At 51.8% G+C, this 141,796-nt stretch overlaps 2 protein-coding genes across 8 annotated transcripts in view; one reads left to right on the forward strand and one right to left on the reverse strand.

The window, feature by feature from the left end:
• The first annotated feature begins 9,991 nt into the window (after positions 1-9,991).
• VSTM4 (V-set and transmembrane domain containing 4) lies at positions 9,992-115,297 on the forward strand. 7 transcript variants are annotated; one of them, XM_080640101.1, is made up of 9 exons: positions 10,006-10,108; positions 17,961-18,365; positions 37,501-37,566; positions 45,200-45,307; positions 60,490-60,523; positions 84,516-84,622; positions 85,910-85,971; positions 110,019-110,167; positions 115,016-115,297. In XM_080640101.1, exons 1-8 carry the CDS (start codon positions 10,054-10,056, stop codon positions 110,142-110,144), a joined length of 963 nt encoding a protein of 320 aa, XP_080496227.1. In that variant the 5' UTR covers positions 10,006-10,053; the 3' UTR covers positions 110,145-110,167; positions 115,016-115,297. The 7 variants fall into 7 exon arrangements, with proteins under 7 accessions (XP_080496231.1, XP_080496226.1, XP_080496228.1 ...); XM_080640103.1 differs by lacking the exon at positions 115,016-115,297 and adding an exon at positions 16,985-17,086 and having other exon boundaries at positions 17,961-18,164; positions 110,019-111,431; XM_080640099.1 differs by lacking the exon at positions 115,016-115,297 and adding an exon at positions 16,985-17,086 and having other exon boundaries at positions 10,015-10,108; positions 110,019-111,433.
• A 19,112-nt stretch (positions 115,298-134,409) lies between these two features.
• Positions 134,410-141,796, reverse strand: part of WDFY4 (WDFY family member 4) — a gene marked incomplete at its 5' end in the record, with an annotated part of 233,604 nt that continues 226,217 nt past the window's right edge. Inside the window, 4 exons of the mRNA XM_080688457.1 lie at positions 134,410-134,850; positions 135,389-135,500; positions 137,672-137,756; positions 139,806-139,988. Of these exons, the coding sequence (XP_080544583.1) occupies positions 134,784-134,850; positions 135,389-135,500; positions 137,672-137,756; positions 139,806-139,988 (447 nt within the window). The 3' untranslated portion in view covers positions 134,410-134,783. The remainder of the gene's footprint in view (positions 134,851-135,388; positions 135,501-137,671; positions 137,757-139,805; positions 139,989-141,796) is intronic.

Genomic DNA, 141,796 nt, shown 5'->3' on the forward strand with positions numbered 1-141,796 from the left:
TGGGGGAGACCAGGCTGGCAGAGAAGAGCAGTAGGGGGAGACCAGGCTTGCAGGGGAGGGCAGTTGGGGGGGACCAGGCCTGCAAGGGAGGGCAGTTGGGGGCAATCAAGCCTGCAAGGAAGGGCAATTAGGGGTGACCAGGCCTGCAGGGAGGGCAGTTAGGGGTGACCAGGCCAGCAGGGGAGGGCAGTTAGGGGCAATCGGGCTGGCAGGGGAGCAGTTAGGCATTGATCAGGCTGGCAGGGGAGTGGTTAGGGGGTGATCAGGCTGGCAGGCAGAAGTGGTTAGGGGCTATCAGGCAGGCAGGCAGGCGAGTGGTTGGGAGCCAGCAGTCCTGGATTGTGAGAGGGATATCCCAGATTGGAGAGGGTGCAGGATGGGCTGAGGGACATACCTCCTCCCCCGTGCACGAATTTTGTGCACCGGTCCTCTAGTGTTGAATACTAGGTGAGGTAAGATTGTTTATTTGTCTTGTTCCTGATCTTGAGGAAATTGCTTTTAGTTTTTCCTCACTGAGTATGATGTTAGTCATGGGTTGTCATGTATGGTTTTTATTATGTTGAGTTATGTATCCTCTATCCTCACTGTGCTGGGAGTTTCTATCATAAATGGATACTGGATGTTGTCAAATGCTTTTTCTGCATCTGTCAATCTGATCATATGATTTTTATTCATTTTGTTTATAATGTATCACATTAATTGATTGGCTTCCCAGGAATAAATCCCACTTGATTGTGGTTATGATCTTTTGCATGTATTACTGAATTTGGTTTGCTAATATTTTGTTGAGGACTTTTGCATCAATTACTTTATAAAATAAGCATGGAAGGCTCCCCTCCTCTTGAGATTTTTGAAATAGTTTGAGAAGGATAGGTGTTCATTTTTCTTGTAATGTTTGGTAAAATTCACCTGTAATGCCTTCTTCTGGTACAGGACTTTTATTTGTTGGGAATTTTTTTGATAACTGAATAGATTTCATTGGTTGTCATTGATCTATTCAAATTTTCTGTTTATCTTGATTCAATCTTGGGAGAGTGTATGTTTCTAGGAATTTATCAATTTCTACCAGGTTGTTCAATTTTTTGGCATATAGTTGTTCATAATATTTTCTTATTATTTTTTGTGTTTCTGTGATGTCAGTTGTTACTTCCCCTCTTTTATTTCTGATTTTATTTATTTGGGTCCTTTTTATTTCTTGATGAATCCGGTTAAAGGTCTATGAATCTTATTTATTTATTTTAAATCAGCTTTTGGTTTCATTGAACTTTATATTGTTTTTTATATGCTATTTCATTTATTTCCACTCTGATCTTTATTTCTTTCTTTCTACTCACTTTGGACTTTGTTGTTCTCTTTTTAGTTCCTGCAGGTGTGAGGTAAGATTGTTTATTGGAGATTTTTGTTTGCTTGTTCCTTGAGGTAGGCCTGTATTGCCATAAAGTTCCCTCTTAGGACTGCTTTTACTGTGTCCATACATTTTGGGTTGCTGTTTTTTTAAATTTTTATTTGTCTCAAGATATCTTTTTATTTACTCCTTCCTCTCATTATTAACCCATTTATTGTTTAGTAACATTAAAAGATATAGGGTAGCCCTGGCTGGTTTGGCTTAATGGATAGAGCATCAGCCAGTGGACTGAGAGGCTCCGGGTTTGTTTCTGATCAAGGGCACATACCTAAGTTGCAGGCTCCATCCCTGGCCTGGCCCTGGTCAGGGTGCATGTGGGAGGCAGCCGATCAATGTGTCTCTCTCACATCTATGTTTCTCTCTCTCTGTGCCTCCTCCTTCCTTCCACTCTCTCTAAAAAATCAATGGAACAGTATCCTCATATGAGGTTTAACAAGAAAAAAAAGCTCAAAAAGACAAACAAATAAAAAGACATAGGGTAGCTGAATAGATAAAAGACATAGGGTAGCCTCTATGTGTTTTTGTTGAGTCCTAGTTTCATATCATTGTGGTTGGAGAAGATGCTTGATATTATTTCAATTTTTAAAAATTTATTGAGATTTGTTTTGTGGCCTAGCAAGTGGCCTGTCCTAGAGAATGTTTTGTGTACACTTGTAAAGAATGTATATTCTGCTGTTTTGGCGTGAAATGCTTTAAAAATATCAATTAAATCCATCTGGTCTAATGTGTCATTTAAGGCCACCATTTTTTTTATTGATTTTTTTTGTCAGAAGATCTATCCATTGATATCAATGAGGTGTTAGAGTCTATGACTGTATTACTATCAATCTTTCCCTGTGTATCCCTCAAGATTTGCTTTATCTATTTAGGTGCTCCTATGTTGGGTGCATAAATGTTCATGAAGATTATATTTTCTCATTGAATCAATCCCATTGTCATTATGTAATGTCCTTCTTGGACTCTTATTATAATCTTTGTATTTTTAAATATGTTTTTATTGATTTCAGAGAGGAAGGGAGAGGGAGAGAGAGAGAGAGAGAGAGAGAGAGAGAGAGAGAGAGAGAGAGAGAACATCAATGATAAGAGAGAGAATCATCAACGATAAGAGAGCATGCCTCCTGCATGCTCCCCACTGGGAATCAAACCACACCCCTAGGTACATAGGTCAATGCTCAGCCACTGAGCCACACCAGCTGGGCATTTTAGCCTTTTTTTAAGGTCTATTTTGGCTGAGTATTGCTACGCTAGCATTTTTGTTTGTTGGTTTCCTTTTTCATGAAATATATTTTCCAACCCTTTACTTTCAGTCTTTGTGTGTCTTTCAATCTGAATTGGGTCTCTTTTATTTTATTTTATTTTATTTTTTAATTGTTTGAAGTATTACAAATAGTAGTACATGTCTCCTTTTTTTTCCGCCATTGACCTCCCCCCAGCCTCCCCTTCCCCCCAGTACATGCCTTTACCTGCCCCCCCTCCCCCCCAGTGTCTTGTATCCATTGGTTATGCTTATTGAATTGGGTCTCTTGTAGACATAATATACACGGGTCTTTTTTTTTTTTTTTTTCCATTCAGCTACCCTATGTTGTTTTCTTGGAGCATTTAATTCATTTAGATTTAAAGTGATTCATTGCCATTTTAGTATTCACACTTTGTTTTTTCCTCCTCCTTCTTCTTAAAGAAGACCCTTTCACATTTCTTGTAATACTGGTTTGAAGGTGATGAGCTGCTTTATTTTTTTTTCTTGTCTGAATAGCTCTATCTTTCCTTCAATTTAAAATGATAGTCTTGCTGGGTAGCATAGTCTTTGTTGTAAGCCCTTGCTTTTCATCACTTTGAATATTTTGCGCCAATCCCATCTGGCCTGAAAAGTTTCTGTTGAGAAAAATCACTGAAGTCTTATGAGAGCTACCTTATAGTTAACTGTCTTCCTCTTGCAGCTTTTAATGTTCTCTCTTTGGCTTTAGTCTTTGCTGTTTTAATTATGATGTGTCTTGGTATGGATATCTTAGAGTTCATCTTCATTGGGACTTTCTGTCCTTCCTGGATTTCTGTGTCTCTTTCCTTCACCAGTTTAGGAAAGTTTTCAGTTATTATTTCTTCAAATAGGTTCTCAATCCCTTGCTCTCTCTCTTCTCTTTCTGGTACCCCTATGATGGGAATGTTGTTATGCTTGATGTTGTCCCAGATGTCCCTTAAACTTTCCTCATTTAAAAAATATTTTTATTTTTGATGTTCTGATTTGGTGTTTTCTGCTACCTTGTTTTCCATATTGCTGATTCGATCCTCTGCTTCATCTAATTTGCTGTTGTTTCTTTCTAGTATATTATTCATTTCAGTTATTATATTCTTCATTTTTGGTTCCTTTAATGGTTTCTATGTCCTTTTTAAGTTTAATCTCCTTGTTGGAGTTCTCATGGAGTCCCTCTATTCTTCTCCTAAGTTCTTTGATCATCCTTACAACCATCTTTTGAACTCTGTATCTGGTAGATTGATTGTCTCCATTTCATTTGGTTCTCATGCTGGAGATTTCTCCCTTTCCTTCACTTGGGGCATGGCTCTTTGTCTCCTCATTTTGCTTGCCCCTCTGTTTGTTTCTGTGTATTAGGTATAAACACTGTCTTCCAGTCTTGGTAGGATGGCCTCATGTAGCAGCTGTCCGCAGATCAGGTGCAGCATCCTGATCACCTGAGTCTGAAGTGTCTCTTGTATGGGTTGTGCCTCTTGTTATAGTTAAGCCTTGATTATTGTTGGCACATTCACGGGTGCCTTTGAGCCTCAGGCTGGCTGGTTGTGAGGACTGACCACAACCACAGTGTACTCCTTCTGTACAGGGATTGCCCCACATAGCAGAATTTGCCCCAAAAGGTCTGATGCCCGCCCAGCCCTCACTTTGCATGTGCTTCTTGTGGAGCTAATTGAGCAGTGCTCTGTTGTCTGAATCCAGCCCCCAGGTGTGTTGTCTCTGAGGCCACTTGGGAGGGTTTCCAGTGCAGGTCAATGCCAGCCCCTGCCTGTGACCAGCCCTGGACTACCTCTTAGGAGCTACAAAGCTATCCATGCTTGGTCACTGCCTCTGCTGGACCTGCCTGCACACTGGAGAGGCCAAGCTGCGAACCAGGTCTGGCAGCCACAGTACTTGGCCTGGGGCAGGTCAGCAAAAGGCCAAGGCACCACAAGACCTGCCTATTGGGCTCTGCCGCTTAAGAGCCCTGGGTGGTATGCGAGTTGTGTGAGGCTGGTAGGAGTGAGTGGTGCTCACCAGATTAACAGTTTCGATCTCAGCACCATGCTGGGTCTGAGGCTACTCAGCGAAATTCTCACAGTACGTGGAGTCCAGCTGCCACCCATCTGGGACCTTTGCAGTGGGCAGGGGTCTCAGAGAGTCATTAGGGTGAAGCTATTAGAGTTCACCAGGATAAAATAGATTAAGATTTGATAGTGTGGAGGAGGGCTTACCACTGAAAATGTAGGCCATGCAGGAAGGTGACACTCACTTTGAAGCCACACAACTCAGTTTGTGTGTGTGTGTTTCTGGTACCCTCCCCCAACCCCCACCCTGAATTTCTCGAGAGCTTTTCAAAAAAGACTGGAACGTGGGTCCAGGCTGACTGCTGCTGACAGAGTCCCAGCCTTGTGTGACTTGTGGATGGAGCTAGTGTTGCTCACCAGGCTAATGCCACATGGGGAGGGGATGTTGCTCAGGGGCCATGCTGTAGGAGGACTCAACACATGGGCATTAGAAGCAGTCTCTCCAGCCAGCCTTTGCCCTAAAGCCATACATCTCAGCCTCTCCCTGTGTGACTCAGGCATCCTCTGAGCTGCCATCCCTCCACTGTGGCCCAGGTGAGTACCTATGAGTGAGTATTTGTGCACTGGCCCTTTAAGAGGATACCTGGGTTTCCAGCAGCCTTCCACCTCACCCTGGCCAATGGGATCCCTGCTGGTTTCCACCGTCAGATGTTATGTGGAGCCCCCCTTCCTGGCTCTGGTTCTGGGCTAGGGAGCTCAGCCTGGGGCTGAGAACCCTCCGTCCCGGGGGACCTCTGCAGCTGCGACGTCCCTTGGGTTCTCAGCCGCCACATGCGGGGCAGCACTCACATCTCCACCCTCCTCCAGGCCCCACCTGGCTTCTTCCAATGACTCCTGTTAGATAGTCTTCATCTGGCTATCCAATTTGACTGTCTATAGTTCAGTGGTAACTTTGCTGTGGTCATGGGAATGGTGATTGCAACTTCCACCTAATCAGCCATCTTGGCCCTTTTCTGGCCCCTTTCTGGCTCCCCATCCACATCTCCATTTGTTAGCCCCTTCACCTGAACTCTCAATGACTGCCTTCCTCTGTCCTCCTCTCCCTCCCTCCTTCCCCCTGTCATGGACGGAGTTGTATCCCCCCAAATCCATATGTTGAAGTCCTAGTCTCTAGTACCTCAGAAAGTGACTATTTGGGGGTGGGGCCTTTAAGGAGGCAATTGAGTTAAAATGGGTTCATTGTGTGGGGGGGTCCTAATTAAATATGACCAGTGTGCTCACAGGAAGTCAGGACACAGGCACCCACAGAGGGAAGACCATGTGAGGACCAGAGAGAACACAGCCACCCGTTAGCCAGGAAACGAGGCCCAGAAGAAACCCTGAGGACCCCTTCATCTCAGACTTCCAGCCTCCAGAATGGTGAGAAACATTCCTGTTTCTAAACACCCAGCAAATTCATACATCTTCCTTTCTTTCTCCATTTAATGATTCACTGAGGCACTCCTGGAATATTTACTGATAGCCCTCCCAGGAGCTGGGCACAGAGAAGGAATGGGCTTTCTAGGCTCAGCACTAAGCCCTTCTCCCATCGCAGGGCACTGGCCTGGGCAGTGGCATCTGTGCCCTCCTCCACGGGGGCATGGGGAGGAGTCAGGTGTTTCTCTGGCTCTCCCTTCACAGACTTTAAAATTCAACATTTCTCTTAGCTCTCTGTTAGCAGCCTTGGGCAGATTAGACTAATGTGGCCACTTTCCCTAATGGTCTCTGTGCTGTCTGAGCTGGGAGTGAGATAAGGTGCCTGAGGGCTTCCAGGAGTCATTGCAGAAGGATAAGAAGATGCTTAGTAAATAGGAAAATTTCCTGCACTAAAAACAGGTCAGAAGAGATTATTTCTGATAATCTTCCATCTTGGGCAAGGCTCCTGATTCACGTTTTTCCAGGTAGTCAAGGAAGAAGCAGTGATTTCTCCTGAGCCTGCAGCTAAAGTTGCCATTAGCTCAAATCCTCATGCACTGAGGCACATCTTAGGGTGACTGGCTCTGAACTCCTACAACACTCTTTAAAAAAGTTGGTTTTTAGAGAGAGATGAAGGGAGAGAGAGAGGGAGAGAGAAACATCAATTTGTTGTTCCACTTATTTATGCATTTATTTGTTGATTCTTATATGTGTCCTCATTGGCAAGCTAACCCTAGCTTATCAGGACAACACTCCAACCACTGAGTACCCAGCCAGGCCTCTCACAACACTTCCTGACCTCTCCCCCTTGTCAGGGGCCCCCACCATCACTGGGATGAAGTACACACTCCTTGCCCACATCAGAGGGCCTCTAGAACTTTGTTCCCATTTGTCCCTTCATCCATGTATTTACTGGAAGGGGCCCAGGCCTGGAGCGGGTGTGCCTTATGCAAGTCTGTAGTGTATGGGTTCTTAACTTCATGCAGGAAAGATTTCACAACGCAAGTCCAGGTGACTGAGAGTACGCTTGTTAAAGCTGGGAGAGGGAAACAGAGGAAGGACTGGGGTAGAAGAAGCAACAGGAAAGAGACTAGCAGCGTTGCTTTGACTCTCTAGAAACTCTATGAGAAAGAAGTGAGCCAAGGCGGGCGGGGCTGCTGTCCGCTCCCTGGAGAGTCAGAGCAAAGGGGGCCTTGGGGACAGGCTCAGGGGGCAAGCCCAGGATGAGCTGCCCATTGCTCGCCTGGTTGCCAGCCTTGTGGGACCCCAAGGTTAGGAGATGCACACCTGTGGGGAAGGAAAGGGGAGGGAAGGCCTGGGCATTCTCCCAGGAGGGAGAGTGTGTGCTGGGCTTTGTCTTGAGCATTTTGAAGGCTGGGGGCTTAGGGGAGGTCTTCAGGGAGGATTGCACTATAATATTCATCAGCTCTTTCAGGTGTGCCTTTAAGGGTCCTGGTCTCCACTGACGGGTAGACACCAGGGCAGGAGGTCATTAGTCATAGCGGCTGATCCTGGCGTTGCCTGCCCGCTTTTGCTGCTTTTCTGGGCCTGGAGCTGAAATACAACTGAGGCCTCGATGTTATCTACATGGAGGAAGGGTCAGGGGTTCTCAGCAGAATGACCAGCGACATGCTAGGGAAGGAAAGGCCACCCTGGGGGGAGGTCTGGTGCCAGTTTTGCCCATTGCTAGGCACCTGGGGGCTTTTTGCCCTGGTAACCTTCTGTATCTGCTGTAAATTGCTCAGGCAGTTTGTTCATCTGTCTGTCTCAGTTCCCCCATTCCACTGGCCAAGGAATTCTCCTAGCTTCTTACTATCTGGCCTCAGTTTCTCACCCACCAAACAAGCACAACTAGTTTTCTAGCTCCCAGAAGCCTCCGACGGGACGTGAGAGTCCTGGGTCCTTTAGCCTCTGTGCTTTGATTCGCGCTTTTCCCTGGCGTGGAGCAAGCCCCTCACTCTGCTTTCAGGACTCTGTGGCTCCAGGTTCATCTTCATTGTAAAGTTTCCAGCACCAGGAGAGGAAGTGGGCCTGGCCTCTGCTGTGGTCAGTGATGTAGATAACCCGCCCCATTTCAACCCCTTCTATCTGGAGACTTCCAGACTCCGGAGGCCATCTCTCTCTGCATTCAGCCAACCAGCAGAGCCCACAATCACTGCTAAGTTTGTGGAATGATCCCAATTTATTAGAGTCTCTAGTGAGGTTGGTTTGGAGAAGCCCTTTCTATATAAATATATGGTCAGGCTCACAGCGTCACAGTTCCGGGCCTTTAAGGGAAAAACCAGGGTGCTCTACTCCCTCCCCCAGGTGTGCATCAAGGATGCTCCAGATTTCATGACATGTCTGCCAGCTACCAGTGGTTCCCGGCTGTCCAGGTTGGATGGGCGTGTCCTCCGTGAGGAATCCAGATTGACTGAGTAGAGGCTCCAGGCAGCTGAGTGTCCACAGGGACCTGGATCAACTGCAGGAGTCTGCTGCTCCTCCAGCAGGGGGCGTTTTAGAAGAAGCACTTTTATATATGTGTAATTGGATTGGATTGTTCTGATTCAGAAGGAGGCAGACCTGAGATGGACACTGAAGTCAGCGCAGGGTTTTCCCATCGCCCTAAGCTTGTGAGTGAGAGCAGGGCAAAGGTCTCTGCTATTGTAGTCCAGCAACTGAGAACTGAGTGGCATCTGCGTCCCTGCCGGTCTGCTCCGGGGCCTGGGTGTCTTTCTCTGCTCCTGTGTCATGGTCGGGTGGATTATCTGGGAAGCTGAAGAGTCCTGAGGGTGAACACAGCTTCAAACAGAACAATATATCACAGGACTGCACAAAAAACACTTTCCAGCCTCAAATCTCCAGCACAGCACGAGTGTGACAAAGAAAAAAGCAAGGTAAGGACGGTCCCAAGCAGGGCCCACCATTTCTGGAACCCCTCGAAACCCCCCCTGTAGACTCACACGAAGCAAACCTGGTGTGCTCTGTTCTTGCCTGAGATTCTGGGCTAACACATCGGCTGGGCTCAGACCCCAAGTTCAGAACCATGGGAAAGAGCCCAGGTGTTGGCTCAGAGTGACCTGGCTGAGTGGCCTTGTCACCACTCCCCGCTGTGTGACTTGGGTCAGCTCCTTCACCTCCCTGCCTCTGCTTCCCTGTCTATGATAATGATGCTAAGGATGGCTGACATTCATGACCTTCACTGGAACAGTCTCACTTGATCTTAAAAACCTGTGAGAAACATGTCCATTTTCCCATGGTACAGATGGGGGAAACTGAGGCATATGGAGATTAAAGAGCTGTCCCAGGGTCTCTTAGTGTCAGCATTCAGTGGCATGGTGCCAAGTACCTAGCCCAGGCTGTGGTTAAAGGCACCCTAAGTGGCCATTATTTCTGATAGTGTCCACCCTCTGAACTTGTCCATAAGGACCCTTTCATTTTGCAAGAGTCCCCACCACTGACACCCACACCCAGTACAAGACAGCAGAAGAGGGCTTATCCCCCAGCAGCCCCTTGGCGTGCAGATGTCTGCAGGGTCCGCTGGGCAGCTGGTTAGTCTCACATAGGGGCAGCCATTGCATTTGGCACTTTCCCCACACCCCACCTCACCCTACCCCCCTTGCAGGCTGCAAGGCGACCTCCCTTAGCAATAAAGGTATCTGTGATGCTAGCATACAGCTATGAACTTCCTGTGTCCAGCATCAGCTCTCAGAGCCTCAGTTTTCTCATCTGTGAAATCGGGTGGCAAAAATGAGACATGCACTGGTCATGAACTAATGATCATGGGGGCACTCCTTGCACAGGGGGGCCCCAGACACCCAAAGCCGCCAAGCAGGCAGGCCGCCCATGGGCGGGCGGGGCTGGGCCGGGGCCGGGGCCGGGCTGGGGGGCGGGCGCGGGGCGGGCAGGGCGGTGAGGCTGGCGGTGAGGCCGCTCAGCGTCACAGCGCAGGCGGCGGCAGGGAGATGCGGCTGCTGGCGCTGGCGGCGGCCGCCTTGCTGGCGCGGGCTCCGGCCCCGGGTAAGCGCGGGAGCGGGCGGGCGGGCGGTTCGGGGACCCCGCGTTGGGGCGGCGGGGCTGAGGCCTCGGGCTCGGATCTGGGAGGAGGCGCTGGGCTTCCGGCCTCCGGGACTGCGCTGTCCCGCGCCATTCCCTGCCTTGCTCAGGGCGACCCCACCCCTCCCCGCAGGCCTCCCACAGGCCGGACCCCAGTTCCACTGGGAGGCTTGGAGCAGCCGGAAGGGACCAGGTCTCCTGGGGAGATTTCAGCAACAAGGCGCGAGTCCTGGTTGGTTTGTTTTCTTTCCAAAAAGTCAGGACTCACAACTGTTATCAGGTTAGACTGGGCAGAACTTCTGAACTCTCTTCCGAGTGGCCCCAGGCCGGGGGAGCTGGGTGTCCCTGGCTGGCACTGGGGCTGGGGACGCGTCCCTGGGTGGTTTGCGATGACCAGGCCTGGTGGGGGAAGGTACCCACTGCTGGCTGAAGGGGCCCATGTACAAGGCATCCTGCCCAGGGGCAGCCTCTGCCCACACTGCTGGCGTGTGTTTTGCGGTTTCTGCCCTCACTTCTAAGTTGCTGAGGAAGTTTCTCTCTCTGTTCCTCAGGGCCCTGCCTGCCTGGGGCTGGAAGGGCCATGCTGCCTAGAACAGTGGTGACAGCGGTACCACCTGGCAGTCAGGTCTCCTGCGGCCTATCGGGTGCCAAGTGTGGCTGCACAGTCCTCAGTCTCACAGCACTTCACAGTAACAAGGACAAGAGCATACTTACATCCCAGGTGTAGACATTACCGGGTCTCACTTGCCAATGACCTCTGAGGGAGGTGCTGTTATTGTTCCCAATCTGCAGGTGAGGAAACTGAGGCACAGGCCCATGAATTGACTCGCCTTAAGCCACAGGCTTGTGAGTGGTGGGGCTGGGATTTGCTCCAAGGAAGCCTGGCTCTAGACCCTGCTCATACTGGCTAAGCTGAGTTGCCATTATCTATATATACAAAAGGCTAAAATGCTAAGTGTCCGACTGTCCGACCGGTCACTATGACATGCACTGACCACCAGCTGCCGTGACGCACACTGGCCATTTACAGAGAAAAGGCACTGCAGACCTGGCGCCCACAAAGCAACACTTGGCTTCCCCCAAGTGAGACACAGGCCCTGCCACCACCCGGAGTGACTGTCCATCAAATTGCAGCTGACACTGCCAAGACCCCATGGTGCAAAATGCGGCCCACAGCCCAACCCTGCCCAGAAATGGTGCCTGGGTAATGACATCACATAGCAATGCCGGGCTTCCTCTCCCTACAGCCCAGCCCAGCCCAGAAATGGTGCCTTGGTAATGACATCACATAGCAATGCCCGGCTTCCTCTCCCTAGCGACTAGCCTCCTTGGAGTTTCTTCAGCCCAGGAACATGGCTTGCTTTATAGCCAAGTGCAAACATTTTACACTTTAACCAAATGTCTGTGAAGCGTTTTCCCATGCCTCATCTCATTTGATCCTCACAGAAGTCCTGGAGTAGGTAGATAGGAGACACGGTAGAATCCTAATTTCTTTTCATTAGCCAGAAAATGGAGATTTAGAAAGTTTAGAAACTTGACCTGACTGAAAAGAAGTAAGAAATGGTGGACCTTGAAAATGACTTCAGGTTTTCTCACTGCACAGAATATAGTCAAACACTGCTGCAGTTAAATATTTTACCCTTTGTTCTCCCTGCATGATCTACCATAATAATCTGCTTTGTGTTGATATTTACTGCTGTGTTGCTGACGATTATCTGAAAGAGAAGTTGGGGTGCTTCACTGGGCTGGAAAAACTTTAGCTAAATCAGGAAGCAGGTCTAATTAAGCAAGTTTATTCTATATCTATAAAAGGCTAAGTTGACTTGCACATGCACAATACATATAAAGCTCTCACTGGCACCAATCACACACGTGAGTTTCCATCTGTCATTGCCGATCGTGAATTTGGTTGACACTTCTATTACAGAGAAAGAGTGAATAGTGATATTAAAATATTTCTTTTAATCAATTTCCTTTCAATGTGCACGAATTTGTGCACCAGGCCACTAGTTTTGTAAATAAGAAGGCTGATGCTCAGAGTTAAGGATTTTCCAAGGGTGACCCAGCTACCAAGTGGGGAGTGGGCCTTTGAGCTAGCACCCATCAGAATCTGGGAGCTTCTTGGGTCATGGTGGTGGGAAGAAACTCACCCTTGTACCCAGGCTACCAGAGCAATGGGGTTCCCAGTGAACCCAAAACCCACAGTGTGGGAAATGCTCCTTCAGCGTTGTCACTGTCTTGGCTGATAGAGGCTGCAGCCTTCACTGGATGGTTGGGCTGGGCCAGCTCAGGTGGCCTCTGGAGTACCCAGCAGCCAGCAGGAGGCAAGAGGGCACAGGGCTCTCTGTCCCCAGGGCTCCACGACCACCTTCCTTACCTTAGTTGCTGTCAGAGAGAGGCCCCAGAGAAAGGCCCTTTGAGGTGGAGGACATCTCATGTTCCAGGAGGCCTCGCTGGATCCAGGGTTCTTTAGAGCCTGCGGGCCGTGCTGAGGCCGTCCCTCAGGTGATGGCAACAGCGCCTGCCTGTGCGGCCTTCGTCATGTGCTGCCCGCTCTTCCAAGTGTTTCACCCAGGACTCCTTGTCACCATGCCCGAGGGGCCACTTTATATCTACTCTTTACCCTTGAACTTCTCTGTATTTTGGGACAGAGCAGGACCTTAGCAGTCACCTGGTCCCACTTCTATTTTACAGAAAACTAACCAAGGGGGCATATTTAGGAGACACCACGCTGTAGGGCAGGGGTGGCCGGGAGTTGGCTCTGGAGCCATCTGTTCGAAGTTCCAGCTCTCCCACCTTCTGTGTGAGTTTCAGCAAGCGGCTTAGCCTCTCTGGGCCTCAGCCCTCTTTTCTGTAAACTGGGAATAAACATAGTATGCGGATAAATTGGGAAAATACATCTAAAGTGCTTAGAACAGTACTGGGCATGGGTTTCACATGCAGCAAGTGTTAGCCTGCATCCTGACCACGCCGTGTGCTTGTCCTGGATGCCAGCGGTGTCTGGTGCTGGGCTGACGAGTACTGGCTCCTGATGCCGTGGGCTTTTAAGTGATACAGTTGCATCTGTAGAGATTTATTTGTTATGAACACAGACTAACTGTTCAGTAAGAATGAGATTTTGGCTGCTGAGTGGTACGCACCATTTGCATTCCTTAGAGACATAGGGGCTCCTGCTCCTTGAAATGAGTGGGGCAGGCTCCTCGGGATAGAGCCACCAGCACATCCCTGGCCAGGTCGGGGGGGAGGACTCAGGCTGTGTCCACCCTGCCTCCCAGGCAAGGCCGGCGCCTTTTTTCCATCACACTCCCTTCGTGTGGGCGCTGCCATCCTCCCCTGGTGAGGAGAGGTTGTGTGCTGGCTGCATAGGTTGGGTACTGTGTGACTACACTGATGTCCTTTTAGGCTGTTTTCTGAGCCATTAGAAAACATTATCCAATGGGAACAAGAGGCTTAGCCCCCATTCGTGTTACCCACAGGAATTAGATATCTTGCTTATAGTCAAAACCAGATATCTAATTTGTGGGATCCAGTGCAAAATGAAAATGTGGGGCCCCTTACTCAAAAATTGCTAAACCTTCCGAAGAATGACAGGAGAGATTAAACCAAGTGGGGGTCCCTCTCAGCATAGGGCTCTGTGACTGCAGGGCACACCCAGGAAGCCTCCCTTCACAGTGTGCATGTCATTTTTTATTGTCCCCACCTGCTCAGTTCTCAGGGCACAGAAACTGCTATGGGTATTTTAAATTTATTTTCCCATTGGAATTATCTTCCCATTTTTCAGATGAAGAAACTGAGGGTCTGAGGGCCTTAACTCCTAATAGAACCAGGTTTCCAACTTGGCTTTGTTGAATGCCAACCCCTGGCTCTCCGCCCAGCACCCCCCCCCCCACCCCCAAGCCACTAGGGAAACTTGGGTCCATGAGCAGCCTGATGCCCAGCTCACATGGGGCACCCAGGCTCCTAAGTAATGGAGCCTGTGCTTGTCGAAGGAAGGAGGTTCCCTGCAGCAGCATCCTGCCCCTTGTTTTAGGCCAGTCTCTTTCCTGTCCACACTGTCATATTCCTCCTCTAAGAGCTGGCCTTGGAGGCCCTGAGTGCCATGGGAAGTCCCTTCCTGAAATCCATCTGCAGACCGAGTGGCTTCCTAGGGTGCTAATCTCTCCCTTTCCCCTTGTGCCTGGTGCCTCCTGCCTCAGGGCCTTTGCACAGGTGGGGCCCTCTCCTGGGAAGGCCATTTCTTCTGCCTCCTTGAATTTTATGTCGTTAAGTACAACTCATCCTTTAGCCATGAACACCTCCCCAGGGTCCCCTCCCTGACCCGTGACCTAGATCAGGATCCTGCCCTGATTTGTGGAAGCCCATCATATTTTCTCTGCAGCGTGTGATACTGTGTCGTTCCATAATCCTGTGTCTTTTTCCTGATGATCAGCTGCCTATGGATTTGCAGGCCTGGAGGCCGGACGCCGAGGGCGAGGTGCTGCAGAGCTGGCTTCTTTAGAGGCCCTTCCCCTGGCTTGTGTATGGCGCTCGCTCTCTCTTCACGTGGTCTGCCTTCCGTGTGCCTCTGTGTCCTGACGTCCTCTTCCTGTGAGGACACTGGTCATGTTGGGTTAGAGTCCACGCTAACGGCCTCATCTCACTCAATCTCCCCGTTAAAGGCCCTGTCTCCACAGACAGCCACACTCTGAGGTCTTGGGAGCTGGGATTCAGGATGTGAATTTGGAGGGGACCCATTCAGCTCAGAAGAGGGATCTTTGCACTTCAGTGGGCGGGTCATGTGGAGCCTTGTGTGAGGGAACAGGGGGGTGAAGGAAGGCCGAGGCACTGGGGAAGGGGACAAGAGGCTCATCTTGGGCAGAGGGCTCATCTGTTGCCTCTCGTGGGAGCTGCTGGCCCCGGCCTGAGCCGCAGGAGTGGAAGGGTTACTAGTTTGCCTCCAGGATGGAATCTGGCCTCCTGTGGGGACCGAGCACTTGGCACATTCTCCTGGTTTTGGTCACTATAAATAATCCCTCCTTCATGCAGTGTTAATAGGAGGACGCTGGGGTGTGGGGGCCCAGCCTGGCTCTCATCCCACCCATATTGTTTCAATTTCCTGCCTTCCCCGCTCTTCTAGCCTCCAGTGGGGAGCCAGCCCTGGGGGTGGAGAGTTGCACTCAGTTCTAGAAGCCAGCTGCTGCACCCCTGCTGCTCTTTGCCTGGGAGACCCTGTCCCCAAGGAGCGGGTCAGCCCCCTGCTCCCTGCCTGGGAGACCCCGTCCCCATGGAGCAGGTCAGCCCCCTACTTTCTGCCCCAGGGAGACTCTGTCCCGTCCCCGTGGAGTGGGTCAGACCCCCGGCTCTCTGCCTGGGAGCCCTGTCCCTGTCCCCGTGGAGCGGGTCAGCCCCCTGCTCTCTGCCTGGGAGACCCTGTCCCTGTCCCCGTGGAGTGGGTCAGACCCCCGGTTCTCTGCCTGGGAGCCCCGTCCTTGTCCCCGTGGAGTGGGTCAGACCCCCGGCTCTCTGCCTGGGAGCCCTGTCCCTGTCCCCGTGGAGTGGGTCAGACCCCCGGCTCTCTGCCTGGGAGCCCTGTCCCTGTCCCCGTGGAGTGGGTCAGACCCCCGGCTCTCTGCCTGGGAGCCCCGTCCCTGTCCCCGTGGAGTGGGTCAGACCCCCGGCTCTCTGCCTGGGAGACCCTGTCCCTGTCCCCGTGGAGTGGGTCAGACCCCCGGCTCTCTGCTTGGGAGCTCTGTCCCTGTCCCCGTGGAGTGGGTCAGACCCCCGGTTCTCTGCCTGGGAGCCCCGTCCCTGTCCCCGTGGAGTGGGTCAGCCCCCTGCTCTCTGCCTGGGAGCCCCGTCCTTGTCCCCGTGGAGTGGGTCAGACCCCCGGCTCTCTGCCTGGGGGCCCCGTCCTTGTCCCCGTGGAGTGGGTCAGACCCCCGGTTCTCTGCCTGGGAGCCCCGTCCTTGTCCCCGTGGAGTGGGTCAGCCCCCGGCTCTCTGCTTGGGAGACCCTGTCCCTGTCCCCGTGGAGTGGGTCAGACCCCGGTTCTCTGCCTGGGAGCCCCGTCCCTGTCCCCGTGGAGTGGGTCAGACCCCCGGCTCTCTGCTTGGGAGCCCCGTCCTTGTCCCTGAGGAGTGGGTCAGCCCCCAGCTCTCTACCTGGCCTCTATGGAGTGGGTCAGCCAAGTGGTCTGGCTGTGTTGTGCTCCCTGGAAACGCCCACCATACGCCCTTTAGACAGGACCTCTGCAGCCAGGGGAAATGCACCTGTACCAGTTCAATTGGGCATACGGGCCAGGTGCAGGCCGGGAGGGTGAGCTGCAGGGGAGGTAGTGGGGCAGTTCCTCCCTGTCCTGGGTGGTGACTGTGTGGACAGTGATTGTCAGAGGTCGTCCCAGAAGCCTGCCTTCCTGGCCCCTGCTGATCTGCATCCCACAGCTCCCTGGGCCGTCTGTGTCCCTGTTGCTGCAGACACAGGAGACCTCATTGTCGTCCACAGCGACTTAGCGTCCAGCCAGTATCAACCTTTTTCTTTTGAATTTACTTCCATCTGTTTTAAGAGACTGTCGTAGTGTGGCAGGCTCAGTGGTGACCCCCAAGATGTGTGTCCCGATCCCTGAGCCTGTGCATGTTGCTTATATGGCAAAGGCACTCTGTGGTGTGATTATGCTAAGGGTCCGGAGTGTCCGGTGGGCCTGGCTTCTAAGAGGTGAGAGAGAAAATGAAAAACATTGACCTTCAAGTCATGGCTCTCAGGGTGTTCAGTTTGTTAAATCAATAGCAGAAACCATACAAGAGGGTGAACTAATTGGCTGGTTTTCACCAGGAAGAATGGTTTTATCTCCCCCCCTGTTCACAGCCCCTGCGCAGTGTGAGTCAGGTCTCCGGTCTTGTCTTCCTTCTTCCTTGCCCACCTGCAGCACTGACCAGGGGACAGAGCTTCTGCTGATTCTGACCGCAGGTGACCAGATGACTGTGGTTTGGGGTGGCCTGGTGCGCCTGCTCGTGCAGTGGGGTGGGCAGGGAATGGGGCATCCCGAGCTGTGTGCTGGGCTGTGCGGGGGGTGAAGTGGCTCCTGTGAGAAGAAGCCCTGCTGGCAGCGGAGGTGCCGGGCCTCCTGTGCCTTCCTGGTTCTGCCTGCAGATGCGGGCGCCGCCCGTGGGCTCCAGGGCAGCCCAGTGGTGGCCCTGCATAATCCGGAATAGCCGCTCTTGGGGTGTTTAAGAAGGAACCAAAGACACCCAGTAGAAGGCAGGGCCTGGACTCTGGAGCGTTTTTGAGGGATTGGGAGTTTCTCTCACCCTGTTCCTGGTTCGATCTTTTCCCTACACTTCGGCTCTGAGTTGAGTCCAAGAGGCTCAGAGCAGGAAACGGAGAAGCCCAGCGGCTGTAGCTGCGGGCGCGGGTCTAACACCGCGGTTGCTGCTGGCGGCCTGGTGACAGCGGGAGCAGCTGGAACAGGGACGGTGCCCGGAGGGGCAGTCCCCGCCCCCCCCCCCCCCCCGCCACAGCGTTGTCCACTCAGGCGGGCAGCGAACTGGTCCCAGCAGACCTTGGGGAGGTGGGCTGGAAATTTTTAAGAGATTCTAAAAATCCAAATTTTATGTGAAATATTCTAAATGTTACACATCAGCAACTAATTAAAATAAAATGGAAAATACATGGGCTCCCACAGAGGCTCCCCCAAAAGGAGCCCCCTGCCTCCTGAGGCAGAGTGAGCGGGGAGGGTGGGCAGCCCCCCTCCTGCAGCTCCCGCTCCCGGAGTGAAGGGCGCTGTGTCCACCTGTGGAGGCTCAGGGTCTTCCTCACCATCCTCCTTCCTTTTTCTCTGCAGACGTCTGTGGGGCCCTCAACGTGACCGTGTCTCCGGGGCCTGTGGCTGACTACCTGGAGGGCGAGAACGCCACTCTTGTCTGCCACGTCTCCCAGAAGAGGTGGGGGAACAGCTTGCTGGCCGTGCGCTGGTTTTTTGGGCGCCCCAACTCCAAGGTGACCTTGATGGTGAGGAGGAGCAAGCACGGGGCGGTGAAGTACTATGGTAGGTTCCACAACAGCTCCTACCAGCAGCGGCTGCGCCTCCGGGAGCAGAAGCAAGGGAGGCTCCACAATTACACACTCACTGTTCTGACCCTCCGGCCAGCTGATCAAGGGCATTATGTCTGCAAAGTCCAGGAAATCATCCAGCAAAGGAATAGGTGGACTATCTTGTCCAACAGCTCCTCAGAGACAGAACTGAGAGGTAAGCATGTGCGCCCTCTTGGAGAGGCGCGGGAACAGGTCCGCGGTCCTCACCAGGCCAGGCAGGGCCTCCAGGGGCTCTGCTGGGACACAGCTCAGCTCTCGGGGCCTCGCCACAGGAGCCAGGCCAGGCTGAGGTAGATCTTTCTGTGGATGCTGGGCTGAGCTGTACTGTAGACGAGGAAGCAAGGACAGGAAGGAGCCAGAGCCCGGCCCCGTGCTGCCCAGCCCGCCCTCGGAGCAAAACCTCCTTCACATTTGGAAGATGGGACTGATTGACGCCTTGCCTGCACTCAGGCTGGCAGTGTGACTGCTTTGGCTGTGGGCGCCAGGCATCCCAGGCGTGGGGGGGGGGGGGGGCGGGCGGGGGCGGGAGGGGCGTGGGAGGAGGCATGCGGTAGGAGGTCCTGGGGTCAGTTCAGGCCTCGGGGCCTAGGGGCGGGGAGACTGGTGGCTCTGATCTGTTCCCAAAGGACCTGTTCCAAGGCTCAGGCTGCAGCGGCTCCTGAGAAAGTCATGGGACAGGGGCAAAGGACAGCGTAGCCCTCTCCTCCTGGAGACAGATGGGAGGTGTAGCCACATTCCGGAACATTTTAGCTACTAAGTGCCATATTGGAGGGTTATCATGTTTTATCACAAATGTTCTATTCAGTGAGACACCTGCCACCATTTTAATAGACTTGCTGTTATGTGCAGAAATGACGTCTTGGATTGCTTTGAGTTTTTTCGCCATAAAGCGGGTCGTCCCAAATACAAAAAAGAATCGGATTTTATTGTATACGTGCAATACCGTGTCCAAGGCATCAGTGATGTCTGATGAGCTTTTCCAAGGGATAAAACCCAGTGTGGAAGGTGTTTTTAGTGCACGAACAGGGATAGGTTAAGGCAGTGGTAGGCACACTCATTAGTCAACAGAGCCAAATATCAACAGTACAACGATTGAAATTTCTTTTGAGAGCCAAATTTTTTAAACTTAAACTTCTTCTAACGCCACTTCTTCAAAATAGACTCGCCCAGGCTGTGGTATTTTGTGGAGGAGTCACACTCAAGGGGCCAAAGAGCCGCATGTGGCTTGCGAGCCGCGGTTTGCCGACCACTGGGTTAAGGGAATAGTTTACCGGCATAATCTTGGAGCAGCCCAGCTTTGTCCTTAAACTTTGCTTATTGTACTGTTCTTAGGCACAGAATGATGTATTATCTAAAATGTTGAGCACTTTTTCTTTTTAAGCAAATTAATTCAAGAGAATAAATGATCTTAGTATAAATATATACTTTGGCACGGAAAGCAGAAAAATAATTCAGATGACCGAAGGCTGAGGTAACCCAGTCTTACTGCTTGGCTTGGAAGCAAGACTGTGTTCTGGTTTGGGGTCACAGAGCATCTGGGCCGGCATCAGTCTCTCGCAGCGAGGGCTCTGCCAGTAAGAGTAGATACCAGGTTCCCCACGTTCTGAGGAGAGCGGCCCTCTCCTTCATTCACCTGAATCTACTCAGGAGGGGCTGGGTCTCCCAGAACAGCTGTGTGTACTTGCTCCAAACCTGAGGCAGTTCATATCGATGGGATGCCCTAGAGTTGAAAAGCTGCCCCCCTCGCCTCCTCCTCCCACTTTATTCCCTTCTCCTTTTCTTCCCCCGCCCCCTCCACTGTCCTGGTCCTCCTCCCCTTCTCCAAAAGCCCTCTCTCTTCTCACTCTTCTTCCCCTCCCATCCGCGACTCCCCCTTCTCTCTTGCCTCTCCCTTCTCCCCACCTCAGAACTCACTGCCTCCTTTCTTCTTCCTGTTCCCTTGGTCTCTGTCCGGGACTCAGACCCCCACCCGCCTCGCTCTCATGAAGTGGTTCTAACTCTCCAGCAGCTGGGCCTCGCCCTGTCTGCTCTGCTTCGAGCTTCCTGTTCCCACGGCTCTGGGTTCCTCGTGGGTCCTCGCAGTTCCTCAGCCTCTGGGTGGGTTTCTGGTGAGGAAGGTAAAAACCTTAGGAAGCAATGACTACACTTCTAGAATGGTCCTCGTGGGCTTCCGGGGGTTTTTGCTAGGGGTCAGGGAGAGGTAGCCCAATGGGAGGGCCTGAAAGCCATTCCTTGCTTAGGCCGGGCGGGCTGTGGGCTGCGGGCTGTGGGTGCAGGCCTGCCAGGCTGTGAGTCCAGGCGGGCACAGGGCTGCGCCCAGCCTCCTGGGGTGCCTACCCCAGGCCCACGCCTCGCTCATCAGCAGGGGCCTAGTTTTCCTGCATCTGCACCTCAGTAGTCGTTACATGGAAAACAAGAGCGAAACAAACAACACAGTGAAAAGTTCTGTGGGCAAAGACGTTCAAGTCGGAATATTAAATAGAGACGCTTAGAGGAGGTTGTGGATTGAGCGCCTTTGCCCTGGGCCCTGGAGCCCGCGCTTCCTAAGTGCTGCTCTCCCCCTTCCCAAGCCACTCGCCCAGGGGGCAGCTTTCCTGGGATCCTTCCTAACCCTCCTCCGCCCCCCCGCCCCCTGCCCCTGCCCTGGACCTTGGACTGTTCCTCACTGAGCTTGGACCCTGTGCGCTCCCAGCCAGGCCGATGCGTGGTCACGGTCTCTGCCCAGCTCGCCCTGTGACCGAGGCTGACTCATGCCGATGCACTTACGGGCTGGTTCTTGGCACAGAGCAAGGTCAGACGCGAGCTGTCCCTTATTCCTCACCCTGCTTTCCACATCCTGGTTGTTTTCTATTGCAAAAATAATGTAGCTGAATTAGAGAAAACATGGAAAAATACGGAAATGACTTGCAATACCTCCACCCGGCATAACTGAACAATTCATTGTAAATCCTTTCAGACATTTTTATGCAAATAAAAATTAAAAACCTAATTCCTCTCATTCCATAAATACTGTTTGGGGACTGGCTTTCCTCACATGACTAACAGTGTGTGTTTTCCTGTGTTGTTAGATGTGCTGCCACAGCATCATGTTCATGGTGGAACAATGTTCCGTAACGTGGATGGACCACAGTGTAGCCCCCGCATTACTGTTACTTACATGGTTCTAATTCCTTGTCAGTAAATCTTTGCTAACATCCCTGTCCTTAGAATAAAGTCCTGGAAATAAGGTTGCTGGGCCAGTGGAATACTCAATTTAAAGACTAATACAATTTAAAGCATTGAATTGACCTCTATAGTAGTTAATCCTATCTAATAAAGAGGGAATATGCTAATTGACCCTCATGCCATTGCAAAGATGGTGGTGCCCACAGCCAATAAGGAGAGGATATGCTAATTGACTGCCTTACCCTAAAAGATGGTGGCGCCCACAGCCACAAGGTGGCGGTGCCCAGTCCCCTCAGCCCTGCTGGGGCACCTGCCTCAGGAGTCCCCCAGCCCCCTCAACCCCCCAGCTGCCCAGGACTGGCCCAAGGTGCAGGCAAGCCTCGGATGGTGGCTGCTCAGCTGCCCAGGGCAGCATGAGGCTCAGGTAACCAGGGCTGGCCAAGGCTTGTGCTGCCGGCAGTGGCAGCAGCAGAGGTGTGATGGGGCGTTGTCTTCCCCTGATTGCTGGGTCGCCTCCAGCCCCTGAGGGCTCCCAAACTGTGAGAGGGGGCAGGCCAGGCTGAGGGACCCTCCCTGTGTGCATGAATTTTCATGCATCTGGCCTCTAGTGAGTTTATATTCCCACCAGCATTGACAATGCCTTTTCCCATGGATTGACCTCATAATATATACTTTTGGGGATGATGATGATGATGATGACTAGGAATGCCTGAAACAATAGCTGGTGTACAGCTGACTCTCAACAAGTACTTGATGAATGAATGACTTGCTCTTGACTTGGTGGACAGTGCTGCCCTCTTGGGGAGACCTCACCCATCTTCCCCTTGGCCTGTTCCAGTCGTACATCTTATTCAAGGTTCCTCCCCCATCCTTCCTCCCCCATGAGGCCTTCCTGGTATGTGCCAGCCTGTGGAGACCTTGTCCACCTATGGCCTGTGTAGTTTATGTGTTTAGTGCTGCTTACACAACATAGTGTAATCACACCAATGTGGTTTTTTTTATAAGCTGCTGGGGCAGAGAGATGATGTAAAAAATACAGATAAAAGAGTCAAACAATGTCAAAACCAAGATGTTAGAGTCTGTCTTTCCCCTCCTTGCACCCTAACGCCTGGCAGTGATCGTAGTCAGCGATGTGGTGTAGCTCCTTCGGGCCCTCTCCTGCTGGCATTCATGCACATCCACACACATACAGTTCAGCAGCTCCACACCTAATGCTGTACATGTCACTGGTGATATTTATTGTATGTGCTTTTGTGTAATTGAGATCACATAGCGAGATAACACCAAACTACGTGCATCATTCCCCAGGGATAAAAACTTAGGGAACTTCCAATATTTCATTAACACCAGCAGTGCTTTAGGGAACATCCTAGTATATGTTTCCAAGTGTTTCTGCTGGTTAGAGGCTTGCTTGGCCTAAGGATACCCATAGGTAAATCTTTCATAAACAGTGCCAAGATGCTCTCCGCAAGACGTAACAGACTTATACTCTGACCGTCATTGCGTGATAGTATCTATTTCCCTGAAGCTTCATTAACAATGGATATTATTAATTTTTCCATTATTTATCTCAGTAATGGGAAAATAATACTTATTATTGTCTTAATTTCAATTATATTCAATACAGTACAATTTAACTTAAAGTATTGTGTTGAATTAGTAGTGAGATTGTACATCTCTACATATGTTTATTGGCTGTTTAGAAATGTTCTTCTGTGCGTGGCCTGTCCATAACCTTTGCCTGGTTTTCAATTGGTTGCTGTCTCGATCTATGTGTTTTTTTCTGATCATTAATTTGTTAGCTGTTACACTTGCTGCAAACTGTCTTCCTATTTGTTACTTGTCTTTACACTTTTTTTTTTTTTGCCATATAGACATTTTACATTTTCAAGATATTTATGCAAAGTTGCCATTTCTTTTCTTTATGGTATTCCTTTTTTCCAGTTGTATTTTTTAATTGAGGTGTAATTTATTTTCCACAAATTGCACATGGTACCTTGGTTTTATATCTTATCTAGAAAGATGTTTCCACCCCAATCTTATAAAACTGTTTTCCATATTTTTCTTTAATGTTTATAAAGGATTAAAAGAAAGTATTACTCCTTTATCTATTTGGAATCCATTTTTATATAAGGTATGAGTAGCTAATTTACTTTTTGTTTCCAAATGGCTATTCTGTTGTCCCTACACTATCTGTTGCTCAGATAAAATATCCCTGTCTTGAAATGCCACATTTTATTAGCTAAATCTGTACATTTAAATGTAAACTTTAAATAAATGTCTTGCCTATTCTTATACATTTAATTTTTCCTTCAGATGATTTTACCTATTTATAAAAATTATGTTAGGGTTTGATTTTATTAGGATTTAATTGACTTTACAATTACCTTGAGTGGATGTATACATCTTATACATCTTTGTGATTTTAAATATTCCTATCCAGCCCAGTTGTGTTGCTTAAGTATCTATTTTTTTGTTGTTAATCCTCACCCGAGGATATTTTTTCCATTGATTTTTAGAAAGGATGGAAGGGAGGGAGGTAGGGAGGAAGGGAAGAAGAGAGAGAGAGAGAGAGACAGAGAGACAGAGAGAGAGACAGAGAGAGAGACATTGATGTGTCACATTGATTGGTTGCCTTCTGCCCGGGACTGGGATTCAAACCCGCAACCTTTTGGTTGGTGGGCTGACACTCTAACTGAGCAAAACTGGCCAGGGCTGAAATATCTTTATTTATTTATTTATTTTGCATTTTAATTTCTTAATTTCTTTATGAAATGTCTTTAAGTAAAGATTTCTTCATGTAGGTCTTAAACATTTTTATTGTGTTTATTTTATGCTTGTAATTCGGATCTATCCCTTCTCCTTACATATGCACACACAAACACACATATACCTCTTTTAAATTGGTTATTCCTGGTCCGTAGAAAGGTTCTTGACTTTTATTTGGTAACATAATGACTTCTCTTACTTTTTTGGATAGAGTCTTTTTCAGTTGCTTCTCAATGATATGTGCAAATGCATATCTCATTCATTTTCTAGCCTGATTCCATTGGCCAGTCCTCTTGTTGAAGCACTAGGAATTTTAACTCCAGCACTTGAGCCTGTGCCTGGACCTTATTTGTCCATCTCTAGCCCATACACTGCTGATAGAGACTGTCAGTTACTTCACTAAAAGCCAGCTTTGAGGTGTCCATGACTTTTCCACGATTCCAACCAGTAAATGTAACAGAAAAGGAACTGGGTTTGGTGCGACAGTGTCTCTTAGTAATATAGCTTTTCCTTTTTTAATTTGTTGAAGTCCTTATTTAAGAATCTATTCTGGCCCCGCGGGTATGGCTCAGTTGGTTGGGCATCGTCCTGTGCACTGAAAAGTCTCTAGTAAATTCCTGGTGAGGTGCATACCCAGGCTGCTCGATCCCCAGCCAGGGTGCATGCGGAAGGCAGCTGACTGGAGGGAACAATGCATCTCACCAGGTGAGCGAAGCCCATCTGGAAAAGCCCCACCCCGGGTGATCGCAGCCCTATGGCACCTAGAAAGGCGGACCTTCGGAGACAGCAGAAAGATGAGAGGCTGCCAGGAAGGCAGCAGGGAGGGCTGACTAGGGGGGCACACCGAGGGGCTCAGGGCAGGGAAGCCCTCTGTGTGATACACAAAAGTGGACATGTGTCGCTATGCATCTGTCCACACCCACAGAACCTATGATACCAAGAGAGGACCCCGTGGAAGCCTGGGGCTGCAGGTGAAGGGATGTGTTGGTGTGGGGTTGCTGATTGTAACAACTGTGCCACTGGTGGTGATGCTGGTAATGGGGGCGACTGTGGGGCATATGGGAAGTCTCTGCCTTCCCCTCAGTTTTGCTCGGAATCTAAAACTGCTCTAACGTCTTAATAATAAAGACAATCCATTCTAGAAACCTGTCACAGATAGATGAACATTCCTATAGCCTATAGTTTAAAACTGACTTTTCTCCCTTTTTAAAAAAATCAAGAAACTTGCGTGCCCCTAGTCTTTTGGCGCTTTTTGCATTTCCAGGACGTCTCGCTTTTCCTTAGCTGGATCCTATTTGACCTGCGAACGATCATTTAAGGAAGGTGACAAGTTCTGCTTCTCTGAGGAGGGGAGCGATAAGCCTGGCGGCAAGCCCACACTGCACAGGTCGTTCCTGGGGAGGCTCGCTTGCCAGTGGAATGCGTTAAACTGGTGAATATTATTGGAGAGCCACAGTTCCGTTAGCATGAGCGCTGATCACAGTCTAGCAGCTTAGTTGTCTGTGGATATTACTGGGGGTCAAGTCTGTTCCTGTAACACCAGTCCCTGTCACTCGCCCTTTGCTTTGCTCTTTGGGGTGGGAGAGGAAGGGATGCATTACAAGGGGCATGCAGGGAATTGGGCATAACCCACAGCTTGCCACATCCTTGCTGCGGACCTAGCAGGGCAGCTCCTGCAGAAGCCCAGGGCAGTGGTTGTGTGCCTTTGCAGTGCGTCACCAACCACAGACAAGTTCAAACACCAGAGCAAAAGCCCGAAAGCTGCACAGCCACCCCGTCTCAGCAGCACTGTCCGCTTTGCTCTGCTCTCTGTATTTTTGAATTTTCCCCAAAATGGGGTTTGTCTTAAGCATGTGTGTGTGATGACCAAAAAAAAAAAAAAAAAAAAAAAAAAAAGTAGCAAATTATTGGGGAAAATTTACACAAATGAATGAACTTGTTACGGCTTTTTCCTGGTGACACCCCTGAAAGTGTCTGGCTAAGAAATGCAGGCTGTATCAATTTGGGGTAAAGTCTAAATTACCATTTTATGTTTTAATGGTGCACATCATTAAAATATGATGGAAAATGGGGATTTTGAAGAGTGAGGAAGTATTAAACTGGGGTTTATCTGCAAACCATGTATATGTGAGATTGTCGGGGAGGGCTCCCGGCTGTAAGGCGATTGGTGCTGGTTGGCACAAAATGAAGTGAACAGTAATGAAGAATGAAAATATCTGACCCTGTAGATGACAGTGACATGGGGCTTGGCTTATCTGAGAGAATCTGCCATGCCAGATGAACTTGTCAGTGTCACTATTATCACACAAAGTAGAAGAAAGGGCAACGAATGCTACACAGTTTCCTCATTTGCTGTGCTGTGCGGTGTCGCCGAGCGAGAAGCCCAGCCTGCAGAGGAAATGGACCGACGTGTCCTAAGGGGCACGTGGCTGGAGCCGCTGGAGAGATTGCCAGGGGAAGCCAGGAGGGTCAGTGTTGGGTTTGATTTCATTTAATTGTTTTATCAATGACATTGAAAAAGGAGCACACTGCACCCTAATGAACTTTACAGAAAATACAAAATTGGCAAATGTTCTTAATGTCAGCGAGGAGTGAAACATAATAAAAATGAATCCAGAGAGGTAAGAAATACAGGCAGGAAATAACAGAATGAGATTCAATTTGGAAAATGGCAAAGTAATACGTTTGGGGGAAACGACCGCGGGCCCTGTTGGGTCGTCAAGGAGAGGCTCGGGCTGTCCCTGGGAGGGACTTAGCGACGATGGCGCTGAATTAGATGTGCGTCTGCAATGCGATATGGCAGCCCGGCAGCGGGTCATTTCCGTCCTCCTGCAAATTGTCCTGGTGTCCCTGAGAAGGAAGGCGGTTGTGTCATGTGTCCTGTGCTGGTGAGACTAATGCAGACGACACAGTCCATTTTGGGAACCTCATTTCCAGAAAGATAGATTCAAACTACAGAAGAGGGGAAACATGATAAGGAAATGAGTGGCAGCCTTCGGAGACGTGGTAAGTTCAGCCGAGGAGCTGTGCTGGCTCAGGGAGGAGATTGTGTTGGAGATGATATTGGCTTCAGGGCTCAGCAGTGCCGGGTGGACTCACTCTCCGCCCCACTCAGTGGGTACCGTTGAGCCCGCTCTGCGCCCGGCCCTCATATGCTGGAAACGTGGGGACACATGCCTGGATCTCTCCATAGGGGTGGCAGATACACAGACAGACATGATGTTAGAGTGCAAGTGCAATGATAAGGGAGCAAATGGGGCACTGTGGGATCCGTCCTCCTGGGATGAGGGAGAAGGCAGTGCTTATGTTGACACTGGGACTCAGGGGGGCATGGAGTGAGAAGTGAGGCCTTACAGCAGTGGGTCAGGGCCCTGCAGCCTAAGCTGGGAGCCAGGGGGCAGCGAGAGCTGCCAGGTGAGTAGGGGAAGAAGGCGGGCCTGGTGGTGGAGGAGCTGGGACCCGATGTAAGGGATTTACACTTGACTTTGTAGGGCAGTAGTCTTAACTGTGCCTACTGATGAGCATCGCCAGGGCCACTGCTGACAGGAGGGCCCCCAGGCCTCACCAGGAGAGACTGGTTGGTATGGGATGGAAATGGAAAATGGAACACGCAGTCCAGGTGATTGGATCCCTGGGAAGGTTGAGGAATCCCTGTGTTAGGCCCTGGGAAGCCTGGGAAGCATGTAGAGTCTTTTGCTGGATCCCTTTGTTGACTGCTTGGGACATGGATGTCAAGGGAGCAGACTAGAGGGTGAGGAGGGAGTGTCTTTGTAGTTGTTCAGGCTTGAAGATGGAAGAGTAAACTTAGAGGTAGAAATGGAGAGACAGTACGAGGTCAAATGAGAAGATTTCAGAAGTGACTGGATGTGGGCAAGGGAGAGATTTGGGGTGACTCCCAGGGGTCTAACTCAGTAAGTACGTGCAGGGTGGTGCCCACAGCTGACAGAGGGACAGCACGGAATGGGCTGCTCCGCAGGGGAGGTTCAGGGTTGAGAGTGACATGGTGGCAGGCCATGCTGCACGATGGGCGCTACAGGGACACGTGGAGGTGACAATCTGTCTGCTCTGGCTGCTGGGCCCTGGTTTGTAAGTCAGGCAGGTGAGTCCAGGGGGTGGGGGTGAGACCCCCAGTGGGTGGGGGCGTCTTGGGAAATACCAATGTTTGGGGCAGCGGGAGGAGCTAGCTTGGCTTGGGTTCTGGAATGGGCTCCTCCAGGCCATCCTGTTGGCTGTCTAGAGAAGGCCAGTGTCCTCAGTGGAAGAGCAGTGCTGACGGGTGAGGCTGCAGCAGTTCTTCCCAGGATCCGGAGGTCAGTATGCATGTGGTCCGGAAAGGTGAGTGTGCACACAGTCCAGAGGAGTGAGTGTGCACGCAATCAGAGGAGGTCAGTGTGCACGCAGTCCAGAGGAGGTCAGTGTGCATGTGGTCTGGAGGAGGTCAGTGTGCACGTGGTCTGGAGGAGGTCAGTGTGCATGCAATCCGAGGAGGTCAGTGTGCATGCAGTCTGGAGGAGGTCAGTGTGCATGCAATCCGAGGAGGTCAGTGTGCATGCAGTCCGGAGGAGGTCAGTGTGCATGCAATCCGAGGAGGTCAGTGTGCACGGGGTCTGGAGGAGGTCAGTGTGCATGCAATCAGAGGAGGTCAGTGTGCATGCAGTCCGGAGGAGGTCAGTGTGCATGCAATCCGAGGAGGTCAGTGTGCACGGGGTCTGGAGGAGTGAGTGTGCATGTGGTCCGGAGGAGTGTGGTTCTAGGCGGGAAGGAGGCGTACCCACCTCCACGGCAGTTGCCCGGGAGCCCTGTGCCCTCTGCTCCAGTGACAGCTATTCCAAGTTAACTGCTTGTCACTCAGTCATCATGAGCAGGTGAGCTGCAGGGGAACCCACCAGCCCCAGGAATGGCGGGAGGTCTGAGTGTCTATAGCCGTGGCTGAGGCACAGCAGGACTAGTGCTGGGGGACAAGGCAGTTGGGGTGGAAATGGAGGGAAGGTGAGCAGACATTTGGGTACTTTCCAATAGGAGACAAAGTTGCTCACAGGACCTGTTCTTAGGGGTGACTTGTTTATTTTGGGGTGTCCCGGGTTTGGATTGAAGATATAATAGATAGACTAGTGCAGAAATGTCCAAGTGTTCTTGGTTCTTGATGGCCTTAAACCAGAATAAGTTAGCTACAGGTTTTGTTTTGACATAGTGGGGTCCCACCATTTCATATAGTACTAGAGGCCTGATGCATGAAATTCGTGCAAGGGCCTTGGCTCTGGATCCCACCCACAGCCCCCGCGGCTGGCGGCTTCTGCCACCTCTGCCGCGGTCCCCGCCCACTTCGGCTCTGTCCGGAAGGAAGGACGTCCGGCCTAATTAGCATATTATGCTTTTATTATTATAGATAATTATAGATTTCTGTCCTAGAATCTGCAAGCATGATACGTCCCCAGAGACTGAGCTGTTCTCTTTTGGGTGAATTTCAAGGTCACTTTTCTTTTTTAAATATATGTTTTCTGTATTTTTTAATTTTTTTTTTATTGACTTTTAGAAAGAGAGGAAGGGAGAGAGAGAGAAACATCAACGAGAAACATTGACCGGCTGCCTCCTGCACTCCCTGCACTGGGGATCAAGCCCACAAATTGGGGATGTGTGTGGGTCGATGTTCAACCACTGAGCCACACCAACTGGGCCCACAGTCACTGTTGAAATGAGGTGAAGATCTGATATGTAGGGGTCCAAACCTCTCCAATAAGTGCAAAATAATGTTTCACTAGTTATGGTAATTTTTGTTGTTGCAATTAATGGTACTTTCAGGAGATGTTCATTGTCCGTGTAGATGCCAAGGCGCGTCTGCTTCCCACACTCAGTGTTGGCAGGTCACTTGCTGTGCATCTGTGTGTGCCATTAATAGATTAGCTGCCATCTTCCCATCACTGGGACATCAGGGTTCCGTTGCTCTCCACATGCCCTCGCCGCCTCTGTCCGTGTCCCCGCACCCAGGCACTTCTGGTTGTGTGTTGTCTCTGCTCTTCAATAATCCCTCGACCTCCCTTTGTGGCCCCAGCTCCCACACCCTGGGGTTCTCACAGCCTGTATGCCTTTTCCGTCCTGCCTGATACCCTGTGATGCCCACACGTGTCCTCCGCGGACACTGATCTGGCCTGGTCCCTCCAGGACATGCAGGTCCTGTTCTAAGCCAGAGGGCGGCTGGGTGGGGATGGGCGGTGTCTGCGGGAGTGTCTGAGAGGGGCCCGAGGGCTCCCGGTGAGGGTAGGCTCCGCAGGGCCCAGGGGCCACATGGTCATAGCTGTCCTTGAGGGTTTAGATGGGCCGGTTTTCAGCACTCAGCCTGAGGGCTGGCACGGCCCCTCTCACCAGGAAGCACAACCTCCGGGGTTCAAAAGAGTGACCTTGCCATGTCTTTCATTTTTGGCTTCTGCCGTTAGGGCATCAGTAGCTTCGAGTCCCCAGGGGTCATTAAAAAGTCGCCCTCCGTGGCCTGTCAGCCCAGCCACCCCAGACTCAGATGCAGTCTGTGCTGGGAAATGGAGCTGTCTTCCTCTTGGTGACAGAGCTGTGATGGAAGCGATTGCACAGGCTCGATCCTGCTAGCAAGCTAGCTTTCCATCCAACCCAAATAGCATCGTCCAATATGCTGAACTGTTGTTGACTTACAATCTTCTAAGTAATCTGTAAATGTGAGGGTCCACAAAGTACGGGGGAAACTGTTACCTGAGGCGTTTGGGGCAAAGATGAATGTATAGTACAAAGTTAGAGGGGATCTAGTAATTGGATCTCAAAGTACTACCACAGGGAACCAGTGTTTCCAGTTTCAGTGGAAGAAATTAAATAATTCCTTTTTCTCTGGAGACATGGAAGAGATAATTAGGGATGAGATTAACTAAACATTGAGTGCTACTTCTTAATTAAACAAGCACACATCATGATATTTAAAGTGTCAACAGGTCCGGATACTCAAAGGGAACGAATTGACAACTGAAGTGTAATTTAAACACACTTAAAGCAGTTCTTCACTGTGCCCACACTCATTCCCACAGCCACTGTCTGGGAAGAATTGAAGAGACTGAAAATGTAAATCGAGCAGATGTCTAATCTGCCCGATTGATTCCCACTCTTCCGGGGCCCTGCCTCACCGTCTAGTGGAGGAGACGCTTGTAGATGTGGGTATAAATCTGACAGACAGAATCGAGGTGGCTAATAAAAAACGAGAGTGCAAAAGGGCCACACACGACGGTCACTCTGGCATGGGAATAAGAAAGACAGGAATATTCTTGGGAGGAATATGACAACGGCACCTGGGAGGATGTGGGCTCTTGCTGGGGCTTCAGGTGACAGTTAGGGGCCATGCTGATCAGGAGGCCAAATAGCCTGAGCGAAGGTGTGGACTGGGGAGGGGAGGAATTTGCAGATGATTTGATGGAGTTGGGTGCATGTTTGTGGCTGGTCAGGGCCAGGGTGGCCAGTGGTAAAAGGAACAGTTGGCATGGTGGACCTGGCCAGGGAGCTTCCTCCTGAGACCGTGCTGGATTCTTCCTGCATGCACCCTCACACCTGACAGCACACGGAACACTACAGTTCCTTTGGATGGAAGAATGAATGAGTTACCTAAGCCCTTTGGTAAAATGCCGTTTTAGTTAATAGCAACAAGGAGTGGAAGGTAATAGTAAGCAAAATTATAGACCGATCCTGGAGTCGTATTTGGAGAGGGCCAGTTACCAAGCCCTAAGTTTCAAAGTTCCTTAACCGCTGTTTGGGGACGCACGGCTTTGTATTCTGCAGCTGATTGCTTTTTCAACAGCCTTGTTGCCGTGGGAAGTCTGTTTAATATGTCTTATGCTTGCTCTTTGGGTTTGTATTTTAGAATTTGTCTTAGAATGAATGCAAAAGGAAAGAATGACTTGAAATAGATGGAGCTCGGGCGTTTCCGTTTCTCATCCGCTGCCCATCGGAGCTGGCTGGGTGGTCCTCACTCACAGGCTTTGTTCAGCCCCAGGAGAGGCGGCCTTTGGCCCCTGTCTCAGAGGCGCGAGAGGGAGCAGAGGTGCCAGGCAAACCCCTGCGCTGGAGCAGGGTCTGTCTCGGGCTGCGGGTGCCTACGCTGGGAATGCTGTCCCAGTCACATAGGGTGGGGCCACCACATGCCATTTTTTCCTTGGGAACCATCACTGAAAAAGAAGGGCTAGTGAACTGAGTATATTAATTTTTAAAATTTGGAGCAAAGCTTTTGACTATTTTATTTAAGGGTCTTTCCTTGTGCATATTTCATTCCACCAACCTCTTCCGGTCCCTGTAGATTTTTCTCTCCATTGATCTGTGAAAAATGCTGCCTGGGGAAACTGAGACAGGGTGGTGTCTGCTCTCCAGATTTGCACCCCTGAGTGCAAAGTAGCAAGGTCTACCCCAGGGCCTGGGCTTTCCCTTCTCCTTTCAACAGGAAGAACGAAAGAATCACCTCTGTGTGAGGTTTGAGGACTTCCTCCCCCCATTCTGTGAGAAACTAAGAACTCAAGGCCATAAAGTAAATTACACCGGACCCAAAACATCAGTGCTAAGGCCAGGACATTGTCTGGAGGTGGCCTCGGTGGCCTGGTGAGCAGGCTGCCAGGTGAGGGGCTGGCGGGGAGGACGGGGCTCCATCTCCCAGATGTGATGATGTTGTGGCCCAGCACCTCGACCCAAAATACGGCACAGTGTTCACTCCATTCATTCCTTCGTTTAAAGAAAATCTGGCTTGTTCAGGGCAGGAAGGAGTCTAGGGAGTAAAGAAAGCACAGCCCCTTCCCTTCAGCTGCGGAGGCAGGTAAGGAACAAGAGACCCCGTCAGCGGGAGGGCGGGGGGAAGTATCGGAGGGCCTTTGGAGGAAGGCCTCTCTGACTCAGAGCCTCCCAGCCCCAGCTGGAGGCAGCACCTGGCAGACACACCATCCTCAGAGCGTCTCTTATTCCCGAACACTTCATTCTGTACTCGCTGCGAAGGCGTTGCTGTTTAGGGGGCCTGTCTGGGGTCCTTTGTAAACACACTTGTGAGATTGGCTTAGTCCTAAGGTTTGTTCTTAGTCTTGTTTTCCTGGATTAAATTGAAGAGGTTCGTTTAGTTTCCAGTCCTGGACCCTGCCCTAGGCCGGAAGGGAGATTGGGGCGCAGGTCTGACTCCTCAAGACTTGAATTCCCTTCCCCGCATCTCTGTGGACTCGACGCCCACTTTCACTAGGAGCATGCAAGCAGGGCTTCTCCGTGTGGGACGGGGCCTCGGATCAGACTTCTGGTGAAGGTGTGCGCCCGCCACGCGATGCTGAGCTCTCCCTGGATTGGATTTCTCACACCAGAAGCTCAGCGTGACGCCCAGAAATCTCCGTGTTATGAGAATTCCAGTGAATCCTCCTACCACTGGACTTTAGAAACACGAGGCTCCGAGCACTAAGTGAAGCAACGGCCTGTACAGTCAAGGTCTGGGGAATCTGGAGAGCACTTAGCAGCCTGGTGCAGCAGACAGAGCCACATGGAGGCGTGCCGTCCCCCCCTTCCCCTGGCCTCCCCCAGCACGTGCCTCTGCCCCTGTGGCCCACATCCTCTGTCTGTGCCAGGGCCCCCTGCACACCCTTTCCCCGACACCTGCACCCTGCAAAGCTTTCTGGGTCGGAAAGTGCCCCTTCCTTTGGATGTAACCTGTAGATGCAATGTAAGCATCTTTGGTGGTAGGATTCTTTATTCAGGTGAACAGGTGGGAGAGAGCATAGAAAAGGGGCCTCTGCACGTCGTCAGCCATCTGTCCAATGGGTGCTTTCAGTCCCTCACCGCAGGTCTGGGGGAGGTGTCAGTATCCTCACTGAGCCGGAGCCCAGGAAGGGGCTGGATGGACCGTCGCCACAGCCTGTGAAACTCCTTCCAGGGAGTCGGCATCCTGTTCCACTTAGGAGGGAAGGCTCCCGTTTCACACCGCAGAGCGATGGCTTCCCTCACAGGCCTGCTGCCTCCAGACGCCTGGCTGATAGGATCTGTGCGTACCGGGACCTCTGCCGGCATTCTCCCAGGCTGTTTGATCTGGAGCCACTTTTCAGCAGCTCTTTCCAAAGGAGCCAAGGCCTGGTGTCTGTCACAGCACATCCTACTCTCAGGGAGCGCCCAGGATGCCTGCAGCTCAGTCACCTGGGCTGCCGCTCCAGAGAGCAGGGTGCTGGGCCCCCTGGTGCTGGGTCTGCAGGGAACAGCAGAGCAGTCGGGAGGCCAGTGATGGTGAGCTTCGGAGTGCTCTTCACTCCCCTTCTCCACCCTGAGCCCACGTGCTCCCTATGTGGAGTCAGACAAAACCAAGTGCCCACTCGGTTCCTGGTAGAGCTGCGTGGAGGAAAGGGCTTGATTCTGAGGCCAACGGCTCCCCTCTGCTGCCCTGACCTGTCGCACCACCTCCTCCCCGCCTTGCGCAGCTGCACCATTGAGGGAGGTGGGCCACTGCTTGTCCACTACCGAGCCCTGCCATCATGCCGGCCTGGCTGGATCCTCTCCCTCCCCTCTGTGTGCCCTGGCCTGGCTGGATCTCCCTCCTGCCCTCCGTGGGCCCTCGTGGTGTGTGGACTCAGACAGGGGGCTTGACAATGGACCAAGGTTGTTATGCAGAACCTTGGGAAAATCTCGGGAACTCTGCTGAGTTTAGGTGAAGATTTTCTTTCTTGTGGGAACAGATAAGACTCCAGCAATGGTGTTGATCAGTTGCTGTGTGATCCCATAAGGCAGCTGCACTGGGTTTGTTCCTTTAAGACAAAGTCTAGCTCGCTTGCAGCACCTGTCCCCCCACGCCAACGAGGAGGACTGGCCTCCTGTCCCACGTAAGGCAAAGGGAATTACAGTTGGACTAAATCAGGGGCCCATAATTTTTTAAAAGAAAAAAAGAAGAGAGATGAATAAACAATGATCTAAAGGCACTTGGCTTTGCTAGAATGGTCCAGCCTGTTCGGGTTGCAGACATTGAGCCACAAGGACAGGGAGCGCCGTCCATGGCCATTTGAACAGCTGAAGAGTCACCCTCGAGGCCGAGGGCTGACGGCACGGGGCAGGCAGGCGTGGTTGTGGGAATGAGAGGGGGTAAACAGAAAGTCCCTGCCTTGGAGCCCTGGTGTCCTTGTGAACACAGAGGGCTCACGAGGTCTCCGGCGCTGTCCTGAGCACGTCACATGGACTAATCCCTGTGCTGCCCACACTACCCTGAGGTGGGGGCTCCTGGTTATCCCTGCATACAAGTGAGGAACTGAGGCACCGGCAGTTAAGTGACTTGCCCAAAGTCACACAACCAGCAAATGGCAACTTAGCATTTCAACCCAGTCTACATCCATTCATCTCAAACTGTAAATGTGTGCGATTCACCAGGGACTCTGGGTTGAGAGCTGATGCTGTCCAGCAGATCTGGGCTGGCACCGAGTGGTCCTGCACTGCTGGTCCTGGAGCCACTTGCAGCAGGCGTGAAGCTGTGAAAACCCATGCACGCTAATTCAGGAGAGAGTAAGGGCACAGAGCTCCTGAGATGCAAGGATAGCAAAGACAACACATCAGCCCTCTGGGGATTCAAGGTGCCGTCAAAATCTCTAAGCCCCATAGGTCCTCTCACTCCCTCCTTTCCTGTGCAGGGTCTGTCTTCTGTTCTGCTTGCCCGTTTTCCACACATAGCTGCCTGCCCCAACGTCCATGATTTCTTCCAGCCCGAGGGTCCACAGCAACCACATGTACACTTTCTTAGTTTAAATTCTTGAAGGGTGGGATCTGATTGTTTACTCTCACAGTCAGCGAGTGCAGAGGCTGTGGGTGGAGCAAACGAGGCAAGAAGGATGGTAGACAAATGGCCTGACATATCTAATACAGTGCGGGACCAAGTACCCACTGAGTCCACGCCTGGGCGCCTCCTTGGTAGGGCTGTTAGAAGGAAATAGATCGTTTATTTACTCGGTCCTTGCCAGCTGCCAGGCGTGTGCCCAGGGATGGGGATATGCAGGTGGAAGATACGGCTCTGGTGTCAGGGAATTCAGGTTCTAATGGGAGAGGAGTTCTTCTCCAGAACAATAGGCTAATTTACAGCAGACCCAGCCCTCCTCTGAGAACAATTAGAAAAGCTGGGAAAAGCTGCATTTTAGCTTTGCTAATTACATATTTATATTCCATAAATACATTTGTATTACATAATTACACATTATCTCTGTGCACATTTCAGCTATCCTACTAGTTCTCTGAAAGACAACATAGATAGGTGATAGATGATAGGTGATAGATAGATGATAGATAGGTGATAGATAGATGACAGATTCTTTTTATTCAGGTCCTAGATCTCTTCTCCAGAGCTCTTCAGTTTAGTGGCCATGGACCACATATGCTTTTTAAAGTTAAGTTAATGGAAATGAAATACAGTCACAAATTCCACTTCTCTGCCAGGTGGACTGTGTGTATAGCACAGGGAGAGCATGTCCATCACCTCTGAAAATTCTATTGGACAATATTTTAGTTCTCTGGCACCTTGCGGTTTTTGGTCGGGTTAATTTTTAGATTTTTACTTATGACTACAGGCCCAATGCATGAAATTCGTGCAAGAGTAGGCCTTCCTTCCCCCAGCTGCCGGCACCTGATTTCCTCTGGCACCCGGGACCTGGGCTTCCCTCTGGCTGCCGGCAGGCACCCGGGACCTGGGCTTCCCTCACAGCCCTGGCTTCGTCTGGAAGGTCATCAGGAAGGACATCTGGAAGGATGTCTGGTCTAATTAGCATATTATGCTTTTATTATTATAGATAGTATTACCCCTGTGCATGGGACTTTCTGTGGTTCAAGACTCTTTAATTTAGTACGATGTTCAGATTTAATAGTGTAACTCAACTCCATTCCCATATCTGTCCAGAGCAGGCCCAGCGAAGTCAGCGGCTGAAAGCAGACAGGGCAACTCAATCCAACACTAGGTCCTACTGCTCCGCAGGCGTCCTGCACAGAAGATGGGGCTCAGAGCACAGACCCCAGTCACTACGTGACCTTGGGCTTCTCTATCTTGAGATGCCAAATGGTAAAGTCAATACTGTGTTGGTTCTCAGAATCCCCATTGGGGAATCTATTTTCGAGAATATGGGGCAGTGGGGCTTCCACTGAAGTGCGTCCCAGCTTTGCCATTTATTGGCTTTTAAACAGACAGTATCTCTCAGTGGTTAGGCGTGCATCCTGGCATCTCTCTGTGGCCCGTGCGTTGTGGCAGGTCACTGTGGTTCTGCACAGGCGAAGGTGACTGGTAAAGGTCCAGGGTGCTGTCCGGCCTGGTTTCGGACTTCGGGGCCGGCTGGGCCCGTAGCTGCTCTACTCACGCTGTGCTGCGTTGTTTTGTCTTGCAGTGATTCCCCTCAAAGCTTCTGAAGACTCATCCTTTGGGAAGACGGGGACGTGGGCATTTTTTGCAGGTAAAGCTTGCGTTCTGTTTTATTATACGATCTACCTCACCTTGAGATGTTAGGAAAGGAATAGAATAGGAAGAAAGGACCCTAACTTCTTAGATTTGCCACAATATCAAGTTGTTTTCTTGCCCTAAACTTACTCAAGAGTAGGAGGGGAATTTCTGGTGGTGCCCGAGGGTTTAGAAAACGTAGAGGTGAAAGCTCCAGTTTTCATAATTTGGGGCTTTGTTTTGCTCCAGAATTCCTACTCTCATGTGATATTAGGGAGGGATCTTCAAGTAACACAAAAATGGCAAATGCATCCACTGTTTCTAGTTCTTTCTCAGATTCATAAGGAGTCTGGGATTCCGGAAACAGCTTGAAATCTTAAGCAAGTGGTTTTCAACCCATTTGGAATCGCAGGGGTCGTTAGAAGCACTGATGCCTGCGCCCCATTTGCAGAGGTTCTGATGCATGAGAAGGGCTGGAAAGCCCAGATACTTCCTGCACAGCCAGGCCTTCGAGCAGTGACTCCCAAGGCTGGCCTCACACTCGCAGCATGCAGACCAGCAGCACCGGGGAGCCCTTACGGGTGCACTTTGGTGGGTACTGCCCTCGCTCTCAGAACCAGAAACCTGGGTGCTTCCGAGGCAGCTCCACCTGGAGCCTTGGAGCAGGAGCTTAGCAGGAGGCAGCTTGGCCTCCCAGGGACATTGGCCAACAGGTGGATATAGTTTTGGTTGCCACAGCTAGCATTTTGGTGCTATTGGCATCTCTTGGGTAGAGGCCAAGGATGCTGCCAAACAGCTTACAATGCACAGGCTGGCTTCCCACAGCAAAGATTGTCTGGCCCCTAATGCCACGCCTGCCAAGGCTGAGGAACCTGGCCTCGCAGGAAGGAGGGCCACAGAGATGATCACAGAGTTGAAGACTTTGACCGTAAACAATGAGGGAATGTACTTGTCAGCTCCCAGGTAGGGCTCTGGTCAGCGCTAAACCAAGTACTGCTAAGAGGTGATGGGGATGTTGTAAGGGGTCACCTCTAGTGCGGGGAGGGCGTGGGTGGGTGAGAGTGACCTTGTCACAAGGATCCCAGGAGATTGTGCCTTGGGGCCTCACCATCCCCTTCAGGTCACTCCTCAGGTGTGATGGGAGCAAAGCTTGCCCTAGGGGACAGCAGTGGGAGCTAGATAAAAGCAGTGGGTCAGGCCGGTGTTTCTCCCTCTCCCTCTCCCTCTAAAGTCGATAAAGACTTTTTTCCAAAAGCATTTTTCCTTTTGGGAAAATGCAACCATAATTATGAACCTTGTTTGCCAACCATAAGGTGTCACTCAGGTAGGCCACTAGGGTTTATTGTTGCCTTTCGAAGTCACAGATACTGTTTCTCTGGTTGCACTTCGCTCTAACAGTGACTCTTTGTTTCCCCTGCTTTGCTTCTGCATGTTTTGTAGCGGCCTTTTTCTTTATTTATGACCTCTAGCCAAATAATCTCAAATTTCCTCCCTTGGCCTTTCATTCAGTGAATGTCTGTTCATTAGCAAACATGCAAGTGACTTGACTCCTCAGAGGATGAAGCAGCAGGAAAAGCGGTCAACTTTCGCCCATGCTTCTATGGCCAGGACTGGGATGGGGGGAGGGCTGGGAGGCCCTAAGGCAGGTCCCTGGCTGCAGAGACAGAGGGAGCCCTCTCAAATCCGGGTGACAATCTCCTGGGGGTCTGAGAGTAGTAACACAGACTCCACGCTCCCCCCTGAAAATCTTATGATTATATTTAGGAAGGATCAAAGAATGTGAGTGCATCAGGGTTCCCCATGTTTCCAGGACAGAGATGATAAGCTTCGGAGAATTGTAGCCTTTAGTCCCCATAGCCTTGCAGCTCGACCAGCATCTCTAGTACACTCTGTGTGGGTAATAACACTTTGCAGTTCATGTGTGGCTACAGAGCGTCAGGGTTACTCTCTGCTTAGCTCTACGCAGTGCAGGTAGCCCAACATGCCCTTAACTCTACGCAGTGCAGGTAGCCCAACATGCCCTCTCTTCTTGGCTGGGAAAAGCAGCCTTGGCCTTCCCACCCCGAGGAATGCTGCAGGCGGCTGTTTCCATGGGACCCTTTCCCTAGGATTTCGGCATCCGTTTCTCTGGGCTTTGCTTTTTTAACCCAGGCGCAGTGTTGACGAGGTCAGGGGTACAGTTGCAGTTCCCTGGCGCTTGATCCCAGGCCTTTGCCCTTTTGTTCCGGGATGGGAGAGCTACAGTGGGGCCTGCCGGCAGTCATCCATCCTCCTGGGCTTGGCTGGGCCTGACTGTGCACCCGCAGCACAAAAAGGCATTGTCAGGCCTCTCAGGAGATGCTGTTGCTCAGATTTCACAGGCTGGGTAAACAATGGCAGAGTTCACAGCTTCCTCTACAGAGCTGCCATCTCTCAGGCCTTGGCGTTGGCTCTGGAAGTGGAGAGGACTGGCATCAAATTTCCAGATTCAGTGGTTCGGGAGAGTTGGGTTCCTTGACTGAGCTGAGGGGTGCTGGGCTCACAAGGTTTCAAAGCAGCTCTGCATACCCAGGTAGCCTTGGGGCTGCCCAGCAACAGGTGCTGTCTGCCATTCTGGGGCCACTCTGCAGGCCTGTGTGGCCTGCTTTCTGGGAGGGTGGGAGCGGACATGCAACCCTGTGCACCATTTCAGCCTCCCTACAGGGTGATCATCTCTCCAGCCTGCTCGCCCGCCATCTGCTTCAGGGAGGCCTGGACTGGGGGCCGTGTCTGCATGGTGGCTGGCAATTGAGCCTAAAAATAGCATTGGTGCCTTTGGAAGTGCAACGGCAAAAGACAAAAGTGGAGATGAATTTGGGGATGTGACATGATTTTTGAAATTATTTGAATGTGCAGGTAAATGGGGTATCTTGAAAGCAAGTCCCAGATTTAGTGAAGCCACAGACGTTTTGTTCAGTTTGGAGCTAAAGGCTGGGATTCAGTCTGGACCAGCATTGTTTGGCCTGGCCTGTTCTAAAACCTTGGAGCGGCATCCGTAACCAGGGAGGTGTTAACATCAGGGTTGAAGGAGTGTGGCTGTCAGGCCAGCCTGAGCGTGCTGCCTGGGACCGAGCGGCCTGCCTGCCCCGGTCACAGCTTTGCTCCAGGGACCCGAGGCGTCTGTGGCCCTGGCTCACAGGGCTCAGGGCTGGACCTTGGTTCACATAGTCTTTATGCAGCAAGAGGAAAGCTTGGAACAGAGGAAAACATGAGAACTTTGGGGTGACCGTTGCTGCCCAACCTGGGGAAGCTCTGTGTTTTGGCGTCTCTCCTCCTGCGAGGCCACACGTTTTAAGGTGCACACAGCTTCAAGGGTACACTAGAGTGCAGGCGGTCACCGGAGCCTGTGGGGCCTCACGCGGCTGCTGGTGCCTGCTGGCCGGAGGGCCTGTGTGCTTGGCGGGTAGCGGAGCCTTCCAGGCTGGCCAGATGTTTTATGATCTGTATCCGCGGCTGCCTGTGGAGAGCCCCTGTTGCGCCATGTTGAGGAGGCTATTATCTGAAACCCTAACATGGGCCTCTTGGAGCCCCTCGCCTCCTGCCAGGGCAGAGTGGCCACAGATATCTACAGTATGCTCTGGGGACACTGTGGTAGCGTCTCACCGTGGCCTTGTCCTTCCGTGGTTTCTGCAGTCCCAGAACCAAGGGCAGAGTTCAGATGCAGAGGTGGGCTGTGCATCATGGTGCCTGCTCCAGTGGCACACAGTAGGACAGCTTCTCTCCACTCAAGAATGACACTGAAGCCACATTTTCCTTGCCTTTTGGTCCAGGGGCCACCTCTCCAGAATCCTTATGAGGCATATGTGTCCACCTGGCGCACATCTGTCTGCCTGGCACTGGGCCCACACTGTTCCCCATCCCTTTGTCCCAGACTCGGCTCTGCAGCCTGTTCCTGGCGAGTCTGCTCCATGGCAGAAAATCCAGGACTGTGCCCTGGCCAGTGTGGCTCAGTTGGGCATACTAGAGGCAACTGATCAATGTTTCTCTCTCACATCGATGTCTTTCTCCTTTCCTCCCTCCCTCCCTCCCTTCCTTCCTTCCTTTCTTCCTTCCCTTCTTCCTCTCCCATTCTCTCTCTCTCTCTCTCTCTCTCTTTTCATTTATCTCTCTTTCTCCCTCTCTTCTTCCTTCTCTAAAACCCCGATTGAGGATTAGCAACCAAGAACCAGCCAGGACTGTGACATGACCGCGCACTCTGGCCCGCCGCATCCTGTCCAGCTTCCTGCCCGGGACCTCTGCTCTGTCCCTCTGGGCCTCATTATTTTAAATGGAGGCCATGCCTCCCTCCTCACTGGCCACTCCTGATGCTCCACTGTATTAACCACAGAGCCACCCATCGGAGACACAGGTGTGGCTATGGGAAGCTGCTTTAATTTTGGTCATAGGAGGGAGTTTTCTCTGTTCTGTCTCAAACTCCTCACATACCCCTGAACTCCTGACTCCTGTAACCTGCTCTGCTCCCCCATCCCCCTGCAAAGCGTCCCTGGGACCCAGGACTGGATGGCCCAAGTGGCTTCCTGTCCGGAAACCAGCGGGTGTTTTCCTGCGTACCTAGTGCTCTGCAGGAGTCCGTGGCCTCTGGAGCTCTCACCCAGCCCTCTGCCCTGTGCCACCCCTCCCTCCCCTGGGAGACGCTGCCTGTGCCAGCTGCCCCTGCTTCCTGAGGTGTCTGCAGTGCTCCCTTCACCTGCCAGCTTGCTGCGTCTCCATGGTGGTGCCCAGGCTCTAGCTCCTAGGAGCAGGCCCCACTCACCCTAGAAAAGCCACTGAGCCTGCTCCTACGGGCGCTCTCGGCTCCTGGCCGACTGGCACTGGGCTTCCCTGGGGCCAGCTGCCAGGGAGAGCCGAGAGAAAGCCTGGAGTCCGAGTCCATCCTGTTCTCCCGCCGTCTTTGGCATTGACCATGAGCCTCACCTGCCCCCAGGCCTGCCCAGCACACTTGCCTTTTCAGGGCAAGCCCTTACCTTACTCCTGGTCCCAAAGGCTTTCCAAGGCGAATTTCTGTCGACTAAGCAATTTTTCTTCCAGGAACTTAATCTGAAGAACATAATGTGAGAGAGAGATGTATTACAATTTAAGCTTATAAATGTCCATCATAGAATCGTTTACTTTAAAGAACTGTCAGAAACACTTTTAGTAGCCAATCATAAGGTATCAAGTCACATATGAGAAACTTTTATCACATTTTTAAAAGCAGTTTAGAATCATTTAAAAAAATATGTTTTTATTGATTTTAGAGAGAAGGGAAGGGGGAGGGAGAGAGAGAGAAACATGGATGTGAGAGAGAAACATCAATTAGTTGCCTCCTGCATGCCTCCCAATTGGGGATGGAGCCCAGGCATGTGCCCCAACCTGGAATCAAACCGGTGACCTTTTCGTGTATGGGATGATGCTCAACCAAATGAGCCACACTGGCTAGGCCAGAATCATTTTTTGAAGAGAGCTTAATGAGAAAATGAGAGTAAACAAAAAGCAAGGTATGAAGCTACACGATCTTAACTCGCACATGTGCACATATGCCTCAGGAAGTGTCCACATGTTAGCAGTGCTTCTCTTAGGGTGAGGGAGACTGAGTACTTTGTTTCTCTGTTTTTCTCTCTCTATATATATTTATTTCCTCTACATATTTTTGCATTTTCTGTGTTATGTTAAAGATGACTCAGAGCAGAGTTCCAGTCCTCTGGGAAGCTGGTCTCGCCCAGCTGGGCCCGCCGCTCCTCTGCCTGGCCTTGTCCTGGGTACACAGTCCTCTTGTCGCGGGTGCCATGCAGCCTCTGCGCTCGAGGAGAGCACTCTGCATACTTCTTGATATAGCCCGAGTGCTTAGGAGTGTGCTGAGCTTGGCCCATGGTGTCTGTCTGTCACTAGAGAAATTTAAGTCAGCAGAGAAACATTGTTGCTAAGTTTAAACATTTCCCAAGTCCATCCATGCTGCAGAGAAGATTATAATAAAGCTTTTGGCTTCCTTTTCCCTTTCTGAGCATTTTATCTGTCAGACTGGTGCTAAAGTTGGTCATTGGACTTTAAGAAATGGACGCATTTTCATGTGGAAATCCCACCCCCTAATGGGATGGTGTTAGGAGGTGGAACCTTGTGGTGATGAGGCCGTAGGAATGGAGTGCCCACGTGGGGCATTAGGCACCTTGTAAGAGGCGGCCCCTGAGAGCCTGCTTGCTGCTCGGTCCCCTATGCGAGGACAAGAGAGGATGCTTCTAACCCGGAGGAGAGCTCTCCCCAGACACCAGAGCCGCCAGCACCTTGATATTCTAGAAATAAATGTTTGTTGTTTAGCCCACGCAGTATATCTTGTTATAGTAGCATAAACTGGCTAAGACATGTATGAACATGGTTTAACTATTTCAACTTAACCTTTATTTTTGAGAAAATTGTAGATTAGCCTGTATTTCTAAGAAATAATACAGAGATAGATTCTTTGTATTGGTTTGTACTCTTCGCCTAATTTCTCCCCCTAGTGACATTTGAAAAACTCTAGTACAGTATCGCAGCCAAGATGCTGACATGGATGCCGCCAAGAGGCGAATATTCCGTCACTACCAGGGTCCCTTATAGCCAAGCCCGTTTTCCTCTGACTCCCTCCGTAACCTCTGGCAACCACTCCCCTCTTCTCTATTAATATAGAACTGTCATTTCAAGAATGGTATGCAAAGTAAACATCATGCAAAATAAGATCTCACGTCCATAACCTTTTGGGGTATTTTCACGCAGCGCAGAACGCTGGGGGCTCCTCCAGGTTAGTGTGTTGAGTAGCCTGCTCCTCTTGCTGCCAGGCGTGCTCACACCAGGGAGCTCAGCTGCCCCCGTGCCCCGCAGCGCGTCTGCACTGTCCTCAGCTTGGCTGTGGTTTGCAGAGCTGCTGTGGACAGACGTGCGGGTTTCTGGGTGAACTGCGGTCTCCATTTCTCGGTGATGCAGGCGGAAGCTAGCTGTGCCTTGTAAGAGACTGCGCTGTACCACTTCCCATTCTCACCAGCGGCATCTGACTGGCCCGGCTCTGTCCTTGCAGGATTGGGTGTTGCCGCTGCCTGTGTTTTAGTGGTGGTGCTAGGTGCGGTGTGGCTCACTGTGCTGTGCCTGCGCATCTTCCTAATGGCTGTGGAAGGTGAACATCTGCTTGTGTGCTTATTTTATTTTTATATGCTTATTTGCCGCCTGTATATTCTTTTTGATTAACTGTCTCTGTACGTTTCTGCCCATTTTCAAATAGGGTTGTTTATTTTTTACTGTTGAGTTTTGAGAGTTCTTTATACTCAATACTAGTTAGTCCTTTGCTCAATTTGTGGTTTGCAAGCAGTTTCTCCCAGTCTGTGGCTCGACTTTTTATCCTATTCATGTGGGTATTTACAGAGCAAAACATGTTAATTTGCTTACATCAAATGTATTAACTTTTCCTTTCATGGATGGCCCTTTTGGTGTCAAGCCTAAAAATTCTTTGTTACTCCTAGATCCCAAAGATTTTTCCCCTGTCTTTTTTCTAAACGTTTTCTAGTTTCTATTTTACGTTTGGGTTTGTGGTTCATTTTGACTTGATTTGTGTCAAGTGCATGAGGCCTGTTTGTTGGGTGTGTCTCCCCTGCCACATGTCCCCTCGTTAACGCTGTACTGCCTTGCAGATCTCTATGTGTGCGCCGTGCTCCTGTGCTGCGTGGGCATCCTCAGCGTGTTGCTCTTCACCCTCGCCATCGCCTGGCAGTCTGTGCTCAGCAAGAGGAAACCCAGAGGTAAGAGGGCCGTCCTGTCTGGAACGGGAGCACAAGCCAAGCAGACGCGGGAGGGCGCTGGGCTAGGAGCCACCTGGGCTGAGAAAGGCGTCCTGAGGCAGGAATTACTTCCCTGTGCTTGGACAGCCAGGTGAGTGCGCCGTGTCCCCCTTGTGCTCTGCTGAAACCAGCTGTGACCACGGGTGACATCCTCTAAGCCCTCCTTTCCCTCAGATCCCCTCGGTCCTGGGTAAGGCCCTTACCTCTATCACTCTCCCAGAAGGGGCTGCGCATCAGACGAGCCTGGGTTTGATTTGGGCTCTGCCACTTAAGGCTGAGTTTCAGAAACTCCTTAACCATCTGAACTTCAGCTTCCTCACCCTGCAATGAAATGGGATTGGCACCACCTTCCTTAGACTGGGTGTTGTAGGTTCATAATTTAAGCTCAGTGCCCGGTGCTGGCTGGCAGGGGGGTTAGGAAGACCCTTCCCCTCCCCGCACCCAGCCTGCGTGTTCCCTCTTCTTGTTGGTGTCCCTGTTACCCTGGGCTGTCCTCAGCCTCCTCCCACTTGGCTATCTTCTTGGTGACTCTGTCTTCCTCTGGGTGCTGCCTGCTGTCTGCCTGCAGCCCCTCCCTGAGCCGATGTCACATTTCCAGCAGCTTCTGTAGTCTCCTCTGAGACACCCTCCTGCAGCCCCTGCAGAATTTCTGAAACAGATGGGGACACTGAGCTCCCAGGGATGAGCCGGGTAAGGGCTGGGCTCGCACATTAGACCACTTTGGTTCAAATGGCAATTCTTCACTTACCAGCTGATGACTCACCCGCTGTGCCTCACCTTCCCATCTAAGTAATGAGCAACCAGTAGCATACCAGTCTCAGGGTGGCTTCCGCATTCAGTTAAAAACAAACTAAAGCCCTTAGCACCCCTGGCTCCTTGTAAGTGTCCTTGTTTGTGATGGCCCATAGCTGTAGTTATACTTAACTAGAGGCCTGGTGCATGAAATTTGTGCATGGGAGGGGGGGCGGTTCCCTCAGCCCAGCCTTCACCCTCTCCAATCCGGGACCTCTTGGGGGATGTCCTTAGGATTGGGCCTAAACCGGCAATCAGACATCCCTCTCACAATCTGGGACCACTGGCTCCTAACTGCTCACCTGCCTGCCTGCTTGATCACCCCTAACTTCCTCCCTGCTGGCCTGGTCACCCCCAACTGCCCCTCCCCGCGCTGGTCTGGTTGCCCCTAACTGCCGCCCCCACTGGCCTGGTTGCCCCTACTGTCCCCCCGCCAGCCTGGTCGTCCCTTACTGCCCCCCATGCCAGTCTGGTTGCCCCCAATTGCCCCCCCCCACCAGCCTGGTTGCCCCTCACTGCCCCCCCCTGCTGGCCTGGTCACCCCTCACTGCCCCCCCCCCCCCCGCCGGCCTGGTCGCCCCCAACTGCCCCCCCTGTGGGCCTGGTCACCCCACGCAGCCTGCTGCTCAGTGGTTTGGTCACCCCTCACTAACCCCCCCTGCTAGCTTGGTCACCTGCAGCTGCCCCCCCTGCAGGCCTGGTCACCCCACGCAACCTGCTGCTCAGTCGTTTGGTTGCCCCTCACTAACCCCCGTGCTGGTCTAGTCGCCCCACGCAGCCTATTGGGTCGTCTGTTCGGTTGCGATGGTCACTTAGGCTTTTATTATTATAGATTACTGGTAGTTTAGGTCATGAAGTTGGGAGGTGTTAGATTTGGAGGTCACGGCTGAAGGGCGCACTCTAAGAGGGAGACTGAGCAGCATTTCCCGAGAGGACGCTCCTGAGAGGTGTAAGCAGGGCTGAGGGGACCCAGAGGGAGGCAAGCACCAACTAGCGCCTGTGGGAACCCGTTTCCACCCCAGACCTTAGGGGACAAGGGAAGAGAGGTCCCTGGAACTTGTAGTAACTGCGGCTGTGGGAGAAGGGTCATCAGCAGGAGCCTTAGAAGAGGGACTCAGGCCATGTGGGACCTGGAAGCAGCAGGGTGGGGCCAAGAGCACACCTCCTCCGCCTGCCCACCCTGTTCTGCTCCTGCAGATGCCTTGGTCCCGCCAACCCGAATCCATAGGGCAGTGCCTGGCAGGCATCCCAGGGCTGGACAAGGTGGAGGAGGGGGACAGGGTCCCCGTCAGGGTGCTGACACTCCCAACACACCGAGCACCTGCAGGGGGAATGAGGGCTGGAGCCAGAGCCTCCTCCCAGCTGGAGCCCTTCCCCAGGCGCAGTGTGCCTGCACTGGCTCCGAGAACTTTCCTCGTGGCATCTGCCCACCTCATCTGCAGGTCCCGAGCTCCCACCCGCTCTAACCCTGGACCCTCCTGGGAGCTCGTGGCCTGTGGAACACTGCCTGCCCTTCGGGAGCACTGCCTGCCCTTCGGGAGCACTGCCTGCCCTTCGGGAGCACAGTGTGACAGGCAGGGCCGTGCATCTCCTCTGCTCTCCTGGCACTTGGCTCGTGGCAGCTGCTCATCAAATGCGGGACAAGTGGGCCTGTTGTCCAGCTGCTGGGCTCTGGCTGCGTGAGTTTGGAAGCTACAGAGGCAGTCCCAAGTCTGCTTTGCTCTAGGACACCTCCGCCTGTGCTCAGGGCATGAGAGCGTCGGCTGGGCAGTGTCCAAAAGCCTACTGAGCTGTGGAGAGCTTTGCCTGGGCATCTGGGGCCAGACCCCGCCGCTCCTTCTGATTCCCAGGTAATCCTCACCACCAGTCCATGCCCCATCGCTCCCATTGGACAGACAGCCGAGGATTTTGATCAAGTCTTGTAATAGGGAGTGCCCAAGCCCCAGCCCCGCCTGCTCCCCAGCCTCGCCTGCTCCCCAGCCTCACACATTTCTATTCAAAAAATGCCTCAGCCATCTGGAGCTCACCTGCCCAGGTGTTTTCCTTCAGGCTTCATGGTGGCTGGCTCTGAGGTCCTTCCCAAATAGCACTTCACAGCTCCTGCAGCTCCTTGGGGCTCGGCTTTGGTTTGGTGCTGCTGCTGACAGCAGGCTGGCATCCTGTCGCCCAGGCTGGCATCCTGTCGCCCAGGCTGGCATCCTGTCGCCTAGGCTGGCATTAGGAGCCAGGCCCTAGGTCCCAGCCACATAGTGGGATCATAGATGGGACTGTGACTGGGCCCCTGTGAGCCCCCACCCAGGCCCTAGGTCCCAGTCACATGATGGGATCACAGACAGGACCTTGTCTGGGGCCCTGTGAGCCCCCGCCCAGGCCCCTCAGAGCAGCATGGCCCCAGCCCTCAGGAGCAGGCTGTCCACCTGGGCACCTGCTCAAATGCAGGTCCTGACTCAGAGCCTCTGGACAGGCCCAAGAATCTGCATTTCTAACGGGGTCTCAGGTGGCACCACCACTGCTGGCAGGAGGCTACTTGCAGCAGCAAGAACTCAGAACCAGCCGAAACCGGTTTGGCTCAGTGGATAGAGCGTCAGCCTGCGGACTGAGGTGTCCCGGGTTCGATTCCGGTCGGGGGCATGTACCTTGGTTGCGGGCACATCCTCAGTGGGAGGTGTGCAGGAGGCAGCTGATCGATGTCTCTCTCTCATCGATGTTTCTAGCTCTCTATCCCTCTCCCTTCCTCTCTGTAAAAAATCAATAAAATATATTTAAAAAAAAAAAAAAAGAACTCAGAACCAGTTCTTCTTACCTCTTTGCCGCCTAGCTCCCCTTTGCAGCAAATATATTGAGATAATCCCATTACTGTTTTGAAGTGAAATTCATAGACAAAATATGCTACCTGTAGCCACAAAAATCAATTTGATGTTCTAACTATCACATAAAGGAGAAATAAATGAAACATCATTTATAGCACAATAAAACAGATTTTAGTATTGCACCTCTTCCTTTGAATGTTTGAATTTTAGAAAAGGCAATATTTCTTTATGAAATCATTTTACATATTCATATTTACATATATTATGTTTACATGTAGTATACATACATGATATATGTTGAGTGTCTATACAGTCATGTGCTGCATCATGATGTTTTGTTCAACAACATACCACATATATTATGATGGTCCCATTCTATCTAATAAAGAGGGAATATGCTAATTAACCATCACTCCATCATAAAGATGGCTGTACCCATAGCTGAGGCCAAGTTCCCATAAGGAGCCTTAATGAGTAATCAGCAGGGACCTGAGTCTACGCCCTTCCCCACCCCCATGGGGCTTGACAGGGGACCTCAGGCCATGTCCCCCACCCGGCAGGGCTTGACAGGGGACTTCAGGCCACGCCCCTCACCCCAGCCCCAGGCCAGGGGACCTCAGGTCGTGCCCCCCACCAGATGGGGCTTGACAGGGGACTTCAGGCCATGCCCCCCTGCTTCAGCACTGGGCCAGGGGACCTGAGGCTGCGCCCTCCTGCCTGGCTGGGCTTGACAGGGGACCTCAGGCCATGCCCCCCACCCAGTGGGGCTTGACAGGGGACCTCAAGGTACACCCCCAGTGCTGGGTCATGGGAACTCAGGCCGCGCCCTTGCCCAGTGGGGCTTGACTGGGGACCTGATGCTGTGCCCCCCCTGCCTGGCGGGGCTTGACAGGGGACCTCAGGCCATGCCCCCCACCCAGCGGGGCTTGACAGGGGATCTCAGGCCATGTCCCCCACCTGGCGGGGCTTGACGGAGGACCTTAAGGCACACCCCCACCCTGGTCTGGGCTGGGGGACCTCAGGCCACGCTCCCCATCCTGGCACCAGGCCAGGGGACCTGAGGCTATGCCCCCTGCCTGGCAGGGCTTGACAAGGGTGGGACTGGCCAGGTCTGGATCTAGCCCAATGGGGGGGGGGTGGTAGAGTCTGGGTCTCATGCGATTTTGAGGTGTGTGTGGGTGGTCAGGTACTTGACTCTGGGTCCTGTGGTGAGCCCCAGACTCTGACAGGAGGAAGGTTTTCATATACATTTTACTAATTTTCTTTCATCTCTGACACTTCTTTTACAGAGAAAGGGCAATTAGCAATATTAAATTATTTCCTCTAATTAATCCCCTTTTAATGTGCACGAATTTCGTGCACTGGGTCACTAGTGAGATTATAATGGAGCTGAAAAATTCTTTTCACTTAGTGACATCATAACTGTTGTGATGTTGTAGTGCAACACTTTACCCATGTGTCTGTGGTGATGCTGCTGTAACAAACCCACTTTGCTCCAGTCGTAGGGAAGTACAGCACATATGCAGTACATACACTTGATAATGAAGTACGTGACTGTGCTAGTGTCAGGATACTCCACCTATTACCGTTATTTTAGAGTGCACGCCTGCTTACCAAGTCTGCTGTGAAACAGTGTGGTATCACGCCGGCAGCAGCCTCGTCCATCTCATGTTTAACGTGTCTTCTGATTGCACCATTGTCTCTCGCGCTTGTGGTGCTGTATAAATGCAGTGTAGCCTAAGTGTACAGGACTTGTGAAGTCTCCAGCAGTGGGCAGTCATGACCTGGCCTTGGCACTCACCCTCACTCGCTGACTCACTGCAGAGCAGCCCCCAGGCCTGCCAGCTCCCGTTTATGGTGAGTGCCCTACACAGGTGTTCCACTTTATCTTGTATACCATATTCTACTGTGCCTTCTCCATGCTCAGATACACAAGTATTTACTCCTGTGTTACAGTTGCCTATGGAATTCAATATAGTAACATGCTGTCCCAGTTTGTAGCCCAGGAGCCATAGGCTATAGCCTCGGTGTGGAGTAGGCTGGACCATCTAGGCTTGTGCAAGTGCACTCTATGATGTTCACACAAGGATTAAATTGCCTAATGACACATTTCTTAGAATACGACCCTGTTGTTAAGCAACACATGACTATATATTACATTTATATTACTTTATATTTACATGTATTGTATTTTCTTATACTAGAGGCCTGGTGCATGAAAATTCATGCACTGGAGGGGAGGTCCCTCAGCCCAGCCTGCCCCCTCTCTCAGTCCAGGAGCCCTCAGGGGTGGGAGGCAACCCGGTGATCAGGGGAAGACGGTGTCCCATCACACCTTTCCTGCTGCCACTGCTGGCAGTGCAAGCCTCAGCTGGCCCTGGTTACCTGAGCCTTGGATGGCCCTTGGCAGTTGGGGCACTGAGGGGCCTGGGGGACTCCAGTCAGGTGAGTGGAGTGACCGGGCCCACCTGGGGGCAGGCCCAACAGGGTTGAGGAAACTGGGCACCACCATCTTTGAGGGCGTGGCAGTCAATTAGCATATCCCCTCCTTATTGGCTGTAGGCGCCGTCATCTTTGAGGGTGGGGCATTCAATTAGCTTATTCCCTCCTTATTAGATAGGATATATTTATATATATATTTGAAATAATGACTAAATAAGTATATATATATTCAAAGACTCAATATGCATGTGACAGGGACAAGTGTGGACTGACACAGGTGTGCCTTAAAGTGCGGGAGTGGCTCTGCTCATAATGATGAGATTCTAAAATCCCAACTGTTGCTAAAGTTTCAAATAAAATGCATTCTCTTTGCCTGATTTTAGCATTCCTTAAACATTTGTTATATTTAAATGAGGCAAACACATACCCGTGTTTATATGTGAATGGATCCAGGTCCCAGGCTCTGATGATCAGCTGTTTTCTCTGCATGGACGTTGGGAGAGCCACCCAGAGTCCTGTGGACTGTTGTATATTGCTGCGTGTCCAGCAGGCCTGCTCTCTGCCACCTAGTTGCCAGGCACTGTCCTTGGTCAGGGTGATAGCGGGGTGATAGTCAGACACATCCGCAGAGCTCCAGTTGCCCTCAGGGGCAGGACCACTCCCTTGGGCTTGGAGCAGCCGTTGCCCAGGTCTCAGGCTCTGTCCCTTGAGTTGGAGGAAGCTAGTCCTCCAGGGGCCCTGGGACAGGCCCCGTGGAGGTCTGCTCTCGTCCTAATTCTTTGTCTGCCATGTAAGTCGTTTTGTTAGGTCCCTTTCACATCGGAGAAGTAGGGCATGCAGAGGCAGGTGAACTGTTCAGACATTGCACAGAAACCCAAGCCGACCCCTTCCAGCTCCGAACCTCTGCGGGACCTCCACAGAAGCTGTCCCCAGAGCCCCGTTGCCACTGCAGCGGCTTCGGGAGGGCACAGTCACCTTAGGCTGCCCAAGAAGGTAGCCCTGGCTCAGACTCCGTGGTGTTTCAGCAGCAAGTTGGTGGGTAGATTTGCAGTGAGGAGCCCAGAGCCTCCATTGAGGATTACAGGGCCCTTGGAAACCCGTTTTCTCCATGAAATTTAAGAACAAAAATTATCTGAATAGATGGAGGGGACCTGATAAGTATGACTTTGTTTTCATTGGTTCTGAAGATGCAGACAGACGATGTGTATGATGATGGTCTTGTCACTGAGTGAGCTCTTCCCCGAGCACATACAGTGCTAATCCCCAGCATCTCTGCTGAGTAACAGACCGTCCCAAACACGGTGGCTTTCAATGTTTACTTCCTCAAGATTCTGCAGTCGGGCTGGGCTCAGTGAGGCATTTCTGCTGGGAGTCACCTGGGGTTTTCACGTGGCCTCTGTCATCTGGAGTTGACTGGGACTGGAGGTCCAGGAGGGTGCCGCTCTCAGCCCTGGGTCCCACCTCTGGCAGCAGGGCCCATGCCATTTCCCCTCCCACCCTCCACCTCTCTCTCTCTGTTCTGTCTCTCTCTCCTTCCCCTTCCCCTCTCGTCTCACCAGCAGGGTGGGTGGCCAGGCCACCCTATTGGGGACTCTGGGCTTCAAGTGCATGCCTAGACCAGACACTGTCATGGTGGTCACTCTGCCACATTCTGTTGGTAAAGCACGTCATGAGGGCGTCCCAGACTTGGAAAGGGAGGTGACTCCACTTCTTTGTGGGAAGAGTGGCAAAGAATTTGTGGTCATCGTAAACCACCACACAAGGAAAACTGGACTGCTGTCTGTTCCCCCCGACAGACCCAGGGGGAGCAAGGGCAGCGCCCAGCTCGGGGGTGAGTCAGGCATGCACTCCAGGTGCTGGGCTCTGAGACTGGAGGTGCTCAGGGAGCACCACACCGATTGTGCCCAGGCCCAGATGCAAAGTAGTGGGGAGGGCGTGGCACCAATTCCAAAGCAGCAGATTCCAGCAGCTCCCAGAGCAAGGGCAGGACCAGGGCACCTCTCTTGGGTTGGGCCGCACCCAGAGGCTGCTGCCTTTATTGGTTAGCAGCAGATGGTCCTTCCTGGCTCTCAGTGGGCAGTCATGCATCTGTGGGCCAAACCACGTGTCCAAATAAAACGCAACAGCACCCTTATAACTCAAATATAGCACCCTCTTACACGTGATGCATCATGACAAATGTGCATCATCCTGATGAGAACTATTAATATGCAGAAGTGCTTAGAGCAGTGCTTGGCGTGTGGAGGCCCAGTCCCCTGCTGTAGTGATGGTGTCGGAGTTTTCCGTGCAAGGGCGGGTGCGGGCCTTCTCCATGCTGGCCACCGGGACACCAGCCACAGTGCTTGCAGCTTTCCAGGCATGGAAAACAGAGGTGAGTCCAGCACCTGCTCCCCTACCCTCAGCGATGTCTGTCTGAAAAAAGGCATCTGAGTCGCTGTCCCCTCCCCTGCTGCCATGGCCCGTGGGACCCTAAGGTAAGCAAAGCCACCCTGGAAGCCATGTATGGGGGCCAGCTCCCTTCTCCTCGGCCTCCCTGCTGTTCCGCCCTCAGCCCCAACCTTGCTTGCCTTCTTTTCTGGGGGCACTCACTGTTCCCGGGAGCTGGGGCCAATGCACCCTTTGTTACTGGCCAAGCACTAAGATGCTCCCTCCTCCCCCCAAGCTGCAACTCCTGTCCTTCCCTGCTCGTTGTTAGTGCTGGGGCCTGGAACTCCGAGTCACCGCGGAGAGCACCAGCCTGGCGGCCCCGTAGTCACTCACGCACGCTGGCTTCCAAGGCCTGTGCTTCTTGGGAAATGCGTCTGGCCCACTGCGTTGGCCCCAGCCATCTGCCCACCTCCTCTACCTGAGCTTTTAGGATGACAGGTTGGAGGCCCACCAGAACCACAGAGGGAGCAGCCTCAGCCCTTTGTCCCCAAGGTCCCTGCTCACGGGGACTTGTCACTGGTGCCTGCTGGGCCCCTGCTCACCTGCTCCTGCTGCTCTGTGTGGCCATGGGGTCCAAGGGCCCGTGGCCCGTTCTCTCGGCTACAGGAAAGGGGCTGAGCTGTGTCCCACTGCCAGGCGGCACGGGGTGGCTGTGGACGAGGAGGAGCAGGGGCAACCCTGGGCCTGGGGAGGACGGAGGGCTCAGCAGCCTGGTGTGGAGACACCGAGCCACCCGAGCACGAGTCCTCCCAGGGCTCCCAAGAAGGCTTGCTGGCTCCAGGTGCTGGCGCTGCTGCTGTCCCTCCCCATGGGGGCTCGTGGTCTCCAGGAGCCGAGCAAGGACAGCGCGGGGCCTTAGCCTGACTCACTCACGAAGTCCCGGCGCGTGTCCCACTGTCAGATGGGAGGAGAGTCCTCTCCCCTCACAGAGCTGTTGGGGACACATTTCCCATGAGGTGGCCGGGCCCGCATGTGGGCAGCTCCAGGGAGCACCTTCTTCCTGGGCTGTTCACCTCCAGGTCGCTTCGCCCACCAGACTCGTGAGGACTGCGGGGCCTGCCTCCCCCACTGCTAGGGCCAACGGCATGTCCCCAGTGAGCCCTGTATGTAACAGGACATTTTTTAGCAGTCACATTTAAAAGGGTATAGAGGAACAGGGGGAATTAACTTTAATTTATTTTATTTAATGTGATGTGTCCAAAATGCCATTTCAGTGAATGACAATATGAAGGTTCCGAGTGACAAGGCTGAGTCATGTGGCCTCACAGGTCAGCACGTCTCGTGTGGACCAGTCCCATTTCCAGGGCCTGGCCGCCTCCTGGGGCTCACGACTCCAGAGAGACACCCCCATGCACTGGTGCTCCTCACTGTGGGGCCGCGGCCCTACGGGCTCCTCATACTGTGAACCAGAGGCAAAAGCTTACTCCTCCTCAGCTTTCCACTTGGGGACCCAGAGAGCTGGCCGACCAGCCGCCTGGCCACTGTGCTGCCTGGAGGCGTTCCCGAGACAGGCTGCCTCCCAAAGGGACTGGGCTCCTGCGCATGGCATGGGAGGAGCCCACTACTGGGCAAAGGGAAGGGCTGGCAGGAAGGCACGTTCTGGCTGCAGGGCTCCTGCCTGTGCTGATGCCGAGGAGGTTGGGAATGCAAACGCCAGGGCCTGTGCAGGGCTGCCAGGTGCTCCCATGAGTTCAGGGTCACCCACAGTATCATCATCTAGGGGTCACTGAAGGGCCTGGGGGTCTGCAGAGGATGCAGCGGGTTGGAGGGAATGATATGGGAAGGTCAGTCACTATGTGAGGCCCCAACACAGCTGCAGGTCTGATAGGATGGGGTGGGCACGACTGCCGTCACCCTAAATCATCCACTGGGGTGGTGAGGTCAGGGATAGGCCCAGGTGGGGATGAGAAAGCTTTCAAGCCTGGACTTGTCACTTGGGAGGTGTGGCCATGAGGTGGTGGCTGGGAGCAGTGTGGCCACAGTGGAGAAAGGGCGGCCCAGGCCTGGTTCTCACAGCCGTCTCCCCTGTCGGGGAGGTGAGAACAACAGCCCTTCCTTTAGAGCAGTGGTCGGCAAACTCATTAGTCAACAGAGCCAAATATCAACAGTACAACCATTGAAATTTCTCTTGAGAGCCAAATTTTTTAAACTTAAACTTCTTCTAACGCCACTTCTTCAAAATAGACTCGCCCAGGCCGTGGTATTTTGTGGAAGAGCCACACTCAAGGGGCCAAAGAGCCGCATATGGCTCGCGAGCCGCAGTTTGCCGACCATGGCTTTAGAGTCCTCAAAGTCTGCAGATCACACTTAATGGACTGCACCTGGCACTTTCGTTTCTGTGGGGAGCGCAGGCCTTGCTGGGCACTGGGCCTCGGAGTCCAGTGCGCGAGGCCACAGTGAGCGACACTCTGGGATCTCTGCGGGGTCTCACTCCCCCTCCCCAGGGGCTTCCCAGGACCACCTCCCACAGAGACTGTTTGCACTGGAATCTGCCTACAGGCTCTGCTTCTGGGGGAGCCCAAGCTCAGGCGGTTACCCCAGGGGTGCAGCCAGCACTGAGTATGCTCTGCTCACCTAGGGGCCAGGTGGGTGAGATCTAGTTCTCAGATGCCTGAGGTCCCGCCTTTGGGTTCAGGATCACATTTGGCCCCTGAAGCAGTTTTTTTTCATTAAAGGGACACAGGCCCCCATTCACCTGGTTGCAGCCTCATAAGCAAGTGCGGGGGAGGTGCGGGGCTCACGGAGCCCCTCTGCTGCCCCTGCTCCCTGGCTTCCTGGGCTCCAGGCTGCTCACCTCATTGCCACTGCGGCTGGAGTGGACTCCCAGAGACACAGGCCAGCCAGTGCGCCCTGTTCAGTAGGGCCCAGTCCTGGCTCCTCCCTCTCCGGCTGTGGCCAATGGCAGCGTTTATCCTGTGACTCAGTTTCTTCACCTGCAGGAGCCCTGCCACCTGCTGCCCAGACTCGCTGAGAACAGCGCAGAGTAGTTACAAGAGGGCTCTGCCCTCCCGCGTGCTGGTGCTCAGGCTGCCAGTGCAAAGCTTTGGGTGGCCGCCTGCCTTCTGCCTGTGGTCTGGCCTCTGTGCACCTTTCTTTCCTCCTCTCTTCTTCTAAGGACACCAGTTTTGGTGGATTAGGGCCCGTCCTCATGACCTCATTTTAACTTAATCACATTTTTAAAGGCCCTTGTAGCTCTGAGGTACGAATTATGCAAGCGCATAGCTCAGCCCCTAACACTAGGTGTGCAACCTTGGGCAAGGTCGTTAACCTCTCTGTGCCTCAGTCCTACTGTAAAACAGATGTAATGACAAAGTCACTGTGAAGATTAGAGTACAAAGTGTGGTCTCAAACACTTTTGCGCACATCATTCCCAAATCATTTCAAAGCTATGCACCCTTGAATGTGTTTTGTTGACAAATATAAATTGTTGCAAAGGTTGTAATTCCCACAGCATCACAAATATTGACATCTTAAAATGAAATGGTTAAATCTCTCTTTTACATCTACATGTCATGAATTTAGTAACTACCTCTGTTGACTTAAAAAAGCTCCATAAATAAATTTTAGCTTTCAGGAATTTTATGTGTGTTCTCCCGCCCCCGCCCCGACCCTCTGAGCTTTTATTTTCAATCACTTACCTAACAAAACTTTATCCTGCTTTTTAGTACATTATTGTTTTGAAAATCCTTTATTGATTTCCATATTATACTTCTGTAAGATAATATGTATAAAAATTTAAATTAAAATTTTCATTTCCTTATTTCATAAGTCTCTAGGTTTTAATTTTTTTCTGGATTAAGTTATCAATATTGCACAATTAGTAATATTTGGAAATGACTGTAAAATTAATCAAAACCACATAAATACAAAATTTAGATAAATAATTAATAATCACAAGAAGTAAAACTTTATTAGAAATGGATTTTATTGAAATGGATTTTTACTTTACTTCACATGCCCTTGTATAAATTTGGTTAGTGATAGACTTTAGCATCAATTTTATTCCTGTTTTTAATAGCTGTAAGCTCTGAAATGCCTCGCTCAATATGAACAGAGGCCGAGATGGACCAAATTTTCTGATGCCACTCAATACAACTGCTTCCCAGTTATAAGTCAAAGTCATATAATAATTTATCATCGAAAATGACTTAATACTCCACCAGCTGACAACTGGCTTAGGTCATCATTCATTCAATCCTTGTTGAAAGCAAAATATTGGAAACCTCTCTTCCCCGCGCCCCCCCCCCCCCCCCCCCCGGTGAAAGATTTAGTGGCCCCGTCATTCGTCATTCACCTTCTCAACACTGGCATCAATATTTCAAATCATCTCTTGTTTGGTGCCCACTGGTCTTTGCCCCCAGGACAGGCCTTCATAGTACAAGTCAGGGAAGGTGAGGGTGGCCTAGATTTTCTGAAGTAGAAAGGGTGATGTGACAGGGAGGGAGGAAATGAGTACAGTTTGATCTCAGGTGTGTTTCAGGAGGAAGAATTCTTAGGAAAGAATATCATGGAAGGTGAGAATCTAGAAATAGATTTCCCTAAAACCATCCTTCCTAAGATGCCTAGGGCATGCAAAACCCAGGGTATACAAGCCACTGATCTACATAATAAGCTTGGAATAGTGCCAGGAGTTTATGTTGTGTCCCTTAAATGCTAACTATGACTTTATTATTTCTGTATCAACTATCCAGTACGTAGTACTGGAATAGAATACAGTAACTGGAATGCAGAGAGAGTCTAGATATAACAGAGGGCTGGGCCAGATAAGCCTAAAGGGCCCCTCTAAACCTGGTCCCATCATCTTGGTCTGGAACCTGAATTGGTCACCTGCTTGACAGATACTCCAAATGTGCAGGTTCAAACAGCCTTTCATTTGCTCGCAATACTGCAGGCCAGCAATTTTAAAGGCCCTACCTTCAAATATAGTCTCCTTCTGAGGTTGAATTATGTGGGCTTCAGCTTTACTTCTATTTGAGGTGAACCCACCTGTGACACTTATTTGGGCTGGGGCTCAGCTGAGCACCCTGGTATCAGCAGCTGCAGTCCAGTGGCCCATCAGCTGGGCCTGCTTTGGGGCCTCAGCTGAGATGACTTGCATCTGTTCCATGTGGTATCATCTTCTAGTAGGCTAGCTAGGCTTCTTCATGTGGAAGCAGAAGAATTCCTTAGATCAGCCGTTCTCAACCTGTGGGTCGTGACACATGAGTGAGGTCAGATTCCACATATGAGTGAGGTCAGGTGATACTTGGCTATCTCTGGCAGGTTTATTACAGACCAATATCCCCAGGTGATACTTGGCTATCTCTACAGCAGCTGTTCCCAACCCACAGGTTGAGAACCGCTAGCAGGTCGCCTAAGACCATCAGAAAACACAGATATTTACATTACGGTTCATAACAGTAGAAAAATTACAGTTATGAAGTAGCAACGAAAATAATTTTATGGTTAGGGGTCACCACAACATGAGGAACTGTATTAAAGGGTCGCGGCATTAAAAAGGTTGAGAACCACTGCCTTAGAAGGATGGGGGAGGGAGGGAGGAGAGAGGGAGGTAGGGAGAAAGGACAAGGAGGAGGAGGAGGAGGAGGAGGAGGAGGACAGAAGGGAAGGGGAGGAGGGGAGGAGGGGAAGGAGGGGGAGAGCGAGTGAGCATGCATGCACAAACCTCAGAGCACAGGGTCTTTTAGATCTCTGCTTGGCTACTGTTTCATTGTCCAAAGTATGCCTTGTGGCCAAGGCCAGAGTCCATGTGAGAGGGTATTACACATGAGTATGGATAGATACAGGGAGGTGTTATCGTGGGGTCAATGGTGCTACCACACAACCCCAGGGCCCTGTGGCTGCCTCAGTTTTACTTCTATTTGATGTGAACCCAACTGCGAGCTTAGATTGGACACTTGTTAGAATAACTGCCTAGGCATTCTTATTTTTTCTCTACAACCAGAATCTTGTTTTTCTCAAGGAGACCTACTTTGGAGGATATCTTGCTCTAAGACTCTTTCCAAGGGTATGCTGTTAGTCCTGGAAAAGCACTAATCAGAGAATAGAAACCCACTTTATAGAGAGGAGAGTCTAAATCAGCTGTGGGCAAACTACGGCCTGCGGGCCGGATCCGGCCCGTTCGGCTCTTCTATCCGGCCCGCGGAGCCAAAAGAGCGGAGGGTTCTCTTGCTCTCCCCTCCATTCCTTTACTTTGAATTTATATTAGTTCACACAAACACCCCATCCATGCTTTTTTTCCAGCCCTCTGGTCCAGTTTAAGAACCCATTGTGGCCCTCCAGTCAAAAAGTTTGCCCACCCCTGGTCTAAATGGAAACAGGTGGCCCCGAAAAGGCCTTTTCATCATTAAGGCAGAGCTTAGAAATTGGGTGGTGCTGTTACTCCTGGAACCTTTAGGTTAGAACCCAACCCAACCATCAAAAGAACTGAATGTTTTGGGTTGTGTAATCAGGGAGTCTGGAGTGTATGGCTTCATATTTGTCTTGATCCAGGTGTGGGACAGCATCAAGTCACTGGTGTCGTGCTCTGGCTCTGCTGTACTCATCTGAAGTGTGAAAGCCCTCAGAGGTGGCCTGAACCAACACCTAGGCACATACATCTCCTAATTCCTGGAGTATATATGTCTAAAGCAGCATTTATTTACCATATTTTATTTATTTTTCCTTTCACAGTGAGAAAATATTTGGTGAAATGCCCTCAGAACAGGTAAGAATATTTTTGCATTTACTTTCTTTAGATATTACCAAAAAATTGGTTAAATTTGTATCTTTACTTAAAGGTCTTCATATTAGTCCACAAATTGGCCTAAAAATGTGTGTCCCACATGCATTTTCATATTTCCAGACTCCATGCTCTGCTGTCACCCCCAAAGGATCCAGAAAACAGGTGGTTTCATGCTGCCCAGCACCTGCTCTGGAGGACGGTCCCTCATTTAGAAAGAGGCTGGAAACTAGACTGAACCACTTTGATGCCTTCTGACCATAATCACTCCCAATCTTTTCCCAACAATGCTTGCTTGTTCTATGCCCCACTCTGTAGAACACAGCCATCCTATATAATAAAAGGGTAATATGTAAATTGACCCTAACAGCAGAATGACCAGAACAACTGCTGGACCAGTCACTATGAGGTGCATTGACCATTAGTTCCTTTCCCTGCCCAGCAGGCTCTGATTGCCTGATGGCCACCTGCGGCAGGGGTGGGGCCATCGAGCGGGTGGGAACAGCCGACTTCTGGGTCCCTTCCCCCCTGCCATCAGGCACTGATCACCCAATGGTGAAAGGGGAACTGGGGGTGGGTGATGATGGGGGACGGGGCCAGCTGAGGGCACCTGGGGAAGATGGCCCTGATCGCAGGTCAGGCCTAGGGACTATACCAGAGCATGAATTTCATGCACAGGGCCTCTAGTAAGTAATATATGTGCTAAAATGCTAGCTTTAGCTGGTCGGACAAACCTCATAGGTAACATAATAGTTATAGTAAATATTGCAAACTCATAGTGTTTAAAAATGTGAGAGTTTTGATCCAGGCAAAATGGCATAGGTCAATTTGTCCCTGTTCTGCCCTGCTAAGCATAAACATAAACCTTGCAAATAATATGAGACACCAAAGGAGGACTCTGAAAGTTGGTTAAAGGAAAATTATGAAAACCAAAGACAAAGGAAAAAAATCTCAAAAGCAATCAGAGAGAAATAATGTATTACCTATTAGAGGAACACAAATTTGAATGACAGCATATTTTTCATCTGAATTCATAGAGGACAGAAAGAAATGGAACCGCGTTTTTTAAAAAAAATTTTTAAAGTACTGTTAACCACAAATTTGATATCCAGCAAAATTATCCTTTAGGAAAAAGGGGAAATAAGGGCATTTTCAGATTAAGGGAAACTAAAGAAATCTGTCACTATCAGGCTTACTTTTAAAGAAATTCTTGAAATAAAAGAGAAAATCTTGGTGCATTAGAAAGGAAAGAGGTATAATGGAATATAAATATGGGTAGTTAAGTAGACTATTTTTTCCTCATAAGTTTTAAAAATAATATTTGATGATTAAAACAAAAATTATAAAGCCATCTGATACTCAAGAAGAGCATTATGATATTTAAAAGTGGGAAAGGTCAAGTGACCTAAATAGAAGTAAGGTTTCCATACTTCACTGAAAGTGATAGAACATTGGTATAAGGAGACTTCAATATCCCACTCTTTCATCAAGATAAGTCTGAAAGAGAACATCAGAGTAGCTGTCCCTAGTCCTGATGTGATCCCCATTGAACCCTGAGATAAAGAAAGCCATCCCAGAAGCCAGCACCAGAGGGCGAGCCTCCTTCTCTTGCAGCTTTCCTGCTGCTCTGTCCTCATCCCTGGCCTTGCATTGCCTTTTTCCCTAGGATGCGCATTGTTCCCATGAGCTGGAGTTAATAGCACCCATGTGTTGCATGGTCACAGTTGGAGCAAGCATGTTTCCAGCTGAAGCAACATGCATGTGCAGTAAATGGAGAGTATCCCAAGGATGGAAGTAGATGTACCATGCAAACAGTAATAATAAGAGAGGTGATAGCTAAATTAATTTAAGATAATAGATAATTTAAGGCAATAAATATTACAAGAGATGAAGTTTCATAATTATAATGGGTCTGAACATCAGGAAGATATAGTCATTATAAATCTACTAGTGGCCCGGTGCATGAAATTCGTGCACATTAAAAGGGGATTAATTAGAGGTAATATTTTAATATTGCTATTTGCCCTTTCTCTATAATAGAAGTGTCAGAGATGAAAGAAAATTAGTAAAATGTATATGAAAATCTTCCTTCTGTCAGAGTCTGGGGCGCGCCATTTGACCCAGAGTCAAGTCCCTGCCCACTGCGGTGCCTCAAAATGGCACGAGACCCAGACCCAGCCAGCCCCACCCCCATTGGGTGAGATCCAGACCCGGCGGGCCCCACCCTTGTCAAACCCTGCCAGGTGGGGGGCACAGCCTCAGGTCCTCTGTCAGGCCCTGCTGGGTAGGGGGGCACAGCCTCAGGGCCCCTGTCAAGCCCCACAGGGTGGGGGGGCGCAGCCTCAGGTCCCTGCTGATTGCTCATTAAGGCTCGTTACGGGAACTTGGCCTCCGCTGTGGGTGCAGTCATCTTGTGTTATGGAAACCCTGCCTCCATTGTGTTCACCACCATCTTTGTGATGGCATGACAGTCAATTTGCATATTTCCTCTTTATAAAATAGGATATGGACCTAAAAAAGAGCCTCATATACATGAAGCAAACAGAAATTTGAAAGATAAAGTAGATGATTCTAGAATAGTAGTTGATTCTATTGTTCCATTCTTAATAATTGATAGAATAGCTAGACAGAAAATCAATAAGGGCACAGAAGATCAAGCAATTTGACCCCACACATAAGAATGCTCTACCCAGTGACTACAGGATAAATTCTTTTCAAGTGTCCTTGGAACATTCTTCAGAATAGACCAAATGCTAAGCCATTAAACAAAAATTAAGAATTCTTAGGAAAGAATACCATGGGAGTTGAGGGTCTAGAAATAGATTTCCTCAAAACCATCCTTCCTAAGATGCCTAGGGTATGCAAACCCCAGGGTATGTTAGAAATCATACAAAGTTTGTTCTCTGGAAACATTTAAAACATGTTTCTAAATAATACCTGGGCCAAAAAAGAAATCACAAGAGAAATTAGAAAATATTTTGAATTAATGAAAATGAAAACCCAATATACCAAAACTTACAGGATACAGCAAGAGCAGTGCTTACACAAAACAATTATGGATTTAAATAGCTATATTAGATAGAAAGGTCTCAAATCAGTAACCTAACCTTTCACCATAAGAAACTAGAAAAAAGTACAAGTGAAATAAAAAATAAGCAGCATAAAGGATATAATAAAGATTAGAACAGAAATCAGGGAGAACCAAGATGGTGGCATTGATAAACATGGCTACTCACTGCCTCCCACAACCACATCAAAATTACAACTAAAATACAGAATCACCATCATTCCCAACCGCCTGAAATCTTGCTGAATGGAAGTCCTACAATTATAGAAGTAAAGAAGAAAGTGCATTGAGATGAGTAGAAGGGGGTGGAGATGTGGAACAGGCTGGTCTGACACATGAATGGCATTTTTTTTTTTAAATCAGGAGGCATATCTCTACTGTGGAGGCCTCCTGTGAGAAGCAAGGGGTTCCAGCCCCTACACCAGCCCCCAAGCCCATGGTTTCATAGTTGGGAAGAGAAGCCCTGTAACTTTGGACTGTTAAACCAGCAGGGATTGTGGCTGAGTGACACAGAGGCTGCTGGAGACCCAGGCAGTTCCTCTTAAAGTGCCAGAGCACAAACTTACACAGGCTTGCTCCCTCTGAGCTTCAGCACTGGGCAGTGGCTTTGGGGGATCCAGGGACATATGGGGAGGAACTGGATTGCCTGGCATTGGGGCAGGAACTAGAGGGTGCTCATAGGGGTTATTGTTCCTATGCTGGGACTTCCCCCATTGCAGAGCTGTCTGGAAGCCATATCCGAGTTTCCATCAAACTAGCTCACACTGTTTGTTCCACCCTGGTGATCCCCTGAGACCCTGTCCCATCCAATTTGCAGCCCCAACCAAACTGTTTGCAGCGGCTTTTCCATATGAATGGCCTGTCGTGGCTCAGGCTTCAGAGTTTCCTAAAATCTCTCAAACAAGCAGCAGCTGGTGTCAGCATTCCCTTTACCTATCAGTAAGAGGCCCATGATCCAGCACTAGCACCAGCCTGCCTTGCTTCACAGTTTGACCTCGCCAGGGCTCTTTCAAGCTCAATACAAGTAGCAGCCATCTGCAGATTGCTCTTCAGCTCTTGATGGGTGGCCTCAGGCAGTGGCTGACTTTACACCTCCTGGGAGGCCCCAGAGCCAGTGCACCCATGGACAGTTTTAGACCATGCCAGATTACAACTCTACACATCCACAACTGATACATTCAAGGGGCGGACTCAGTAAGCACCAAAGTCACACTGAAGCAAGTCCTGTTCTGTAGGGGTGTCTCTTGCATAGCAGCTCTTTCACTATAGTCACAGCTGTTCCTCATAACCAATTGGCCTGGAGGTCAATTCCTCCTAGTGATGTCAACAGCAATCAAGGTTCAACTACAACAAGACTGTGCACACAGCTCACACAGGTATTCATCTAGAGTGCCCAGCTCAGGTGACTGGGGTGGCTGAGCAATAGGCCCTACAGGACACTTATTACACAAGGCAACTCTACCAATTCCAGGAGACATAGAAACTCTACCTAATATATAGAAACCAACACAGGGAAGCAGACAAAATGCAGAGACAAAGAAACATGTCATCAATGAAAGAGCAGAAGAAATATCCATGAAAACAGCTAAATGAAATGGAAGCAAGCAAACTACTGGATGCAGAGTTCAAAACCATGGTTGCTCATGGTTGATAAGGTTGCTCAAAGATCTTCATGAGAGCTTCAAGGGACTTAGTGAGACTTTCAAGGATCTTAGTGAGAATTTCAAAGACATGAAAAAGGTCCAGTCAGAAATTAAGCATACACTGAAATAAGGGATAATTTATAGAGATTCAAATGTAGAGTAGAGGATTCTGAGAATCAAATCAGCAATTTTTAATGTGAGAAAGCAAAACCAATGAGAAGAGCAAAAAGAAAAAAGTATCTAAAAATATGAAAATAATGTAAGGAACCTCTGGGACAACTTCAAATGTACCAACATTTCACATTATGGGGGTGCCAGAAGAAGAAGAGAGAGAGCAAGATATTGAAAACCTATTTGAAGTAATAATGACAGAAAACTTCCCATACCTGGTGAAATAAATAGACTTACAAGTCCAGGAAGCACAGAGAGTCCCAAACAAGAGGAACCCAAAGAGGCTCACACCAAGACACATCATAATTAAAATGCCAAGGGTTAAAGACAAAGAGAGAATCTTAATAGCAGCAAGAGGAAAGTAGTTAGTTACCTACAAGGGAGTACCCATATGACTTTCAGCTGATTTCTCAACAGAAAGTTTGCTGGGCAGTAGGGAATGGCAAGAAATATTCAAGGTGATGAATAGCAAGGACCTACAACCAAGATTACTCTACCCATCAAAGCTATCATTTAGAAATGAAGGTCAGATAAAGAGATACACAAATAAGAAAAAGCCAAAGGAGTTCATCACCACCAAACCAGTATTACATGAAATGTTGAAGGGCATTCTTGAGGAAGAAGAAGAAGAAGCAGCAGCCAATAAATACATACCTATCAACAAATAAATCTAAAAATAAAAATAAATGACCAAGGAATCTAATGGACAAAATAAACTGATGAATAAAATAGAACCAGAAGTATGGAAATAGGGAACAGACTGATGAGTTTCAGAGGGAAGGGGGAAGGGGAGGGGAAGAAATTAACCAAAGATCTTATATGCATATGCATTACCTATGGACACAGACAATAAGGTGGTGAAGGCCTGGGGCAGTGTGAGAACAGGGTGGAGGGTGCAATGGGGGGAGGCAAAGGCAGTCATCTCTAAAACTCTCATCAATTAAGAGAAAAAACCCCACAGAAATCCATGATATGGAAAACACACACACATCCTATATAATAAAAGGCTAATATGCAAATAGACCGAACAGCGGAACAACCAAATAACCAGTTGCTATGACCACTAAGGGGCGTGCACAGAACATGGCAGGCATCAGCCACGGCAGGATGGTGGAGCAGATGAGCGGGGGTGCCAGACCAAGGCAGGGCACCAGTCACTGTCATCGGAGTGAGCCTCTGGTGGTTACTGAAAATTCTTTGCTCCTGCACGCCGCAGTCCCGCCTGGCGCTTGCACCTGCTGTTGGCGCTGGCCCTGCTCACACCTACTGCCAGTGCCGAAGTTGCCGATCACACCCACTGCTGGCACCTGGCACAGGCCCTGATCACTCAGCGCCATCATTGGGTGTGAGCGGCAGCTTCCAGCCCCAATCTCCCCTCAGGGCTTCTCCACCTACCCCTGCTCCTGAGGGGAGATCAGAGCCAGCAGCCACCTCTCGCACCCAATGCCAGCACCGGCCCCACTTGCACTGCAGCTGGCACTGGAGCCACCACTAGCACCCAATGCTGGTGCCTGGCACCGGTCCCAATCGCTCAGCACCATCAGTGGGTGTGAGCAGTGGTTGCCAGCCCTGATAACCCCTGAGGGCTTCTCCACCTCCCCCTGCTCCTGAAGGGCAATCGGGGCAGCTGCTGCTCACACCCACTGATGGCGCTGGCCCCAATTGCTTCCTGCCTTCAGCAGGTGTGAGTGGGGCCGGCACCGTCAGTGTGTTGGAGTGGCTGCAGTGGGAGCAGGGCTTCAGGCAGGCAGGTGACTGGGGCTGCAGTGCGAGGGGCTGGACAGGGGTGCAGAGGATGGGCCGAGACCTACCTCTGTGCCTACCAAGCTTCGCAGCCCACAGTTTATTTCAAGGTGCATGAATTCGTTCACTGGGCTCCTAGTCCTATCTAATAAAAGAGAAATATGCAAGTTTACCGTACCTCCACTACATCCACAAGCCACGCCCACCAGCCAATCAGGAGCGAGTATGCAAATTAACCCAGAGCTGCAGCAAGCAGGAGGCTTTGGTTACCCCCCACCATGGAGGAAGCCAAGCTTCCCACTCGTGATGGCCGGCCCTGGCATCCGCTCAAGGCTACAAAGTTTCAATTATAGAAGATAAATAAATTCCAACAAAAATGGTGGCAGCCATGGAGCTGGAGAGAGCATGAGGCTTGGGTTGCCCCCGGCGATGGAGGAAACCAAGCTTCCTGCCCGTGCTGGCTGGCCCTGGCCTCCACTCAAGGCTACAAAGTTTCAATTATAGAAGCTAAATAAATCCCAGATACCAGGGCCTCTGCTTGGGTTGCTGGGGGTGTGTGGCCGGCCTGCAAACCACCACAGGCCCCTCGCCCAGGCCGCCCCATGCCCCAAGGGAACCCCCACCCTGATCCGGGGCACCCTTCAGGGCAAACCAGCCGGCCCCCACCCGTGCACCAGGCCTCTATCCTATCTAATAAAAGAGTAATATGCAAATTGACCATCACTCCAACACACAAGATGGCTGCCCCCATATGGACACAAGATGGCCACCACAAGATGGCTAGTAGGGGAGGGCAGTTGGGAGGGATCAGGCCTGCAAGGGAGGGCAGTTGTGGGTGATCAGGCCTGCAGGGGAGGGCATTTGGGGGGGACCAGGCTGCAGGGGAGGGCAGTTAGGGTGACCAGTCCTTCAGGGGAGGGCAGTTAGGGGGTGACCAGTCCTGCAGGGGAGGGCAGTTAGGGGCAATCAGGCTGGCAGGGGAGCAGTTAGGCATCAATCAGGCTGGCAGGGGAGTGGTTAGGGGGTGATCAGGCTGGCAGGCAGAAGTGGTTAGGGGCAATCAGGAAGGCAGGAAGGCGAGCAGTTGGGAGCCAGCAGTCCTGGATTGTGAGAGGGATGTCTGACTGCCCGTTTAGGCCCGATCCCTGTAGGATTGGGCCTAAACGGGCAGTCAGACATCCCTCGAGGGGTTCCAGATTGGAGAGGGTGCAGGCTGGGCTGAGGGACCCCCCCCCCACCGTGCACTAATTTCGTGCACCAGGCATCTAGTAGAAATATAATGAAAACAAAAGTTGATTCTTTGAAAAGTTCAATAGAATTTACAAACCTTAAGTTAGACGCTCCATGAAAAAACAAAAAGAGAGAGAGAGCAAGGAGAGAAAAAATCCCAGTTACCAAAATTGGGAAGGAAAACAGAAATTTAGACCCTACAGAAATTTCAAGGATTATAAGGAAAAATTAAGAACAAGTTTATTCTAACAAAGTAGACAACATAGATGAAATGAAAAAAATCCTAGAAAGACACAAATTACCAACACCAATTTAAAAAGAGAGCTATAATTTGAATAAACCTGTAATAAGTCAAGAAATTGAATTGTTATTGAATTGTTAGCTAAAACTTTCCAACCAAGATAAGCCCAGACCCACATTGCTTTACTGGTGAAGTATATCAAGTATTACAGGAAAAATGAATGCCAGTCCTTCCCAAACTCCTTGAGAAAACTTGAGAAAGCAGATGGTGTGGGGCTAAATGTATAAAGCACTCTTCACATCTCAGTAAGATGGTAAATACAATTAAAAATGGACAAAAGATTTGAGTAGGTATTTTCCTGAAGAATGTATACAAATGACTAACAAGTTTGTGAAAATATGTTCAATATCATTAGCCACCAGAGAAATGCAAACCAAACCACATGTGATGCTGCTATGCACCCACTGCAATGCTGTCATACAAAAGACAGCGGTGTCGCGTCTTGGCAGGGATGGGGAAGGCTGGGACCCTGTGGACTGCTAAGTGGTGGGAATGATAAGTGGTGTAGACACTTGAAAAACAATTTGGTGGTTTCATAAAACAGTAAACATAAACTTACCAATGACTCAGCAATTCCACTCATAGGAATCTACCCCAAGAGAAAGGAAAGCATGTGTCTACAAAAAGACATCCATGGGTCTGTTCATAGCTGCTGTATTCATAGTAACAGAAGCTGGGAAAACCTAAATATATGGATCCACTGGTGTAGAAGTAAACACAATTTAGTATATCCATCCAAGGAAATGCCATTTGATAAAAAAAAAGAACAACTGCTTATGTATGCTACAACATGCATGGGCCTCAAAAACATTAAGCTAAGTGAGAGAACTCAAATGCAAAAAATTACATATTGTATGATTCTATTTGTTTGGAATACCCAGAAAAGGTAACTCTGTGGAGACAGAAAGTAGATTAGTAGTTGCTTAGTGCTGAAGGTAGGAATAAGGATTAACTCTAAATTAGAGGGAACTTTTGGGGGATGACCGAAGGTCCTAAAACTGTATTGTAGTGATGATTGCACAACTTTATGAGTACACTAAAATGATTGAATTGTACACTTATGATCAGTCAACTTTATGGTAAGTAAATTATACCTCATGAAAACTACGTGTTTCTTTTTAGAACATATGCCCCATCGGGCCGCAAGGACCGGCACTGGAGATGTGGGGGGTTGTGGCTGTGTGGCCAGAGGCTGGAGAGCAGCCTGCGGAGTTCCTGGGGATGCTGAGATCCCTGTCTGGCCTTTGCACGTTACCATGCGGTGCCAGGGGCTCAGGCCGCTCCCCTCCCCTCCCAGGCCCTCTCCTTCACTTGCCCCGTTCTGAGCTGGTGCTGACCGAGGCTAGAAGTACAGGGGAGGGTATTATCCCAGCCTGCCGGCATTGGGGTTTGGGATTCCTACTAGAGGTCAGGTCTGACCACAAGTCCCTAAATGCTGTCCCCTCGACCAGCTGGTGCCGTCAGCAGGACTGGTTAGAGGGGCCTGAGTAGAGCTCTCCCCATGGGCCTGACTTCTGTTGGGCCAGCCCACAGACCTACCTGCCTCTGGAAAGCCTGCCTGTACTCCACTGCACCCCGAACCTTGAAGGGGCCAGCCCTGCTCCCGAAAACCTGGAAATGGGCTACACTGACTTCCATTGTCTGCGTAGATTAGAACCTCATGCCGATTTGACTAGATGCAGCCCAGGTCCTTGTCACAGTACCTCACTGTGACAGTCAGGCTGTGCCTCAGCTGTGTGCTCCCATCCCTGTCCGGCCAGCGGCTCCAGATCCTGGCTCCGCCATCTGAGCTATGGCAGTGGGCAGCCGGAACCCTGGCATCTCAAGGTTTGATCCAGACAAATGTCCTTCTCGGTCCTCTAATCACTCCTCCAAAGGAAGAATGGCAGAGAGCACAGGACCAGGGCAAGGTGCCATGGGAGGGACCCTCAGGAAAGTCTGGAGCCTGCAGTTGCTGGTGGGGCCTTGTCAAGTGCCTGGGCCAGAACCTGGAGGCTCTAGAGAATTCCATGGCTTGTTGAGAGAAGTCAATGGAAAGAAAACAAGTCTCATCCTGAGTTTGTGTCACCCATGAAGTCGGAAGTTGCCCTGATCTTCAGGATGGGAAGTGCTTTTTCCCACGGCCAAGTGTCCTGGAGCAGAGCCAGCCCAGGCGGACACCACCTCCCAGGGAAACAACTCTGAGCAGCGGCCTGTGACGTTCTCCACCCCCCAGCGAAGCAGCTTGAACGCAATGCACCACGTGCTTGCAGCTGTGATGGGTCCCCACCCTCCACACACGAGTGGGTTCAGATGCCTTCCTTCCTATAGGTCATGTGCAAGCCAGTTGTTGCGAGAATGGACAAGGGCACTGAAGAGGCTGTTCCCAGCTAGGGCATTTCCTGACCCTTAGTTTGACCTCTTCTTCTGGGTTTGAGATGACAAAGTATTTGCAAATGGAAACATTAAACTATGTTACCTGTGCCGATGGCAGCTACAGCTGAAGTAGGCAAGCCTTCTGCATGCTTCTGGTGCCCACTTTCTCACACACGTGGGCAGAGACTCTATGTGTTGGGTAAGTCACAGGACAGCTTCTCTGCTTTAGAGCTTAGTTTGAAGCATTCTGCAGTCTTTTCTGAACAATCACATATGTTTAAACATACCCCGACAATCAAAGTATGGGATCTAATTAACAAATGATTCACTCAGGATCTTAGAATGAAAGCAGGCTTACAATTTCAAAAAGAATCCAAAGCTGTGTGCCCGGAGGTAGATGTGTAACGCCCTGTTCTGTTGGTGCAGTATTGAGTAACATAGTGCTACACTCACTCCTTCTCTGAAAGGCATCTGCTGTGGTGGCTCGAGGCTCTGTGGCTGGGCTGCCTGCACTGCCACTAGTTGCTGTGTGCCTTTGAGCAGTTTGTCAGTGTCTCTGATAAGATGGGACGATGATGCCCTAGCACATAGCACTGTTGGGAGGATTAAATGAGTTAGTGCCTGGTGAATGCTGAGATCCATGCAGGTGGCTCTATTATCATTCAGTCAGTACTTATGAGTGAGTCTTCTGCACAGGACGCTTGTAAGGCCCGCAGAGCAAGGACGGAATAACACGGCCCAGGCCCTTGAGGTCTGTGTCAAATGGGAGACCCAGAGAGGCAACATTATGGCAGCACCTTGGGAGGCCCACAGAGTTGTCACAGCACCCAGAGGTCTGGGGTGACAGGGAAGGCTTGCTGGAGGTGAGATGTGGGCCCAGCATGAAGGATGAGTGTCCCAGGAGAAGAGGACTGGCGCGGGCAGATGAAGAAGCAGGGAGAAAAGCAGAGCAGGGAAAAGGCCGGGGCTGGAGGGATGGCTCCTGGGAGTGAAGAGCCTGGAGGTTCGGGCAGAGCAGCAGGGAGGAGAGGTGGGAGGGTGGCAGGGCCGGGTGCCCAGGGACGGCAGTCTATTAACAACAGTAACCAAGCCTCACTTTTATTCCATCCATGTTCAGGCCACAGTGCCGAGCATGGACATGCACCACCTTCACTTCCCACAAGCCCATGAGTGGGTGCTGGGCTGGGCCCATTCGATAGATGAAGACTGACATGAGAGTGGATGATGCTGAGCTGCCCTCCCAGGGAAGCATGGGGCAGCCAGGATGCCCGCCCAGGCCACCTGGCCGCAGAGCTGACGTGGTCCCAGGTGCGCATGGAAGCTGGGAGCCATGTAAGTCATCACACACATGAGCCAGGAGGAGATGCTGCAGGAAGTCGTGCCGTGCAAGGAGCAGAGGGAAGGGCGCGGCTGTGGGTGCTGGTGCAGCTGTAGGTGGGGGTGGGGAAAGGGAAGGGCTGCCACCGCCCTGCATCCCGGACTTTGAAAGCCCAATGGGCTCTGGTCACATGATTTGCCAACACCCCGCCATGGTTGTGGCTGTTGGGTTGTTTTTCGCCTGCGTGTATGCTGATGGCTTCCCTTCTGTCCACATTCACCGGAGCAGCCAGGTGGCGGGGTGAGGACAGGTCAGCAGACGAGGCATGTGTCTCCTGGCCTGTCTCCTGCTTCCCTGACGTCACTGATGCCGTCTTGTCCCCATCCCAGCTCAACGTTTTTCCCCTGCCCCAAGGGGGCCAGGTGGGGAGCATAGGCCTGTGGGGCCTGGTCGCTTGTCTGGTGTAACATAGAGAACAGTCCACCTGGATTTGCTGTCAGTTTATGCTGTGGCCCCCGCAGCTTCTCTGGGGATGTCTCCCTCCACAAATCAGGCACCATCTGGCCTTCGTCTCTCCCTCAGGGCTGTCCTGAGGGCTCAGCAAGGTGCACGCTGTGGCTGACGCCTCAGGATGGCTCCCAGTGCCACACCTGCACGGCGGAGTGTCAGGGATTTCTCTCTACTCCTCTCAGAGCCTGCAGGGTGCAGAGTCTCTCCCCAGAGAGCCAGTGCAATGCCAACCTAGAGAAACAGCCAGTCCTCCGTCCCGCTTCTAACCTTGGGCTCCAGGAGACAGTCAGGAGGTCTCCACTAGGAGGGAAAGCTGCGCACCTGAGGTGCTGCCGTGGGTGGCCCAGGGCAGCTTCCATTCCTGGCTCTTTCCCGGGCAGTGCTGTCCCGGTGCCGATGCGCCCTGAGGCGGGCCTGCCCCTCAGAGGGGAAAGGTGGCGGGTCCATGCACCCCCAGCCTCAGAGTCATCGTCGCCCTCACTGTTAGTCTAGAGGGTCAGGTTGTGCTGAGCAGGGGGTGATTCCAACCACCAAGGCATGAGGCCTCAACCCTGTGGGTCAGGGTGGCTTCTGGGCAGATACCCCCTGGCTCTCCCTGCCGTTATTCTTCTGGCCAGGACACCTCATGGAGCTGTGGGATGTTAGTGAAGCACCTCCCTGCCGTGCCAGTTAGCATTCAGAGATTTTAAAGTCACACACAAAACCGTCAACCTGGCAAAGCCTGTGTGCCGAATGCCGAGGCTGGCAGGGACTAACGGCACAGCTCTAACCCGGAGGCCACGGGAGGCTGTGGACAGGGAGACAACTTGGCAATCCCTCACAGCGGTGCAGCTTTTGTTGTGATGCTGTTCAAAAGGGTCAGAGGCTGGCCCAGCCCATGTGGCTCAGTGGTTCGATTCCCGTTCAGGGCACATGCCCCTGTGGCGGGCTCAATCCCAAGTAGGGGGCGTGCAGGAGGCAGCCAGTGATGTGTCTCTCTCATGAGTGTTTCTATCTCACTATCCCATTCCCTTCCTCTCTCTAAAAAAATGGTCAGAGGCTGGAGGCAGCAGGAAGTACATTGTGACCCTCAAGGTCTGCTGGTTCTTTCTGGGTGCCCCGGCTCAGCTTTGGCTCAGTGCAGAGAGCTGCCTGAGTCTGGCTCCGCATTCAAGGACTCAGAGAAGATTCCAGAATAATGATAATAATAATATAGTAATAATAATATTGGTAAAATCATAATAGGTGATGGCCATTAAATGTTCACTGTGTGTAAGACACATTTCAGGGGCGTCACCAGGAGTGAGTGGCACCATTCATCCACCTTGAAAGTGAGGTTCTGCCACTTTAAGCAGTTCCTGGCAAGTGGCATCTGTTGGCCTCGTGTATTCCAGTGTCAGGAGGAGCCCTGGAGTCCATGTGTGATGTCAGGAAATCTGCCTTGTTTGCCTGAGTTCTTGGCCTTGATCAACGGCAGCAGACCTGGGGGCGGGGGGGCACCTGTTGTTGTTGATGCCAGTGAGTTGCCACCGTAGTTGCTGAGACCAGCTTTCGTCCGTGGACATTTTGCACTTTCCGGTGCAGGGTTCAAGGTCGTGGGGTAGTGAGCTAGCCGCATGCAGCCTTGGCAAAGGGAGCACCGAGAGCTTGGAAAGGAACTGAAGGGCCCACCCCCCGGGACGAGGGTCAGGGTTCTCGGGTGCGACCTGGAAGTGCAGGCAGGAGGGAGGAGCGTGTGGGTGCTCCTGAAGGTAAAGGGATCAGCTAAACAACCACTTTCAAGGCCTTTGTGGAGTCGCAGGATCAGGTGAAGAAGGTCCGGGACGCCGGCCTAGACAATGCTGGTTGGACGAGCGCCCACCTCCCTCTGCCCCACGGGCTTCCTGGGAAGGGAGCTGGCATCCCCAGCGTCCAGTCAGACCCTGCCAATCTCTGCAGCCCAGGACAGGTGCTGTGCCAAGGATGAGGAGCGCCCACTCATTCAGCAGCAAGAAGATTAAACAGCTCTTGAGGCTCCATTTGACTCAGCTCCTATGCTGAGGCCAGAGATTGCCTTAGACTAAAGGGGTGACTGTTAGATGTGTGAGGGCGAGGGCCCCTCTGAGAGCAGCTGCTGCAGCCCAGGTGACCCGACTGACCCTGAGGGAGTGAGGATGACCCCGAGGGAGTGAGGACGACCCTGAGGGAGTGAGGCCGCATTGACCCAGGCCAGAGCGCAGCATGGCAGCTCAGCGTGAGGCCTCTTGCCACCAGTTAGGAAGGGGTTGTGGCTGGGCTGTGGTTTCTTTCACAGGGCAGCTCGGTTTATGCTGCCTCACTTGCTTTTTCTGCTCCCCAGCCCTGAGCTCTAGGGGCAAGGTGGGCCCTCCTGTGCCCGCCTCCATTTGGGCACTGGCACCCCTTCTTCCAGACAATTCCAGGCACAGGAGCGTGCATCCCTCCCCTGCTGCCCACTCTCGGGTCGGATGGGCCCTGGGTCTTGGGCCCCAGCCACAGCTCCTGACCCCAGACTCCAGCACTCAGGTGGGCTCTCTCTCCTCCCGCCTGGCAGGTGTTAGAACAGCTGTAAGAGTCCCGGGAGCTCCCTACCCAAATTTAGTACCAACTTAAAATCGGTGGGTGCTGGCGTCGCCTTCTGGTACCTTCTCTGTAGGGAGCTGCGTTAACGTGGCTCGGGCACTGCAATCTGACCCGATTTACCATCTTGCTGCCCCAGTTTTCTTGTTCTCTGCTGTCTGGCATGGGCCCAGAGTCCTTGCTGAGGGCCAAGGAGGCAGGCCGACCTACAGGTCCCAGGCCCCCTCCCAGACCCTGAGGCTAACTTTCCCGTCGGGGTCAGATGCCAGGTTCTTTTCACAGTGCCTTGCATGGGATAATGACAAACATAGCTGTTGTCAATTTCAGAATGTGGTTGCTCACAATCTGGTCAACACCTGGCAAGGTCAAGGGTGCCTGCTTTACCTGGTGTCCGGGGGCAGCGTTCTTGCTCAGGGCGCAGCCTCTCCCTCCTTCCCTGCCTGCCCGCTCTGCCCAGCCCTGGTACTGGTGTGGCACCCCTGTTCTGGGCCAGCCAGAGAGCATGCCTTCCCTCAGGGCCAAGACATGCCACCACCAGATACCCAGGTAGCAACACCATTCTCCTGGGCAGTGCCATGAAGTGCCCTGACCACCCTGTACCCACACGACGAATATTAGGGTCCATGCTATCTGGCATTTCATGCCCCATTGAGTTTAGGCCCCACTAGCTCATCTGACCCTCAGGACAACCCTGTGAGAAGGATAGCAAGGTGGTGGGATGAGGCTCGGGGAACTGAGAGACTTGCTCAGGGTCACCCCTCTGCCACTGGTCTGGGGCCCATTCACCTAAATCTGGCCTCCGTGGGCCGCAAAGAGGTGGGAGAGGCTGCCATGAGAAACCGCCGGGCAGGAACCTTGCACACGTCACCAGGGCCCCACCGGTGCGCCTCCTGCCCCACCCTTGATGGAGCCAGAAAGACCGCCCTGTTCCCACAAATCACACTTCCCTCCAATTGCACAGCTCTCACCTCATCAGGGCCTCCAGCCCGAGTCCTACCTGCTTTGGTCTGACTGGCTCTCTCCCTTGAGTCAGACACAAAATACAGTCCTCTTCCAACCAAGATGCAGAGTAATTTTCTTTAAGTGGATCATAAAGTGGCTCTAGTCAAACATTACCACCAGCCCGCTGGCTCAGCAGGAGAGGTAAGACCCAAGGGAAATGTTGCTGAGTGCAGTTGTGTTTCCATTGCTGCAACACGAATCAGAACGAGATCTAGTCAGTGTGGTTTTGGAGGGAACTGGCGATGACAGAGCAGATCCTTCCCATTCACTTGAGCCCTGGCACGAGGGCTAAGTTCCTCAGTGATGCCCAGAGTCGTCATGTTTTATTTAAGTGCTAAGGCATTGTCCCCGAGAGGAGAGGAGAGGAGAGGAAGGGGACTGCTACTTGATTCTGCAGGGTGTGAGGTGCAGCTGGGGGGAAGATGCAGCCTCAGAGGTGAGAGACAAAAAGAAAATATTGAATGGTTTTAGCAAAAAAGAAAAAAAATACTGTGCTTAATAAAAAGGCAAAATTGGAAGGGCATTGGGGGAAATGCCTGGGGCAGTCATGTCAGCCTGGTGAAAAGGTGTGTGAACGTCTATGAGAAGCACGCGATCCTGACCAACAAGCAGACATCCACTCAGCCCTCCTAACGCGGAGACAGCCAGCCAGCCAGCGAGTGTCATCCTCACCAGCAATCAGAAGTGCAAGGGGAATAGGATCCCACTCCTCTTCATTGAATGGGTAATTTTTAGGCTGATAAACCTGGTGTTAAATAGGATGAAAACATCTGTTGACAGAGTGGCTATAAAGTAGGACCAATGTGTCATAGATCATATTGACAGTGGGCATTAAATATCCTTGAAAATGGTCTATGTAACTGGTACTTCCAGCTCTAAGAATCCAACCTAAAAACAAGTCTAGGAATGGAAACAAATTGGCACATGTACATTTATAACATTATAATTTATACTAGGGGCCCAATGCACGAATTTGTGCACCTAGAAAGGAACTGTGGGCTGCGAGGCTGCGGTGGGCACAGGGGTGGGTCTTGGCCCATCCTCCGTGCCCCCACCCAGCCCCTCATGCTGCAGCCCCAGGTCCTTTCACTGCCACAGCCTTGCTCCCACTGCTGCTGCTTCCATGCGCTAAGAGCAAGGAGTGATTGGGGCCGGCGCCAGTTGCAGGTGTGAGCGTGGCTGGCGCAGGCAGTAGGTAAGAGCGGCAGCTACCGGCCCCAATTGCCCCTCAGGAGCAGGAGGAGGTAGAGAAGCCCTGAGGGGCGATCCAGGCCGGCAGCTGCCGCTCGCACCCATTGACAGTGCCGAGCTATGGGGGCCGGTGCCAAGCACCAGCAGTGGGTGCAAGTGGGGCTGGTGCAAGCGCCGGGCGGGACTGTGGCATGTGGGAGCAAAGAATTTTCAGTAACCACCAGAGGCTTGCCTTGATGACAGCGACCGGTGCCCTGCCTTGGTCTGGCGCCCCCACTCACCTGCTTCACCATCCTGCTGCAGCTGACACCCTCCATGTTCTGCGCATGCCCCCTGGTGGTCAGCTCATGTCATAGTGACCAGTTGTTCAGTTGTTCCGCCGTTTGGTCTCTTTGCATATTAGGGTTATATATATATACTACTGGCCCAGTGCACAAAATTTGTGCATGGGGGGGGGGTTGTCCCTCAGCCCAGCCTGCTCCCTCTCCAATCTGGGACCCCTCGGGGGATGTATGACTGCCGGTTTAGGCCCCATCCCACTGGGATTGGGCCTAAACCGGCAGTCGGACATCCCTCTCTCAATCTGAGACTGCTGGCTCCTATCTGCTTACCTGCCTGCCTGCCTGATTGCCCCTAACCACTCTGCCTGCCGGCCTGCTCACCCCCAACTGTCCCCCACCCCCGCCAGCCTGCTTGCCCCCAACTTCCCCCCTGCCAGCCTGCTCACCCCCAACTGCCCCCCTCCCCGCCGGCCTGATTGCCCCCAACTGACTCCCACTGATGGCCTGCTCACCCTCAACTGGCCCCCCCTGCTGGCCTGCTCACCCCCAACTGCCCCCCCCCCACTGGCCTGATCACCCTCAACGCTCCCCCCCAGGCCTGATCACCCACAACTACCATCCCATCCTGGCCTGATCACCCACAACTGCCCTCCCCTCTTGGCCCCTAACTGCCTCTACCTCAGAAGAACGTCCTGAAGGTCTCCTGGAAAGTCTCCCAGTCTAATTAGCATATTACCCTTTTATTAGTATAGATAGAGGCCTGGTGCACGGGTGGGGGCCGGCTGGTTTGCCCTGAAGGGGGTCCTGGATCAGGGTGGGGGTTCCCTTGGGGGGCGAGGCAGCCTGGGCGAGGGGCCTGGGTGGTTTGCAGGCTGGCCACGCCCCCATTGGGGTGGGGGTCCCCATTGGGGATGGTGCTGGCCTGGGCAAGGGGCTGGGGCAGTTTGCAGGCCAGCCACGCCCCCATGGGGTGAGGGTCCCTACTGGGAGGCCATGGGCAGCCTGGGTGAGGGGCTGAGGGCCTTTTTCAGGCTGGCCACACCCCCTTCAGGGTTGGGGTCCCCGCTGGGGGGCATGGCTAGCCTGCAAACAGCCATCAGCCCCTCACCCAGGCTGGCCAGGCACCCCAGCGGGGACCCTCACCCCATGGGGGCATGGCCAGTAAGGGTAAGGGGCTGAGGACTGTTTTCAGGCTGGCCATGCCCCGCAGCAGGGACCCTCACCCCGATGGTGGCGTGGCCAGCCTGGGTGAGGGGTTGAGGGCCATTTGCAGGCCCCTCCCTCAGTGGCTGGCTCAGGTGACCCAAGCCTTCCTCACGCTCAGGCAGGCTCTGTGGCCGCCACCCACAGGTCCCTCCTTCATCAACCGGTCAGGGCAAGAGGGAGGCGTGGGTCGCCCCTGGCGATGGAGGAAGCTTGGCCGGGGACAACCCAAGCTTCCCGCTTGCTCTGGCCTGCTCCATGGCCGCCGCCCACAGGCCCCTCCTTTGGCGGCTGGCCCAGGCAGGCGGGAAGCTTGGCTTCCTCTTTCGCCAGGGGTGACCCAAGCCTCCCACTTGCTCCAGCTGGCCCCGTGGCCGCCTCCATCTTTGTTTCACTAATTTGCATATTCCCTCCTGATTGGCTGTGGGCATCGTGGAGTGATGGTCAATTACCATATTACTATTTTATTAGATAGGATAGATGTCAAACTGGAAAACACATCAGAAGTTTAGAAGTCAGGGATGGCTAAGTAAACTATAGTATATCTTCTCACTGGAATAGTATGAGGATGTAACAGTAAAAGAGATGTAGAATAATTAAAAAGACGAGTGCAAAATTGAAATATAATACGATAAAAAAATAGTGTATAAAAACCAAGGAAGGTTTGAGAACTTATGTCTACCCAAAAACCTGAACATGATGTTTGTGGTAGCTCTGTTCTTACTTGCCAAAACTTGGAAGCAGCCGCGATGCCCTTCAGTAGGTGAGTGGATAAGTAAGCCCAGTACATCCAGACCATGGGATTTTTTTTAGGACTAAAATAAAATGAGCTATCAAGCCAGGAAAAGACATGAAGGAAATTTAAATGCATGCTATGAAGTGAAAGAAGCCCATCTGAAAAGGTTACATACCATAGGGTTCTACCCATACGACATTCTGGAAAAGGCAAAACTGTGGAGAGAATAAATAGACAGTGGTTGGCAGGAGTTGAGGGGTGGGAGGGACGAAAAGGTGGAGTGCAGAGGGTTTCTATGGCCCTGAAACTGGTCTGTAGGGCACTGCCATGGACACATTACACTATCTTCGTGTAAACGCATAGGATGTGCAGCACCAAAAGAGAACCCTAAGGTAAATTGTGTACTTTGGGTAATACTGATATGTCAATGTAGTTTTATCAATGATAACAAATGTACCACTTGGGTAGGAGATATTGATAACAGGGGAGGAGGCTCTGCATCCGGGGGAGGGGGCAGAGATATAGGGAAATCTCTGTATGTTCCCCTCAATTTTGCTATGAACCTAAAACTTCTCTGAAGAATGAAGTCTATAGCCCAGCCAGTGTGTGTCAGTGGTTGAGTGTTGACATATAAACCAGGAGGTCACTGTTCCATTCCTGGTCAGGGCACAGGCCCAGGTTGTGGGCTCAGTCCCCAGTAGGGGGCATGCAGGAGGCAGCTGATCAATGATTATCTCTCATCATGATGTTTCTATCTCTCCCTCTCCCTTCCTCTCTGAAATCAATAATCTGTGTGTGTGTGTGTGTGTGTGTGTGTGTATGTGTATTTTAAATGAAGTATAAGAAAAACACAAGAGGGAAAGACTGGAAATAAAGGTTTGTGTTAGGTATTTATGCAGGTTGTGTTTTGGTTATGATAGACTTATTTTCTTTTTTCTCCATGCCTGTAATTACCATTTTAAAACATGAACATACCTAGCTGGATTGGCTCAGAGGATAGAGCGTCAGCCCACAGACTGAAGAGTCCCAGGTTCGATCCCAGTCAAGGGCATGTACTTCTATTGCAGGCTCAATCCCCATCCTTGGTTGGGGCATATGAGGGAAGCAACCAATCGATGTGTCTCTCTCACATCGATATGTCTCTCTCTCTGTCTCTCCTCCCTTCCACCCTCTCTAAAAAAACAAATAAATACATAAGTAAATAAAATAAAACATGAACATCTATTAATTTATAATAGAAATGCCTAACCCACTGAGGCATATCACCCAGGGCAAAAGTTAAAGTTTTTAAAAGTATCTATAATAATAAAAGCATAATATGCTAATTAGACCAGACAGCTGAACGACCTTCTGGACATCATTCCAGACGTTCTTCCAGATGAAGCCACAGCGGCGGGGGCTGAGGCAGAGGCAGAGGCAGTTAAGGACTATCAGGTAGGCAGATGAGCAGTTAGGGGTGATCTGGCAGGCAGGTGAATGGTTAGGGGTGATCAGGCAGGCAGGCAGAGTGGTTAGGGGCAATCAGGCAGGCAGGCGAGCAGTTAGGGATGATCATACAGGCAGGTGAGCGGTTAGGTGTGATCAGGCAGGAAGGCAGACGGGTTAGGGGTGATCAGGCAGGCAGGTGAACAGTTAGGGGTGATCAGGCAGGCAGGCAAGTGCTTAGGGGCAATCAGGCAGGCAGGTGAGTGGTTAGGGGTGATCAGGCAGGCAGGCAGAGGGGTTAGAGGCAATGAGGCAGGCATGCAGAGTGGTTAGGGGTGATGAGGCAGGCAGGTGAGTGTTTAGGGGTGATCAGGCAGGCAGGCAGAGTGGTTAGGGGTGATCAGGCAGGCAGGGAGGCAAGCAGTTAGGAGCCAGCAGTCCTGGATTGCAAGAGGGATGTCCGACGGCCAGTTTAGGCCCGATCCTGCAGGGATCTGGCAGTTGGACATCCCCCAAGGGGTCCCAGATTGTGAGAGGGTGCAGGCTGGCCTGAGGGACCCCCCTCCTCTGTGCACGAATTTCGTGCACCAGGCCTCTAGTCTATAACAATAAAAGTGTAATATGCTAATTAGACTGGAGGACATTCCAGATGAAGCCAGGGCTGCGAGGGCCAAGCCCCTTGCACAAATTTCAAGCACTCGGGATGGAGGGGGTTCCCCAGCCTGGCCTGTGCCCTGTCACAGTGCAGGAGCCCCGCAATCCATCACCCCAAAGAGGTAGGCCCCGTCCATCCATCCTGGGCTCCTCAATGGATTGCCCCAAAAAGGTAGGCCAGAGCTGGGGGAGGCCTGCAGACCCCTGGGCTGGGCTGCAGTGGAGGCCTGCGGTCCTCCATGCGCCTGTGGACCCCCGGCCAAGCCTTCAGTGGAGGGGCCTCTCCATGCACCTGTGGACCCCCGGGCCAGCCCAGGGGGGCAAGGATGCGAGCCTCATGTCTCCAGGCTGGCACAGGGAGCGGGGACGCGAGCCTCATGTCTTTGGCCCATTGCTGGGGGCTGGTACATGAGTCTCATGTCTCTGGGCTGGCACAGGGGACGGGGAAGCAGCCTGCTGATCTGTTGTTATGTGACAGCGTCCCAACCAATTTGCATATTATCCTATTATTAGATAGATATATAGTGATTCCTCTCCCTATCCTGCTTCTGTTTATTCCTCAGCATCCCATTCTAAGGAACCACTATTTTTAAATTCATATGAATACTTTCAGAATTTCTTTATGCATGTATATGGAAATACTAATATATATATTCTTATTGTCCCCTGTTTTTATTAAAAAATTATCACATTTTACACATTTTCCAGCACCTAGGTTTTTTCACTTAACAGTGTATCTTTTCTTATCACTACACTATGGAGTCTTCATTCCTCCTACAGCTGCAAGGGACTCCAGCTGTGCATTTGTGGAGTCTCCATGTTTCCTTGCTGAGGGATAGTTGGGTTGTTTTCAGTCTGCTGCTGTTACCAACGGGACTGTAATGCCTCATACATACATTTTCATACATGTGCAAAAATAGCCATAGAATAAATTCCTGGAGGTGAAATTGCCAGGTCAAAAAGTAGAAGCCTTGCCCTAGCCGGTTTGGCTCAGCAGACAGAACATCGGCCTGCAGACTGACGGGTCCCGAGCACATGCCCAGGTTGCGGGCTCGATCCCCATATACTTAAAAAAAAAAAAAAAAGTAGAAGCTTCTGTAACCCCGAGAGTCCACGTTATTCTGACTTGCAAGTGTTTCCCACCAGGAAGGGTTTCATTTGCACTAGCTGTGCTTCTGAGCGCCTGACTCCTACACCCTGCCAAAAACTGCTTTACCTTAAATTTGATGATTGCTATTCTGATATGTGGAGCAAGGGAGTGCACTACATTTTCATTTGGGTTCCTTTCATGAGTTTTATTTTTATTTTTTAAAAATATGTTTTTATTGGTTTCAGAGAGGAAGGGAGAGAGAGAGATTGAAACATCAGTGATGTGAGAGAATCATTGATTGGCTGCCTCTTGCACACCCCACACTGGGGTAGAGCCCACAACATGGGCATGTGCCCTGACCAGGAATGGAATGGTGACTTCCTGGTCCATAGGTCGATGCTCAACCACTGAGCCATGCTGGCCAGGCCCTTTCATGAGTTTTAGCATGTTTTCATGTAAGAGCATTTCCTCTTACCTATGAAACTATTTACCACCTTCATTCATTCTGATTATTAGCAGTCGGCCATATTCTTACGGGTTTCTAGAAATTCTTTATGTGTTAGGAAGAGTGCCTGTCATATTAACTGTGCCTCCCTGGCTGGGCAATGCGACCAAAGACCAGAGCTTCTGAGAGGGGCTGCCCTTGGGGTGGCTAGAGCCAATAGGATGCATTTGAAATAAGACTGAAGGCCATCCCAGAAAACACGTGGACTCCACCCCACGTGTAGCATCAGGAACAGATTTCACATCAGGACAGTCTGTTTGCAGCTTTTAGTTGGCTGCTCACTAACATTGTCACTCAGGGCAAGGCACTTAGCATCCGTCATCTTGCCTTTCTTACATAGAAAATTAAGATGATGGATGCAAGTGCCTTTCCCTGAGTGACGATGTTAGCAGCTCATCAGCCCCTTCACTTTGGGTGATCCTGGAAAGGAGCTGACACTTCGTGATTGAAGACAGCACTCGGGTGACCTCACTTAGCCTCCTGAAGGTAGGGTAGCGGCAGCAGGAGCGAGCACGGACAGTGATGGGCCCCTCGGGACTCCCAGGGCCATTCCCAGGGTCCTGCTCACGTGCACAGGATCTGCTGGGGTTTGAGCTTGTGAACCACACAGCTATGAGCAGGGCATCAGGGGAGCTCAAGCAGAAGTTTCCAGGGATATCTTCATACCCTGCTGGTGATGTAGCCAAGCCAGGCTGTGCAGCCAGTGGAACCAGGTGTAAACTATACAGCTATACACACCCAGGCAGTGTCGACAAGCTGGCCCTGGTGTCTACAGGGACTTTTGAACTTTGAACAACACATTGTCACTAACTAGCTCACCTCATTGTCCCATCTCGACCCAGGGTCAGGGCAGACCTGCAGACATCCCTGGAGATGAGCAGAGCCGGGCCCAGTTCAGTGTAAGGACGGGGTACACAGGGAGCCTGGGCACTATTGCTTCCTTCCTTTCCCTGGAACAGACTGCCTTGCCTTCACCAGGACCCTTTTCTTCTGCAGCTCAGGGGAGACCGTCACCAGCGTGACCAGCTTGGCCCCCTTGCAGCCCAAGAAGGGCAAGAGGCGGAAGGAGAAGGCTGATGTTCCTCCCGAAGTCCCTGCCAAAGGTAGGCAGCGGTGTGCCTTCCCACCAGAAAGCACCGTGGCTGGTCCGGCAGTGGGCCAGGCGTGTGACGTGGCGTCAGGACAGGGAGAGGCGATGGTGGAGGACATGACATCTGTGATCATACGGTCCAGAGAACCCCACCGAGATTCTGGTCACAACCGAGCCCCATCCCTGGGGTGGGGTGGGGAGGTCCATTGGGCCAGCATAGCTTTAGCTGGGAGGGTGGAGGTTAACATCCACAGACTGACTCCACAGTGGATTTCACTTTCAACTACCAGCCTGATCTGCACACAGTGGGGAGGGGCAAGGGGGGGTCACATCTTCTTGGTTCACTCAAGGGAAAGAGGCCCTTTGATTGTTTGAAAGACGTAAGCCAGGTAGGTAACTTATTTTGGGTTTGTTCTGAGAATAAAAGGAAGGTTATTCTTTGATTCCATTTGCGACTTAGAGGAACATAAATGAGGAGGATGGGTATTTCTGGAGGAGAGAAAATAACTGGCCAATTCAAGAGAAGTTCATACTTCAAGGAATTGGAAATGTAGTTGGAAGGTCTAGGATTGCCCGGTGAACAATTTAAAAACGAGGCAAGATGCATTTTGTCACTCAGTTGGGCTCCCAGGGTGTTCTCTAGGGACACTCGGAGCCCTGGGCTGGTGCTGAGCCATCACCAGGAAGCGGGGAGGCCGAGGGGCATGGCACCTGCGAGGCATAAGGAGTGAGATGGGGGAGGGGGCAGAGAGCCCTGCCTCGGCGACAGTGAGCTGCTGCATGTCCCATTTAGTCAGCGCAGAGGGTGCCCTCCCTGAGGAAAGGTGGAAGTGACCCGAGAGCCACGTAGTAGAGCCTGGCTTTGAAGTGAGGCATGTCTGACTTTCAAGGCCAAGGTCAAGCCTCAAATCATCCATAAACTAGTTACATGACCTTGGGGAAAGCCTCAGTTTCTTTCTCAGTTTGCACCCTCCCTGGTGACCAGTGAGAGCTGCTGTCAGCGTTAGTGTGCAGCTAGGCCCGCAGGGCCGGTACCAGCGCAGCCTTGGCCTGCCCCTCCTCTTTCTCACCTGACCACCTGACCTCTCTGTAGAGGCAGTGTACAGGACCGGATGAGGGGAGAGATGGACATGTCCAAAGCCTAAAAGGGCCACACCCTGGTACCCCAATCCCAACTCAGAGTTCTCCACAGAGGTGGGAGGAGTCCAGGAGTCCACAGAGGGCATCTGTGATGCTCCTGGTATGTGGGTGTGCAGAGCCCGGGAGGAATCACAAGCTGAACGCTGACTTACTCCCACAGCTCCCACCGCCGCCACGCCCCACAAGCTGAAGCTGCTGAAACCACAAAGGAGAGATGCCCTGGTGAGTGACTCAGTGCTGGCTCCTTGTCCCCAAGCCTTGCACATACTTCAGGCCCAGTGGTCCCTTGTTGACCTGAAGCCTGTGGTGAGTCCTGGTGCTGTGCCTGGGCGGGGGCGCTGTGCCCGGGTGTGGTTGCTGTGCCCAGGTGGGGGTGCTATGCCCAGGCGGGGGCGCTGTGCCTGCTTACCAGCCCTGGCGCCGCTCTCCTACCTGCCTAGTCCCCTCACAGCTTCTCTGCAATCCAAGTGCAGTTCTTACCATAAGTGCTGCTTTTCTCAGAGAGAAGACAAAAGTCACCCTCTTAGGAAGTGGACCTGCTTGTGTAAATGTACCCGTAACCACAGTGAAGAACTTAAAAGATGGTGTAGCTTATGTTTTGAAATAATTTTAGATTACAGAGGTGAGCTAGTGCCGTGTCCTTTCCCCCAGCCCCACTTGCTCTCCTGTGGGAGCATCCTCCACAGCTGCAGGGCGTCCTCTGAGCTAGGCACTCCCCCAGCTCATCGCCGTCAACCACCTCAGATCTGACCGAGGCCAGCAGTGCCTCATCGCTGTCTCCCAGGACCCGAGCCCGAGAGGCACTGCACTCGGTCACCATGCTCCTGTCCGCCCATGGCCTCCAGAGTTCTGAAGAGCAGTAGCCAGTTAATGCTGCTCAGAATGTCCCTTGATTTGTGTTTCTCTGAGCTCCTCTGATCACTGGAATGGGTTGTAGATTTGGGGAAGAATAGCCCAGAGGAGCATGATGTCACTGCATCTTACTCACGGGGGATGACTCTTTGTCACCTGCTTATGGTGCTGTCTGCAGGCCTCTTCAGTGTCAAGTTACTGTTTTCCTGTTCCATGGTCTGTTAGAATCCACTCTCGGTCCAGTTCACACTCAAGGGAGGGGAGTTAAGCTCCGTCTCCTGAGGAAGCAGCCACAAAGAATTTGTAGACCTGTCAAAACCACCACAGTAGTTAATATTCTGTCCTGTCTGGGTAGTTCAGGTCCTGATGTGCAAGGTTGTGGGTTCAGTCCCTGGTCAGGGCACATACAAGAAGCAACCAATGAATGCATAAATAAGTGGGACAATAAATCGATGTTTCTCTCACTCTTTTTCTCTCTCTCTAAAATCAATCAATCAATAAAAATTAAAAAAAAAATAAGTAAATATTTTAGGGGAGATCCGTCAAGGCTATGCAGATACTCTGTTGTGCCTTAAACTTGGCCCACTACCTTTAGATTTCATCGGTGGATGTTGCTATGGTGTGTTAATGGTGATTTGCTATTTTCCTCAATCTGTCCGCATTTACTATTTGAAATTCTTTTGAAAGGAGCAGATGAACCCCTTCCCTCATCTATTTACTCACTAATTTCTTTATATCAGTGTTGGTGTTGGGTATTTAATGGTCTTCGTTTCTAATCATACTGTTGCTTATTATTGTTCATCGATTGTGCAGGAGAGAGAGGGAGAGAAACTGGCAAAGCTATTCTGAAATGTGTATGAGCTGCCAAGGGACAAGCTATTCTTGAAGGAAAAGGACATAGAAGTTAATACCAACTCCAAAGATTTACATTAAAGCACAGTAATTTAGTATGGTGATAGCTCAAAGGTAGACAAATAGACCAATGGAACAGAATCAAGAACTCCAAACCGATCTACATGTTTGTCCTCACTTGCTTTATTACAGAAGTGGCCTCACAGTGTGGTGTGAGGTAATGGGCCTCTTGGACCATCTAAACCACAGAGATCCAGAGCCCCTACCTCACACCACACACTAGAGAAGGAGCAGAGACTGAAGGAAAAAAGGAAAAATAGAGCTTCCTGCCGAAACCGGTTTGGCTCAGTGGATAGAGCATTGGCCTGCGGACTGAAAGGTCCCGGGTTCGATTCCGGTCAAGGGCATGTACCTTGGTTGTGGGCACATCCCCAGTGGGAGGTGTGCAGGAGGCAGCTGATCGATGTTTCTCTCTCATCGATGTTTCTAGCTCTCTATCCCTCTCCCTTCCTCTCTGTGAAATATCAATAAAATATATATAAAAAAAAAATAGAGCTTCCTAAAAATAGCATATCTCCCGAACATCGGGGTAGGCAAAGGTTTGTTAAACAAGACATAAAAGAAAAGATGGGAACATTTGGATTATGTTGGAATTTAGAAGGCCTATTCTGATTAAAGTTGTGAATACAAGAATGAAAAGACAGGCCAGAGCAGGCGTCCTCAAACTATGGCCCGTGGGCCACATGCGGCCCGCCGAGGACATTTATCTGGCCCACCGGGTTCCACTGCCTGTCCTGCTTAGCAGCCGACTCGTCCCGGGCCCGCAGTGCACATAGGAATTTGTTCTTAGTTTGTTTTTTTTTAAAACTATAGTCCATCCCTCCAACAGTCTGAGGGACAGTGAACTGGCCCCCTGTTTAAAAAGCTTGAGGACCCCTGGGCCAGAGACTGGGCGGGCGTATCTGTCCTCCGTACATCTGACAAAGGAATGTCTAGAGTACATGACACCAATGAAGCAAAAAGAAGTGACAGCTTCACAAAACACGGGGAGAGTCTGAAACGTGCATGTCATAAAGAAGAGGTACAAATAGCATAAGCTCGTGAAAATGATTTTGCCTCACTGGCGTCATGGCGACGCAGGTGAAAGGCATGGAGCAGTTCAGTCCACCAGGATGGCTAACACGAAATACTTGCATTTTCTATGCCTGCTTTTCTCTGAGCCATTTGGAATTTAGGAACGATCCAGTTGTATCTGTTTGTCAGATTCTTTTTTATTTTACTTTGTTTTAGATTTCAATAATCTTTGCTTGCTAGTTTCATTGGTCTTAGCACTACATTGTAAACAACTTTAAACTTAGCCTTTACTTTCTGGAGTTCAGTGTCTTCCCCCTCATCTCCATTTGCCTTTACATTTGAGCAATTTGTCTCGAGGGAAATCTAGTTCATAAACTTTCCCACTATGCTCTGGGAGCATGCTAAGGTGTTATGTGCATACCCATTTACATCACATACTGCTCAAGATAAACGCCCAACTGCTACCTGACCTACAACCCCTATGTCATGTAAACCACATATGTAATTCACTTGTTCTAGTGGTGAGAGTAAGGACGTGAAAAGAAACAGGTGAAACCAATTTTAATAAAATGGCTTATTTAACCCAATATCTCAAAAATATTATCACTCAAACATATAATCAATATAAAGTTACTAATGAAACATTTGACAGGCTTTTGTTCTACTAAATCTTCAGAATCCAGTGTGCGTGTTCCACGTGCTGCACCTCAGGGCAGAGCCACGTTTCAGGTGCGGAGGAGCCACATGTGGCTGGAGGCTGCCGTGTCTGTCAGACAGCACGGCTCTACGCGGTCTAGACCCCGTTACCTCTCAGACGTAATTTTTACTACCTCTTCCTCCCCGCTTCTCCTCCGGCCACACTGGCCTCCCTGCTAGTCCTTAAACACCCAAAAGGTCTGCAAGGGCCTTTGCAGCCGCTGTCCACTCTTCCTTCCCACCCTCCGCCTGTGGCTTATCACTCACCCCCTCGTGTCTCTATTCACACACACCTCAGTGCAGAAGCTTTTGGAGGTCCTGCATAAAACACGCCACCGCTGATGGCTCGCCCCGTCAGAGGAGCCCTCACAAACGTACATTTACCTGTTCATTGCCTCTATCCTACCAGAATGCAAAGTCTGGCAAGGCAGGGAGCATGCCTGTGGCTGGGGCTGGTGCCCATGCCCAGCGCAGTGGTCAGCAGGTGGGAGTGTCAGTGATGCTGACGCCAGCTCTGTGCAGTCAGTCCTGCCTTCCGCTTTTGCCCGTGGGGACAGTGAGAGGTGGGTGACTTACGGAAAGTCAGCAGCTGTGTGTGGCAGGCAGACTTGAACCTGGGTCCTTCTGAACCGGAACGTAAAGTGTGAACCAGCTCCTTGGAGGGTTTGCCTCTGAGTGGAGTCTGGGTCTCTGTGCTAGGCTGATGTCCTCAGTGGCTCAGCCTTGCCCCACCCTTGCCGCTCTGGGCCACGGTCCCCCCTTCTGTTGGAGAAGCTGGCTCACCTGTTTTCCAAAGGCAGCCTTTTGGCCCGCAGTGAATTGTGGGCTCAGACAGTGTGAGTCCATTTGGTTCACATCAAAAATCCTTCACCAGTTCTGCTCTGTTGACCACACTCATCCCTGAGTGCAGCGGCAGAGGTTTCGCCGATTCTAGCAGATCTCGGTCATGCAGTCGGCCTTCGGGGCCGAGCTGAACACCTTTCCTTGTGCCAGCTCCTCCCTCTGCCTGCGAGTACCCCGCGTCCCACCCTGAGATGCAGTCTCCCCGAGATGGACAGGCTGAGCTCACCCTCCTCTCAACTGCGCAGGCCACTGCAGGTCAGTGTGGGCATGCGTGTATCTTTCAGCTCTTTCATTCTTAATTCAGATATTTTTTCAACCTCAAGAGTGACTGTGCCTTGTAACGTCTCCACCTTCCATCCTCTCTAAGTAGCTTAAGGACCGGCTGTTTCTATCCAGCTCTTACCCACGGTAATAACAGAAGCAGCTACTTATTGATGTTCTGTCGCCATACCTGGGGGTTTGTCCAAAAGAGTGCTTTTTGCATGGCATCATATTTAACCCTCACGGTGAGCCCTGCTCCCACCCTGGATTTGCGTGTGAGGACACACTGTTTAAGAAAAGTGAGTTCCTACATCTCACAGGGCAGGACTCCCTCTCCGGGGCCACAGTGCTGCCTCCTGGACCACCCTTTGCGGTGTCCTCAGTCTTGGATGGATCACTTCCTGTTGGTCAGGTGGTCCTCACCATTCATTGATCCGTTAAATAAAAACCAGCTGTACACCTGCCTGTTGGGCACGGGATGATGCCTCAGCAGTTCTGGCCACTTTTAAACAGTGGCCTCCACAGCATTTTCAGAGCTGGCGCTGGTCCTAACCACAGGTTTCCTTGTTGACTTTTTTGTTTGTGTGTTTTTTGGAGATTTTTCACGGGAAATAAGTCCTGGGCAGTTCTATTGCATTTCAGAAAGAGTCTTTGTTTTATGGAAGTGCTCCCAATAATAGTGTTTTAAATTCCAAACTGTCCCCTGATCATTTAAGATATGAAAAGACTTAACATTTTCTTTACCAACAAGAAACAAGTGAATTTGGAAACTAGTTTACAGTTATTACAGAGCACAGTCGGGAGGCACTGACCGGAGATGCCTCTGTCTGAGCAGTGGTCCAGGCCTCGCCTGCAGGTTTTAGTTAAACTAAGATTTATTTTCCCAGGAAGCAGCATTGACCCGGCTCACACTGATCAATATTTACCTCTCAGATCAATAAGGCTTGATGCCACTGAGGCTAAAGTCAATAGTTATTGGACTCACGCGGGCTTTGGTGGGTAATTCAGAAAATAGCTTGGAGGCATATTTTTGGGGGCCTTTGGTGTCAGTTTAGGCGTTTAATTCTGTGATTTTTCATTTTTCCACAAATGAAAAATCACAGAAAAAGCAGTGCTTCCTGGAGCGGCCAGGCCTCTGAGCCCAACAGCCCTTTTGCCTGGCTTGATGGTGACACAGGCTCACCTGAGAGGAGAGACCAACCTGCCCACTGCCTTCATGGACCCATTGACCAGAAGGGAGAACCTCCGTTTACTGAGCACCTACTGTGTGCCAGTTCCTCTGCCAGGGCCTTTATGGCCCCATTTCTCATCTCAAGTGTGCACGTCAGCTCTTGGTGGACCCCCCATGTCCAGGCAAACTCGAGGAGCTGGGCCCTTGTGTGTCACCCGCAAAGCACTAGCAAGTGGCAGCGCTGCGTAAGGTCCAAGGCAGCGTGGTGTTGGTGGGAAGTATATGCATCAGAGACTGACTGTGGCTGGAAGTTTAAAAAACATGAGAGGACTCAAGAAGAAAAAAGAGGCAAGAAAGGCATTTTAAACATTTTATAATCAAGGTATGGGAACTGCCCTCCACATTTTTAACAAAACAGCCAAACACAAGCACCTGTTTCCACAGTTGGCCAGCAGGTGCTGAGGCCCGCTGGCTGCGCAGGCTCTTTCCACCGGTCAGCTGGTCTGACGCACTCAGCTTGTCTGCACCTGTGCAACAGGGAGTTCTCATTCCAGTGCCCGTGTTCTTCATCCTCCAGGGCCAGGGAGCACTTCCACAAAATTCAAACGTGTAGTGTTCCTTTAATCGGGTGGGAGGGGCACTTCGGAGACCCCTGGAAGCCTCCTGGGGACCCCTTTCCTTCCCTTGGTGGGTGTCCCCGCACTAGAGCTCCCAGCACCCTTGGTGCTGATTCCCACTGATTCCCATCTGTCAGGAAAGGCTGTCCCTGCCTCCTGGTCTGGGAGAGAGCCTAGAAAGTCCAGCCCCTGCTTCATTCGCTTGCATGGGCCAGGCTGAGGGAGAGACCCCAGGGGAGAGGAGGCAGTGTGGGAAGGGGAGGCAGACCTCAGCTTCCAACAGCCAGGAGCCAAGGACAGATCACTTCCAGAGGCGGGTCAGACACCAAAGCTGACGGAAAGGGGAGAGCTGTCACCTCTGGGCTAAAGGCACTTTTCTGCCCTCCTCACCGAGGTGGCTTTGCCTGCTCTGGCATCCTGGCACCCGCAGCCCTGGGTGCAGGGAGGGCGTCCTGGCACCCGCAGCCCTAGGTGCAGGGAGGGCATCCTGGCGCCCGCAGCCCTGGGTGCAGGGAGGCCGTGTTCCTGCTGCAGGAGAAGGTGATTCTTGTGAGCAAAGACAGAGACAAAACGTCGGGAACGTCCTGGGCTGTGGTCCCACGTGTTTCCCAGGGGCCTCCTGCATCCCTGCTCTGTCCATGTCATTCCCCCTTAGGACACTCTCGCGGCTCCTTTCCTTCCAGGATGAGGCGTGGCTTGCTATGATGGCAGGGGCACACAGGCCTGCATCACCTCTCTCCTGCTCTGCCTGGCACCCCATCGGCCTAGGTCCTCTTCCCAGTGGCCCCACGGCCTCTGTCCTGCCCACCCACAGGGCTGGCAACTCCCCTGCAAGATGTGTTCACTTACTACCTTCTTTGTGAGGCCTCCCGCCCCTCAGCCCACTTTTCCACAAACCTAAGTTCACCCGGATGTCAGAATTAATAGCTGTGTGGGCCAGTGCCCTTCCCACCACCAGCCCTCATGACACGTCTCAGTTAATCTGTTCTCTCTGCTTCCTGGATGCACCGATGCCCTGTCCCTGGAGGCAACATGGCTCCTCTGCCATTGCCCAGCTACCTGCTCTTCTCTGGCCGGTGGCCACTCCCAGGCGGGCAGGCTGCTGCTCTTCATCTCGCCAGTGCTGGCAGCTCGGGTTCCTTTCTCCTTGAACACACTGCCTGAGAGCAGCAACCTGTGCAGCCCATTTTCTCTCCAACCTGGGTCTGCAAGCCAATTCCAAACTGTTTTTCTGACTGGTTGTGGGACACTCCCCTGGGAGCTGCCACATGTCCCACATTTGCCCTAGCACATTGCACCTCCTCACCACCCCGCCTGCTGCGCCTGCAACCCTGCCTTGGGGAGCGGCTGTCCTGTCCCAGGTCTAGCTGCCTCCTCCCTCAGCCCCGTTCCCAGGAGACCCAGCCTGCCTGTTACGTTTTGGGGTGCCCAGGCTCAACCCTTTCCTCCTGTTGCTGCCCCAGCTGGCTCACATGCTCACCACCTCCCTGTCTGCCTGCTGCCAGGGCCTCTCCTGGGGCCCCTCAGCACCTGGCCTCACCTCTATTTCAGCGCTTCCCCCTCCACCTTGACGTGTTCACCTGCCTGACTTGACTTTCTCCTCGCGGAAACCATGTGACCCCTACCTTTCTTACACTGTGCAGGCAAGGTGCACTGTAGACATCTTAGCAATACAGACACAGGAACTGTTCTTTAATTGTGCTGCAATACACGTAGCCTAAGATTTACCATCCTGTTGTAAGTGAACATCTCAGTAGTACATTCACTTTGTTGTGCAAACAATCTCCAGAAATCTTTCATCATGCCAATCTGTGCTCATCAAACTCTCTCTCTCTCCCCTCCGCAGCCTGCAAACCACCCTTCCACTTTCTTCGCTCTGACCCGCTCCACTAGGTGTCCCACGCGAGTGGCCTCACTCAGTGTTTGTCTGTGACTGGCTTATTTCACTTGGTCCAATGTCGTCAAGGATCATCCATGTTACAACATGTGTCAGAATTTCCTTTCTTTCCAAAGTGGAGTGATACTGCATTGTGTGTCCATGCCTCATTCTGCTTACCCATTCATCTGTCAGTGGATGCTGCTGTGAATACGGATGTGCAAGCCTCTCTGAGTCCTTGCTTTCAAACCTTTTGTATATATACCTAGAAGTGCAATTGCTGAAGTGAAATCATATGGTAATTCTGTGTTTAATGTTTTGAGGAAATGAAATGATACTGTACTAGTATCATATGATAGCAGCTGTACTAGTTTCCATTCCCACCAAGGGAATGTTGGTGCATAAGGTTCTGATTTTTCTACAGCCTCTCCAACACTGAGTACTTAGCTTTTTGATAACAGCCACGTGAATGGCTGTGAGGTGGCATCTCACAGTGGTTTTGGTGGTTGTTTCCTTGATGATCAGCAGTGCTCTTTTTGTTGTTGAATTGTAGGAGTTCTTTATATATATACTAGAGGCCCGGTGCACCAAATTCGTGTACTTGGGGGTTGTCCCTTAGCCTGGCCTGAACCCTCTCGCAGTCCGGGATTCCTGGGGGGTTGTCTGACTGATGGCTTAGTGGGCCTAAGCCATCAGTCAGACATCCTTAGCATTGCCAAAGAGGCAGGAGAGGCTCCCACCACCTTTGCTGTGCTTGCCAGCTGTGAGCCCTGCTTCTGGCTGAGTGGTGCTCCCCCTGTGAGAGCACACTGACCATCAGGGGAAGCTCCTGCGTTGAGTGTCTGCCCCCTGGTGGTCAGTGTGCATCATAGTGACTAGTCATTCCACCATTCAGTCATTTGCATATTAGCCTTTTATTATATAGGATATTTGGATATTAATCTCTTATCAGATACATAATTTGCGAGTATTTTCACCATTCTGTTCATTGCTTTTCCCTCTCTTTATTGTGTCCTTTGATGCACGTGTTCCTTTTTCATTAGCACTAGTTTTAAAGGCACCAAGGACCTGTCTTCCTCACTTCTGTGTCCCCAATAGAAAACCTGGAATTTGCAGCGTGTGCATGAAATGAACGGATGATTGCAGGCAGGTGTCTGAGACTGGAGCTCTAACTCTTCACTGCTCCACGTGGGGTCCATGGGCCAGCAGCCTGGGAGTCACCCAGACGTTGTAGGTCCCACCCTAGATCTACTGAACTCACATCTGCACCAACATGCCAAAACGACCCCATATAAATGTGAGGACCATCAAAGAGCAGACACGTTGCTGTGGCTGCCTCCAGACAGGACCTGCTGACCTTGTCAGAAGGGAGTTCAGCCCCGGGGAGCCATGGGCTTTTCTTATTTAATCGACAAAGAAATGTAAACCTGAAGATCTGCTTCTAAAAGGCACTGTGACTCTGTCATCATAAGAACCTTTCTGGAGAGTTTGTCCCCGCTTCAGCTGGACAGCCCTGTCCAGTGGTCAGGGCCTTTTGCAGGTAGAATCTGACCTGCTTGTCTGTTGGGTTTAAAGTCTGCAGCAAACCCACCGCAAGACCAGGGCACGCGGGTGGGCAGAACAGAAGTGTGCACTTCATGATCCTTGAGAGGGATCCTGCCTGAGAACCAGCCTCCTATCCGGTGGTCAGCGGGGCTGAGGCCCCGTGCCCTGCGCAGTGCTGGCCCGAGTCAGAAAGGAGCCCCTTCGCCGGGCCGGTTCTCACGGCCGAGAACACACTGCCAGGACAGGGCGTGCTGCTCTGAGCGGGAGCAGAGAAGGCTTTGAGGCACTCGGCACCATGGGAGCTCTGGGAGGATTTCAGTAATAACCCAAATCCCAGCAACATGGTTCCAGAGGACACGTGCCTCAGGTTCATGAGGGATGTTTATAATAAGCCCAAGAATCCCTCTTGTCGTTCATTTGCTCGATAGAACTGGTTTCAGTTAGATGCGCATGAAAAGGATATATTAACCTGCATAAAATATGTTCATAATCTCGCTTTAAAATTAAAAAGAAAGAAGAAACCCACAACCACATGTACAATATATTACCCTGAGTAAAAGCCTTGGGAAAAAAACCAAAGCTTCACTGTGCCACGCTGGTGCCGTTTCACAGAGATGCGCATTCCCGCTCCCTCGGCGCCCTGCACGCCGCAGCGTCATGGGCCCTATGCGTGTGGACTGGAGGGAGGAGCGTGGGGAAACGGAAGTCATTGGTTTCCTGGGCTTCTTGCAATTGGAGAGAGTGGGGGCCCTTCCATGAGTGGGATGCAGCCGTCAGGGAGAAGGGACCAGGCCTCCTGAAGCGGAAGTGGGACCATCTATGAGGGGCTGTTGGCCCTGACCTAGGCTGGCATTTCCTGGCAGCATGAGGCTACTGTGAGTCCCTCACCCTCCCAACCCTGCCCCCCACCCCATCCACAGACAGCCACCAGGCGGAGGGCTCCTCAGCCACTCGGAGGCCACTGGAGGCTGGTGGAGGCTCTGCTTTTATTAATGACAGGCCACGACGCTGTTACTTCCAGGCAGTCCTTCAGACTGATGCCACCTTCAGCAGTCCTTAGGACCCCTCCCAGAGACCACAGGGACCCTCCCCCAGAAGTGCCACGAGGAACCGCCTGCTGGGTGGCTTTGTACTAGGAGGGGGTGACTCTGGGCTGACCGCCTCGGCCGTGTGTCCCCATACAGCACCACTTACTCACGCCGGCCACTGTGCATCTGGCCGCCCATTCAGTCTCCAGGTGTTTACTGAGCTCCCTGAAGGTAGTGTGCACAGTGTCGTGGGGACGGGAGCATGGGCCTCACAGAGCCCGGTGAAGGCGAACAGGTGGCAGAGAGGTGAATCAGGCCCAAGGTCCAGCAGACCTAGCCCATGAGCGTCCCCACCTGGCTGCTCAGGCCTCTCACCCTGGCCACTCAGGCCTCCCCACCTGGCTGCACAGGACTTCCCACCTGACCACACAGGCCTCCCCCCCTGGCCACACAGGCCTCCCCCCCTGGCCACACAGGCCTCCCCCTCTGGCCACACAGGCCTCCCCACCTGGCCACACAGGCCTCCCCACCTGGCTGCTCAGGCCTCTCCACCTGGCTGCTCAGGCCTCCCCACCTGGCCGCACAAGCCTCCCACCTGGCCATGAGGCCTCCCCACCTGACCGTGCAGGCCTCCCCATCTGGCCACAAGGCCGCCCCACCTGGCTGCTCAGGCCTCCCCACCTGGCTGCTCAGGCCTCCCCACCTGGCCACAGGGCCTCCCCACCTGGCTGCTCAGGCCTCCCCACCTGGCCACAGGGCCTCCCCACCTGGCTGCTCAGGCCTCCCCACCTGGCCACAAGGCCTCCCCACCTGGCTGCTCAGGCCTCCCCACCTGGCCACAAGGCCTCTCCACCCGGATGCACAGGCCTCTCCACTTGGCTGTGTGGCCTCCCCACCTGGCCGCGAGGCCTCCCTGGGGCCCAGGGCGCCAGCCTGGGACAGCCAAGTGTCTGCAGGCAGCGTCCCTGCAGAGCGCTAGCTTGCTTCCCTCTCCGCTCAGCGGATTTGCTGCCTTTATTGGGCACCTCATTGCTGCAGGCATTGCCCTACTGGGAAATTGTTTCTTAACTTTTCCACACTATTTTATTTTTGTAATCTCATGGAACAATATCATTTGTGCTCACATTTGATATTTTAAAAAACTTATTTCATTTAAAACCTTTGTTTTGAATGCAGAGCACTTCAGAGTGGTTATTAAAAGACTTTTTCAATCTCAGATTGAGAATACTAGAAATGAAGTGCCATTTCAGAAAAAAAGGAAAACATTATCATTGTATGTGTTACATCCAGCGAGGCACTTATATCAGGAAGGAAATCTCTGTGAAATTCTGAGTTCATGACAAACTAGCAATACCTTTAAGGGGATTTTGTTTCTCTGGCTGATTCAATTCTAATTTATTATTATAACTTTCTGAAGCTGAATATATGAACTCAACATGGGATGCCCAAAGGCAGCAGCCTAGTGAATTTCTGATTAGAGCATGCATAGAGATATGAATACAAACTATGAATTCACTCAAATGCACTCATTGCCCACATTACATATGAACTCGACGAATGAGCTCACATATTTACTGCTGTTTATATCTTGTCTTAATGCTTGGTTTATGTCCTGTACTTTGTGTCCATGACATAATGCAAGTGGTAGTGATGGTGATGATGGTGATGAAGGTGGTGATGGCAGTGATGGTGATGAAAATGATGATGGTGATAGATAGTGATTGCAGTGGTGGTGATGATGGTGATGAAGGTGGTGATGGTGGTGATGGTGATGAAGATGATGATGGTGATAGATGGTGATTGCAGTGGTGGTGATGGTGATGATGCTACCTCCCAATGCAAGCACGACCCCAGTGCTGACATCGGGACAGCCCTACGCATTGTTACTATCTCCGTCTCATAAATGAAGCAGGGGAGGCACAGGGAGGTAAGAACAGCACAAGCTGCTGCAACAGGAAGTGCCAGAGCTGGTCTGGCCAGACACCTGGCTATAGGTCCCTGTTCTTCCCCACTGGGCTCTGGGCTCTGCTGTGTCTCAGCAAAAATGCTCAGGAAAGCCCTCCAAGAATGTCAAACTGCGGCCAGTAGGCCTCATGCCTCGCTTAAATGTGCACTGTTTCCTATGTGCCAGGTGGCACTGAACATATCTCCCTAGGAACTAAGTGATGTCAGCGGCGTGCTCCAGCCCACTTCTATCCAGGAGGGGGCAAGTCTATTTGGCATCTTGAAAGCAGCCCTTGTGGGGTGATTTCCACATGGAATCACCAAACGCTGCAAGTTAGAGACATTTTCTTGGAGAGCCAGTTCCTCAGCAATTCCCAGCACCACTGGCTGTAGCAGTGAGCAGTGGCCCAGCCCCTGCCTTTGGCGGCCAGCCCCTCTGCAGCACCGGCGTGGCCATGTCCCCGCTGTTTGCCACAGACGTGTCCTTTCTGTGCCTCCGTTGCCACATGTGTCAAGTGAGATGCAGGAGTACCTTCTGCGTAGAGTTGTCCATGCACTAAGTAGATATTAGGGGCTACAGTTACATTCTGGTGGGAGAAGGCAGGAGGTAGCCGAGGGGACAGGATGTTGTAATGCTAAGGCAATACGTGCTCTGTGGGGCAATGGAGGGGAGTAAGGGAGCCACAGAGGGATGGTGTTTGTGGGGAGGGGTCTCCTTGGTGCAGAGGCCTGATTGGTTATTCACAGCAGCAAGCCACTCTGCTCTGTAGGGAAAGAACATTCCAGGCAGAGAGCACAGCCTGGCGAACACCCTGAGGTGGGCCTTGAACAAGGAGTGCTGTCCTGGTGTGTCCAAGACACAGGCGACCTACGGCTGCAGCTCTGGTGAGCAAGCGGAGGTGTGGGGGGCGAGGCCGTAGTGCCACGCAAGATTGCGGCAGGTTGGGAGCCTGATCGGGACTCTGGGGTTCATTCTAAGTGTGATGAGAAACTGCTGGAGGATTTGCGCAGAGCCGTGAGCAGCATGGCGTAGCCTGTCTGTTTAGAAGGATTACCTCTCCTACTATTAAAAAATATCAAGGGACGTTTCGGCACCGGCCCTAGGCCAGTGGCATCCATCAGTCTGTTACGTGACATTTTCCAAATGATCCCTGAGTGTCTTCTTCTCTCTGCCTCTAAATATTGCAAAGAGACCAATTATTAAAATGACATTTACTTTATAATAATTATCATAGTCATAATAATTTCATACTTATGTAACATTACTATTTATTTACTAGGCAATTTTCTAATTACATTACATTTATCAATGCATTTAATCCTCAAAATAACCCTGTGAGATAGGCACTACTTTAAATCTAACCTTACCGATGTGGAAATGGAGGCGCAGAAAGGCTAAGTAACTGGCCTAAGGTCACACAGCTCATACATGGAAGTTCTGTGTCTGAGAGCCATGCTCTGTGGTGTCCTAGACAGCCCCGCACAGTTGATGGATCAGAGAGTGTCACGCCGCAGGCAACTGGAGGACCACAAGTGTTCAAGGTCAGAGAGTCTCAGTGGATGCCAGCACAGAGTAGATGCCCAGACACGTTCTTTTTCTGAGCACAAGCATTCTCTTCAGCAGCACTGCCAGGAAAAGTGCTTTGGGAAGGCAGCTGGGAAGCATCCATCTCCGCTCCCTGGGGGAGAGAAAATGAGAGTGCAACTGTGTTCGATCACGAAGCGGTCCCTGCGCCACTCTGCAGGTTTCATGTATCGGGACCTTCCCGAGAGCATTATCTATAATGACATTTTTGCTTCCCCAACACGTGTGGCTTAACTCTAGAGACATTCATCTCTCTAACGACTTGCAAAGCCTCGGCCTTTCTGTGCCTGGTCATTTGGTCACCTCTGAGCGCTAAGCCAGGGGCATGTGACTGTCTGTCCTGCCAATTCCTTCTGGGAATACCCTTTGCTAAGCAGCCTTTGACTGCTCCAGACTCAAGAGCATGATGTGAACTTGCTCTGCTCAAGATTTCCAAGTGACTTCGTCCAGCCTCAGGTGCCGACAAGCCTGAATAGGACTTTGAAATCTTCATCTCCAACCGGGACCTCTCTGAGCGCCAGATCCTTCCAGTCTATGCAAGTCCCAGAGAACACGGGTTATTTCCTGGCCATTAGTCGCTGGGTAACCCTGTGAAGGCTGGATGTGGGGCAGGAGTCTGCAGACAGAACCCCAGGTATGGATTCAGATATAGATCTCTGAAGCAGCAGTGGAAGGTTGCATTTGGTTCTCTGAGGGCACCTGTGTCTCCATGTGCAGTGACCAAGGTCCTGGTCCCTGGCTCAGAGTGTTAAGGGAAGCCTGGGCCGCAGTCACCGCTGGTGCTGGACGTAGGGGCAGCGGTTCCAGCCCTCGGCTCTGAGTGGGCATCTGGGAGCAGTTATGCTGCTGGAGCCAAAGGTCCACGTGGAGCACCGAGCTCCCCTCGAGACGCACATGTGGATCTGGTGTGTGGCTCCGTGGTCACCTCAGAGAACGTCTCAGTTACGCCATCAACACTTCTCAGCTTTGCGCTTCCACCTGGCCAGTGGGCACCTCTAATCAGGAGTCAGTGGGCACCTCACCCCCAGCCTAGCCAAATGGAGCTGCACCCCTATCAGCGGCACTGCCCGGAGGTACCTGTTCCTTCCTCGGAGGCGAAGAACCTGGCGGGAAGCTGGGGTCACCTGCAGGCATTTCCATGGGTGTCTCTCCTGCTCCCCACTGTCTGCTCCGTCAGCACCTCCGTGTGCATGCCCTCAGAGGGTCTTCAGGGCTGCACCCCTAGGCACTCGGCCCCGACCCCGCGCGGGGCCCTGGCCTCTGTGGGGCGGGTCAGCTGCCTTCCCCCGCAGCCCCTTGAGTGGACGCTCAGCAGCCCACAGAGCAGTGCAGGCCCGTTCTGGAAACCCACTCTCCCATGGTTAGGATTTGTGCCAATAAAGCTTTCCCATTGTCTTTGGAAGGTCGCCATTTCCCCACTGGGATCTCGGGGATCGTGTCTGCCTGGCTGGCTCGCCTGGGTCCAGACATTCACAACAGAGCCTTGGTCACATGTAAGAATCCAGACGCCAACCAGCAATAGCTGCATGACCTTGAGCAGGTCACCTGCCTTTATTCTTATTTCATTTTACTTTTCATTGATTTTAGAGAGGGAGAAAGCAGAGGAGGGGAGAGAGAGAGAGAGAGAGAGAGAGAGAGAGAGAGATGAGATGAGAGAGGAACATTTAGTGGTTGCCTCCCGTGTGTACCCTGATTGGGAATCGAACCCACAACCTTCTGGTGCATAGGATGATTCTCAAACCAATTGAGCCACACTGGCCAGGACAGTTACCTGCCCTTTCAAGCCTGTTTGCTCATCTGTGAAGTGGGCATGACCATTGGGCCCACCCCTCAAGGCTGGTGTGAGGGCCAAATGAGATAGTGAAGATTAGTTAACATTTGCTGAGTTCTGATTCTCAACCACCACTCTGCCACCTCCCAAGCCACTTTTGGATCGTGTCCTTTGTGTCATTATTTAACATATCTGTCTGGGAAAGATGTCTCTTTTGTTCATTCTGATTTACTTTCATTTAACTTGCATCTCAAGGAACTCAACTTCTTCTCTTCATAATGTTTAAGCATAAATAAATACGCCAGTCGGCAGGCCTGTGGAACTAAAAATTAAGTCAAGTTTATATCCAAGACACACTGATTCCAACAGGACCGCTAGGGACCACAGCAACCTTTCCCCTCCTGAGTTGGACCCATCGAGGACCCTTCATCAAACGGAGCTTCACTGAGCACTCAGCCCCTCAGTGGCCAGACTGTCTGCATCCTCGCATGATGAGGAAAGTTGTTTTACCAGGTACTACTCTGTTGAATAAAAAATGAGCACTTATCTCCGAGGGGGAAGAGGAAGTCTGCCTGGGCACTATGTAATTCTCTCTTGGGTAAATGGATTTCTGAGAGTCAGCTCCAGGAGCACTGCAATCACATTTTAACTGCAAGGTGCCGTCAGCATAAGTGTCCATGTCCTGGGTATTGATCTGAGCTGTGATAATGGTGTTACCACTGAGCTTCTGACATAGGAGAACTAGCCGGGGCTGCAATTGCATTTTTCTTTTATTCCTGCATCTTAATTCCACCTGCACATTCAACTGTGGTCCCTATGAAAAAGGGTGGTTCTGGGAGTCTGCACAGAATTTGAAATCTCTCTCTCCCGGTAGTAATGTTCATCTTTGGCTTGAATCCTGGAAACACATCTACAAAATGAAATACTCAAAACTACCAATGAGGGGCTCGAAGACTGGGCCACTCCCGGAGGTGCACCTCTCCAGAATCTTTGGGTCGACTTCCTAGTTTTAGGCCCATGAAGTCATTTCTTCTTGTAGATGCCCTTCCCATTCCCTAGAACTGGGGGAAGGGCCCACATTAGAGGCAGAGGCCCAGCTTGCAGGCTGCCATCTGCTGCTGCCTCCCTCAGCACCATGGGGCAGGTGGATGGGGGATGGGAGACATGCCTTCCAGACCCTGACACTTGTGAGGAGGCCAGAGGCCTTCGCTGCATTAGAAAGGACTCTGTGATCATGTTCCTGATCCTCCTGAGGCAATGCTGTGCTGGGTGGGGACCTAATGTGGCTCGGTGTCGGTGGGCACTGGAGTTCACGTTAGGGATCAGTGAGGTCCTTAAGGAAAGACTGCTGGCACCTACTAGAATCGCCAAAGAAGAAATGCTGACGCACCAAGTGTGCACAAGTAAGAGAGCGAATGACACTCTCAGACCTGCTGGCAGGAGGGGAGGATGGCGGTTCCTGGACAAGCACTTTGGCGGTCTTTTGTAGTTAAACATACACTGTTCACCTCACCCAGCAAACCCACTCACATATTTACTTGGAGCAGTAAAAACGCCTTTCAAAAACCTACACTTGAATATTCATAGCAACTCTGTTCATAACTGCCCAAAACTTGAAACAGCCCGAAAGTCCTCAGCAAGTGAGTGGATAAGCAGATGCAGTGCATGGCACACCACAGAGTCCTCCTAACACTCAAAAGGAAGAGACTGTGAATATATGCAACACTTTGGATGAATTGAGGGGATTATACTGAGGGAAAAAAGCCAATCTCAAAAGGTTACACATAGTATGAGTCCTTTCATGTGACATTCTCTAAGAGACAAGACCGCAGTGACAGGAAACCGATGGGGGCTCCAGGGCAGAGTTGGAGAGAAGACGTGACCACAGGGGTAGCGTGAGGGGGGACAGAACTGCTGTGTGCCTGTCATGGAGGTGGCACTCATCTGTACGCGTGTTAAAGTGCAGATATATCCACCTAGAAAACACGTTTACTGCATGTCACTTTAGGAAATTAAATTGAAAATTTGTGAAAAGTCCTCTTTGTGCCACAGGAAGACGTAGCAGGAGGCACCGCGAGTAGAAGTGCAGTCATAGGGCTGGGTGCCCAGCGTCAAGCCCAGCTGTGGGGGCAGCGCAGGGGGTGGGAGCTGTGGGCTGGGGGTTCTGCCTGCAAGGGCCCCGGGCCTCTCTACTCTGATCTTGTTTCCCAATGAACACGGGTGAGTGCATCAGACCCCTCCTCTGGGTCCACACAAGATGTACTGAGTGCTATATGCACCACCCTGACCAGGGAGCCCATCTCCTCTCCTGGAGGGAGGCGGTCCCTCTCCTTCCCTTCTAACGCCTCAGTGTGCTCAGGCTCCACAGCAAAGTAGCACAGACAGGGCAGCTGAAGCGACAGAAATTCACTCCTCACAGTCCTGGGGGCCAGGCATCTGAGCTGCGGGCATTAGAGGGTTGTTTTCTGATCCTTTGCCGTGGCGTGTGGATGGCTGTCCTCTCCTTGTGTCATCACGTGGTCTTCCTGGTGTATGTCTCTGTGTCCTAATGTCCTTTTATTACACGGGCATCAGTCATGTTAGACTAGGGCCCACTCCAATGACCGCATTTTACCTAATTACCTACTTAAAACCCTATCTCCAGATGCAGTCATATTCTGAGGTGCCGGGGGGTTAGGGTTTCCTCATATGAATTTTGCAGGAACACAATTTAGCCCATACAACTAGTTTTCTAGAATCTCTTTCTTATCTGTCAAAACATATCCAGGGCTATTTAGTTTAGGTAGTTCTTTGTAACTCATAAATAACTCAGAACACAGACAAATGGGTAATATTTTATCTGATTCTCTAGTAAGAAGGTGATGACACCCAAAACATTTATTTGTTCAACATCTTCTCTAAGGTCAGCATTACATACATCATATCATTTAAATCCTCATTTACATCAACAAGGTGGATCCCTGAAGGCCTGTGATGGAACTGGTCCAAGGTTCAGTTTGCATGGAGGTCCAAGTTCCTCTTGTACCTACGCGCTGTGGTCAGCTGCAGGATGACGGCTCAGGGCCTCTCTGCTCACCTCCTTCTCATGGACACTCCCACTGAACTGAGAGTTCGAAGACCTTTCTTTTTCTCCTCCCTCCTCTGATGCATTGCCACGTGTCTATATTGGAACCGCATCCCCTCTTACTCATAGAATCCCCTGCAGACTAAGGAGCAGGTTCTACCTGGCCAGGAGGAAACGTGTGAAAAGTGAGGTTAAAGATACATTAAACAGTGGGGTTCAGAGCATACAAGATACCAGGCAGTTGAACACAAATACCGGGCCTTTGTTGGAGGGACAGAAAGGGAAGCTGACCAGGAGTCTCTTTGGCTGGTAAAAAGGAAAAGAGTAAAGCCAAACAGTCCTGGGAAAGAGGAAACGACCCCGCTTCTCACAGGTTCAGAACGTTCTAGGCTTTTTCTAAAGGACCCCCCTGGGTGTCCAGCAGTTGGTCCACATCTGCTGTCTGACCCTTCCCCTCCTGCCAGCCAGTAAAGATGGCAACATCGGGCTCGAGTGGCAGGCTCAGGCCTGAGGCCTGGAAACCCTGCTTCTAGCACTTTCCTTTGTGTCTCAGCAAGACCTAGAGCGTTTGCGAATAGCCAGTTGAAGAGCATTTCCGTTTGTAGCCTGTGTGCCAATGGCCCATGCACTATACTTCCTGCACCCCCGAGCGGAGGGGGCTCGAAGGGAGTTATTCTGAGGGCCAGCAGATGTCAGGGAACTTCTTGATTCATCTTCTGAGACCCCTTGCCTCAGGCACGAGGAGTGACTCCTTAGCTTAAACCCAGGGCGGGCTCGCGTTGCCAAGGTTGCGGTCGTCACCTGGCGTACCAGCAGGGCTCTGCGGCAGGTCCTCCCTTTGTCCGCCCATGCAGCTACTTACCTTACATCTGCGCCTGCGCCTGGGTGTATTGCCAGCCCTGGAGTCTTCCCTAGTCCTACTGATAGGCTGAGACTTTTCTTTGAGCTACTTCTCAATGTACCCGACCCTCCCCTGAACCCTGGGTGCAAAGGAAGGCAGCATGGTGACCACTGTGCGGAGTCTTCACTGGCCCCCTTTCTCTGGCCTTTGGGAGATTATTTCCAGTGAAGCATGCTGGGAAATGTAATTAGCACATGGTTGGTTGTGCCAGCCAAAGTGTGCATGCCAGAAACGCAATAGGTTCTTTAAGGGTGCCAAGCACTGACATCATGCATCTTCTGTTGGAAACTGTATACACTTCACAATTTGGAGCCTCCTGTGTGCTGCCTCATATCTTCAATCAAATTATTATATCCTAGAAATATGCATAAGGGAAATGATTCAACACACTCTATGGGGGCGGGGGTTGGTGCTTGTAGTGGTAATTGAAGTACCTTTCCACTTATGAAAGTACTAACTTTATTTGTTTTTATTGCTTTTCTAGATGCAATTATTTATTTAGTGTGCTTTGGCTTTATTAGATTATGTTTACTATTGGAACATCATGAAAATGTATGAATACAACACACCAGCCACGCCAGCCTGGCGACCTGCATGGAGAGAGCTAGTGTTATTTTTCATATCCAAACGTAATGGGATAACTTAAGAATAAACAGATAATCTACACTAGAAAACAATGCGATTTCATGGTAATGTAATAAAACACCTGGACAATATGATTTCATAAATCTTGGCTCTAAAATTTACATGAGTTGGGTTTTGAGTGCTTATCTGAGGACACATGGCATTTCTAAATGGAACCATAATGGGAAATGTAATTAAACCGACGGCAGGACGGGATGGCTTTTTGTTGGCTGGTGAGAGATGATGACTAAGAAGCAATGTAGAGTTTGGGTGTCAGAAGACAAACAGAGGGCTCTCATCCCTGTAAACGTCCTTAACTTGGAAATGTCAGCGTGGCCAGTCTGCGGAGGTGGCTTGGCCCCGACGGTGCAGCTACAAGTTCTGCCGTGTTCTCTTTGTCTCCCGCTCCCTGTTCCTATTATGATGTTTCACTCAAAAGAAAAGGGGCTTTCTGCTTTGGGCATGCTTTTAAGAAGCTTAAAAGATGGTTCATTTGCCCTGAATTCTTGTGAGATAACCAAGACATAAGCACAAAAGAGCAGAAATCAAACCAAAACAACAGCACAACCAAAGCCAAAAAACAAAACGCAGCACCGTGGCTGCTTATGGGAAATCATGTGTCTTTTATGACTGTAAGTTAGCCAATGCCTTTTATTTTTCTAATTATGAATTAGAATTAATTAGCACATTGTTTAAATACATGCGCCTACCACAAAATTCAGGAAATAGAAACAAAGTATGCGATGGAGAGAACCTCCCTGGCCTGAGGGGGCGATGGGCACCAGGTCCTGGTGTTTTTCCACCAGGTTCTGAGGGTTTTCTAAGCATATAAATATATACACATCTGTTTACTCATACACACATTTACACAAATGACAGTAAAGCATACGGTACTCATATAGCGCTGTCATTCCTTGGAGAGACTGTGGCGTGTGCTCCATGTAGAATGCACCAGTCTCTGTGGATGCTCATTTAACAGTTTCCAGGTTTTTGCTGCGCCAATAAACACCCTCACCGGCAATGTTCAAGAGGACCTGTTTCCTTCTATTTCTTGTGGCAATCTTTCTTTAAAATTTTTTCAAGTATAGATAACATACAATGTTATATCAGTTTCGGGTGTACAGCTAGTGGTTCGACGTTTGTAGACCTTATGATGTGATCACCGCGAAAAGTCTAGTGCCCATCTGTCCCCGTGAGGAGTTATTGCAATATTATGTTCCCTGTGCTGTGTGTTACATCCCGTGACTCGCTTATTTTATAACTGGAAGTTGTGCTTCTTAATTCCCTTCAGCTTTTTCACCCATCTCCCACCCCTCCCTCAGGCAACCATCAGTTTATTCGCCTGAAAGACAAAAACTGAGGTAAAAGTGTGATAGTAAGTCCCAATTCTCTTGTTAGGAGGAAGGCTGGCTCTCACTTCGCTGTCAGTCATTTGCGTCCCTTCCCCTGTGAGCGCTCTGGTCCCACCCGTTATTTTTTCTTTGTTGGATATATGAGTTACAAATATTTTCCTCATTTTTTCAATTGTCCTTTGACTTTATTTAGAGACTATTTTGCCATATATAGCATGAAAATGTCCTTATTTTTTCTCTATCGCTTCCAAATTTTGTATCATACTTTAAAATACACTTCATATGCTGAAATTATTTTTAATTTGTTCACATATTCTTCTATCACTTTTATGAGCTTATTTTCCACATTAAAATGTTAAATTCATCTGGAACTTCTCTGGTATAAAGACTGGTACAGGTATATAATATATTTTTCAAATGACTACCTAAGTATCCTGCCACCATTTATTGAAAAATAATATTTGGGTTAATTTCTGGATTTTCTCATCAGTTCCATTTGTCTATTCACTTGCCAGCACCACAGTATTTTAATGATTGCAGTTTATACTTCTAAAATCATTGGAATTGGATCACCAAATATTTATTTCAATGATGTTCCTTAAACATGGTAAATATATACATATTTATGTCTATTTTATTCAAAATTCATTTTTTAAAAAGGTTTTCAAATTTTATTAGATGGATTTCCAGTATCTATAAAGATAACAAAATGGTTTTTCATCTATTACTTTGTGTATTATAGTAATAGATTTCTCTTTGCATTCCTGAAAGAAAATCAACTTAACATGATTATCTAACTTTTAATGTACTTCTTCATTCTCACTGAGTAAATTTGATTTAAAATTTATATTAATAAATGAGATTGTTCTAAAATATGCAAATTTCTTATTTTTTATGTACTGGATAATTTTAATTATATTGGAATTATTTGTTCCTTAAAGAAAGTTTTTTTCTTAGAAATTCTCATATAAAACTGCCTGTTTGTGAGAGAGAGCTTTTGACAATATTTTTTCTTTTCCCTTTTCCTTCCTTTATGCTCTCTTCCTTTTTTCACTTTCTTTTATTTTGTTGATGATAATTAGTACATTCATATTTTTTGGAGTTAATGCTTCTAATTTATATTTTCTGGGACATTACCCATTTTATCCCGTATTTCCAATTTTTTGCAAAAAGTTGAGCAAAGTAGTTTTTTAATTTCAAAATTTTTTTCTATTTACATTATATTCCCTTTCTTATTTCCTATTTTATTCATTTGTTTTTTTCCTTTAATATATTATCAGTTTATTTTTGTTTATTTATTTTTAATATATTTTTATTGATTTCAGAGAGGAAGGGAAAGGGAGAGAAGAGAGACAGAAACATCAGTGATGAGAGAGAATCATTGATCAGCTGCCACTGCACGCCCCCCACTGGGGATCAAGCCCGCAACCCGAGCATGTGCCCTTGGCCAGAATCAAACCTGGGACTCTTCAGTCCGCAGGCCAATGCTCTATTCACTGAGCCAAACCAGCTAGGGCTATTTTCAGTTTATTTATTTTATTGTTTTCAAAGCACACGTTTTTGGATGTTTCTACTAACTCGACTGTCTTTTTGTTTTCTGATTCACACTGCCTGGTTTTAATTTTACTAGTCCTTTGATTTTATTTAATTTATTTTGTTCTTTTTCTAACTTCTTCAATTGGATGCTTCATCCATTTAATTCATATTGTTTAATATAAATATTTAAGTCTGATTTTTCTCTGAGTACTGTGTTTTTTTAGGTCCTGGCAAGTATTATTTTATATATGATTATTTTCAAGATATTCTGAAATTTTAGTTTTATATGGGTTAAGTCATTTCAGAGAATTTCTAGATGGTAGCATTCTAGTTTTGCTATTAATTTCTAAGATTTTTGTTTCTGTCTCTTTTCCTTTGGATCAGAGACTGTTAGTAACATTATTTTTACTTTTCAGAATTAAAGTTTACTTTGGCCTCATGTTTAATTAATTTTTGCCAGTGTTCTGTGTTGATTTGAAATTAAATCATCGTGTCTCTTTGCAGGGCACAGTGGTCTGTGTATGACAATGAATTGTGTATACTTTGTTCAGGTTTTATATGTCCTTGTACATTTTTGTGCACTTATTCCCTTTGTATGCAATGAGAACACGCGTCTGTGAATGAGCGTGAGCAGAGCCCACGCTGTCACAGCAAGGCCATGTTGTGTTGTCTTTCAGCCGCGGATCGCTGAGGAAAACCTGACCTACGCCGAGCTGGAGCTGACGAAACCCCCGCGGGCGGCCAAGGGCATTCCCACCAGCACTGTCTATGCCCAGATCCTCTTCCAGGAGAACACGCTGTAGCTCCTCCTCTTCCGTGGCCCTGTGTAAGCCTGCCACCCAGTTATTTATGAACCTTGGAAAAGAAGTCCTAGTTTTTGTATTTTCACGTGTGCCTTCTGTGAGGTGAGGATTCTTCTCTTAGGGCGTTCCGGGTGCCTTTAGAGGTGCCGGGCTCCTCACCTCAAGAGTGGGGCCATGGCCCATGGACAAGTCTTCTGGGACAGTGTTTTCTGGGTATCTAAGGAGATGTTCTGCTGAGCCAAACCCCTTCCTGGTTTCAGCTTCTTCCTCTGGATTTTAATTCTTTTAAATATTAATATTAATCTTTTATTCTTCCTGTGTCTGTGATACTAGTGGAAATGCCACTGTAGGCCAAGACGTGAGTGGTAGGTATGGACTGATGGGTTTTCAGAAGATCAGATAGCTTTGCCAGGGCCCCCAGAGCAGAGCAAACGGCTTATTGCAAGCTGAACTCCAGATACTCCACACGGCGCCCGTGTTGTAAACAGATGCCCTAACCCTGCAATTTAAGGGGAGACAGGCACGTGGTGGGGAAGTCTGAAGTCTAACGGACAAAGAGCTGTCTCTGAAGCCCCTACCACAGACAAGCAGAGGCCCTGCTACGGCCCAGCCCTGCGGCAGCATGGACCAGCCTCGTGCAGAAACGGGCATCCTCCACGAAGGCCTTACCCTTTTCCAGAGGTGCAGGGGCTGCATCCGCGGCACTGAGGAAGGGGCCTCCAGGATGTGGGCCGAAGCTACCACTCTGACGGGATGTCTACTCCCTAGAGAGCAGTGTTGCCCGCCCCCAGGGTGGAGCTTTGCAGAGCATGTCAGGGAGGAGGGCGTGTGGTTAGACAGTGCTCACATGTCCAGGGAGAGTGTGAAGTGCACGCTGCAGGGAAGGCGGTCCTATACCTGGCAAAGGGCCTTGCCCTCCTCAACTGTGCGTGCACTTCCTGGTAGGTATGGGTGGGGGTTCGGCAGGATCTTGTGGCGTAGACACTGCAGGGAAGTTGCCCAGGGCCTTGCTAAAGCCTACTCATTCTTCCGAGGGCCATCCTGCCAACCATGTGGTTAAGGACACGGCTCTCATTGTGCGTACGCTCTGGGTGGTTACTATCACCCACGACAGACATTGTCTGGTTACGTAGGGACCATGTACATGTGATAAATTACATACTTTAAACACAACCTTGAGTGTGAGCTGTGCCCCTGTGCAACCACATGGATTTCACTTGGTCAACTATCTTATCCCTTAATCGTCTCAGACTCATCCTATATAATAAAAGGCTAATATGCAAATTGACCGAATGGCAGAATGACTGGTCGCTATGATGCACACTGACCACCAGGAGGCAGATGCTCAGTGCAGGAGCTGCCCCCTAGTGGTCAGTGTACTCCCACTCAGCCAGAAGCTGGCTCACAGCTGGTGAGCGCAGTGGCGGTGGTGGGAGCCTCTCCTGCCTCCGCAGCAGTCGGACATCCCCCAAGGGCTCCCAGACTGCGAGAGGGTGCCGGCTGGACTGAGGAAACCGTCCCCCCTGCCCCCCACCACCGAGCGAGTGCATGAATTTCATGCACCGGGCCTCCAGTGTTTATATAAAGGTGATTTATCCTCTCATAAAATTCTTGAAAGGGTTAGTGAGATTGTGAGATTCTGGACACTATAAATTGCTACACAAATACACTGTGTTAACATTCATGCTAAAGCCAGTTTGCGTTTTTCAAAATGAAATTACCATCAAAGGCTCTCATTCTAGTAACTTGAAAACGTAAATATTTGCCTGTGAACTTAGCTCTGCAGTGACACTCCCAAAGACCCATGCTAGCTTGTGCGTCCCTCTGGGTCTGAGCCCGAGGGCAGCCAAAGGTGTGTGGGAGTTTCTCTGAGGAGGACACGCTGGCCATGAGGGCCCTGCATACCTCTAGTAGAATTGAGCCCTCTCATGCTTTCTTGGAAAGCGTCCAAATTGAGAAATTGAGAGCAGGTAATGATTTTCCAGAAGCAAAAATAACCTGACTTTGCAAAGAGGAAGCCACTCTGGCTACACCTGCATCTCACCCCCTCCCTCTCTGCCAGGTGTCAAAGGTGGGGAAACACCACGCAGCTTTTGAGGAAGAAAGACCATTTGGAAGGACGCACTGGAACTTCGCAGAGCATGGCTAGGGAGGAGGGTATGCGGTTAGACAGTGCTCACATCATGTTATCACAGGCAGCATATCATGTGTTCTACAGCAGAGTAGCAGCAGGACCTGGGGACTTGATGTTTTGAAGAAATAAGAGATTTCCTAATTTGCACAAAGAGCCACATGGGCTAGTGGGCCCTGGGGGTGCCAGGTGCAGTGGACATGTGGAGAGGAGATGGTGAGAGCGGCAATGGGGGAGGAAGACCCAGGTCCCTGCAGGACTGGATTGAACTTAAATCACCCGAAAGCAACCCCACAAATTCTGGGGAGCGTAGGGTGATCACACATGGAAATGAATTCATCCCACTGAGAAGAGCAGCTTTTCAGAGCTGTAGCTGCAAGTTGGTCTAAAAGTCATTGGATACATTAAATTCAGGCTCTTTCTCCCAAACTCGTCCCAGCTTCACAAATGCACACTAAGGTGTGCGAGGGGGCCTGCCGGCGGAGGACCGAGGAAGCTGCGGGACTATGGCCCCTACTGACGGTGCTTCCCGAGGGAGTGGGGGAGCCACGTCCACTAGAGCTTGTCCTGCTCTGACCTCCAGATTCCATGCATGCTCTGTCTGACGGGGAGCAAGGCATGATGTGCTCCTAGTGCTCCTTTGAGGGGAAAGATTTTGACGTTACTATCACAGGAAACCTAAAAAATGGGTCTACCTGTTCATTCGCTACCTAATATGCCACCAAACATGCACTGACATTTCTGAGGATACATAAGAAGAAACTCATGCAAAGGGAAATTAGAGAGAGTTCTTAGACTTGCTTTCACTGTAAGGCATCTATGGGAACAACTGTGCATAAGAAGTGTGCAACATGTATGGTTGCTTGCACATTTCAGCAAAGTTAGACAAATAAGAGCCTATTGCTCAGACCGCAGTGGTTCTTGCAGGCAGAGTGGGTATGCTGAGGTGCGGTGGTAAATTGTGGCCTGGGCCATGCATGGCCAGGAGTCATAGTGGGAAGTAAGGAGGTGAGAAGAGGCACCCCCAAGCCTCACCTAAAGCAGCTGTGCTGGGAAAGGGTTGGGATTTCTTTAGGATCACCACTTCCTTAAAGCTTCATGACTGTTAGCTCACAGGGTAAGCAACAACCAGCCCTGTGTACTCCTGGTACTTGTTGGAATGACAGTGACATGGGACACTCTTCAGTGTGCAGGCATCTGGGTCATCCCACACATCCATAAGCCCCAGTACTCACTTGTGATAAGAACACTAACCCAGTTGGTGCTCTTTGGGACTATCCATGGCCTTGTTCATCACCAGCCCTGATATGCATGTCAACAACCGAAGCTGGGCCACGATTGGTCCAGAGCATGCATGAGGCAGCCTGGCTAGCCAGTCCTGGGAGAAAGAAGTGATCTCCCACCTTGGGCAACTAAGCTGGGATGCCACGCATCACATCTGCCCACAGCAATGTCTTAGCAGGCAAGAAGCCCGGGAGGAGGAAGGAGACGCTGAGAGAGAAGCAGGGAGGAGGCCCTGGACATGTAGACCCGGCTCCCAGCTTCTAGCCCCAGCCCCTTCTCTTTCCTGCAGATCTTCTCTTGCGTCAATAAACGCCCCATTTTCCTATTCTCTAATCCCTGGTTTTATCCCAGCTAGTCAGCTTGCAGCAGAGAATTCTGCCCAATGCAGTTTGTGTCCAAGCAGCTTCCCAGCACGGGAAGCAAAGGGATCGCACCAAGTGTCACCCAAGGAATCACTATGTCACCTGCAAGAACTGAGCTTGCAGCCTCTAGTGCCAGCGACACTGTGCTTTCTGAGGGGCCTCTCCAGACCCTGAAGGCATCTGCTCAATGAGGGGAGAGGCGTCCAGCCCTGCTAATGGGAGGCCCAGGCTTGGACGGGACACCGCAGGCTGGGGCAGCACTGAGAGCAGAGGCGGCATCAGGGAAAGGGCACGGGGGAGACTCACACGAGGGTTGGAGGGGCCTCTGTCCTGTCCCTGCCATCTAGGCTGGCTTCCACATGCAACATGCCTTCCCAGTGTCCCGACCCAGAGACCAGCATCAGACTTTTGAAGGCTATTATAAGGTGAAGCAACCACACAGTGGGGATATTGACCCCCACACCCCTGCACACCCCACCCCATATACTAGACACAAGCTGCTCCCTGAAATGGAAAACGGAAGAGACTCATGGTGTGGAGGAGGCTCTGTCTTCAGGGTGGCCAGGGAGCCTCAGGTGCGGTGGGGAGCCCTGGGGCCAGGTGACTAATGCTCCTGGGTTAGCATGGCGTGACCCCTGGATCTCCTTAGAGTGGGTTTTGGTCCAGGAAGTCTGGGCCTGGCGGTCTGTGCTTCTAACAAGCTCCCAGGGATGGCCATGCTTCAGGTCCCGGGCCATCCAGTGAGTGGCCAGGAGGTAAGCTGTTGGAAATGTGGACCTGGAACCCCTGGGGGAGGTCTGAGTGGTGGGGAGCCCCTGCTGGCAGGTCAGGAAACAGGGAGGGGCCTAGCATGGTAGGAACGGGGGTTGGAGAGGCATCTGGGAGTTTATCTGAGGAGGACACGCTGGCAGTGTGTGCTCTGCACACATCCAGTAGAATTGAGGGTGAGCCTCTGCTTATTCTGAATTAATTACACATTTCACATTTTAAAAACCAGTTTGTTTTGCTGGGAAAGTAATTCCCAACATGCACAAGGCTAGCAGCCTTGGCACTGAGCTGCCACTGCTCGGCTCAGTGCACTTCCTTCAAAACAGCCGGCGTCTTCCCGTGGAGCTGACCTGGGGGAGCCGCCTCAACCATGCAGCAGCCTGTGGTGGCCGCCAGCGCCCTCTCCTTCTGGTGTCATTGATGAAAGACGCCTCGGTGCCTGCATTCTAATAAACACAGCTCGATTAGCTTCCCACCAATTTAGTGTCTGATTGTTAAATGTTAATGTACTGCACCCTATAGCTTTAAATAGAATTAGAGATGTTTACAGCCTCGGTTAAATGCACCTTGTTCTTCCACATTAAACTTTATTGCAAGTGTCCTCCATCAGCACACGAGGAAAACTCATTAGCGGCTGGTCTGCGCGGGGCCGAGGCTGCTGCTCGAAGACCCGCCTTCTGGTCTCCTTTATTGGTTTCCTCACTGCTGGGCGGTTGGGCACATTGCTTCCTATTTATGAGTGATGGAACCCCAGACACAGCAAACACAGACACTGCTATGCCGAAGCACGTGTGTGTGCCGGTCTGAGGCTCCCTCAACTGCCCAAGCATGGAGCTCAGAGGCCCTGGCAGGTCCCATTGCAAGGGCCCAGCAACATCATGATGAAGTTTGTGATTTTGCTGCTGGGGAAAGTGAGGAGCTAGGAAGGGACCTGCTTCCCATGGGAGGTGGTCAGTCGGTGGCAGAGCCCAGCTGGAACCGGCTCTCAGCGTGCAGCTTCCAGCCTCCATGCCTCCCACACCGTGTGCCCCCACCCAGCTCTGCTCCGGGAGCCCCTGGTTTCCACTCTGCTCCCTGGCCGCATCAACCCTCCTCTTGCAGGCCTGAGCGCTGACTCCACCCTAGAGTTTCTGGTTCTCAGGGTCCCAGTTCAGAGTGCCCTGTGGATGCCCCAGCCCATCTCACGGTCTGTCCTACTTCCTATTGTGATCAACAAGAACCGAAAGGAAGTAATCCCAAAGTGCCTGGGAGCCGGAGGGGAAGGGTCAGGCCAGAGAGTTTGGAGTGTCTATCTTAGCAGCCCTGCTGGAGGGTCAGAACGTGCCAGGAGGCAGAGGTCAGTCTTCCCTGGTTCTCAGTCCCTCTGCGCGCAGACGGCCTGGAGGGAGGTGCACCTCCAGAGAGCAGGGCGCTGGGCCCTCGTCAGCCTCCCCTGGGGACTGCAGGGCAGAGGACAGAGGCCACCCAGGAAGTGAGATGGGCCACAGGCCCTGTAACAACAGACATGCAGAGGGATGCTGCGCCTCCCTGCTCTTCCTCATGACCGGTCCTGGAGACCCCTCCAGTGTACCATGAAGACACAGGCTGCGGGAAGGGAGAAGAGCTGCTGTGGGAAGGGTAACCTGGTAAGCCGAGGGGGTGGCAGAAGAACAATACATTGCAGAGGCAAATCTTTTACCTGAAGGCTCCTAAAATCCTGGAATTCTCCTCACTCCCAGCCCCAGTGTGGAGAGCGTGGTGGCCTGGCTACTTCTGGCTTTGATTTGTCCTCCTGACTTGGATAGGTCAGGGATTTGTGCAAGTCGCTGTCCCCGTGGTTTATTCCAGATAATGAAGAGGAGAGCAGAGAGGGGACCTCTGCTGATTTACACACTCCTGTGGGGCCTGATGACATCTGACTAGCGAGAATGGTTATCACGAGGGCATCGCCCGGGTGTGGGTCTTCCTGAGTTAGCTTGTGGTGACACAGTCATGTTGCCCCTCCTCAGGCTCCTCCCACCTTCTTCCCTCTCTGGCCAGCAATGGGCAGCAGCTCTACTCATCGTGGTTGATGGCCCTGGTGGCTGGCCCCGAGGATTTGAGGACCTCTCTCGCTTCCGCTCATCCTTCTTCACCGGGACCCTCTGCCCTTCTCCTCCACAGCCATCCCTTCCGCCTCTCCTCCACATTCCCACACACTCTCCTCCTAATCCAAGCTCACCCTTTCTCTTCTTACATACTCTCTGTCCCTTTATTCCATTTGCAAGTAAAGTGATGATTTGCACAGGTGCCAAACGCGGGCTATGAACCGAGCAAACACACCGGGCCTTCTCTCTGGCTCAGATGCCGGGCTCGGGGTCACAGGCTGGCATCCTTGCTCTCATTTTGGTTTGTTTGCTGCTGTTCTGGCTCTTCTTGCTCAGTAACACAAGCAGTAGCATTTGAGCAGGCTGTAGGAGCAGCAGGGTGACAAGGCAGACAGGGCCTGCCTCGTAGTTGCTGTGTGTCTGTGAGAAGCCCAGTGGGCTCTGGCCTGCAGCCCTCATGTGAGCACGGCCCGGCCAAGACCCAGCCGCCTTTTCGCGGAGCAGGTCCTCCTGGGGCCTGGAGGGCGATTGTGCTCTCCTGCCCTCAGCCCTGGACCCCAACCTCAGGAGACCGCAGGGGAGGGGCAGGCATGTGAGGGATCCCAGAGGGGGCTGCCCGAGGGGGGAGCCGCCCACCAGCCCAGGAGCCGATCCCAGGAGTCGATCCCAGGCTGGCTCTGCCATGAGCTGGTGCTCAGCTTCTCTGGGGATGAACCATCTGCTGGTGTTTGCTTGGCCTCTTGAGCGAGTGCAGGCAAGCCTGGTGCACAGACCTTCCCAGCACCCTGCGGGCCCTGCCATTCTCTCACGGGCCGCCTTCGGACAGTGCTGGGGGAGCGCGGCAGTTAAAGGGTGGCTTTTTCTCACAGGGACAGCGAGTCCCACTGAGGGCAGGCCCTATCTGCCTTGTCACCCCACTGCTCCTACAGTCTGTCGCAGAGTCTAGTGCCCACCCACCTCTCAGTGTTTAGAAAGAGAATGGAAGTGAACAAGGGCTGGGAAGGTGCTGTGAAAACTAAAAGAAACCACAACCCACTTGGAGGGGATTTTTTCCTACAGATTCTGTTCCTCCCTGAAGGCCTCCTAACCCTCTGCCCCAACCCGCACTCTCAATCTGCCACACTCAGCAAAAGGCATTGCTGGCATCACCCCGCTGGCTGCCCCCACCAGCCCCATCAGCCACCAGCCTGGAATAGCATCCCTGGCCCTGGCAAGGCCACAGTGCCGGCAGCACCCTCTGGCTGTGGTCAGGCTGACGGGAATCGGGTGCCCACCCCTTCGCGGGCCTGCAGAGCTTCCTCTTCTGCAGGACGAGGAGGAGCAGCCCTGGACGCTGCACCGGAGCCGGCCTAGGCCTGGCCTCATGTCTCAGACCTCGCCGTAGTCAGGACTGCAGTGAGGGCTCGGGTCTGCGGGTCTGCGGGACCAGCTCGGCCTCCTAGGAAGAGCCCTGGGCTCAGGGTCTGGACAGGTCAGGGCTGCGGTGTGGAGGCCGAGGCCATTCTTTATTTCCCAGGTGAACTCCCCATTCTGGCACGAGGTAGTGAGAGTAGCTTCTGTGTGTAAGTGCTTGCACTTTACAAAGGGTGTCCCTGGTGTATTGTTTTCTCTCTCAAATGCAGCCCATTTTTCAGTGCTCTCTCGGAGGAAGGGCCAGGGGTTGGTCTAATCTCCAACCACTCCAGTCCTTCCCAGCTACTTAACAAAAGCAAGGTGTCTCCACCACCTCCCTGGACCCCAGCCCATCATCACTCTCATGTGTCCAGTCTGTGTCAGTTGCCTTTCACACCCAGAGATGCACAAACCTGCCTGCGCCTCTATGCTCAGCCTGGCTCAGTGCTCCTCTGAGTAGCTCAGTGGACTCTGCTGCTCACACAATGGCATCTTGCAGCAGGGAGAAATAGGACTTCTAGCCACAGATGAGCCCAAACGGACAAACAGAAATGCAGTGCTCCTTACCCCATCATCTGAGCTATCGTGTATCATCTGCAGTATTCCCACTAGAATGCATGTTTATTTGCTTTTATATTTAACTAGAGGCCCAGTGCATGAAAATTCATGCACTAGAAGGGGGGTCCCTCAGCCTGGCCTGCCCCCTCTCACAGTCCAGGAGCCCTCAGGGGCGGGAGGCGACGCAGCAATCAGGGGAAGGCGACACCCCCATCACACCTCTGCTGCTGCCACTGCCAGCAGTGCAAGCATCGGCCGGCCCTGGTTACCTGAACCTCGGGCTGGCCCTGGGAAGCTGGGCAGCCGCCATCCGAAGCTTGCCTGCATCTCGGGCCAGCCCTGGGCAGCTGGGCAGCTGACAGCCAAGGCTTGCCTGCACCTTAGGCTGGCCCTGGGTGGCTGGGGGCTGAGGGAACTGGGGGACTCTGGAGGCAGGTGTCCCAGTGGGGCTGAGGGGACTGGGCACCACCATCTTGTGGCTGTGAGCACCACCATCTTTGAGGGTGTGGCAGTTAATTAACATATTCCCTCCTTATTGGCTGTGGGTACCACCATCTTTGCGATGGCGTGAGGGTCAATTAGCATATTCCCTCTTTATTAGACAGGATTTTGTTAAATTGTGGCAAAATATGCATGACATAAATGTACCATCTTAACCATTTTTCAGCCTATGAGTCAGTGGCACAAGGCTCAGGCACAGTGCTGTGCACCAGTCAGCACCACCTCCCCAACTTTTCCATCTTCCTGAACTGAGGCTGCTCACTACACACTAATCCCAGCCCATCCCCCAGCCCCCTAGAAACCACCGTTTTACTTTTTGTTTCTCTGAATGTGACTTCTCTAGGTACATCATGTGAGTGGAATCTATGGTGTTTGTCCCTTCGTGAGCGGCTTATTTCACTCAGCATCATGTTCTCAAGGTCCATCCATGCTGGGGCCGATGTCAGGACTGCTTTCCTTTTTGAGGCTGAATAGTACTGCTGCACGGAAGTCCGGTTTTGCTCATCCAGGCATCTGCTTATGGTCACTGGGTTGTTTCAGCTTTGTGCCAGTGCTGCTTGGAATGTGTTGTACAAATATCTGATCACCAGATGCGTTTGAAGAGTTTTCTTGTCATTGCCCAGCATGGGCCGCACACAGAGGACTCAGTCGATGTGCGTGGCTGCCGATTGCAGCTTCCCCTTCCCAAACGCGGCCCATCTGCTGCAGTGGGATGACATTAGAAGTCAGGATCTCTGTGAGGGACTTTTAAAAGGTGTGATAATTAAATGAATGAGCACAGGATATAATTTAGCACTAAACTAGGTATCTAAGTTGTAGTTAAGGACATTCTACTTGTTTAACTCGACGGTTTGGGGAGAGGTGAAGTGTCTTGAATGAGAACTGAGAGAAGTTGCACACTTCGGAGTGCGGAGTGGAACGTAGCCATGTTTGCTGAGTGCCATTCGAGATCCGTGCCTGATGTCTGTTCTCACAGGACCACGGGGACTGATGAGAATGGAGAGGCTCACAGGCGTGAGGGTGACCAGCACCTGCCAGCCTCTGGCTAGGCCTCGTCCAGCAGAGTCTCTATCCCAGGAACCGATGGTCTAAACTTATCCATTGGAACAGTGCAGCTGGGTGCTCTTGTGTCTGTTCTTTAAGAGGAACGCTAAGAGCGTGAGGATGGATGGGCTGGGAGGGTCAGGACAGGCAGGCAGAGGCCGGAGCTGTCTGAGCTACTAGAGCTAGGCACGGGGTGATGTCCTTCATTTGTGTGAGTCTTAAAGCATTCTCTTAACAGCACTTTCTTGCTGTTCCCAACTTCTTAACCTCTTCAATTCTCAGTTTTCTCATCTATGAAATGGAAATGTTTTTCTTGAGACGGTTGCAAGGCTTAAAGAAGCAAATAGAGTAAAGGGCCGCCCACTGAGTAAAGGGCCGCCCACGGAGTAAAGGGCCGCCCACGGAGTAAAGGGCCGCCCACTGAGTAAAGGGCCGCCCACTGAGTAAAGGGCCGCCCACGGAGTAAAGGGCCGCCCACTGATAAAGGGCCGCCCACGGAGTAAAGGGCCGCCCACTGAGTAAAGGGCCGCCCACGGAGTAAAGGGAAGCCCACTGAGTAAAGGGCCGCCCACGGAGTAAAGGGAAGCCCACTGAGTAAAGGGAAGCCCACGGAGTAAAGGGCCGCCCACTGAGTAAAGGGCCGCCCACGGAGTAAAGGGAAGCCCACGGAGTAAAGGGAAGCCCACGGAGTAAAGGGAAGCCCACGGAGTAAAGGGCCGCCCACTGAGTAAAGGGAAGCCCACGGAGTAAAGGGAAGCCCACGGAGTAAAGGGAAGCCCACGGAGTAAAGGACCGCCCACTGAGTAAAGGGAAGCCCACGGAGTAAAGGGAAGCCCACGGAGTAAAGGGAAGCCCACGGAGTAAAGGGAAGCCCACTGAGTAAAGGGCCGCCCACGGAGTAAAGGGCCGCCCACTGAGTAAAGGGCCGCCCACTGAGTAAAGGGAAGCCCACGGAGTAAAGGGAAGCCCACGGAGTAAAGGACCGCCCACTGAGTAAAGGGAAGCCCACGGAGTAAAGGGCCGCCCACTGAGTAAAGGGAAGCCCACTGAGTAAAGGGAAGCCCACGGAGTAAAGGGAAGCCCACGGAGTAAAGGGCCGCCCACTGAGTAAAGGGAAGCCCACGGAGTAAAGGGAAGCCCACGGAGTAAAGGGCCGCCCACGGAGTAAAGGGCCGCCCACGGAGTAAAGGGAAACCCACTGAGTAAAGGGCCGCCCACTGAGTAAAGGGAAGCCCACTGAGTAAAGGGAAGCCCACGGAGTAAAGGGAAGCCCACGGAGTAAAGGGCCGCCCACTGAGTAAAGGGAAGCCCACGGAGTAAAGGGAAGCCCACGGAGTAAAGGGAAGCCCACGGAGTAAAGGGCCTCCCACTGAGTAAAGGGCCGCCCACTGAGTAAAGGGAAGCCCACGGAGTAAAGGGAAGCCCACTGAGTAAAGGGCCGCCCACTGAGTAAAGGGAAGCCCACGGAGTAAAGGGCCGCCCACTGAGTAAAGGGCCGCCCACTGAGTAAAGGGAAGCCCACGGAGTAAAGGGAAGCCCACTGAGTAAAGGGCCGCCCACTGAGTAAAGGGAAGCCCACGGAGTAAAGGGAAGCCCACGGAGTAAAGGGAAGCCCACGGAGTAAAGGGCCGCCCACTGAGTAAAGGGAAGCCCACTGAGTAAAGGGAAGCCCACGGAGTAAAGGGAAGCCCACGGAGTAAAGGGCCGCCCACGGAGTAAAGGGAAGCCCACTGAGTAAAGGGCCGCCCACGGAGTAAAGGGAAGCCCACTGAGTAAAGGGCCGCCCACGGAGTAAAGGGCCGCCCACTGAGTAAAGGGCCGCCCACGGAGTAAAGGGAAGCCCACTGAGTAAAGGGCCGCCCACAGAGTAAAGGGAAGCCCACGGAGTAAAGGGCCGCCCACTGAGTAAAGGGCCGCCCACTGAGTAAAGGGCCGCCCACGGAGTAAATGGAAGCCCACTGAGTAAAGGGCCGCCCACTGAGTAAAGGGAAGCCCACTGAGTAAAGGGCCGCCCACGGAGTAAAGGGCCGCCCACTGAGTAAAGGGCCGCCCACTGAGTAAAGGGAAGCCCACGGAGTAAAGGGCCGCCCACTGAGTAAAGGGAAGCCCACGGAGTAAAGGGCCGCCCACTGAGTAAAGGGCCGCCCACTGAGTAAAGGGCCGCCCACTGAGTAAAGGGCCGCACACGGAGTAAATGGAAGCCCACGGAGTAAAGGGCCGCCCACTGAGTAAAGGGAAGCCCACGGAGTAAAGGGCCGCCCACTGAGTAAAGGGAAGCCCACGGAGTAAAGGGAAGCCCACTGAGTAAAGGGCCGCCCACTGAGTAAAGGGCCGCCCACTGAGTAAAGGGCCGCACACGGAGTAAATGGAAGCCCACGGAGTAAAGGGCCGCCCACTGAGTAAAGGGCCGCCCACTGAGTAAAGGGCCGCCCACTGAGTAAAGGGAAGCCCACGGAGTAAAGGGAAGCCCACTGAGTAAAGGGCCGCCCACTGAGTAAAGGGCCGCCCACTGAGTAAAGGGCCGCCCACTGAGTAAAGGGAAGCCCACGGAGTAAAGGGCCGCCCACTGAGTAAAGGGAAGCCCACGGAGTAAAGGGAAGCCCACGGAGTAAAAGGCCGCCCACGGAGTAAAGGGAAGCCCACTGAGTAAAGGGCCGCCCACGGAGTAAAGGGCCGCCCACTGAGTAAAGGGCCGCCCACGGAGTAAAGGGCCGCCCACTGAGTAAAGGGCCGCCCACGGAGTAAATGGAAGCCCACGGAGTAAAGGGAAGCCCACGGAGTAAAGGGAAACCCACGGAGTAAAGGGCCGCCCACTGAGTAAAGGGAAGCCCACGGAGTAAAGGGAAGCCCACGGAGTAAAGGGAAGCCCACGGAGTAAAGGGCGGGCGACTCCCGGAGTGTGCTAGTTGCTCAGGATTGCTCAGTGACTTTGCGCAATGCAGCGACCTCCCAGCCAGCCCGCCATGCCCCTGCCCTGCCCTCCAGGCAGCCCCAGTTCTCAGTCTGCAAGCCGCTGCTATCTGTGATGTCCTTGAAGACCTTTTGTTAGAATGAGACAAACTTGCACGGAAAGCTGAGGTGGCAGGACAGGTGGACAGAGGTGCTGAGTCTAAGGTGGCCACTCCCCCCAAGTGGCGGTGACTGAGTTACAGAGGCTTCTCTTTGCTCCACGCATCCTGATGGCTGCCGGGCGCTGGCGGGGCTGCGGTGGGAGTGGGAGGCCTCTGCTCAAGCGGTGCTAATTGTGCCGGGAGAGCAGCTCAGCAGAGTGGAAAATAGTCCTCATACATCTAGCTGAAGACGGTAATGACCTTTTAAATAACAGAAGCGATTTTATTTCAATACCTCAATTACTCTGAACTCTCAAATGTCAAAGTGCTCGGCACTTTCAAAATAGCTTAATATAGACATTTACAGCACTTAGACACAGTTAGTTTCTTATCTAACCTAATTATGTGTTGTACAGGAAATGGCGAGGTGCACCATCTGTGCTATTTTTCACAGTGATCCCTGCACGGCCCTGGGCTAGGCCTGGAGGCTGGCGGCTGGCATTTCTCCCGGTGGAGGATGCGCTGTTCTGGGAGGAGGGAGAGGGGGTCCCTGCCGGGGATGGCCTCAGCCAGATGGGGAACGGAGGTTTGGCGTGGGCCTCCCAGTTTGGTCCATGTCCACAGCACCACCCCAGACTCCAGGGACAACTCCTGCACGTATGTGATGCCAGGGCCACCGGGATCAGGAGAATGGCCAAGACTGGGTCAGTGTGCGCTGCGGCAGGGGCAGCGCCTGCCTCCCGGGGCTGAGCAAGACGTGGTGGCGTTGGGCCGGGATCACCTGGCTGGGCCAGATGGGCACCTTCTGCTGCTATTTTTCAGAGGCTGCCCTCCCCTCCCCATGTCTGCACCCCAAAGACCCTGGGGCTCCCAATGCTCCTCCCCTCGTTTCTGCTCTGACCCTCCCCTGCTTTCACCATCACTGTCCCCAGCACAGTTGCCCTGCAGCTGCTGCTCAGGACCCGCCCTCCCTCACCCAGGCGCTGGCATTCCCTCTCTAACACCCACACGCTGCTCCCTCACTTGCCTCAGCTCCTAGGGGCCACCTCACTGGGGAAGCCGTCCTGGCACCCTGTCCCATCACACACTTCTCCCCACATACCTTGTTGCCTCTTCCCACTTTTCCTTTCTTTCTCCCAGAGCAGCGCCTTACTACTAGGTGTTTTGTACTTTCTTATGTATCCAGTGTTCATCTCCCCAGGTAGGATGCAAGCTCCTGGCAGGCGGGTTTTTTTGTTTATTAGTTGCTACTCCATCCAGTGCCTTGCCCAGTGCTGGCCACGCAGCCATCTCTCAGTGAGTGGTGCTCCGTGCCAGACGAATGGGTGAGGGGTAGATGGCCAGGAAAATGGGCCGAGCTCTGTGCTGAGAGGCCTATGGAGGGTCTGGCTCTGGCTGGCTGGCTGGCAAGCAGGCTCTGCACAGCACTTGCCGGCTGTGCCAAGGGCCCGACCAAGGGAAAGCATTTAACCCTGCTCCTGGATTGGATGATCATTGATAGTGTACACCGGGGAAGTCGCTCAGGTGGGCCTGGGCAGAACTGGGGGTGAATGTCGCTTGTTCTTCTCGGTGTTCCCGCAGCTGCCGCTGCAGTGACACTGCCATTTGGGGCAGGTCCAGGTGCACAGCCTCCCCAGGCCCCTGCTCCCTGCCGGCCTGTCTCCAAGAGGGAGCCTGACCCAGGCTTATCCTTCTCCAGCTCCCACTTTTATCAGTCCCAAGCCAAGTACCCACTGCCCAGGCGGCAGCCACGGCAGCACATGGCAGGCGGCCCTCCGGCCCTCCCACCTACAGCTGTGCCTTCCGCGCTGTTTGTTATGGTCTTGGCAAGACATTGATAAAACACCTGTGTAGAACTTTTGAGGCCTTATTTCAGTTCATTATTGATTCATTCATTCATTCATTCATTCACTCATTCATCCAGCCTTTATGGAGTACCATGTGGAACCAGCCCCTCTGGGCAACACAGAAAGAGATACATGAATAGGTCCTTGACTCTGATCTTGAGGTCCTCACAGATGCTCAGTGGGCTGGCTGGGAAATGGGAAATTTCAATTCAGAGTGTTGGACTGGCTGTTAACAATCCTATATGGCAGGTTCTATGACCTGCGTTGCAGGAGAACACTTGAAGAGCCGAGAGCATGAGCCAGCTGCTGCCAAGGCTCCCAGCTCACCAGAGGAAGTCAGGCCTTGAGCCCAGAGGTCTGCCTCCAGGCAGGGACCACAGCCTGGTGCCTCTTCCTCTCAGGGTGCAGTAGAAGGCACTCCATGGGGGCGGGGATGGGAGTTGGGCCCTCCAAGTGTGGGTGGACACACCAGGGCCTCTCTGGGCCATCTGCTCCCCAGGCTAAGGACAGTGCCTTTTAAAATGTGGCTCAGAGAACCTCAGGATCATGATGTGGTTGTGGAGGTGCAAGGATAAGAGCTTTTTTCATATATTTTTATGTAGCTAGAAAAAATAGACTGTACATCAAACCTGTGATTGCAATGACATTAATGCTTCAGATGAGATTAAAGTTCAACAAATAAGTGAAGTTAATGACAATATTAAGATACTAGAGGCCTGGTGCACGGATTCGTGCACTGGTGGGGTCCCTCAACCTGGCCTGCACCCTGTTGCAATCCGGGAGCCCTCGGGGGATGTTGGACTGTCAATTTTGGCTTGATCCTCCATGGGGGCCAAAATCAGCAGTCTGACATCGCTTGAGTGATGTAGTAGTGTGCAAAGCGGCAAGTGGCCAGGGAGGAGCCTGAGCCTGAGCCTGGGAGCCACACCGCTCCCACTCATCCTGGCCTCACCTGCGCCTGCTGCTGCAGCTGCTCAGTAGTGCTGCTGCAGAGACGGGAGAGGATCGCACCACTGCAACTGTGCTTGCCACCCATGAGCCTGATGTCTGGCACCTGTAGGTCAGCTGAGCGGAGCTCCCACTGTGGGAGCCTACTGACTACCAGGGGGCAGCTCCTGCCTTGAGCCTCTTCCCCTGGTGGTCAGTGCACGTCATAGCAACTGGTCGTTCAGTTGCTTACACACACACACACACACACACACTAGTGGCCCGGTGCACAAAATTCATGCACGGGGGGCGGGTGTCCCTCAGCCCGGCCTGCACCCTCTCCAATCTGGGATCCCTCTCACAATCCGGGACTGCTGGCTCCTAACTGCTCACCTGCCTGTCTGCTTGATTGCCCCTAACCATTCTGCTTGCCAGCCTGCTTGACCCCAACTGCCCCCCTGCCAGCCTGATCACCCCCAACTGCCACCCCTACCAGCCTGCTTGCCCCCAACTGCTCCCCCTGCTGGCCTGCTTGTCCCCAACTGCCCCCCCTGATGGCCTGATCACTCCAACTGACCCCCACTGACGGCCTGCTCACCCCCACCTGCCCTCCCCATTGGCCTGCTCACCCCAACTGGCCCCCTGCCACCCTGCTCATTCCCAATGCCCACCCCCCCTGTCCCATCAATTGCTGTCCCATTCCCAATGCCCACCCCCCCAATTACCCACAATTGCTGTCCCATCCTGGCCTGGTCACCCACAACTGCCCTCCCCTCTTGGCCCCTAACCACCTCTACTTCGGCCCCACCACCATGGCTTTGTCCAGAATAATGTCCGGAAGGTCTCCTAGAAGGTCTCCCAGTCTAATTAACATATTACCCTTTTATTAGCATAGATAGAGGTGTGGTGCACAGGTGGGGGCCAGCTGGTTTGCTCTGAAGGGCGTCCTGGATCAGGGTGGGGGTTTCCTTGGGGGGCAGGGCAGCCTGTGTGAGGGGCCTGTGGTGGTTTGCAGGCTGGCCACGCCCCCATTGGGTTGGGGGTCCCCACTGGGGACGGTGCTGGCTTGGTCGGGGGGCTGGGGCAGTTTGCAGGCCAGCCATGTCCCCATGAGGTGAGGGTCCCTGCTGGGGGTGTGTGGCCAGCCTGGGTAAGGGGCTGAGGGCCGTTTTCAGGCAGGCCACACCCTCTTCAGGGAGGGGGTCCCCACTGGGGTGCCTGGCCAGCCTGGGTGAGGGCTGTTTTCAGACCCCTCCCTCGGCGGCTGGCCTGGGCGACCCAAGCCTTCTGCGCTCAGGCCTATTCCATCACCACCGCCCACAGGCCCCTCCCTCAGCGGCCGGCCCAGGCGGGCAGGAAACTTGACTCTTCCATCGCTAGGGGTGACCCAAGCCTCCTGCCCACTCTGGCTCACTCTGTGGCCACTGCCATCTTTGTCCCACTAATTTGCATACCCACTCCTGATTGGCGGTTGGCGTTGCGAAGTGATGGTCAATTTACATATTTCTCTTTTATTAGTGTAGATAGATTGGTAATTGGTACAAGTGATATAGAAAATCAGAGGGTAGTAAGGGACTGAGAAAACTTGGGAATATATGAATGAAGGTATAATTTCTCAAAGAGGAGAGAGGAGAGAAGAGAATGAAATTCATTATTCCCTTACTGGGCCTGTAGTGAGAAACCACATTAATAGTAATAATGATAATAAATGATTAGTATTTTCTGAGACCCTGCTCTGTTTTAGGAACTGTGCACACATTATCGCATTTAATCTTCACAACAATCTTGAGGTCAGTAACTATTACTCCACTTTTACAAAGCAACAGCAAGAAGCTAGAACTGCTGGGGCCACGGATGCAGAACAGGGTCCTGAGTGCAGGTCTCATGGCCTCTGCACCAGGGGCTCCTACAGTGGCTGCAGCTTGTGATCATGAGGGAGGATGGCCTCAGTGTCGTGGGCGTTGTCTTCTGAGAGTGAGCTTCTTGTCACAAGAGGCATGTAAGCTGGTCTCTCCACACAAAGCTGTGTGGGTGGGTAGGAAACTCTTTTTAGTCCTCCAAAGCCTCCTTTGCCTTTTGTTGTGAGGTGGGCAGCACAGCTGCTCTTTGAAACCCAGGCATGGCCAACAGGACAGCGCCGGGCTCCAGGGCCCATGGGAGGCGGTTTAGACTGCGATCTGCCTGCGGCCCCCCAGGAGCAGGAGGCCCCGGTTCCACAGAGCCCTGACTAGGCTCTGCCATTGACCTTGGACAAGCCCCTTTCCTGCCCCCTCTGTGAAGGGCAGAGTCCCAGGGTCCATGGCCTAGGCCCTCAGAATTAAGTTTCAGGGGTTTGTGCCCAGGCATAACCTCTCTCCACTGAGCCCAGCCTGACTTGGGATGCTCAGGGTCCCGGACAAGTGAGTAAATGAGTGTGTGAGTGAGTGAGTGAGCAAACCAGCGAACAGCTGTGTGGGTGGATAGTTAACCAGTGAACAGCTGTGTGGGAGGATAGTTAACCAGCGAACAGCTGTATGGATGGTAATTAACCAGGAAACAGCTGCATGGATGGGTAATTAACCAGAGAACAGCTGCGTGGATGGGTAGTTAACCAGGGAATAGCTGCATGGATGGGTAGTTAACCAGGGAATAGCTGCATGGATGGGTAGTTAACCAGGGAACAGCTGCATGGATGGGTAGTTAACCAGGGAACAGCTGCATGGATGGGTAGTTAACCAGGGAACAGCTGCGTGGATGTATAGTTAACCAGGGAACAGCTGCAAGGATGGATAGTTAACCAGGGAACAGCTGCATGGATGGATACTTAACCAGCGAACAGCTGCATGGATGGATAGTTAACCAGGGAACAGCTGCGAGGATGCGTAGTTAACCAGGGAACAGCCGAGTGGATGGGTAGTTAGCCAGAGAACAGCTGCATGGATGGGTAGTTAACCAGGGAACAGCCAAGTGGATGGGTAGTTAACCAGCGAACAGCTGCATGGGTGGATAAGCAGTGAACAGCTGCATGGATATATAGTTAACCAGGGAACAGCTGAGTGGATGGGTATTTAACCAAGAAACAGCTGTGAAGATGGGTAGCTAACCAGGGAACAGTTGCGTGGATGGGTAGTTAACGAAGGCCATCACCCTGGTGTCCATGAGAACCCGCAGTGCCCGCTGCCAGGTGACGACGGCAGGGCTGCCGGGCCTGGCAGCACTGTGGCACTGGACACTCTGTCTTTGCAGAGCAGTTTATTTATGATGATGCATTTTCGGCTACTGGCAGTGAAGGTTCTTGGACAGGAATGTCTGAGTCAACTGGTTTGGGACAGAAAGAGATCTCAGAGCAGGACCAGGATGCAGCGTTCTCTGCGCTTTCAGAGAGCGGGGGGAAGAGACAATTCAAGGGACACTGGGTACTAGGGCGGGGGACATTGTGAAGGCGCTGCAGCAGCCATGGAGTGAAATGAAAACCACACACTCTTTTTTTTTTTTTTTTTTTTTTTAATATTATTGCTTTTTAACAGAGAGAAAGGGAGAGGGATAGAGAGTTAGAAACATCAATGAGAGAGAAACATTGATCAGCTGCCTCCTGCACACCCCCTACCGGGAATGTACCCGCAACCAAGGTACATGCCCTTGACCGGAATTGAACCTGGGACCCTTCAGTCCACAGGCCAACGCTCTATCCACTGAGCCAAACCAGTTAGGGCAAACCACACACTCTTGAACACATACACACACACTCCCCGCCCCCATCTCAGCCTGTCATGTGTACCCAGAACTTACTAAAGCAAAACTGATTTGGTTTTAGAGAGATTTGATTTTATGTAAAACAAATTTCATCAGGATTTTCATACGAAGAGTCCATTTCTCCTCAAATGCATCCTGCTTGGCTGCATGCTAATGTGGTCACATCCAATCTCGAGTTCTCTGCCCCCGGCTTCTGGCCGAGCGTGGGGGAGGCAGTTGCCGTCCTGAGTGGCTTCCAGGGCCTGGGCTTCTGTCCCCCAAGCTCAGAGCTCAGAGAGAGGCCGGGTGAGCATTGCAGGAAGCGTGGGTGGAAGGCAGTGCAGGTCTGAACAAGGAGAGCTGAGCTGTCCCCGGGTGGGAGCACTGTCTATGGCATGGCTGCTGGTGGTGGCGGGTCAGCCATCCCAGCCACCCCCAGTTACTCAGAAGTTCTGAGGGGGGAGCTCAGCCGGGAGAGAGTTGGGCCTGCTTCTGTCTCAGGCTGAGCTCGTGAAAGTGAGTGGAATGAGGGGTCCCTGGCCCCTCACAAGCCACCTGCCCTGAGACTGCAGGGTGGGCAGCAGTGGGCTCCTGTCACCGTCTACCCCAGAGTATCTCCAAGGGGGGGGGCCTGAAGTGGGAGACCTTCAGCGTGCAGACTGTGGCTTCCGCCCCAGCACAGGGACCAGGTTCCCTGGGACCAGAGATCTGACCTAGACTTGCATTTTGGATGTTCCCAAAGCAATGCCATCCCTGGGCCCAGGCAGGGGGCTTCCCGGGCACTAGCAGTGTCTTTCTTGGTCTCGGGTTCTGCCCCAGGGCCTGGGTCAGCCAGGAGAACAGATAGGTGGTGTTGGAGAGTGGGAATTTTTGAGCATGCTTACTACTACCATTCCAGAGAGGCCGTGGACTATGCCCCAGATAGAGTTGTCAGTGCTGACACCAGGCCAGGCCTTGAGATATGGTCTCATGTCCCCTTCCCAGCACGGAGGCCTTCTTTTATAGAACACTGTCAGCTTTCTGAAGAACAGGATGACCCTGTGAATAACATGGTTGTCAATTGCATGATCCTGACGTTGCTTGGGAAAAACTGTTTTGTCTTAAATTTCCTGCTCTGCAAAAACAGGATGTGGTTAATGAGCTTAAAAGTGGTCCTGCACAAAGGGTCGGGGCTGCTTTCTGGACTCCCTGCGTGGAGAAAGGCAGAGCAGTCGCCGGCTGGCCAGCTGGCTGGCTAATAAAGGCTCCCTAAATTTTCATTTGGTCTGGACTCCAGTGGTCGTTCACTTGCGCTCACTCCACAACATGGTATGATGAAAGATTGCACTGTGTCCAAGTAGGCAGCTTGTCACTGCTTCGCCCCCCATAAATAACCAGATGTGATTTCAGTCTCCTCACAAGCCAGCAGGCAGACACTGTGATCCGGTTTTACAGAAACAGAAACTGGGGCTGTTGTTGGCAGGCAGTGGGGATGCTGGGAATGGAGCTCAGGTTGCCTGGCCGGCACTGCTCGTGCCCATGACCCTCATTGCACCTCCCTGTCCTCGCATGCACTCTCTGGGTGCCAGGCTGCTCTGGGTCTCCTCGTCCCCACTGTACGTGGGATTCCAGCAGCCTGGATCCACAGGGCCCTGGATCTCAGCCCAGGGAGCCGGAGCTCCTGGCCTCTGCCTGGCTGTGCTGCTGGGGGCCCTGCTATGATCCTGCTCTCTCTCCCCTGACCAGCCCTTAGGCCACTGCCCTGGGCTTCTCTCCATCACTGGCAGCCATCAGGGGCCAGTCATAGATGCCCGGCCCCTGAATACTGAGGCCAGCGGGAGCCACTGGCCCTCAGCTGCCGCGAACATTTAGACTCTGGACCTACACCTGGGGCTCCTCTGTTCCCCAGCCGAGGCTCCCCCACAGATCTGCCCACAGACCATTCTAACCCGGCGGAGCCCAGGGTGACCAAGTCTGCAGTGAAGGCCCTGGGTGCCCGCCCCTTGGGACCTGTGTGCTGAGCAGTTTCGCTCCTCCAGGCTCCCAGCTCCATGGGTGGCATTGACCAGTTTACCCCCAGGCTGCTGCCATCATCCTCAACTGCAGCCTGGTCCCACCAGGACATCCCCACCAGTTTCCTCGAATCTCTTCCCACCTTCCTCACTCCTGCCTGTGGAAGGGCCTGTGCCCAGACCTGCCACCACTCAGAGTTATTCCTTCCCCCAGAACCACCACCTCTGCGTGTCTCCCGCCACGGCTCACTCATTCACGCTCAGAGACGAAGCAGTGCTCTGGAGCATCTCCTGTGAGCCGCGCACTGGGATGGAGCCAGGGGGTGGACGTTCCAGCTCTACACCTCACTCCCCTCACCTTGCCCATCACCGGCCTCCAGCCCTCAGCCTAGAGCAAGTGCTGGCACCTTGCCCCCTGTCTTTGCCCATTGGCTCTTCCTGCCTCCAGCCATGGGCCCTGGGTCTCTGCCAGTGCTGCCCTTCTTCCTATAATGCCCTGCTTCCCATTTCAGCGAGGCCAAGCCCTGCCTGCCCGCCCAGCTCCTGATCTAGGGCCACCTCCTCCAGCCAGTGTTATAGACCGAGTTGTCCACTGAATTGTCCCTCTGGAGCTCGCGTGTTGAACTCCTGATCGCCAGTATCACAGATTTGACCCTATTTGGAGATGGCATCTGTCAGGAGGTAAGTTAAATTGACATTATTAGGGCGAGACCCAATCCAATCTGACTGGTGTCCTTACAAAAGGAGACATTTGGACACAGACAGTTACAAAGGAAAGGCTGCGTGAGGACGCAGGGAAAAGACCACCGTCTACAAGCCAAGGAGGGAAAACTCTGTGACACCTCCTCCGCCTGAGAGATGAGAGATGGTGTCATCTCCCAGCTGGCGGTGCTTTGCTGCGGCAGCCGGGATGCCACCCACGCCTTCCCCAAGGCATGAATGTCTCCCCTACAGCTCTTCCCCTCAAGTCACCCTTGTTTGCAGCAAGATCTGACACTATTCCCCCTCCCCCCAATGATATTGGGAAGCCAAGGCCAGTGCTCGGAAAGGCTTGTTGAGTGAATGTGCCCAAGAGAGCCTTTGGGTCAGTGCGCCGTTCCATGTGGGCCAGGGTGCCATTCACATGGGCCAGCATGCTGTTCCACATGGGCCAGGGCACCATTCACATGGGCCAGTGCACCGTTCCACGTGGGCCAGCACGCTGTTCACATGGGCCAGGGCACCGTTCACATGGGCCAGTGCTCTGTTCCACGTGGACCAGCACTGTGGCTCGCGTTTGGAGCAGGACAGCAGCCAGCCTTGGGTTTACGACCCTGGTTCTTGGCCTTCCCGGGGAGGGGTGCTGTCTGTTCCTCAGTTTGGGGCCGTCTGGTGCAGCCTAGACAGACGAGGAGGCGGAAAGGCGTGTGAACTAATAGTGCCTGCAGACAGTGTGGGGCGGCCGATCCTTGGCCGGGTCAGCCCTCTCCTCTGAGGGGCAGTGCCCTGACCTGGAGCTGTGTCTCCTCCGCCACCTTCTCTTTGCAGGTACTTCCACGTTTACAGACAGGTCACTGTTTTCTAACTGCCCTCATCACTGTTCTGGACATAGCTACACACCACTTCTACTTCTGCAGTTATCTCTAAATTCACTCACTGCCCCTGGAGCCATCAGACACCAGGCCCCTTTCTTGCCATCCCAGGACTGAGCTAGATTGGCGGGGTCTCAGGGCTGTGCATGGCTTATAGGAACATGGGAATGACCCAGATTCCCTAGAGGAGAAGTCCAGGGAGGGGAGACGGCGCTAAGGAGCTCAGCGCCCTCGTCCCTGTGCACCGCCTGAGCTGGGCGTCCTCGAGAGGCAGGTGCGTCCCTCAGGAGTTCTGAAGGCTGCTGGGAGCGGACAATCACGTGAGGGGAGGCCCTCCATGCCCAACGACTGAGCCCACAGTGATCCGGCACAAAGGGACTGGAACTCCTCAGAGGGCCCCTTGCTCAGTGGAGAGAAGTGGTCACCTGGCATCCAAGTTTTCCCAGGAGCAGCTCCAGCTCTAATCGCCATGTGGACTGTGGCCCTCGGCCTCCATGGAGGGATGGGCCCTGGGAAGAGCCTGCCATGCCAGGGCATGGCCGGGACCCCCACCGCTGTGGGTGCAGAGCCGAGCGGGCAGGCCTTGGTGGGCTGGCCCTGCAGGTGGATGCCCTGTGCCTATACTGGGCAGCCTCATGTCCGAGACCTGTGCCTCAGCCACAGAAGCCTCTTGAGCAGGGGTCCTCAAACTATGGCCCGCGGGCCACATGCAGCCCGCCGAGGACATTTATCCAGCCCGCCGGGTGCCGCTGCCTGTCCTGCTTAGCAGCCAACTCGTTCCGGGCCCGCAGTGCACATGGGAATTTGTTCATAGTTTTTTTAAACTATAGTCCGGCCCTCCAACGGTCTGAGGGACAGTGAACTGGCCCCCTGTTTAAAAAGTTTGAGGACCCTGCTTGAGTGAGGCCCTTCACTCCCCGTGAGGCCCGGCAGGGCAGCAAGACCACTGGAGGGGCTGACAAAGGAGGAGGAGGGTGGCTTCCCTGAGGCTCGGGCTTCCTAAGGAGAGAGATGCAAAGGGCTGCCTGGAGAGGGTGGCGACTTTACACTCAGGAGCTAAACACTTGGAAAATAGTCATTTTAATAAAATAAAGACAACACAGTATTTCCCATTAGTTTCCTGTAGGCAACCCCATTTTTTCTAATGCAACAAGCTCTTTGAAAGGCGATCCCATGTGATTGGTGTGCAGGCGGCGTCAGGGTCCCGGCTGCCAGCATGCTGTTCACAGGAGCCCTGAGCTCCTACCCATCTGTAAAAGCCCACGATGGTGCAGGGCAAGGCCGAGGTCCCGGGGGCTCTGGAGAGGCTGGCACTCCGGGGGCTCTGGGGCAGCCAGCCTTCCTCGGGGGCCGGGCAGAGGGGAGGCATCCAGGCACAGCTTCCTCCCTACAGCTGCCACGGCTGCTGCGCCCGGGCCACCGCCATCTCTTCCTTCCTACCCCTCTGCCGACCAGCAGAATATTCTCCCCTTCTCATCGCCTACCAGGAGCTTGGTCTGGTTTCTTGGGAAGAGAAAGAAGAGACAGGAGTGTTAGAGGAAGCTTATCCCAGCCACAGCCAGGAAATGGCCAGCATGGAGGTTGCAGTCCCCACCGAGAGCCTGCCCCTGCTTCCACCTGGGCCCTGCCGTTTCCTCCGGCTTCCCCAGGTGCTTCCGGTGCTGAGATGCAGCCGGGACCGTGTGGCCTCTGACACGTAGCTATTCTGTATTGGGTCAGAGCCCTCCCGGCATTAATAGGATAAACAATGCAATCGGCAGTGGGCCTCAGGAAAAGGTCCTCTTTAGGATAAAATCACAAAGCAATTTACTTTTACCTTTTGGATTTCTCTGTGGATTCATGGGTGTCAATGAGAGAGAGCAGGGACATGTATGTGCTAAAGTACATTTCCGAGGGCCCCGCATGGCCACCCGACCTGAGTCCTGTGCATGGTGGGCCCTCCTGGGTCCCACAGTGAGGCTGCCTGAGTCAGGTGCAGACTTTCCCCGGGGTGGCCACAGCGCCCTCTGCTGGAGGCCTGCAGAAGCCAAGCTGTGGTTACCTGGACATGGCCAGAGCTGTCACCGCAGGGCTGGTCTTGCTGGGCTTCCCTGTCAAAGCAACACTGATGTCCAGCTCTCTGCACAGGGCAAGATTCTTCTCGCACCTGTGACCTGTGGGGAGCGTGCGAGAGCACAGTTAGCAAGCCCAAGTGGCTTCACACACATGCACGTGTGCACCCACACGAGGGCCACACACACACACACATATTTATATTTGTGGTCAGCAACTTGCTAAATTGAGGGGAAAATATATTTAATCTTGGCCTGTGCTGTTGCAAAAAGGGCCGTCCCAATTTAATTTGCCGGCTGTGATAGTTACATGTGCTGACGTGCCTCGTATCCATGGTGGACCAAATTGGATTTGTGTATTATTGCTTTCTAAATTGCATGCCTAGTTCAGCAAAATTGTTCATCAGTGTTTACTGGCTTTATGCTTAATAAGATACCCCACAATACCTTGCTGCCAGGATGTAATGCAGCCCTTAATTGCCTAGTAAAAATAAATTACATAAAGTTGGCTTTATCAACTTATCTAAATCCTCTCACACCACAACCAATAATTAAATGCTGAGAATGTTTTTTCAAAAAATATAACTCAATGATTGTTACTTCACTCATTTTAATGGCCGCATTTGGGGGCAGACAGTAATTCCTTCAGTGTGGAGGCGCGATGGAGAGACCTCAGCTGCGTCTGTCCCTGTGAAGCCACTCGGTTGGCGTCTGGGAGGGAATGAGGCAGCTGTCCCATGGTCCCAGGTGGCTGGTGGGTGTGCAGGCAGCCTGTGCACCAGGACATGCGTATGCATGTGTACTGCGGACAAGTCTGAGCAACCAGCTGGCCCCGAGCACTTTTATATTCCAGACTGAGTCAAATCTCTGAGGGGCTCCTCAGATAAACTGACTCAACTGGCAGGTCCTGCTGCCACTGACAAGTAAACAGCTTCCAGACAGAAGTTAGAGAACGGGCACACGGGTGCAGTGCCTCATATCTTCAAGGCTCTCCTCCTGCCCCTATGGCACCTGAGGACACGGGACACATATGCACATATCCGTGTGTCATGCCCGATCCTGGCCCCTTTCTGACTATCAATTTTGAGCAATATTATGAGCACAAGACATGCACTGGCTGAGGCTTGTGAGCCTTCACCTGCATCTGCTAACTCTAAGCTTGGCTCAGCGTGGAGGATAAGGTGGGTGCTGAGCTCCTGGCAGAGGAGACGATCCGGCAGTGGTGACCGTGGTTCCCTGACATGAGCTGTGATGGAGGTTACCCGGCAGTGGTCACATCTGCCCTGGTGGCAGGAGTGAAGGACAGTGGTCATGTGCTTCTGGGTAACTTTGGGCTAGTTACTGAACCTCTCTGTACCTCAGTTTTCTTCTTTCTCATACTGTCATGGAGACGTCTACTGCAAGGGCTGACACGAGGACTGAGAATGCACGGACTGTGTGCCCTGTGCGGCTGCTTGTGTCCGCTCTCCCTTAGGCATGGCAATGACACTGTGGTGGCGTGGTGCTGGGGACTTAGTCACAGCAGGAGGACACATTTTCTACCCCAACCCAAAGAGTCTCTGCTCCGAGCAGTGGTTCTCATCCTGGGGTGCGTGCCAAGAACCACCTGGGCACTTGACAGACACAGAAACCCTAACAGCCCCAATCTTTCCCGGGGGCTGGGCTGGGCTGGGCACAGGACCTGGCTCTGCATTTTAATAAACCTCCTGGGTGATGCTGATGCGATGACCCTCAGAGCCAGTGTGAGGAACTCGCCGTGGGGAGCTGGTGGGGTGCACCAGGATGAACCGGGCAGGCTGGGCCTATGACTTTCCTCTCCCTGGGGATACGGCGCGACCCCTCCCTGTTCCTGCCTGGATCCTGGCTCTCCAGCTGGACCAGACCCTGGCTGGGGAGTTGAACATTGCAGAGCCATCCAGGCAGGTGGAGAGAGAGTCAAGCGCTGCAAGGTGTGGCCCTCCAGATGCTCAGGAGGCCCGGACAACCACCACCTCCCCTGTTCACACAGCCAAACCATGCGCCCGAGCTCACAGTCCCTGAAGGCTGAGGCCTAGGCCACCACTCAGCAGAGCTTCTCCATCTGCTGCACACCCCACAGTCTCCGGCAGTAAACCATGCTCCTGTCTCCCCAGCACCGCAGGTCGGAGAGACTAAGTGGCTTCCCTGGGCTCCATGGCCTGGGGGGAGCTGCAGCCCTCGGGCTGAGGAGGGGACAGGAGAGGGAGGATTGAGCGAGCAAAGGCGCCTTGCTGCACCCCTGGTGGGGCACCTACCTTTCGGGCTGCTGGGCAGAGCCGAGGGCTCCTCCGGTGCCACCTGCCCAGGAACAGACCCCTTCATGTCCTCAGTCTTCCAAATCTGTTGAAAGGAGAAAACGCCATGGGCAGGGGAAGTGGTCTGTCTGCAGGCTCAGGGCCCATCCCATTCCATCACAGCGGGGAGGAGGGACCCTCCGGGGAGGGGAGGCAGGATGCCTTGTCACCACTGATGTTCATGTATTCTTGAGGAAAAGGTTGCTTAGGATCCAGCTTCCCTGTGCAAATCGTTAGCCAAGCTGCAGCTCGGATGGCTCCCTCACCACCCCTGTGTGCTCACAGTACATCTCCCTCCACCCTTGACCTACAAGGACAAGGCTCAGCAGCCAGTATGTAACCAAGTTACTTAGCTAATGCCATCTCATCCCTCTGCCACGCCCCCTGGGGTCCCCTTCACCACTCAGCAGCTGGGCCTCCATCCTGACCCTGGTCCGAGCCATGCTGTCAGTGCCCTCAGGCTGACCACATAGGGCTTGCACTTGCTGAGTCTGGACTTCTGTTGCTGAAGGACAAGGACCAGCCTCCACTTAAATGCATAGATGCTTCTGTGAGTTCCACAGCAGCCCATGCAGAGCTCTGGGCTATGCTGAGCGATGGGGGAGCCCATGAAAAAATGCACCTGATGCTCAGCCAGCCCGGGTCCTCTGCCTGACCATGTGGACCATGTGCCACCAAGCGCAGACCTGTGGCCTCCTCGCCCTTCAGCCAGCTCAGGACACCCTGCTCTCTGCAAAGACCCCGTGTCCCTCGGCCACAGATGGGACCTGTAAGGGGACTCCTCAGCCTCGTCTCTCCTGTCCGTGCAGCTGGCCCCCACTGTGTGGCCTCCTCCAGACTCTCTGACTTTCCCTTATCTTTGGAAATCAGTTGAAATGCCACCTCCTCTGATGTCTCCTCTGTTGGAAATAAATGCACTCTCCTCTCAGAATATCCACCATGTTAGCCATTCTGCTTCCTGATGCGTCATCTCCATGATGATTCTGAGACTGAATGCAGAGGCCTCCGGAGGGCAAGGCTAAAAGAGCGAACTTTCTAAATGTTTATAGAATTCAATTGGCATTTCTTGAATACCTTGTAGTATTCCATTAACATTTCCTTTCATAAACTGTAGAATTCAATTGACAGTTTTTTGAGTGCGCCTCTTGTTTTTTATCTTTACTCATTCCTTCATCCTTCCTTCCTGTCAGTCGCGAAAAAATCACCTGTATTTTGTTTTTCCCAACCTATTCTTTCCACCTCAATGTTTATATCTCCTCCCCTTCTTGGCTTCTTGGCTTTTTCTCTCCACGGCCCCCCTCAGAGGATCCATAGCACATTTCAATGATCCTAATGATAGCACAAATCACATCAGTATATTTTCTGTTTGTCCCCTCTTCTGGAATATGAGTGTCTGAGGACACTGACCTGTTTATCATTACTGTCTGTGTGCCCTATGGCTTATATAAAGTGACTGGCACAGAGCCAGAGTTCAATGACTGTTACATGGATGGATGGATAGATGGATGGATGGATGGATGAGTAGTTGGACAAACCATTGGGTGGCTGAATAGATTCATAGATGTATGGATGGAAGGGTAGATGGGAGGATAGATACATGGATGGAAAGAACAAAGGGAAAAAGGAAGGAAGGAAAGAAGGAAGGAAGGGAGGAATGGAGGAAGGAGAGAGATAAATAGTTGGGTAGATGGGTGGATCTTTTATTGGATGGATGGATAGATGCGTGGATGGATGAATGGATAGATAGATGGGTAGGTAGAGAGATAAATAGTTGGATGGGTAGATGAATGGACAAGTGGGTGAACAGATTAATGAATGGTCCAAATATCTCTTTTTAGCACTGGGCTATGTTCTTATGCATTTGGCCATTCAACTTTCATACCTTATGATAAATGCTTATTTCATTATGTGAGAGTATGTCTGTATAAATTATACATGCATATTGGAAAGAGCCTTGTCTTTGCCCTCACTTGCTACAGGGACCTGGTCTGGAATGGTCTCATGCAGCCTGCAGATTCAGACCATTGAAAGAAGGGAGCAGAATAAAGATGAACACATTCTTGTACTGTGCCCTCATCTCACCCGACACACCTACCCGGACCATGCCATCTCGACTTCCAGTGATGATGGCGTGGCTTGCGTCCCATGCTGGCCCCTCTGCCATGCAGCAGCAGGTTATGGCTCCTTCTGGGCCCCAGGCTGTGGTGATGCTGGCCAGGGGCTGTCCGTTGACATTCCACAGGGACAGATGGGCTCCAGCACAGGAGACAATGGTGCCCTGCGCAGGGAAACCTGGTTTCACTCCAAGCGGGGTCACTGCCTGCCCCCCAGTCTCCTGCTCAGCCACTTGCTCAGCCTCTCAGTCTGTGCACCAAGCACCCTCAAACCGCCTTCTTCTGAAAACTAACCAGGTGCTCCAAGACCTCCTGAGACACCCCCTTCTTCCCCGCTGACTCGGGTCTGCCCTGCGTTCTCATGCAGCTGTGAGTGCCCAGCTTTTTAACATCTGCTTGCTTGGACACTGCTTTCCCTGCACAAGCTGGTGGGCTTGACCTTTGGACTCCTCACAGCTCTCTCCCTGGCAGTATACTGACTGGCAGGGTCTAGCCTGGCAGGGGTATACACAGAGCCTACCTGGCTGGCCATCCCTGTCCCTAAGAAGTTTTGGACATTACCTGGTAGAGGGCAGAGTACAGAGGCTCAAATGGCTACATGTGGCTTATAAAGTTGAACAACGTCCCTCTGGAGGGAATTTCTGAGAAGAAATTTTCCCACTGCATCTTCTAAATGTTTATACCCAGAGTGTTTGCTCCTCAAGTCCTTGTCTTATTTGTGTCCAGTGGATTAGTGGCCACTGTCACAGGGATACATAGCGCCAGGCCTTTGAAGCTTGCTTTACCAACAGGAGGGAGGTCAGGAGCTCTGTGTTCTCCCCCGCCTCCCAGGTTGGGCTCCCCCATGTCCCTGCCTCATTGTTTGGTATAGTCTGCCTGAGGCCAGAGACCATGGCTGCCCAGCACTGAGCACTGGGACCAGCAGGTACTTAGTAAACTAAGTTGGCTTCTGGACAAGTTGAGTTCAATAAGTTGTTGTCCTGATATAAGTCTTCTCTGAGGTCTGGAGACATCATTCATTCTAGGCTTTACATTATTGCAGATCAAGGTTTGGTGCCTTCCTGATACACCCACTCATTCATCTGTTCACCCAGCATCCTTCTATTCTTCCACCATCCACCTACTAGTTCACCCAAATATCCAGCCACCCGCACACCTATGTATCCATCTAACTATCCCTCTGCCATCCATCTACCCATTCATCCCTCAATCTGCCCATCCATCCATCCATCCATTCACCTATCCATCATTCTCCATCGATCCACTCATCTATCCAGCCTCCATCTGCCCACATAACATTCATTTTGGATTCAAGTCCACCCAGAGCACCATTTTCAGCCAAAGTTGGCACTAGGAAGACCTGCCATCATCTCCCCCCCTCCCATGTTCCTCTTTCCTGCTGTGCCCATGCCCTGGAGCCCTGGGGTTTTCTGTGAGCAGATGTGGGCCTCAGCATCCTCAGGGAAGTCTATGCCCCATGATGGGGATTCTAGCTTGGGAGAAACTTCACACTGAGCGCTCTCTCTCTCTCTCTCTCTCTCTCTCTCTCTCTCACACACACACACACACACACACACACACACACACACACACACTTTACCCACAGGCAGCCAGCATGGAGAGACACGAAGCACTTCCTGCCATGGAGACCAGAAGCATCTGCTGAGTCAACGCTGATTTGCAGTCAACAAGCTGAATTAAGCCCAGCGACTCCTCACCAAGGCAACCTCTTGCCATATTCCATGGTCCCCATGCAGAGCAGAGACCTCCCACTGCCCCCACTACCCCGAGGGAGAAGATAAGCACAAAATAAAACCTAGACCCCATGCTGCACATGCTAATGGCTCCATTCTGGCTGTGTAGAGAATACTTCGCACATTTGGGGCACTCTCAACATCCAGGTGCTCAGCAGCTGGGTTTCTTGAGGGCATCACCTACCATGCACACAGCCGAGCTCCCAGACATGTCAAAG

Source organism: Plecotus auritus, assembly GCF_963455305.1.
Source record: "Plecotus auritus genome assembly, chromosome: 9".
Classification (NCBI taxonomy): domain Eukaryota; kingdom Metazoa; phylum Chordata; class Mammalia; order Chiroptera; family Vespertilionidae; genus Plecotus; species Plecotus auritus.

What these genes read in the sequence shown, in the direction of transcription:
- VSTM4 (XM_080640099.1), top strand. Translation starts at nt 10,054, where the DNA reads ATGCGGCTGCTGGCGCTGGCGGCGGCCGCCTTGCTGGCGCGGGCTCCG. An exon ending in CTCAGAGACAGAACTGAGAG is followed by an intron (nt 18,366 to 37,500) that starts GTAAGCATGTGC and finishes TTTGTCTTGCAG; the next exon opens with TGATTCCCCTCAAAGCTTCT. An exon ending in GACGTGGGCATTTTTTGCAG is followed by an intron (nt 37,567 to 45,199) that starts GTAAAGCTTGCG and finishes ACTGCCTTGCAG; the next exon opens with ATCTCTATGTGTGCGCCGTG.